This window comes from Lissotriton vulgaris, chromosome 4_1 (genome assembly GCF_964263255.1).
Source record: "Lissotriton vulgaris chromosome 4_1, aLisVul1.2, whole genome shotgun sequence".
Taxonomy (NCBI): domain Eukaryota; kingdom Metazoa; phylum Chordata; class Amphibia; order Caudata; family Salamandridae; genus Lissotriton; species Lissotriton vulgaris.
Window position 1 is genome coordinate 399,398,403 of NC_141691.1, and position 144,179 is coordinate 399,542,581.

General features: G+C 44.7%; 1 protein-coding gene across 1 annotated transcript; it reads left to right on the top strand.

The window, feature by feature from the left end:
- The first annotated feature begins 127,180 nt into the window (after positions 1-127,180).
- On the top strand, positions 127,181-128,932 carry LOC147718800 (uncharacterized). Its single transcript, XM_086967241.1, has one exon. The coding sequence runs from the start codon at positions 127,181-127,183 to the stop codon at positions 128,930-128,932; it is 1,752 nt and encodes a 583-aa protein (XP_086823367.1).
- The last annotated feature ends 15,247 nt before the right edge of the window (positions 128,933-144,179 follow it).

The following is a 144,179-nucleotide window of genomic DNA, read 5'->3' on the forward strand; positions in this document are numbered from 1 at the left end:
CCAACCGGCATCGAGGGCCCTCTCGCTAAGGATCGTGGGACATGTAGTCCTAGAGACATGAAAAACGTTAATTATATTCTGGTGACTTCACTTAGGACATTAAGTCCATTATTGACAGTATTAAATTTCATGATGAGGTAGGCCTCCTTGCGTAATAGTGCCGCCTCTATGTCCTGTACATATTGTTTAGGATCCGCCCATGCAAGGACCGTCCATTTGAAATCAAGTTCCCCATGGTTATGGCTCATGAAGTGTTCTACCATGGGTGCTGTACACACCTTTTTCTTTATGCGGGATCGGTGTTGTGTGATACGTAAATTGACAGGTTGACAGGTTTTGCCTATGTACACTTTGTCACAGGGACAAACCACGGCGTAGATGACATTTTTTGTACGGCAATTAGTGAACATATCATGTTTCCAGGTGACCCCGTCATGGTCAAATGTATTACCTTCCAAGGTAGAGGAACACGAAATGCAGTTGCCACACTTGTGATGCCCGCTTATCGGTTTTAGATTCCATTGTGAAAGCAAATCACTTTTGGGTTTCGGAATGTAGCTGTCTGCTCAAATCAGTTGTTGACCAATGCTTTTATTCTTGCGCATGGCAAAAATGGGCTTTTGTAGCGGACTTGGTAAATCTTTGGATATCCAAAGAAACTTCTTAACCATTCAAAAAAACGAGCAAGATGCACTGCCAGGGAAAACCTCCTGGTGAAAAAAGACAAAAATGAACAGACTGAGTTGGTGTGTGTCACAACTTATGGATCACACAAGAATCAGTTCAAACGTATCATTTTAAACAATTGGCATCTATTGGAAGATCTACCAAGTCCGCTACAAAAGCCCATTTTTGCCATGCGCAAGAATAAAAGCATTGGTCAACAACTGATTCCAGCAGACAGCTACATTCCGAAACCCAAAAGTGATTCACACAACACCGATCCCGCATAAAGAAAAAGGTGTGTACAGCACCCATGGTAGAACACTTCATGAGCCATAACCATGGGGAACTTGATTTCAAATGGACGGTCCTTGCATGGGCGGATCCTAAACAATATGTACCGGACATAGAGGCGGCACTATTACGCAAGGAGGCCTACCTCATCATGAAATTTAATACTGTCAATAATGGACTTAATGTCCTAAGTGAAGTCACCAGAATATAATTAACGTTTTTCATGTCTCTAGGACTACATGTCCCACAATCCTTAGCGAGAGGGCCCTCGATGCCGGTTGGTTCCCGGCACCATGTGACCAAACTATCCAACTTAGTCCACTCCACTCCCGGCGGCGAGCTGTTGTGTCCTTTCAGAACCCAAATACACTAAGCGGTTACTCAACAACCCAGGTAAGACCCGTTTTGGCTATTAGCGCACACACACGCGCTTCCTTTCGAGCATGACCGGGCATTAATCCGCTCGGTTTTTCTGCTTCTGTAGAAAAAGGTAGGGCTTGGACCTTTCTCAAGATTTGCCCGGCGCTAACCGCCCTTGTACCATTCAAATTTACCAAGCAATGAGGCAGGCGCCGGAGACCAGAAGGCAGGAAACAGAAGCTTTATTCCGACGGAGCAGAACACATCAGATCAGACAACAAGGTATCATCTCGAGGTGCTCTAACAAGTGAGCTGAGACTCTGGCTTTTATATCTTACAAAACACTTGAGAGTACAATCAGGACAGTATGACGCAAAGGAAAAGACATCCCTATAATCCTCGTGTCAATCCTACCCCACATGCGTTCACAATAGGGACCCTTGACCTGCTGATAAGAGGGGAGGGGTCATCACGCAGTTGAGTGTTCTGCCGAGTCTTAGGATGTGTGCGCCTGATCATATCACAGGGGGTGGGGAGGCCTTGGATCAATAGAGGGTCCTTTGAAGGAGAGCGACCTCATACAATAAGGGGCAGTAAATGATATCTCCCGGCTTAGGCGATGGCCTCGGACCTGTGTGGACAGCTGGACACGGGGTGAGGGGTCATCAAAGGAGTGGTATTCATGCCTCGTGGACAATCCAGTGCGGAGGGAAGGTTGATCAACAGAGGGGCATTCATCGGAGGAGAGGAGGTGTTGGTCAGGCGCTGGCGTGACTCCCAAGGACAGGGTCATGCAGAAGGGTTATGTTCATGAGGGGAGGGAGGGGGAGCCAGGGTGCGCGGAGGATGCTTGCTGGGTCAGAGGGGCGCGCTGGCGATCGATCGTGGACAGGGAGACCATGATGCCTAAAATGGTGATCGTGCACATTGTACATGGGTGACAAGCTGGCGCAGATAATGTTTAGCTCACAAACTAGAATTCCACAGTCCTCCCTTTTAACATATCTCGCCAACTTGTCAGTTTGGATTTATCCCCATAAGGCCAAATATTTCTACTTCATAGAGGGGACTCATGTGCTCATTTCGGAAGTCCAAAGTCTTTGGGCACATACAGTTGGAAACAAGGCCGCACAAAGATGGTAGACATTGGATACCTAAGCAACACCCACATAAGATCACAACAGGTATCAGCACGAAGGAAAACAACCTCCAACCCCAGTTCCTCAAAGTGTCCCAAAACCAGCTCCCAAGCGACCATCCTTCCTGCTCCTGGTGAACCTCCGAGGAGAGTCTGTGGAGGTGTTCAATGGCTTTGTAGACTGAAGGCGAGTTGTCTGGCACATAGGTGCAGCAGCTAGATCCGATGATGCGGCATGCTCCTCCTCGGTCGGCTAGGACCACATCCAGGACAAGGCGATTTTGAAGGGTCACAAGGCGGACCGCCTGAAGCTCCGCAGTGTTGTTGGCGAGGATGCCAGCCGTGATGTTGATCGTTGTTTCTACTGCCTGGGTCAGGTGTCGGATAGCGCGGCTGTTTGCCATTGGGCCCCACAGAGGAACAAGTCCCTTTGCTGCATCTAGGAACTGTGCTCCGGTGGAGTCGGCTTGTCCAATGTCATCTGCACGCCTCTGTCGGTGATGGTTGGCAGGGGCTACATATGTGGGTGGAAGAACGAAGGCAATGTAACATGCGCCCTTCCAACCTCTCGGGAGCCAGGTGTAAGCTTTGGTGCCACACACAAAGTACATATTCGGAGAAGCAACAAAGGAAGGGGGGTCAACTGAGTCCAATGTTCTGGTGATTCGGCAGGCGCTGTGACCCACCAGCTGCGTTCCATGGCCTTCGAGACACACGAGACCTGTGACATTGATAACAGACAGGGCCACAGTCAGAGTAGCGGTAGTTTGTTTTTGCAGATGAGAGAAGGTGGTCCTGGCTGGATTGTGGAGCACCTGTACTTCGACTCGTTCTTTGGCAGGAATGTCTTTAAGGAAGGTGGCGCCCGTGAGCGCAGGACACAGAGCAACAGAGGTCTTTTCGGTTTTGTTTAGCCAGAACCCAGAGTAGAAGTGCGACACTGTCCGGCTGGAGGTGGCGTTGTCCTTGTGGCTCTCTTGCATGAGGATCAGCCAGGCGAGGCAGGAGCCGTGAACTGAGAAAGGAGAAGGGATGAAGGGGATGGAGTGTCCTGTAGCATGCGGGAGCAACCCGCAGATCCAGCAGTTCGTAGCATTTGCAGCAAGGTTGTGTTGGTGCAACAGTTGCACGAAGGAATTGTTCCAAAATTCCCTGCGCCTTTCTCGGAGCTGAGGCGACAGAGAGATTAGGTGATGTTCTTTCAGGGGTGTTGGCTGTGCAGTAGGGAGCAATGCCTCATGAGCCGGTGTACTTTCCTCCAGAATCCAGAAGGAGGTCATGAGGAGGAGGCAGAAGAGGAAGACAATGAAGAGTGCAATTGTCTTTGATTTGTGCAGGTTGTCAGTCTTTGGATTTCTATACTGGGTATTTCCTGTTACTTCCATCATCTTCTTATCTGGCGCTTCCATCATCTTCTTATCTGGCGCTTCCATCACATTCAAGGGGCTCGGTAGTGGGCAGAACCACAGACTTCGTTTAGCTTCTCTCCCGGTAACCCTTGATTGTGTTTAGGTCACCGTTCTGAGATTTTAACTTAGTCCGTGGCCTACTTAGCCGAAACTCCCTCCTTTCGACGCAGGAAATACCTTTCTCTGGATGGCACAGTGGGATCAGAGAATTTTGCAAGTTCGAGTGCCTCAGTATCGGGATAACAATCCAATATCGGTCTGTCTTTGCTCAGGAGCTCTTCTTGGGTGCTGACCTTTTCTGTCGTGGCCAAGTTCGCAGAGACCTTCCGACAATGATGCGCGTGCAGCCAGTGCTTCTTCCCCTCCACTCGGAGCGCCGTTCGGGTGGTGATCAGCACTTGCCAGGGGCCCGTCCACCGAGGTTCCAGACTCTTGGTTCACTGGAAGTTTCGTATCAACACGAAATCTCCCGGTTGGATGTCATGGCCGGGGCCCCTGGAAGCATCGGGGATGGCTTGCTGCACCTGTTGATGAATGACAGACAACGTTTTGGTTAACTTGCACAAATAATCAGATAGCAGGACGTCTGGGACGTCATGAATGGAGGTCGGTTTGGGAGCAGTCCAGAGATTCATCGGTCGCCCAAACACGACCTCGTAGGGGGTCAAATGGTGCTTGGTGGGAGTGGAGCGCATCGATAACAAAGCCAGTGGGAGGGCATCCGGCCAGTTAAGTCCAGTGGTGGCCACTATTTTTGCCAGTTTCAGCTTCAGTGTGGCATTATGGCGTTCCACTAGACCGGCGGATTGGGGGTGGAAGACCGCATGAAACCGTTGCTTCACCCCCAACCCCTTTAGGATTAGTTGGATAACCTCAGCTATGAAGTGGGGGCCATTGTCGCTCCATAAAATTCGACAAAGGCCATAGCGAGGGAAGAATTCCTTCAGTAGTACTTTGGCAGTAGTCATGGCGGTGTTGTCACGGGTTGGATAGGCCTCCACCCATTTGCTGAAGGCACATACGATGACTAGTACATACTTCAGGTTTTGGCATCTCTCTAGTTGGATGTAGTCCATCTGAAGGCCCTCAAAGGGGTGATTGGGGGTCCCAAACCCTCCCCGGGGTACTACAGTTCCTTTCCCGGGGTTGTGTTGCAGACAGATAAGGCACTGCTGAACTAGGCGTCTGGCTGAGTCGGGGATTTTGTCATTGTGCCAGACTTTGGAAATGAGTTCGATCATGGGTGCAGATCCTATGTGTGCGGGGGAATGTGCCATTGTCAGTATGGGGATCAGATATGAGTCGGGCAGCAACCACTTGTTTGCATCCTTCGTTCGCCAGCAACCCTCTTCGTCCTTCAAACCCACCCTTGCCCACTTAGTCAGTTCGTGAGGGGTGCTGGCCGACTGTATGTCTCTGATCATTTCCCTTGTGTCACTCCATTTTTCTGCTTGTGACCTGGTCACATATATGCGTGTCACCGTCCTATTCTCAGCTGTGGTTCGTGCAGTGATGTCGGCTAATGCATTCCCTTGTCCGACTAAGTCTGTCACCCTTTTGTGTGCCTGACATTTGATCACCGCTAATCGTTTGGGGAGGAGAACTGCCTCAATCAGAGCGGTCACTAAATCTCCGTGGAGGATTGGGGTGCCGTGGGACGTCAGGAATCCCCTCTCCCTCCACAGGAGCCCAAAATGGTGGACCACTCCGAAGGCATACTGGCTGTCCGTATATACGTTCGCGGTGGTCCCTGTGGCTATGATGCATGCTCGGGTGAGGGCTATCAGCTCTGCTGCCTGGGCAGATCGTTGTGTGATGCAGGCTGTCTCAACTACTGTTCGGGCTGTCGTTACTGCATAGGCAGCTGAAGTGGTGCCATCTGGGAGTTTGATGCATGAGCCGTCTACCCATAGCTCTCCATCGGGGTCAGGAAAAGCAGTGTCTCGGAGGTCAACCCTACTCCTAGTCTGTTCGTCTGTGAGGGTCACACAGTCATGTATGGGAGGAACGTCGGGGTCGTTTTCAGGCAGGGGTAACAATGTGGCAGGATTCAAAGTCGTGCATCTCTTTAGTGTGATGTGGGGTGCAAGCAGAGTCAACTCGTACCCTGTCAGTCGTGCGCTAGTCAGGTGTTGGGTCTTTGTCTGGTTCAAAAGGGTGTCAACTGCATGGGGCACTAATACAGTGAGGGAGTTGGAAAGTACGATTCCCTCGCTCTGACGGATAGAGACAGCAGCGGCAGCTACTGCTCGAAGGCAGGCAGGTAAAGCTCTGGCTACAGGATCAAGAGTGGCGGAGAAGTAGGCACAAGGGCGCTGCTTAGGACCAATCGATTGAGTCAGGACAGACAATGCGCATCCCTCCCTTTCGTGGGTGAAGAGGGAGAAGGGTTTGGAGTAATCCGGCGTTCCGAGGACGGGTGCTGAGCAGAGTGCATCCCGTAATTCCTTAAAGGAGGCTTGACACTCAATGGTCCAAGGAAGCGGGGAGGGGACATCTTTGGTCAGCAGGGCAAGTAATGGTTTCACAATGAGGCTGTAATTAGGTAACCACTGTCTGCAAAAAGAGGTTAGGCCAACCAAAGAGCGGACCTGTTTTTGTGTTTTTGGGATGGGGGTGTCTAGGATGGTTTGGATTCGGTCAGGGGTAAGTTTCCTCCCTTCTTTGGACAGAAGATGGCCTAGGTAAGTCACTTGTGGCTGGCAGAACTGTAACTTCTTTTTGGAGACTTTATGGCCATTTTCTGCAAGAAAGTGTAGGAGTTGAACGGTGGCTGTCGTTGCAAGCGGGGTGGTGTCGGCCGCCAAAAGGATATCATCGACATATTGGATCAACACCACTCCCTCTGGTAGCTGGAAGGCATCCAGATGTCTTTTGAGGGCCTGGCTGTAAATGCTGGGACTTTCAGTGTACCCCTGGGGAGCTCTACAAAATCGGTACGAGCGGGATTTTAAAGTGAAGCCGAAGAGATAACGGCTGTCTGGATGGATGGGGATAGAGAAAAACGCGTTCTTAAGGTCGATAACAGTGAAGGTGGTGGCGGTGGACGGGATGAGGGTCAAAATGGTGGTGATATCAGAGACTACGGGATATTGGGGTACAACCACTTTGTTAATCTCTCGTAAGTCGATGATGAAGCGGTACGCTTTCTCATCTCCTTCACCTTGCTTCTTAACAATAGGTAGGATTGGGCTGTTGCAGACGTTGCTAACCACCTCTTCAACCACTCCTGCATCTACCAGAGACTGAATGATCGCTACCAGTGCCTTCTCACCCTCTGGGGATATCCGATATTGCGGGAGTTTCGGGAGCATAGCGTCCTGTCGTACAGTTATGTGGATAGGATCAATCATCATTCGCCCCACATCAGAGTCGTTTTTGGCCCACAGGTACGGGGGCAGGGTGTCAAGCAAGGACATGTCAGCGTCAGTTATGGGGCACATGTGTCGTGGGGGACGGGATCTGGGCATGTCTGGGTTGTCGTATAGGATGACTCGTATTCCATCTGGGGAACACCTAATGGTAGCTCGAAAATGTTTCAGTAAGTCAATGCCCATAATGGCGTCAGGGGAGTTGGAGGAAAGCAGGAATGTTGCGTCAGTGGTGTTGTTTTCTAGATCAAAGGAAATAGGTACGGACAGGGGGTTAGTGGAGGGCGTTCCATCGAAACCTATCAACGTTATGTGTGAGCCAGACAAGGGTGCCCTTGGAATCAGTCGTTTTGATAACACACTACGTGTCGCCCCAGTGTCTACCAAGAATGGAGACTCTGTACCCAGGACCTTAGCGGTGACATAAGGACCTTGCTGGTCAACACAGAGCTCGACTGGATCCCTCCCTTGCCCCTGGCAGTCCTATGCAAAGTCGGGGGCATGTTCACCTTCGGACAGCTGATATTGGTTCTGCCGGGGACGGTCAAATGTGTTCAGTTTCCCTGATCTGTCATTGTTGGTGCAGTTGGCGTGCCCTCGTCCTTGTACCCCATTTCTTGGACCACTTGCCATATCCCTGGAATCCTTATTTCTATTCATCTCTAGCATAACCGGACACTGGTATTTCCAATGGCCGAACCCTTTGCAGAAGGCACATTGGTCGTTGCTAATGTCTCTACGTCCAGGGTGGGGTGTGGGAGTGTGATCTTTAGGAGGTGGATCTCTAGGGGCGGCTGGTTGGTAGTTCCCTCTTTGATGTTCCCGTCCTATCGTTATACCTTGTATCTGGGCTATCATTACCCTTTCCTTTAAATCTTTCTTCTTTTTCTCGGACGCCCTATCATTCTCATTCTTTTGGTGCTCGTAATACTGAGCCATCTGAAGGATAGCTGCAGGTTTGGAGGCCCCCCAACTACTCTCACTTGTCTGCAGCTTTTGGGAGACCTCTTGCGTTAGACCCTTTACGTAATTTTGTACAAACAGGTGCTGTCCGGTTGCGGTGGTCATGTCTTGGCCACTGTAGTCGGAGAACACTGTCTCGAATCGGGAGAAGTATTCTGACACATCTTCCTGCGGTTTCTGTCGACAGGCCGTGACTATCGACCAGTCTACCTTTCTTTCTGGGATCAGTGTCTTTAATTTTTGAACTATTTTGTCTGGGAGTTCTAGTATGTCTTTCACTGGTTTCCTTCCAGGTTCTCGTTGTCTATCTAATTTACCGAGTTGGTCCCAGGTATGCCCAAACAGATCCGTGTGGTCAGCCTTCCGGATTTGCTTCCACACGTCAGCTGGCAGGCATAACCCGAAGAACAAGTCGATGTCTGCTAAAGTCATTATCGTCGAACCCAAGGCTGTGCCTAATTCAGTATAAAATGCTGTCGGGTTCTTTCTTAAATCGGGCAGGGTTTGCTTAAAGGTTAGGATATCTTGTCGGTCCCATGGTTGGTAAACCCAATTGTACACAACCCTTCCCTTTGCATTTTCATTATTAATATCATCGCTCGTTCCCTGGCCCCGTGGCGGGATCCAGTAAGGGGCCGCTTCTCTGATAGGCATCATAGTATTGGCTACTTCTACCGAGGTCGTTTCAGGGACTGTAGCCTTGGCTTCTGGTTTCTGTTCCGCGAGGTGGCGGAAGACCTCAAGCATCTGCATGAAGAGCTCCGTCGCCTCACGTTCAGTCCCATCTCCAACATCAATTTTCCTATACAGTGTTGTTAGTTTAGCGGGACCCTTACTTTGATACCTATCTTCATACGCGTTCAGGGTGTAGTAGCTGAATCGCAAGATGAAATGCCGTCTGTGGCTGTCGGCATGTGAATTATATACGCTCATTGTATAATCTTCGCTCTCCCTTCGTTCTACTAATGTCTTTGCTATTTTGTCGATCCCATCCTGCTCATCTTTGCTCAACCTATTTAGTCTGGCTGGTGATTGTTTGCTAGACTCGGGGTCGTCTGATGAGGTTGTTAATGTGGCTGGTGCAAAGGCCGTGAGGGCTGGTGCACTAGCACTGAGATCGCTTTCGCTCACACTCGGAGCGTGAAAGCTTTGTCGGCAGGGGGCATATGGAGGGGGCATGTAGATGATTGGGGGACCTAGCAGTAACTCATCGTTTGCCCGTTGTTTGGAGGGCAATTCAGGGTAGAGCGCAGAGGGGGTCCTAACAGGACATTGGCCTGTCGACCCTGATTCTTGGTTTCGCATAGTATCTTTTCTTTCTTTTATTTCTTCTTCTAGTTGCTTCGCGGCTAGGTGGGCTGCCTTTCGTAATTCTTTCCCTATTTTTGCTTCTTCTCTTTTCTTTCGTTGTTCCGTTTCTTTGCGCCACATGCCGATACTGTCGAGCATAGTGGGCGTGGTCTTATTCTTCTGGAGCGCTATTTCTAATGTTTTTATTTTATTTTCGTCAAAGGAACCTATCAGTGGCCACTGACTTTCAGGGTTCTTTTTCGTATATTTATGCCATAGTTTAGTGTAAGCTATAGCGACTAGTCCATACTTAGTGAACATGTCCTTATTAGGGGTGCCCTCCAGTGGAGCTGGATGGTTCATCTCTAATAAGCGGTCCGGGCTAATCAGGCTACCAACCAGTGGGGAGAAGACAGGCATGACGGATTACAACGGGGACAAAAGTCTGCACTACCTATCTTATCACGGCGGACAAAGACTAGACAGAATATTTCTATTCTACGTTGTTTGGAGGCCGTGAATACCTCAAAAGAACCAATACCGAATAATCGGTCAATCAAACAATCCAGTGGGGAGAATAAGTGGGCACGAAAAGTTATCGTTACCCACTCTTTCTCTACCTGCAAAGAGAGACCTTGTTCTTCCCTGTTTGCAGACAAAGAATCTCCAGACAATAATCCACGAACGATAGTTCGGGAAACAGTGGGGGAGGAAGATAGGCACGACGGATTACAACGGGGACAAAAGTCTGCGTTACCTATCCTTCACTGCTTGCAAAGAGAGAGCCTGTTTGTTTTTCCCCGTTTGCAGACAGTGAATCTCCAGAGGGTTTCAACAAAGCGTAATACTAGTATTATCCAAACAAAACAATATTTTTTCCAATTTGTCGTGTTTACACGACCTTACCCGGACCGCATGGACGGTTTCCTGTCCTCTGGATCCAGCGCCCGATCGTCCTCTCTCCTTCGTGATGCCCGTGGCACTCCTGATGGTTCCCAGTCAGGACCGTAGATCACTCGAGAGAGGTCTGTTCAGAACTAGTGAAGGTCGGATGATCGGCTGTCAGACGAGGGTCTATCGGACACGAGCTCTTCCCGATCGTTGCAGTCGTTCACTCTGTCATCGGGACCTCTCCCACTGGATCCACGTGTCGCTGATGGGCCCCACGCTTTGGGATGCCAATTGTAGAAAAAGGTAGGGCTTGGACCTTTCTCAAGATTTGCCCGGCGCTAACCGCCCTTGTACCATTCAAATTTACCAAGCAATGAGGCAGGCGCCGGAGACCAGAAGGCAGGAAACAGAAGCTTTATTCCGACGGAGCAGAACACATCAGATCAGACAACAAGGTATCATCTCGAGGTGCTCTAACAAGTGAGCTGAGACTCTGGCTTTTATATCTTACAAAACACTTGAGAGTACAATCAGGACAGTATGACGCAAAGGAAAAGACATCCCTATAATCCTCGTGTCAATCCTACCCCACATGCGTTCACAATAGGGACCCTTGACCTGCTGATAAGAGGGGAGGGGTCATCACGCAGTTGAGTGTTCTGCCGAGTCTTAGGATGTGTGCGCCTGATCATATCACAGGGGGTGGGGAGGCCTTGGATCAATAGAGGGTCCTTTGAAGGAGAGCGACCTCATACAATAAGGGGCAGTAAATGATATCTCCCGGCTTAGGCAATGGCCTCGGACCTGTGTGGACAGCTGGACACGGGGTGAGGGGTCATCAAAGGAGTGGTATTCATGCCTCGTGGACAATCCAGTGCGGAGGGAAGGTTGATCAACAGAGGGGCATTCATCGGAGGAGAGGAGGTGTTGGTCAGGCGCTGGCGTGACTCCCAAGGACAGGGTCATGCAGAAGGGTTATGTTCATGAGGGGAGGGAGGGGGAGCCAGGGTGCGCGGAGGATGCTTGCTGGGTCACAGGGGCGCGCTGGCGATCGATCGTGGACAGGGAGACCATGATGCCTAAAATGGTGATCGTGCACATTGTACATGGGTGACAAGCTGGCGCAGATAATGTTTAGCTCACAAACTAGAATTCCACACTTCTCCCTCAGGAATTAATTTTTAACAAGAGACGATTCCGTCCTAGCAAACGGATGACCCGACGCCTTGAGGGTCCGAGTCCACGGTAAGACGCCACTCGGCGCACAGTCATTTTCCGCTTTACCTGAGATATTTAAACATAGGACATTTACCAGTTCCCCGCTCTTTTCCGTTTTTCCACAGAATACGGCGAAGAGCCTTTCTGCCTTTGGACACAGTAAGAGATTCATTTTTAATATACTCATTTGGGCACAAGATGTAATGATCTTCTCGCTAACACACAATCCCTTGTGTTTGCAGATTCTAATTAAAGGGACATTATTAAATTGAAAACTGTGCCTTCCCAGCCTCGACCTCGGAGCGGCTGCTCCTAACACAGAGGTAATTTTTTCATAATGCATGCACGCATCAGTGCCTGCGTGTACTCCATTGTACAATTACTTACCACGCCAATGTCACTACATTGCAGGTTGACTTCCACGGCTTATGATGAATGTTTTTACATAACAAAAGACCCAATCGACCATAGCACTTTGGTCGCATAAGGTATGTTGCATCAGATGGTGCATTCATATGGGAAAGCTTTCTTAAGTCAACATTTCAGTTTGTTTAAATTATATCCCTTTTTCCTCTTCCCCCAACAGTTTCAATGGATACATTCCACGCCCTGACGAGAATCCAATGATTCACAAATTGGTATTCGAAACGCGTTGGCATTCAACATTATTGTTTTGCCCAAATTTCTTGGCATGTCCCAATTCATGTTGGGTTCTACCTTTTGTCCTGTACACAAATAGTATTCATAATTAATAGTGTTACAGGTAGCGGGGCAAGCATTGAATAAGACGTACCCCCAAAGCTTTATTTGATCCCTTCATAACTTCTGAAAAACTGTTGTTTACTGTTTTGACACAATTTATTCACTGTGTACAATGTATATGCACTTGTTGATGATTTGTTCACTATAATTCATACAATCTTGGTTCATATGTTGTTTGTTTTGCTTTTTCCCTTGCAAAAATCTCTTTTTGTGTGTTCAACGTAAAGTTGACTATGTATTTTTCTCTTGCCACAAAGTATGAATAATTCATGATTTTCGATAAATAACTGACATAAATCAATTGTCTGAGTTGACTAACAGTGTGGTTTACTCTTTAATTACATTAAATGTTGCAATTATGTGTATAGAGGCATAGGTAAATTTTTCTCCTTTTATAAATTTAAATAACATAACAACCTTCCCCCATTTAATAATCTACTGGGAGTGTAGTAAAGCTGAAAACAGGTTTTATGGTACTGTACTTGTCGCTTCGAGGATAATAAAGCTGTTTCAGCCAAAGAGAAGGATTCCTGAAAACCACATTCGGAATTGACTAGTTGCTCTTGCCCTCTCAATGAGTGTTGCCATCTCATTCGTTTGTTAAGTAAGGAGTAAATAAATCCTTTGGAGGGTTTGCGATCGGCTACCAAAGCTTCAATCAACTCACATCTTTGGAAACAAATCAGACCTACTCCTTTATGGTTTCAAAAGTCCCTGACCTGGAGATACTTAAAAAGGTCTTTCTAGCTGATTTCATGTTCATTTCTAATCTCTTGAAATGGTCTTATGCAAGTGGGGGAGAAGAAGCACACCAACCTGTTTAGACCAGTTTTCAACCAGCGTAAGTCAAGCTGGCCCCTGAAGGTTTCTGGCAAGTACTTATTGTCACTTAATAGGGTGTAGAAATTTACTCTACTCAAACCCAATAATTTTCGAACCATTGACCAAACTTTGAAAGTATTTAATAAAATCTTAAAGTGGACTCTTTTGAAATAATCAAGCTCAATTTGCCTTAATAAATTTCCCCACACCCCTTCGCCAACCAATAACTCGAGTGGTAAGGGGAAATACTCAACTCCTATTTGTAAAGGGGGTTTATCTTGCAGCAGGGTACCTAAATTCTGAAGCAGAGAAGCCCAATAATACCATTTTAAATTCGGTGATCCCCACCCACCTCTACTTTTAGGAAGTGTCATGCCCACACAAATCTATAAATTAATTCATCAAGTTTTTTAAGCCAGAGATTTCCTATCTCTAAGGGGATAGTGCGAGGACACATGTAGATTATTCAGCCTGTATAAATCTTTCTTGGCTTTTCCAATAAAGGGTTCAAGATTGTATTTAATAATACCGTCCGAATTGATAGAAATAGAGATTCCTAGATAAACTGCACTAGCGACCACTCGAGGGTCTATCAAGAAGACCTTATTATTAACCACAAAAACAGTTTTTCCCTTATTTAACAAGTAGCACAAGATATCCCCGAACTCACAGGCCTCTTTCTCAATCTCGACTACTGCTTTGGATCGTACAGATGTGACTAGAGCTATATCATCAGCATATGCAAAAGTTTTTGTCCTCTAGACATTAAAAACCAGAGGAGGGATGCAAATATTAAGCTCCAATCTGCGTATGAATTGGTCTATGTAGTGGGTGAACAAGAGCGGGAAGCATGGACACCCCTGTGTAGCCCCCCTTGAGATCTTGAATGACTCCGAAAGTTCTTCCGCCACAAAGACCCTAGCCTCTGGTTTGAAATATAGGGCCTTAATAGATAACTGGAACTCAGGTCCGATGTTAACCTTCTCTAGCACCTTCCAGAGGTAGTGCCAGGAGACCCTATCAGAGGCATTTGCCGCATCCAGCAGAATCGAGGCCATAGGGTCTCCCTCAACCTGGGCTGCATCAAATAGGGTAATGACATGTCTGATGTGACCCGTGGTGCTTCTCCAGGGTATAAACTCCTGTTGCAACCCGGTTACGACTTTGCTGATCACAAGTCCTAAACGAGAAGCAAGAATCTTTGTATATATTTTAGAATCCCGTTGATCAGGGTTTTAGGTCTGTAAGACCCAAGCTCCATAGCCACTTAATTTTATTTTTTTAAAACACCACAATCTTTGCTTGTGTCCATGAGAGTGGGGGGTTGTTTCCCTCAAAAATATAGATAAACAAGCTGGATAGGCAATGCTGCAGTTCAGGTGCGAATACCCTATAGAATTCAGTTGGGATTCCATCAACCCCAGAACCCTTTCCATTAGCCAGAGAGAAAATGACCATGGAGATCGCTTCCCACAGGAGACTTCCATCTAGCCCTTGCTGTTCTTCTGCGCTAAATCTTGGAGAATGTATCGGATCAAGATAGTCGATTATGTGGGTGTCATGCCCCTCACTAGTTTCCAAATACAGTGCCTAGTAAAATATTTTGAATGCCATCCGTATTTCAGCCGGATCGTATATATTACCCTGTACCGGATCCCAAATTTCCCAAACTTTGTTTTGGCCACCCTTCTGTTTCACCCTTATAGCGAGGGTATTACCTACTTGCTCACTACATTTATAAGCTTGCTCCCTCCAGACTGTGAATTTGTCTGCTACTTTTACAGTTATAATCTCATTGATAGCCGATTTGGCAATTGTGACCCCCATCTGAGCCTCTTGGATATTTGTTACCTTCTGTGTGGCAGTTATTACTTTCCTTTCTTCCCAAACTACCATGGCATATAATTCTTGCATTCTACTTTTTTCCTTCTTTCCCCGTTTTGAGGTAAACTGGAGAGTTTCTCCCTGGATCCCGGCTTTCAGTGTGTCCCAGACAATTCCCAGGGGAGCTCTGCCTAAGTTCTCTCTAAGAAATAGCGGAATCCATTTCCTCATATAGGAATGTAGTCGCTATTAACCAATAATGCGCATTCAAAACTCCAATTATTACCCTTTTTTTTAATGCCCCCCCTTTTTGATCACCAATACGAGAGGGCTATGGTCAGACATGATCCTGGGATAGATCTCAATTTCGCACTCTTGAATAATAGAATGATATACAAGAAAAACGTCTAATCTCACCTGCGATTGATGAGAAAAGGAAAAAAGTATAACCCAATTCTGCAGGTCTCCGGATTTGCCAAACGTCCATCAGGCTGTGATCCTTGCAGAGACTTTTTTACAGAATGAAATACCTTGGGTTTCCTGCCGCAATATTTATAATGTTCCTCACACGACCAACTAATGGTAGATTAATATTAAGATCTCCAAAGAGAACTATGGATGTTGGCCAAGACACCAGTTTGTTAGTTAGCCAGTCAAATATCCCTGGATCGTCTAAGATAGGACCATATATCAGACTTCGGTTTCCTGCCACAATATTTATAATGTTCCTCACACGACCAACTAATGGTAGATTAATGTTAAAATCTATTAATATTAAAATCTCCACAGAGAACTATGGAAGTTGGCCAAGACCCTAGTTTGTTAGTTATCCAGTCAAATATTCCCAGATCCTCTAAGATTGGACCACATATCAAACACAGGCTAAATCTGCAAGTGGGGGAGGGAAATGTAGTGATGACCCATCTTCCGAGACTGTCAAAACGCGTTTGCCCAAAAAACCTAATCAAATTCCTTTTAGCTAAAATTGATAACCACAGGTCTGTGTACTTTGCCTGGTGCCTCCAACCAATTTGAAACCCAATGTATCCAGTAAAGGGAGTTGAGCACCCTCAATATGGATTTCTTGGAGACATATTACATCCGCCACTTAGACTTGTAGTTCCAAAGCAACCTTAGCTCTATTTTATTTGTCATTAAGCTAACAGATTTTCGCCAAGGCGATTCTTAAATTACTTATCATGTCTCTTTATGAAATTCCTGTTAACCACTACAGACCCCTCACATTACTGCTGACCACTGTTGTGAATAAAAGAGGATAAAATGTAGAGGTAGCCAGGTAATTAATCAAAGTCAGGAGTTTATTAGTTGGTTTCAATATGATAAGTATTAGGTCCCACCAGGAGCTTGATGGATGTTGCTCAGCCCTCACTCACCAACTGACATTCTCCACACACACACCAGGCACACACACATTCTATTCACTCTGACATCACGCACACCAACATTCCATGCAGACATCTCACTCATACTGGCTGAGCAACCTAAAAGGAGATGAATCTAGTTACAACATATCTCCTTTTCTTAACAGGAAAAAACAGAAATGCTCCCAACATAAAGCAATTAAATAAATCAATTAAAATCTTGAAAGATACACATGCAATAAAGCAGACAGTTCATATAAGAAAAGAAAAGGAAAGAAGAATAAGTAAAGCAAAGAAGCAACGTAAAATGTAAAAGGATAAACCATAGAACATGGCACATATCCCCTTCCCTTGGAGAGAACAGAAAAGAAAAGAAAAGAAAAGAAAAAGAACACAGTACGTTGCACTAAGGCGCAAATGTATTGGGTAGAAACCCACCACAAAGAAGCATAAAAATAGCATGAATAAAAGTAACGTAAAAATTTAGGGTAAAAACATGACCCAAGAATAAATGTATAAGGTAAACACTTGACCCTAGAATAAGTGCACAACCTTTCGTATAGCAATAAATGTATAGGGTAAACACTAGACCCTAGAATAAGAGCACAACCTTTCGTATAGCAATAAATGTATAGGGTAAACACTAGACCCTAGAATAAGTGCACAACCTTTCGTATAGCAATAAATGTATAGGGTAAACACTAGACCCTAGAATAAGGGCACAACCTTTCATATAGCAACAACAAAAGGTACACCATGAATATTAATAAATACTTGCGCGCTTCTCTGTCTTACTACTTGCGCGCTTAATAATTATGGCATAATAGCATCAAAATGCCCCATAAATGTATAATACTCCAGCTTATAAAATCATAAATGTATAGGGTAGAAACACACAACCCCATGAAAGCATAAACATATTGGTACATGACCCATTACACTTTAAGAGTAGAAGCCTGAGCACAACAATACTGCTTGTGTAGAATAGCAACAGTGAAAAGGTGTGCGCACCACCCACACTAAAGAATTGAAGAAATGTAAAGAGACCAGCTCCTACGCAAACTACACCACAGAAAAGAATAATGCTAGTGCTACACAAGTGTCTAGCTCAGAAAATGTAGCACAAATCATATAAGCCGAAACACCCACTTACAGGATGAGAAAAGATTATAGCAAACACTGTTCAACATGACAACCATTGAAACACAACAAACTAAAACAAATAAAGTTGTCACCGTAGATTTTCATCGATACTTCTTCGCAATTTTCATAAATTAGTCCCAAAGGCTTTCCTTTTTCTTCAGTGCAAGATGAATGTTCGTTAAAATGTGCCACTTTACTGCTCCCAACACGAAGAACAATTTTAAACAGTACCTGAAGTTACTTGCTCTGATCCGAGATCTAAAAACACTGATGCAAGTAAAGGCCATGCTGGAGGAAACTTATAAATTGGTGAACATCGCGTCACAGCAAAGAAGATTGCAAATATTGCCACAAGATTTAGGCTCCTCGTAATGTAGAATACCACCAAAATGACAACTGAATCTTCATTTTGCGGATTTACTTCACCATCCTCACTGCAGGCAGTTCAGATATCCAAGATGAAGGCACGTATTTTACGCTGCACAGGATGGCTTCTTGCACGCCTGTGCATCAAAACGTCCATCAGCAGCGCCAGAGAATCGAATGACAAAGGAACGTCATGAAGAGCTGGGCAGCATCACAAGGTGAGCGCGAGCAAAGTCTTTTGAATTTGTAAATAAACAGTTGAATAGGACGGCAATCTCTGAGACCGAACAGGCATTAATAAAAAAACAAAGTCAAAATATGCTCTTCGTGACTTGTGACTCATGTCCATCACGTATGTAAATTTCCTTTCCACTCGGCAGTTCATTACTTTCACGCTGCTCGAGTGCTATTTAAACTTCCAAATACAGTTCATCTTTAGGTTTAAAGTATTTTATTAAGGCACAAAAAAACAAGGGGAAGGGAGCAGGAGGTCAAGTGAACATACAGTACAAAAAGCGTAACGTTGCGGCGAGTCAGAAGAGAAGTAGGGAGGCTGGAAGCCCCAGAGGGTAACAAGGCATAAGACATAAGGCAATAAGGCACTGTGGATGACCCCCCTGTAGGCCGCCACTCCCCTAAGCAAGGCTGAGCAGAATAGCATCCCGCAACACAGTAAGAGAGAAGCACACCATTCCTCCAACCCCCGACCCCAGAAAGGAAGAAGAAAGAAAAGCAAAGGAGGAAAAGAAGAAAACAATACCCCAACATCCCCGTCCGAAAGTCAGCGTTAGAAGCGTATAACCCCTCTTCTCACCCCCAACCCCCGGTCCCTGGACCCGCACTTTCACTCCGCTGGAGCCGCCGGTGGCGTCAGCCTAAGGAGGCGCAAGTACCGTGGACACGTGAGCTCGCGAAATTCCGTGGACAGCAGTGCCAAGAAGGGGTGCCAAAGCTCTTCAAACTGGTCAACATTCCCAGCCACCGTTAGCGACATCTTCTCCATGCCCAGTACCTGCCAGAGCCTGTGCAGCCAACCAGTGATAGAGGGGGCAGTGGGGGTACGCCAGAGCACAAGAATGTTCTGAACCGCGGAGCCTAGCGCAATCGCAATCTGCCTTCCCCTGCGGGATTTCAGCGGGTACATCAAGTCATTGGGGAGGCCTAGCAAGACATACGCAGGGAAGCGCGGAAGCTCGATCTCAAAATGCCTATCCACCTCATCTAAGACTTCCTTCCAATAGGCCGACAGCACCGGGCACTCCCAGAGAATGTGCGTGAGGGTGCCCTCCTGTCCGCAGCCGCGCCAGCAGCCTTTATCGCCGATTTTGCGCATCTCATAGAGCCGCCCTGGGGTATAATACCAATAGGTGGACACCTTAGTGAAGGTCTCCGTCAGCCCAGTGTGGTACGCAGAGTGCCTCGCCCGGTACGCAATCCTGTCCCACTCCTTGTGGCTCAGGGTCCTGCCCAATTCCCTGTGCCAGCGCTCCCTCCCTGGGTTATAGTAATGAAACGGCAGGGGTTGGAGAAACTTATACAAGTCAGTAATTAGCTTGGCATCCGAGGTCCGGGTTACCAACCATCGCTCATAGGGCGTAATCGAACGGGCAGCGACGTCGCGCACTGGGGGTTGAAGAGCCCAGTGGCGGACTTGCATGTAACGCAGTCTATCCCCTTCCGTTAGGCCAAACTCCTGTCGGAGCTGCTGGAAGGGGAGCACGCCCTCCGGCCCGTAGATCTGGAAAAGCGCCCTGCAACCCGCGCTCACCCAGTGGGAAAAAGCTCCCGGTTCCAGACCAGGAGTGAAGTCTGGATTGCCAACAATGGGGGTAAACGGTGATGGAAAGGTAGTGAGCTCACGAAGCTCACACACCGCGTCCCACACTCTTAGCGGAACCCGGGTGACAAAGGAGGCGTAGAGATTAGGCGGGCGGTGAGTGCGCCGCAGGAACGGGATCTCTTGGAGGGTACGACCCGCCACTGCCTGGTCTTGAAAGAGCCAGTGTTTGTCCGATTCCCACCTGCTCCACTCCACCAAATACCGGAGCTGCGCCGCCTGAAAGTACTTCCGAAGGTCTGGGACCCCGAGACCCCCGGCTTCCAGGGCAAGCATGGAGAGGACCCGCTTCATCCGAGGCTTGCGGCCCTGCCACACAAAGCAAGAGATGTCCGCCTGCGTCTGCCGTATCCAACCCACAGGGGGCTGGAGAGGTAGAGCGCGAAAGAGATACAGGATTTGAGGCAGTATCGTCATCTTTACCGCCGCGATCCGGCCCAGCCACGAGAGCAGGCCTTTGTTCCATCGGCCGAGTTCCTCTTTGATCTTTTTGCCCAGAGAGGAATAGTTAGCTGCGACCATTGCAGGCAGGGAGGGGGAAAGTAAAATCCCCAGGTAAGGCACCGTGGAGGAGGACCATTGCAGAGGAAAGAGACGCTGGAGGTCTCGCCTGGTGTCGACAGAGAGCGACACGTCCAGTGCAGCCGACTTAGTCATATTCATTTTAAAGCCCGCCACACGGGCAAAAGCGTTCAGTTCCTGGACGCAGGCAGGGAGCGACCGCCTGGGGTCATCCAGGGTCAGCAAGACATCGTCCGCGTATAAGCTGACAGTATGCGTGTATTGCCCCATCTTCACCCCAATAGCGTCTGGGTTATCGCGAATCCTCTGTGCAAACGGCTCCATATAGAGAGCAAACAGGAGCGGCGATAGGGGGCAACCCTGTCTCGTGCCGCGCTCAATGGCAAAACTGCTGGAGCTGTGTCCATTGACACGCACTGACGCTGACGGTCTCCTATAACAATTAAAGATCATAGTGCGGAACCTCTCGCCGATCCCCAGTTTCCCAAGGACCAGCTCGAGGTATGGCCAATGAACCCTATCAAAGGCCTTCTCCGCGTCGACCGATAGTAGCATCCGCTCCCCCGGGACGCGTGAGGCCTTTTCCAGCACGTGCGTCACCCTCTTGGTATTGTCGACGTCTGCCTACCGGGTACAAAACCGGCCTGGTCCGCCTCCACCAAACCTGGTAGGTGTAGACCCAGTCTAGCCGCCAAGATCCCCGTGTAAAGCTTGAGGTCCACATTTAGGAGCGAGATGGGCCGGTACGAGCCGCACAGGGTCCGATCCTTCCCCGGTTTCGGGATAACCGACACAGTCGCCGAGAGAAGGTCCGGTGGGATGGCTCCCGGCTCGGAGAAAGAATTGAACAAGCGGGCCAGGAGAGGCGCGACTGTGGGACAGAAGGTCTTGTAAAACAAGGCCGTATAGCCATCCGGGCCCGGGGCTTTACCGTGCTTTAGTCGTGCAATCGCGGAGATGACCTCCTCCACGTGAATGTCCCTCTCCAGGTGGGCCGCCTGGGCGGGATCCAGGGCCGGGAGGGTCACGGATTCCAAATAGGCCTCAGCCTCTCCCAGTGGGGAAGGCTCCGCAGCGTACAGCGCCTCGTAAAAGGAACGAAAGGAATCCGCCACCTCCGCGTCACCGGAAACCGGGATCCCATCCATTCCCACTAGTTCTTTTACTACATTGCGTTGCTGCGCAGCCCTGAGCTTATGGGCCAGGAGCTTACCGCACCTGTCTCCGCCGGTGTAAAAGGCATGCTTCAGGCGCAGCGCTGCATACTCCGCCCGGTCTAGATCCAACGCAGAGAGCAGTTTCCGTGCCGCCTTCAGCTGCTTCCAGACACGAGGGGCCCCCGTTCGGCGGTGAACCTGTTCAAGTTCCCTAACCTGCGCCGTTAGTTCCTCCCTCTTGCGCTGGCGTTCCCTGTTTTCCGCCGAGGAAATGGAGATAAACTCCCCTCTGATGACCGCTTTCAAAGCCGCCCACTGCGTTGCCAGGGACGTGTCAGAGTTGTCATTGTGGGTCTGGTATTCCTGGATGACCTCCTCCACTCGCTTCACCACCGATTTCTTATGGAGAAGCGTGTCCCGAAGCCGCCACATCCCTCTAGAGGGGGGGGGGCCGCCGGCCAAGCAAAGACTCCGGAAACCGGGGCGTGGTCGGACAGGGACAAGACCCCGATGTCTGCCGCCGTGGCGGCCGAACAAAGCGGTCCACTCACCAAGAGGTAATCCAACCGCGAATAAGTGCGGTGCGTGTGGGAAAAGTATGAGAAGTCCCTATCGGCGGGGTGCATGGTGCGCCAGAGGTCATGCAGGTCCATCTCCGCGATCTGGTCCTGTACCGCCCTAGACAGCTCCCCCGTCTGCGGAGAGCGCTGGGCAGACCTATCCAGGGCGGAGTCGAAGACCATATTCAGGTCTCCCCCCAGGATGATATGGCGATTGGGCGAGGCAGTGACGTCCACCAACACAGATTCCAGGAAGCGATCCTGGTGGTCATTTGGGCTGTATACGGAACCAACCGTAAAGGCAACACCTCCCAGACGCATGCGATACACTAGAAGCCTCCCCTTCTGCTCAGCATGTTTATACAACACCTCCCCCCTGAAGGAGCTGGCTAGAAGAATGGCTACCCCTGCAGTCTTGGTCACAGCAGAGGAAAAGAATTGCGTGGGGAACTTGGCAGAGCGCAACCTATGGCAATCTTTAGAAAGTAAATGGGTTTCCTGCAGGAGGCAGATATCCGACCGCGACCCCTCTAGCAGGGAAAGGATCGCCCTACGCTTCACGGGGTTATTCAGACCCTTAACGTTAAGGCTCACTACTTTCAGGGGTGGCATCGCTCCCAGGGAAACAACGCGCTATGCAGCAAGCGAGGGATCAGTGGAAGGGGCTCGCAGGGCAGGGGCGCAGGGAAGGCCAGAGGCGGCTTCGCACCTGTTCGGACAGTATCGGACGGGACCCCCCAGCACCAAACCAACATTTAAATCCCCCCAGAACCAACCCATGGCAACCAGCCAAAACAAAAAACCAGAAAAAACACCCCATTGTCTCTCAGTCCAGCCCAAGTGGGCGAGTCTGCAGAAAAATAGTCAAGTGGACGTTCAGCCACACACCTCCCCCCTCACCCCCCCAACTCCCAGCCCCAGCCCAGCATCGTTAAAGTTAAGAGTCTCTCCCCCCGGAGTAAAGTTAGGCCGTTAGGGCCACGCCAGTAGATTCAGGCAAATCCCTGGCCGCTGTCCTCAAGGCCTCCGCCATATCTGCCCTGATGGTGGGGGAGTCAGGGCGACTCGCTGTCGCTGACGATTGGCGCCTCCTCGATCTCCTTCGGCCCCGCCGCTCGGGGCGCCGCCATGCGGGTGTAGCTCCTTCCTCCTCCGTAGCAGTGAGGCCCAATACTCCACAGACATCTTGTAAAGAGCGCAGCTGATGCAGCACCCCATTCCATCGAAAGATAAGACGGAAGGGGTGACCCCAGGAATAGGCTGTCTCATGCTCTCGCAGAAAGTCCGTAGCGATGCGGAAAGACCTGCGCTTCTGCAGTGTGATGGCGGACAGGTCTTGGTAGAGCGCCACAGGTCTTTCTCGGAAGGTCAGCGGCTGCTTCCTGCGGGCCTCCGTCATGATGCGCTCTTTTAGGGGCAAATCCGGCAGGAATGCCAGGATATCAGGCGGGGGTGCCGATGACTGGCGCTGGCGGCCCACCCTGTGTGCTCTGTCAATGCGGATCGGAAAATCCGCTCCTTCCTCCAAGATGTCGCGGAACAGGTCCTGTAGATAGGCCACCAGGTCCGCACCCTCATCTGCGGATGGTACGCCTCGCACCCGGATGTTATTCCGCCTGGACCTGTTCTCGAGGTCCTCCGAGTGGGCCTGGAGCTCGACACACTGCTCCCGTAGGCGGAGGACGTCTTGCTGGAGATGAACTATCTCTTCATCGCGACGTTGGGCCGCCGTTTCCACAGTGTCAACCCGCTCGCCCAGGCCTTCGACTTCCCTACGCACTTCACGGACCTCCCCGGCCACTTCGGTCTTAAGAGTTTGAAATTCCTCCTTGAGGGAGCTGAATAAGTCCTCCATGAAGGACCTCGTGACTGGTCGTTCGCCCACGGTGGCGTCCGTCGATGCCCGGGAGGCCCCCGGGGACGGCAGCGCCCTGTCGCGTAGTTGCTGGGTCCTGTTGAGCATTTCCGGCAAAGTGCGATCTCCTCGTGCTGCGCCACGTCTCCCAGTCATCTTGACCCCCGGTGAAGCTCAGGGCCAGGCGCTGTAGGCGAGCCCCGCCGCCCGTGGGCACCAGATGTGAGGTCCTCGCCGAGGACAAGGGTAGTGCGTCACAGGCGACAAAATGGCGGCCCGGGTCTGGACGAGACGACCCTCGAGCCAGCAGGGCGGCCAGCAATGTCCAAATTGGAGGCCTTCAGCCTTGTGCTCCCAGGGAGGAAAACAGATGTGTAGGCACCGGGATGAACCGAGGCACCCGTATGATAAGGGCGCGGACGAGGGTCCCCAGTATCAGCTCCACAAAGACAAGATGGCGGGAGGGCGGAACCCAAGAAGGCATCCTAGGCCAGCAAGTCTGTGGGCGACCCTCAAACAGCAATGGGTCTGGAATGTGCGAAACCAATGTCTCCCATCACCACCAGTTGATTTGCCCGGCTCAGGCACTGCTCGAACTCCGTCGTCCGGCGCCTCCAGGTGCGAGTTCGCAAGTCGTCACCCCCCGACACTCAGGGCAGGGGGGAATCGCCGACGGAGGGTCGGGGTTTGTCACCCAGCAATGGTGCTCGCCACCAGGGCACCGGCCAGGAAGCCTCCACACTTCGCGGAGTCCGTCTAGTCCGCTCCCTCGGGATCTCCCGCTTTCAGCTTTTCAGCACTCGGCCCAGCCGAGGCGCGCGGACAGCGCCGCAATATGCTCCGCCTCCAGGCTCTTCTCCTCGGGGCGACCCGGGCTCCACTCCTCGGAGCGATCGCTGAGTAGACCTTTCGGGGACTTCCCTCGGGGCTACAGAAGTCAAAGTGGTATCAAAATGTGCCCCAAGAACTCCGGCACAGTTCTCTCGCCCGCAGTGCAGCCGCGGGGGGAGAGAAGCGCAGGAATCGGGGCTCGAGCTGAGCTGGGCCAGGGGAGCTACGGGAGGAAGCGTCCGCTCACCCCGCCATCTTGGCCACGCCCCGCTACAGTTCATCTTTAAAACTCTTGAGAGATGCCACCTTTAATTACAGATAATGTCTTTCAGCACGGTGCCTTGTTCTCCTAAAACCTTGTCTCGGCAGCTTAATCACAACTAGCAATTACAACCATTGAACAGCCGTGAAAAGCGCTTGCTGAAATAACGTCACAACAGCTTTTCAAACACTGTTGCACGTAGCATCGAAATGTCATTCCATGCAGGTGGCAAGTACTTGGATAAACAACAGTCAATTATATTGCTGGTAATGAATTTTAGAGACTCTGTAGTACAGGGTGAAGCTGGAGAACATCGTAGCGCTAACAAAGTACATAGGCAGCAACTACAAGAAATGTGAAGCGCCCTGGGTGGGCTGTCCAGGTGGTGGAGGACACTGGTGGGACTCTTAAGGGCGTTCATTTCCTTGTTTTCTTTTAACTTTAAAATAGCTTAGTTTCTAGTTACTTTTGTCAATAAAGTTCAATAAGGTTCACAGAATTATGTAGGTTCTCTCACCTTCGGTTTTCTTGAGGTCAAAACACGCAAGGTTTCCTTTAAAGCGTCGCCAAAATGTTGTGAATAAAAGAGGATAAAATGTAGAGGTAGCCAGGTAATTAATCCAAGTCAGGAGTTTATTAGTTGGTTTCCATATGATAAGTATTAGGTCCCACCAGGAGCTTGATGGATGTTGCTCAGCCCTCACTCACCAACTGACATTCTCCACACACACACCAGGCACACACACATTCTATTCACTCTGACATCACGCACACCAACATTCCATGCAGACATCTCACTCATACTGGCTGAGCAACCTAAAAGGATATGAATCTAGTTACAACAACCACCCAATAGGATCAATAGGATCAAGCTTACCTTAATTCTCCCTTCTATGATTCTGTATCATTTGTCTCCTTGTGTAGCCCTAAATAAACCCACCACCCGTGCCCCTCTCCCCTAGACTCCTTCCCTCTCACCCCCACCAAATGAGCAATCAGGCTACGGACCTGAATGATTCCGCCTGTGGAAGAATGCACCCTCCGGCCGCCCCCTGCCGTAACCCCCAACACAAAATCATGAATCAAAACTTATTGCCTCAAGTAAACCTAGTAGCTGAACTACAGCCGAAGTAAACCAGGTTTGTGGCAAAGAGAGAGAAAAAAATAGGAAGCCTCCCTGCTGGCTAAAAGCACATTACATAGTACCTATTTCCATAGTCTGTAGTCTAGCCAGGGGAATCATTTACCTCCTATGACTAAGTTACCTACAATCTAGCTGTCGACCCCAGCTAATTTCTTTACGATAATCCTTGCCGCTATCACTATTGTAAGCTGCGGGTATGCCCTTTGTATATTACTTTCAGGCGGGTTGGATTTTGGAGTTAAACATCAGCCTTTAATCTGCTGGAATGGGTTAAACAGTTGCCGCATCTACCATCACCTCTCTGCTATGACATGTGCGAAGTCTGGTCTAAGAAAGAAAGAGACATCCCCATATTCCGTCCTTGCATTGGGTCGAGCATGTTCAAATATTTCATGTCGCAGCAGGAAGGTCCCAGAGTAGACCAGAATGGCCCTAGGTCTTTCCACTTTATTGAGCCGAGTTTTCCTTAACATCAAGGGGAATCTGTGGGCTCACTGGATTTCAGCCTCCCAGCCCCACTTTGATTTTGCTGGGAAGGCTCCCCTTAATAGATTAATGGTATAAGCTCTGGTATGCGAGCCTTCAGTTCCTCCGGGCACTCCTAAAACTCTTAAGTTGTTACGCCTCTGTCTATTCTCATGATCCTCAAGTTTCTAGAGGAAATCAGTCAATATTGCTCTGTGTGAGGATTCCTGTTGTTTCAAAGCATTGACTTCTGTTTCCAGGGATTCAGCCCATTCTTCCACCATCACAATCCTGCCAGCGATGTCTGAACATGTTTTATTAATCTTCTTGATAGTCCCGTGTAGATTTTTTGTGGTTAACCTGGCACGTCGGCTCGAATTCCTGGCTTCTTCCTGCACCTGCTTAATTGTCTGGAGAATCACTGCCAATGATCCTACGACAGAGTTGGGCTGTGAGGGTGTGCCCGCTGTTGCACCATTGAGTTCTATTGGAGTTCCTCCAGGTTCCTCACTGGAAAGGGCCATTTTAGTAACTGAATAATCTCAGAGTAAATTTTCCATTGAGGTCTCTTTCCTGCTGGTGTTAGAATCTTCGCCGCCTACTCCCCTTTTCCTCCTCCTCTTCTTCTTTTTCCCCCGCCCACTCTTAGCAGATGCTTTGCGTTGGGTTAAGCAGGTGGTATTTCCTAGAGCTTCACTAGAGGAGGAGTATGAGACTGGCTTATCACTGAAGGAACCAGCACGAACGCATAACGAGCCATCAGATGAGGAGAGTAACATCGCTAAACTAGACAACAAGATAATCACTCTCGTCTGCAAGTTTTAACCCAGACCCGTCCATTATCAGCGGACACGTCAATACGACAAAGTTTCAGGTGGAATAGAACGTTTACAGTTTTTATTAGATGCAGGTTCCATTTTCTGCCTACAATCTTTCATTCTAATTTTTACGCATATTAAGAGTCCTCCTTGGCCTATGCAGATAACAACTTGAGAATAGACACCTTTCAGAAAGTTACCTACGGCGGTTCTGCAGGATCAACCTAGCATCAAAATAATTTCTGACGTCCAGGTCATATAGAGACAGACGAAGAGAAAAACTTTAACATTTTAATAAAAGATGTATCACGAAAGACATTTAGGGCCCGATGTAGGTAAATCTACATTTACCACTTCATAAATACCGAATCATACCGAATCGGTATTTATGAAGTGGTAAATTAGAGGGGGGGAGATGTAGGTATTTCAGATTCGGTAAATACTGAATCTGTAAGATTCGGTATTTACCGATTCTGTAAATACCGATTCGGTATCCCCCATTGCTTCCTATGGGCCTTGAAGCCCATAGGAATCAATGGGCATTACCGAATCGGTAATTACCGATTCGGTAATTACCGATTTGTGCAAGGGTGCAGGGGGTGTCACTTTGACACCCTCCAGCACCCCAAAAAAAGGCATGTGAGCCATGTGGCACACAGACATGCCCTAAGGGCATGTCTGTCTGTCACATGGCATAGGTGTGCATGCACACATGTGCATGCACACCTGGATTCGGTATTTTAACACCCAATTGGATTGGGTGTTAAAATACCGAATCTGAAGGGCCTGTGGGACTGAAAGCAGTCCCACCTACATCCCAAATGTAAAAAATCGGTAAAATTACCGATTCGGTATTTTTGCGATTCGGTAATTTTACCGAATCGGTAAAATACCGAATCGGACAAAAAAATGTCCCCTACATCTTAGTAGGCCAAATACCGGTCGGAAACGGCCGAAATCGGCCGTTTCCGACCGGTATTTGGTACCTACATCTGGCCCTTAGTATTCTCCTATCAAGATTGATGCCAAATGAATATCAGAAATAGAGCGTATCCTCTATAAAGTTACACACCACTACTCATAATAAAGAGATTTTAAATACGTGGCTTCCTGAAGAAGGCGTCTCCACTACGCCGAAACGCGCGTTGTGAAGAACATTGTTTTCTGCCACAATTTGATATTATGTTTTACAGTATTATATTGTTTAATATCACAATGTCCCTTTGTGATTTATATATTCAGTAAAATGTATGTTTTGTCCCTAATCCTTTAGTGAGGATTTTTTAATCAATTTTTTATATAAATAAAACAATCTATTCTGATTTCCTATTTTCTCTTTTTTCATTAGTGATATCTGTTCTAGATAATATATATTAATGTTGTCTGACCTATAGTATAGTTGTTTATACACCTTTATAAACTGGAGATTACCTAGGAGTGTTTATACATTGTTATCACTGAAGGAAGACATGGATTCTTCCAGATTAGAAAGATCTGAATCGTCAGTGAGTGAGAAAAACTTCTCACCAATATCGGGAGATTTAGCCATGCACATAGAGAGCTTCTCTTTAATAAACCTGCTCCGACCTGGAGTAGTTTCAGGTTAACCCCCAGTAGCGCTGATATTTTGCATTTCCTTCTGGGCGATTATCGTAGGTTGACCTGCATGGAGGAGAGTCACTCGGCTGTGGAGTTACCAGATCAAGGTCCTGACTCTTATTGCTCTGGTATCTTCTTCTGGATGGATAACAAGTTTAAGGTGGCATCTTTTAACAAATCGTCTCCTGGCTCTGATGTTTAATGTGGCTCCAGGCTCAGAGGTGATGATTCACCCTGACGTCTAATAGGGTGTAGCGATCACCCATCAGATAATAACCCGACAAGCTCATCCACGCCGCTTTTGCATTCAAACACTCGAGTGGCGGCTGAGAAAGAGCCGTAGACACTACATTTCCCAGCAGGCAGTTGGCGAATCAGAAATAGGTCAGGGACAGCCCGTACTTAAGCACCTCCTCCTCATGAGGAAGTTGCTTGACAATCCGTTATCAGAGGAATCAAGATGGCGATGGTGCTCCCCGCCGGAATTCAGCTTGAAGAATTGCCTCGTTTTCCAGACCCTTTTTATCCTTGGTGAAGTGCCTTCGGACTCCGACCCCGATCCTGGACTCAGACGGAGTTGTGGTGTGAAGGGGCAGGTATTTACGGAAGGAGCGCCGGAGTGCTTCCTCCCATTTCATAACTTTAAAACCTTCTCAGTGCCAGCGGAGCACTCTAGAGATATGCAGGAGCGTTTCTTTCATTTGGCGCTCTGCTAGGTCCTATTCTCGACTTGGTGGTGCACGGAAGATGCGCTGGAGCACTTTCTTCCCTTCCACAATATTGGCATCATTTTCATATTGCTGCGAGCTATCAGTCCCTCCCCGTGTATTTCCCGGTTTGTAGCAAAACGGTCAAGATACCGTTATTAGATACCGGAGGGCTCTTTACTTTACAATTTAAGACTAGCCATTCACGCTGTATTTATCCAGCACAAGCTAAAAGCTTGCACAGTTCTGTGAGTTGGATGTTTGTTTTGTTTTATTTTGCATTATATTTGCTCCACAAAACCAAAGACTTGAAATACAGGGGTAAATGCTTCTAAGGCTACAGAAATGCATGATGTTCATTGTACTGTGCAATAAAGTTGGAATTTTTATATTGATGCAGTGACATTCAACAGTTGAAGATATTTATCACTGCTTTGGGTATTATGAGACTCGCTAGCTGGTCCCTAATAATATTCACGTTGTGACATCACCCTGTACAAATTACTCAGTGCTCTCTGGTCTATTCAAAAGAGATTAGCTGCAGGAACTTTGATGAGTGAGCACAGAGAATATATGCAACTGAGTGTGGGCTCCTTATACCTGTTGTGTTTTCTCCTGTCCTACAGAGGCACAATCCAGAAGGGCGCCTTCCAGACTCCTTGACCAGACAAGGGAAGGACAGTAGCACCTGCAGACCAATTTGTTATTTTCTCCCTTTCTCTTTTCCCCCGTCCATGACCTCACGCAGCAGGGTTCTCTTCCTCTGTTGCAGTACTTAATTTGTAAAAAAAGAAGTGCAGGTGCCGAAAATTTTGCCAAGGAGGCCACCGCTCACATCTTCCTCTGGTGAGCCCCACTTTCAACACTCTCACTGCCTCAGTCTCTATCTTCTAACCTTGATCAGTTGTCTGTCCCCAAAGCCTTTGCTCTAAGAGTCTATTTTCTCACCTCTCTAATTGTTTTCTATCTATCATCTTTGTCACACCCGGTATTTCTGATTTGCCCTCTATTCATTTTAGCCCTGCCGTATTTTCTCTTCACGTTTATCCATGCTCTGCTCTCTCTCCCCTTGATCTTGTCTCTTTACTATCACTCTTTAGCAGTGATTAGCTGTGTCTCCATTTGGTCATTTGTCTGCTTTTTTCCTCTGTCCTGTCCTCCACATCCTTTCAGTCTATCTTCTCTCTTCTTAATGCTCTCTTCTTCACATCGTGGCTGCTTTCTCTTTGTATCTGATTTGCTCGCCTCCTTTTCTTCTACTTTGCTCCGTTTTATCTCTCTCCTCTCTTGTTGTTTCTTCTCCTCTTTACTCTTGCTGTCTCTCATCTTTAACACTGCTGCTGCTGCCTGTGACCTCTGTTGTCAGCCTGTACATGTCCCTGCTATTTTGAACTCTGCGTTTTCCTGTTGTCATTCCTAAAGAAGCAGAAGATTACGTGTTTTACTTTCTTACCTACACCGAGTGCCATAACAAAATGTACACCAAATGAATTTTTTTTGCATATTTAATCAGTGTGGTATGACTGGGTTTATTGCGGAACAGGCGACTGCTTGAGCACAGAAGGTCATGTCACTGCTAGCGCTGCCTGTAATTAGTAGATCCAGGGATGGCGACGGCATCGACATCCACTGCTCAGCTTGCTATGACCCTGCCTGCTACAGCACAGTCATTGTCCCCAGCAGTAATGCTGCCAATGCCGGTAAGTATGGCTGAGGTGCCTGCTGGACTAACTCACGCTCAGCAGTTATCATGCTGGGGTGCAGCGCACAGATTCTACAGGTGACGCCATGGCGCACAAAAGTTGTGTTGGGCCACAGCTGCATCGAGCACATTGAGGATAGCAGCAATGCAGGGCCGCTGCTACTCTGGCTACGCAACAAGTGGAAAACTCACACTTACTTTCATTTATTCTTCCTCAAGAGCACTCACTCCCAAGTTCCAAATGCGCTCTAGCAGCTTCATTGCCTCAACTCTGTCATGATCCAGCTACCAGCTACAATGATCAAATGGGAGGTTTAGGCTCAGGTAGTGGCAGGGTGCAGCAGACTAGGGGAATAGAATGCAAGCCATAGTTTGTCAATGACTTCTTGGATTTGTGATCAGCGTGATGATATCATCACTAACGTGGTGATACACAATAATGCCTGCCTAGACAGGCGTATGCCGGCCTGCCTATGAACATTTACCAGCCAGTCACCATGCAATGTATGTTATTCTTTTTATTTTGAATTGAACAATTAATATTGAGACCACCACCTGCAGGTTCAGAAATTGTAGCCCCGGCCCTGTGAAAGAATTGCAGGTGCTGAGCACCTGAAAGCACCTGCTCAAATTAAGCACTGCTCTGTTGGGGGTTGCGTTCAGGGGAATTGGGGGAAATATCAGCTACCATCATCCCCACTAGCCACAAGGAAAAGGTTAGTGGCGTTGCTTATATTTTGTGCTACTGTCGACCTGACATAGGGTCAGTTGAAACATCTGTTTTCCTCTGTTTTAAAGCAGGATAGACATCCGACTTCTTCTTCCCGCAGTGCATCAATATTTATAACAGACTTAATGTCAGTATTCCCGCCTTTGGGGCCATGCTGTGGGCTTTACCTTCACCCGGAAATAGTGTTGATATTAATGGTTGGGACCCGATTGAAACAGCCAGTGGACCAGAATTCATAACTCGTTTTGTATTCCTAGCTCCGATAGTACCATTCTCCCAGCTATTAATTGTGATTTTGCCGCTTTCCGGCAACCCTTTGTGGTTTCTTTCCCCCTTGTCACCTTACCAGAGCCCTGCAAGGAAGAGGGGGTACTCATTGATACTGTGGATGCAGCTGTTTCCTTGGTTACGCGGCACAACATTCTCCGTCTCTTTGCCTCGTTCAACAACAACTGCAACAGGTCTCCAAAAAGCCACAATAACAGCCACAGAGTACTTCTGACGGGGCCAGTTGCTTTTTGAGGCAACCATCGGGTCTGATATTTGTTTCCAGGAATGCCCCCCAAGCCGTCTTTGTAGAAATGAAAAACGGACAGCATACTCAGGCGTCCGATGCAGTGCTTCCTTTCACCACAGGGGGATCAGAGGGTAGCGAAGTGAGCTTGTGTCCTACACCGGCGCCATCTTGCTCCAAATTAGTCAAATTCAATTATTAATGTCATTGTTGTGTAACAGGTTGCCTATTGTTCCACCTTCCTCTGCTCGAGTTTGGCTCAGCAGCAGGCTCTCGAAGTAAGTTTTAATATAACATCTTGTGTAGAGTTTTTTTGAGATTTCTGCACTCCCAGTTTTATATTGCGAACTCATTGACAAATTTTGATAATGAAGCAGTTTTCCATAGTATACTTTCTGGCAAGTACATTTGGAATGGATTTTACATTGTGAACACTGGTATAAACAGTAGGAAGGGCTTTCATTTTGTGAACTCTGTGACAAACACCATATTAAGAGGCTTTATATTGATTAACACTGAGAGGCGTTCTTGTACATATTTCTAGGTCAGGATGTACTACTGGAGGAGGTTGTGAAGATCAAAGTGCTTTTGAAGTGGTTAGCTACTGACTTTTGAACAAAGTTACCTTGGAACCATATGATGGGGCGGGCGAGAATAAAGATGTGGCCAGAAGATACACCATCTTCAGAGAGAGACTATCAAAAGAACTGCACACTTATTTCCCAAATGTCTGAGGTAGTTACTCTATAGCTGAATGTATAAACATGGGATTTCCTAATACATGTTCTTTTTTCCATAACTCTTGTCCATCACATCACAACAGGACTCTTCTGACAATACCTCAGGTAAAACAAGGGAATTTTTCTGCAACCTACCAGCTGACCTGAAATAATATCTCAGGGTCTCACTCTCATCCTCAGCTTTCCTACTAAAAGAGGGAGGTTGGTTCACTGAAATATTCCTAGGGTTTCAGAGTCCTGGGACCTATTTCAGGATAGCCCAGTAGATGTCCAGGATAACTATCAAAATATAAGGTACCCCAGAGGCTAGCTTTACAAAGGTTTCTGTCTGAGTTACTTGTAAGGATATGTTGCTTATGGCCTCTGCTCTCTCTCCTATCTCTCCAGCCTTCTCATCATATTTTCATTCTGTGAGAAGCTGGCCTGGTATATGATATACACTTACGTAAGTGGGCACCTTGCACCAGTCCAGCCAACCCTTATGGTATTTAAGAGGTCTTAGACAACCTTAGAAAGCTCTCTAATTGGTAGCTGTGGAGAGCAGATTTCAGACTTAGTCCAGAAGGAGTGTAAAGCAGCTTGTTTTATCAGAATGCAATCTTATAGTATAGATTAAGTTGAAAAAAAACCACACCAGTATTTATAAAAATATGTATGGTGGAAGAAGAGAAAGCATCTGTGGGAATCCAAACATGGATTCTTGAAGAGAAGTACCTGAAAGCAGAAGGGACAGAGTCTATGTCACACAGGGGTGACCAGGAGACTTGGTAAACGAATGCCCTCCGATGTCGGGTGCTTCAGAATAGATGATGAGGACCTTGACTCTGCAGCTGTGAGGCCCAGGCGATGCTGAGGAGGACCAGGAGCCATGCATGAGCTGTCCAACAAAGGATGTCGAGTGCTGAGGGGTTGGTGTCCGATGGGATCACCAACAAGCCTTGGCAAAGGCAAGTCATGCAGGAATCAAAGAAGAAGCAAGATCGGGAACAGCAAGGTCTAGGGGACTCACCAAAGGCATGGGAGTCAGGGTAGGCCCTGAGCAATCAGGGGAACCAAAGAGAAACAAGTGTGACCCTCAAGTGGTCCCACAGGCGGAGGCACTGGAGTTGCGAAGGGACCTCAAACAGCTCACCAAAAGCTGCAGGCCACAATGCACACGATGTGGTGCGGCTGAAAATTCTGGTAACAGGAGATGCTCGAGGATGGGGCTACTTGGAGCCGAAGATCTTCTTGCAGAGAAGCCAACAAGCCTTTGCAATTGCAAGTTGGACACCGTAACCGGGGGTTCGGTTATTGCAACTCCCATTAGGGATGCTGGCCACAAACTTGGTGAGACGGTAGAGCAGGCCTTGGGAGCTGTGGAAAACCACCACCTGTCTTGCAGAGCCCATGGAGTCCGGAGGAGCTCAGAATCTGCAGTCTGGTCGACTCAGTTGCGGTGCCTGTGAATGCAGGGGAGAGACTTCTTCACTCCAAGAGAGATTTCTTTGGTTGTCTTTAATGCTTCACAGGCCTTGGAAGGTTCCTGTATGATGCACAGGCTCAGACGATGCAGCAGACTGGAAGGAAGACGAAGTCAGGCCCAAACGAAGTCCAGAGTGCCCAGACGGTACAAGTGCAGGGATATCTGATCTGAATCTTATAACACAACGATTCTAGGGGCCTACACCCAGGTAAGCCCTTAAGTACCCTAGGCAAGGGTGGGGATGATTCTGGGGACCCTCTCATGGAAGAGTCTGGAAAGGGAGGAGGTTACTTCCATGTCCTTTGTCCAGTTTTGCACCTGAGCAGGAGCCAACGGCTCCCAGAACTGGTTTGAACTGGACTATGCATAGGGACACCAAGTGTGCCTCTCATGCAGACTTTCTGGTGCTGGCTAGCACACGCACCTGGTCCCAATACACTAAATCCTGTCTGGGAGGTGGTCACACCTCCCTGTGATAGGATACCTCCTATTCCACCTTCCTCTGCTCGAGCTTGACTCAGCAGCAGGAGGGCAAAAATATCCCATAGAACGTCTTTCCAGGCCAGAGTAACTGAATGCAGTGATTTGCCGTGCGTTGCATGACTCTTGATTTATCAATCCACACAGGGTCACGCAAAGTAACCTTGCCTGGCTTGATAAATCGCATTTTAGGGTTTGCTTCGCACATGCACCACGTTGCTTGGTGAAACCGCGAGGCAAACACTTGATAAATATGCTGCTTAGTCTATTACATTTTTTTTAAAAGGTTGTTTTGTTCAGAAGAAATGCTGAACTTACATATTTGAATGTGCTCTAATGATAATGTAGAAAAAGGCAGCTCAAAAAAATAAATTAATTGCCTAGGATCACACAATTTGAAACTCGTTTGGAGGTCAAGTACATTACAGTTAGGTCAAGAAGATTATTCAAGTTAATAGACCTTCAGGACTGGTACCATTTTTATGATTTTTCGAGGCCTGCAGGGTTGCAACTAGAGGTGCTGCAGCTGGCTCCACCAGTAATCCTTTGGCCTTGCTGCCTGTCTCGCAATACGTCACGTCACCAGGTCACAGGAGCACCCTGCCCGGGACAGCTATATGACGGCTAGTTGCAAGCTCTGACAATAAAGTGTGTGAAATGCATAACAGAAAAAACACGGTCGATAAAATGAGAGAGTACCTTGAGTTTGGTAATCACACCTGTTGTTAGCGCTTAGCGATGAGGGAGTTTATAAAGTACACTCTATGAATGTACAACAGTGTTATCACTTTATGGGGGGCTGGTAGACTGACAATAGGAAGAGTAAATGCATGTGTTGCATGAGCACTGACAATAATTGATCTACCACCCTACATAGGAGTCAGCACACGTCTAGCAGCAGCCGGCTTCGGAAAGATCTTAAACTGTGCTGGAGTGAAAATGCAGAATAGATCTTTTGCTGCTGGTCAGACACGTACAGCAGTTTTAGTCAGGCCGTAGGCAATATAGTACCTCGAAGCGACATGGTCTTCTCGGTTGTCAGAAGTGCTTGTTTGCGGAGGAGCGGTCACAGTACACGTTCTCGGGAGTAAATTTCCGTGGACACAGTAAATCACCACGAGATTCATGCATTTCTAAATAGCCTTTGACTGGAGGTGTCTAAGGCTGTCACGAGGCGCTTGAACAAGGCAGCCGCCAGCCCCACTCCCAGCCTAATACGTTCATTAAACATGCTGCGTTGAGGGGGGGGGGAGTAGGCTGGTGTAGGACCTATTCCCACACCCTTGAAGCTTTCTAGGCCGACCTGTTGGCAAAGGGACATCGGCAAATCAGTGGTGGACACAAGCCAATTGAAAGTTAGCCCGTTTTGAAGGGACTGCAAACGTATCTGTTCCTTTTAAAACAACGAGAGCATCAACACGAAGAAAAGTCTGCCATCTAGTGGCCTAAATTATACATAAAGACAACTGGGGTTCGAAATTGGAAAAACGCTCACCGACTGCCTAATATCTCAAAACAAGGTACATCATTTTTTTCCGTACAACAACCAAGAATATGGCTGCTAATATATTATTAATTGTTGGAAGTATATGGAGGATACAAAGCAAAAAGATGACATTTTAGACGTTTTAAACACCATTTATGTTAAAGTATGAATGACGTTCACTCAGGTTTTCATAATTGATGTAAGTGTGTATGACATGAAGAAAAATAAATAAAAGCGTTTTAACTTATTAACAAACGTATCACCGTTGCCTCAGCATTACCAAATTGATAGGTAAATGCATGTATCGTATTGATTAAAACAAATATCTATCTATCTATCTATCACCCTCACTCTATATATCTATCTATCGCCCTCACTCTATCTATCTATCTATCACGCTCACTCTATCTATCTATCTATCTATCTATCTATCTATCTATCTATCTATCTATCTATCTATCTATCTATCTATCTATCTATCTATCTATCTATCTATCTATCCATCTATCGCCCTCACTCTATCTATCTATCTATCTATCTATCTATCTATCTATCTATCTATCTATCTATCTATCTATCTATCTATCTATCTATCTATCTATCTATCTATCTATCTATCTAAGCATTTTGGGAAAAGTACTTGTATGCAGCTAAATTTATACCCTTCAGAGGTTTGCAGTGTCCAACATTATTACCGATGTTCTTTGCTCTTTAATGGCTGCTTTCTGCTATCCTGCTGTTCTGCAATTTTGGCTGTAATCCGAGCCAAACTGGAGTTGCCCCAAAATGAAAATATTACATCAGTCATGACATTACCTAAGATGCGGTGTCCCGGTGCTCCCTCTTCCTCCTCCATCGGCGACTACTTTATCACAACTGCGCATGCACGGGCATGCACAATTTTGATGCTGAAGTTGCGATGAAGGTGGAAGAGGGTGCCTCGGGACAACGCATCTCAGGTAAGATGTTTCACTTGCTTTTAAATTGTTTTTACACCTCTAATTTAATTGTTAATATGGCGGGAGGAGGCGGGGGCTGGTGCCAACTCCACTCCGCGCGGAGTGTGTGGGGGGTTGCTTACTTCGCATATTTTGCGAAACGCAGAGTAGGCAACATTCCGCCAATTCCATGGGCGGGGTGAAGCTCTCCGCCCACCCCTAACATATATATTACCTACTGGCGGTTGCCAGTAGGTAGTTATAGTTAGGACCTAGTTTCCATCCCAATTACTTTGGCGCCGGTTAACGAATCTTTGTGAAATTTTCAAAACTTGTGGGGCGCTCCGGTCCATTCCTATCTTGAAAGTTTCGGGGTGATGCGGCAAGCGGGGTCCGAGAAAAAATGGGGTCCCAAAACATGTTTTCTCCATGGTATTTTCCACAGGAAACTTCAGACACGGCTACAGCCTCAACTGCTGAACGGAATTACACCAAATTTGGCAAAAAGGTAGCCCTTGGTTCAGAAATAACTCTTTTTGTTAAATGGTGTAAATCCGTTCAGTAGTTGCTGAGAAAATCAAAATTAAAAGAATATCGATATATAGAGGCACGCAGGATCCGCGCACCCTGCTGATCAGGATCCCCACACCCTGCTGATCACGAGCTTCATTCTAATTGGCTGTCAAAACTCCAAGGCAGGAACTGTTGGCAGCCAAAACAAACAGTAAAATAAAGGCGCAAAACAAAAAAAAAGAGGACAGGGTTGAAACACCCTGACCTCTATAGGCCTGCTTAGGGGGTCCCACAAGAACCCCAGGTCCAAAAAAAGCATTTTTTTTTAAAACGCCGAGATGCGTGCTGGGTGTGCGGATCCAGCCACAAAAATAAAAAAAATGAAGTGCGGGCTCACGCGCTTCGTTTAAATTAAGCCCCCCGGGTGGGCCAGGTGCCTGGGGCAGAAATAAATCTGCGGGGGGCCCAATCCCCCCCACACTGCCCCGTGGACCGCCACCCCCGAGGCTTTGCACAAAGATATGCGGGGGGCACATGGCCCTCCGGAGCTCCGAGGCTTTGATTTTTTACGTGGGGGTGCATCCAAGTCCCCAGCAAGCCCTGGGGACCACCACCCTGAGCTTTTATGAATACATTTGCAGTGGGGCACAAGGCCTCTCCGCTGCCCAGGGGACCGCCACCCCAGGGCTCTTATTTTTTTAATTATTCCTGTATGGGGGAGCTGGAGCCCTCCCACATGCCCCGGGGACCGCCACCTTCCAGGGGCACTAACAGTAAAAACTTTGGGCGTCCGTTCTGGAACCCTAGCCCCCAGGGACCACCACCTCCCTGGGGCTTTTCAAATGTTGTGAGGGGGCTGCGGGCTCCCCTCCTGGAGTCGTTGATGACCCGGGGGACCGCCACCCACATAGCTGACTCCTGCAATGTCCTGGGGTGTCCACCCCATGGACACTGCTGTTTGCTATGGTAGGGAGGGAGCACGTCTCCCGCCCTACCATAGCAAACTCTACTTTTTAACAACATTTTTTTGTTGGTATTTTTTCAAAAAATTTACAAAAAAAAGAATGAATAAAGCAGGAAATAAATTAACAGCGATGGTTGCGTTGCGCAGCACAAACTGCATCCACCGACTGCTCACCGAAGCATATTAGTTAATTGCACTTCACGCAAGAAAGGCGAATTCTGGCCTAATGTCCGATGCAGGTGTTGCCGAGGACACTCCAGAGGTACGTGCCACAGCAGGTGAGGGGTTCAAAGCAGCTTGCCTAATTTCCTTCCAAGCAAAATTGAGAGGATGTATGATCCGAAGATGCTTTACATAGAAGCAGTGCCACAAGAATATTTTTTTTTACTGCCTCTTGACAGGACTCGGTCACAAATTTTCAACGTCACCTTTCTTGCGTTTACTTTCTTCTCTCCAGATGGAAAAGTGAAGAATTTCCACACAACAGATTCCGGCCTCTGTGGACGTGGTGCCTCCTGCAAAGATACTTCCTCCTGCTGTTGCTGATGTCCAGAAGCCATTTTTTTTATATTTATTGATAAACACCAACCAAAACAAGCAAAAAGGGATCTTGTAGGAAAAGAGATGTCTCTCTAAAGATGCTCCAACAAGAATGATCGAAATGGGTGGGATCCTTCAATAGTTACAGTGGGAAAAGGTATGAATAAATCAAATCTTTTTTTTTGAAGTCACATGGGATCTGCGCACCCTGCACTCACAAAGCACGCACCCGACGCGACTTCGCAAAAATATATTTAAAAATAATATTAGTTTATTACAAGTAGAAATATATTATTTTTATGAATACTATAGATAATCTCTTGCCCTAATATGTATATTTTTAATTATTTTTATGAATAATTTTAAGGAATTTTTGTATTAGGGTAATTGTTTTTAATGACAAATAAACTTTGTGATATACTTTAATGTAACTGTTATTTTCTTTGTAAGTGCTTTATGATTTGATGATGGTTTAAGAAGTGTGCTCGAAGTGAGTAGATAGGTGAAGCGTGATTGGCTTCCATACAAAACACTACTAAAGGGAAACCTTTTCTTTTACTATATATTAAAGACACCTACGTATCATTTTAGAACATAAAAAAGTTTTGCGGGAGTTGTGCACCAAGCGCCTCCCAGTACTTATATGACATCACGCGGGGCCCGCTACCGCGCAAGCATTGCGTACCATAATTCGCATCTGTTTTGAATGCGCGGGAGCAGGAGTCGCGGACTGGTCGCGTACCAGTCGCGCACACCACCTAACATTGGTCGCTCACCATACACGGATCCTTCACGACTTTTCCAAAATGGCGTGTAGGATATGCAGACCTGCTGCTGTAGGTACGCTTTGGGTACACAACTCCCCCAAAAAATCTGAAAAAAATTAAAATGATATAAAAACATTAAAATACAAAAATATAACAAAAATAAAAAATACTTCAATTTAAAATTGATGTAAAAATGTTTTTTGCAATTTTCTGAAAAATAGATAATGTTGTTTAATACATAAAATATTTGTAAATAAAAAGTTAAAAACTAATGAAGTTCAGTACAAAAAATGGGTATAACTGCTATTACACTTAAAAATTAGCAGTTAAAAAACCTTTGAAATTCACTTAAAAAACCATAAGTTTCAGTGGCGTTATAGTTAGAAATTAACATTTAAAAAACCTTTGAAATTCACTAAAAAAACATAGGTTTCAGAGACGTTATAGTTAGGAATTAGCATTTAAAAAACCTTAGAAATTCACTGAGAAAACCATAGGTTTCAGGGGTGTTATAGTTAGCTGGACATTTCACTCATACAAAACCATAGAAATTCCTCTGTTATAGTTAGTTCTGCTAACTATAACTCGCGACCGCAAAGCACTGCTGATGATGTCACATATTACATCATTCATGACATGGTCAGTGATGTCACTGATGACATCACAGATGCCATAATCCTCGTGACAATCTGATACACCTCATCACACATTAGTATAACCTTTCATCACTCACGGTAAAATACAGAGTACCATATTTGAAACCATTGACACACCAATACCAGTTACTACATACCCACTCACTGATTCCTAAGTCTACACACACAACTACCCATTTACCCACAGAATCACTTATACATGCAGTCACTGATCAATACAACACTATCAAATGCAATTATACAACTATATGAACATTGACACGTCAGTAGTCATCTTAGTCGGTTATGCAGTCATCCGACTCACTTTTGAAAAAAAACAATCACACTTACATTTACTTACCTATACAGTTATATACACAACACCTCATTTATTCCTACACATAGTAACTCATAGTTACTATGTTAAAAAATCACCATTACAATTATACACTCATTCATACAGTTACTATAACAATCACTGACTTAAATATACTGATTTATATACACCAAGTCTCACATACCATGCCTTTTCTTTTTGTACTTTGTTGGAGATGTACAAATAAAACATATATTCTCTCACCAACACACAAAAAAAGACACTCAGTCACCCAAATAACTGATTCCACATGCACTCATAAACCCATACACCTAGTCAATCAACCAACCACACATCTATCCATAGAGTTACACACCCTCATCCCAACCATACACACACCCAGTCTCCCATACAAATACTCAGCCAACTAATGAATAACTAATATAGACACTCATGTAGTTAGTGAACAACTGATGCAGGAGGGTATAGAACAAGGAAGACAATGATGCACACATTCACATAGTTTAGTTGCTAACCCATGTATTTAGCAAGATACTTTTAATTACTCACTTAAACAGACAGTTAGACAGCTAGTAAATCCTCCTTCTAGACAGTGATATATCTGCTCAAACGTTGATATAGACTGGTATATGTATAATACATATTTAAATTTCAAACTAAACCACATTTACTGGATGATGTCATCAGTGATGTCATTAGAAGAACTAACTATAACGGAGGAATTTCTATGGTTTTGTATGAGTGAAATGTCCAGCTAACTATAACACCCCTGAAACCTATGGTTTTTTCAGTGAATTTCTAAGGTTTTTTAAAAGATAATTCCAAAGTATAACCTGCCTGAAACCCAAGGTTTTTTTCAGTGATTTTGAAAGATTTATTCAATACCAATTTTAAATCTATTTATTGTTATATTTATTTCTTTGATACTGATTTACAAATTTATATTAAATATATTTATTTTTAGATATCTTATTGTTTAGATTATATTACACATTTTTATTATATATATATATTTTTTTAAATGTAATATATATATATATATTATATATTTTTTGTTTTCTTTTTTTTTCCGATTGTTTGAGCAGTCCCGCACCCAAAGCGCACCTCTCTTGAGTGCTGCACAAAACATAGCCACCGTTTTACAATTGTTCTGTAGGATGGCCATAGGGTGCGCGATAGGTGCGTATTTTCATGCGCGATTGTATGCGACCCGTGCGTAACTTCAAGCGCATACGCAACATATACGTATCACCATACATTGCGCACGTTTCCGTATGACGTCATGTACGTGTTCAACACGGTGGGTGCACGACTTCCACTACATTTTTCGATATAAAAAAAAATATATATATATATATACATATAGATATATATATATATATATAAGTATTCAATATAAATATTAGGGGGAAAAGTAATATTCTTTTAGTTTTCATAAACTTATATTACTTTTAAATGCAATTTGGAGAAATCGTGCTAGATGCGTGGTGCGTGTACGCACCCAACGCGGATCCCATGTGACCAAAAAAAAAAGAGATTTCATTGGTTTATAATACTTATTGTTCTAACTATTGAAGAACCCCACCCATTCCAATTACTCTTCGTAGACCTTCCTTAGGAGAAGACGTATCCTAAATAGAACGTCACTTTTTGTTCATTGGAAACCTGAACTTCTTTTTTGGATTAAAAAATGGCTACACCACTCCTGTGTGTTTTTCCTGTGCCAAAAATTATATCTGCTACCCCTATGCACATTGTGGTGCATTTAGAATAATTGATAAAATGAGAGAAATCAAACTGCTATGAAAAAGGTTTTTTAGAAATAAAATGCAGACTCTAATATAGCAATAAAACAGAAAATTCAATAGGCCAATATCTCTATCGATAGTTAGGAATTGCCAAAAAAAGGTCTCTATTTTTAATATTAAACAACAGAACATAAGGATCGAGATCCAATTATTTAAAAACACCTTTATTCTTGTTCAAAAATACCTTTGTTCTTGAATAATAATTGCCAAGCTGTTTTAATTCTAGGTCAGCATGTGGATACATACCTGAGAAGAATATGTACTGAATTCTCCATGACCTTCACTCCCTTTAACCAATTATGTGCACATCTGCAGACAACAGGGGGTACTAAAAGAAAGAATATCAGGTATTTCCACATAGGTGAATACTAATTTGTGTTAATAAGGTTTAAAAAAGTCTTCTGGTTTTTAAACAAGATCCTATTTGTCTTTTCAGTTTTTTATATATTTCGACAATACCCTACAGATACTAAAGATAATCAAATTGTCTTTGGGACAATCAGACCAAACGCTTCATCAAAATAAGTTGAAGTGAGTAAATAAGAAGTCCTATACCAGAAACCTACTAATACATAGAACATTACCCTCTGCTCCATCTTTTTCTGTATATCTCTTTAACCCTATCTATCTACCGCGTCCTATCTTCTATTTTTAAGATGAGGAATTTAAGGAACTGTAAAAGAAATGTATTCAAAAATAAATGAGGCCAAGAAAGGGATCACACAACATAGAGTGTTTCTAAAGAAATGTTACAAACGACTGTTTTCGATAATGTAATGAATGAGCTCAAAAAGATACTATGAAGTAAAACTGACTTGATTACTAGCATATTCAATATAAGACATGTAGTTGCATTTTGAAATGAGAAACAATCGACCCTAGATTTATACAAACAAAATTGTTATGAAGATGTATCTTCCGACCTTGCAGTAAATGCTTAGACAGTATAAAAAAATATATCATTGGTTTACAAATATTTATATCTGTATGCTATGTGTTTTTTCACCTCTTTTTGTGTAGGTTTATGTTGTACACCAGTCTTTATGTAATATACGAATGACGGTCACCTGATGAAGGCCCTTTGGCCGAAACGCGTTGTGTTCCATTCTACCGCATTGCCTTCTTCAAAATTCTCCACCGACTGAACATATCGTATAGCACGTTTTTTTGCACTTTTGTTGATATTGCTTCGTTTTTGTCAGTATATGTATTATATGTTATTGAATGTTAACTTATGCGAATTACATATGTTTTTTATAAATCAAGTGAGATAAAAATGATAAAGAATTCCCCCCAAAAAGACAAAAAAAAAAACAAATAGAAATAAAATAATCAAATAATTTTGATACATTACTGTCTCAGCGAATTATTATTATTCACTACACAGCATTTGAAATAAGGTCGATATAAGGGCGGTATAATTATCATTAGTTTGCTATATATTGTCTTTTTCCTAAATGTGTTTATGTATTCCCTACGAATAGCAAACTGAATAGAATGTAGGGGTCCCCATTTTTCCATTCAATATTTGCTCATGGCCTGTCCATGAGGGGTGTTATAGTTCGTGATATATCAGTCACATATCTATTAAGTCAGCAATGTTGTATACATGATTCTGCATTAGTAGTTAGTTGATTTGTATGATACTGACTCATTCATAATTGTTATTTGCAGTCTGTATTCATCTCTGAATCGGTCCCTTTCGGATCTACATTTTCTAACTTTTCCTTTTTTCCTACCTCAATTTTACCATTAAAAAGACTAATATAAATCATACACCTCCGTTGATAATTAAAATCATATCCATTAGATTATATAATGGCCACATTAAAAGCATATGGATATAGTGGTGATGATTTTGCCACCATGGTAGGATCGTCTACTAGCTGTGAAAACAGAAACACCATCAATGATGATCAATGCGGAGACCTAATAAAATTATTAGCTCTAAAAAAGAAAAGCAAAAGGATCGAACTTCACAGCAGGTTTATATTAGACTATCTCAAAGCTGGAGTAATCCCTCAGGGTCTCCAGATCAAAAACATCCCTGGTCTCTTTGTTCACCTAAAACATTTTCTAGAACGTTGGTCCCTCATCTCCAACAGATGTTCAAGGGACCACATGATGCTTATAGTAGAAACAGTAAAAGAAGTCCTAGAACAACTAGCAAAAGAAATGACAGAACTTGAGGACAAAATTAAAAGTTCTACAGTAATATTAGACATCAAAAAAAAGCTAGAAGATATAGAGATGGATCTTAACTCATATAGTGAGTACCTAACAAAACGAAAAATGGATAAATTACAAAAAGACTTACGGTTCTTTAGCAGAGAAAGAGTATATCCCTACCTGGCTGACAATTTTTATGGTCAATCAGATGGAACAGTTCAGGATTACATGACAAATATAGTACCTAATTCTAACAAATTTGTCACTTTTTCCAATTCCTCAGATTCAGGCAGTAATTCAAGTATGTCGCCTTATCAACCTAGAGGAGGTCGATTTAGATCCAATCAAGGCTACAGACCTTTTTTAGGGAGGCGCCAACAGAGAGGCAATTGGAGACCCAATTACCGTTCTCAATACCGCCCCCAAAATCAATATCAACAAAACCAAAAATATCAGCCCCCAGGACAATATCGACAGAATCAATCTTACCAACCTCAGGGTCAATACCAACCTCACTTCCAGGACCATCAACAGAGTGCAGACAGGTTTCTGGAAACAAGAAATGCGAGGTACTGGAGGCAATAAAAACAATCCCTATTTTCAATTTAAGTAGCCATGAAGCTAATCCCGCTACCTTTTCTGTGTTATCAAAAGGATTGTCGTTTGTTCCCCATTCTGGGTTGAACAAGTTCGAGCTATTCAATGATATGATGGAATTCTTTTGTAAAATACGATTAAAAAGTTTCTTTGCAAATAGAGAAAGTGATACTAGTGAATACAACAAATCAGGTCTGGCACCAAAATCGGTGTTCACACCGACTCTTGACCAGATAGATCCAGAAGTGGAAATTTTTGAAAAAATTGTATTCTCTAAATTAAAAAATATCACTAAATATATACCACACACCCCTTATAACATCTCTATTGAAGAACATAATGCTCTACTCGAACTCAAGGATTCTGCCCAAATAACTGTCAAAAGTTGTGACAAGGGAGGGGGGATCGCAATTCTAGACACAAATAAATACATTGAAAAAATGGAATCTATGCTTAGTGACACTAGCTTTTATACTAAAATCCTAAGGGACCCTACAACCAAGACAAAAAACAAAATCGCAAAATTAACATCTAAAGCGTTAAGTAATGGTATCATTTGCCAAAAAGAATATGACTTTATGAACATAGATAATCCAAAAATGGCCAGTATATACGGTATCCCAAAAATACATAAGAATGAACAAGACCCTCCATTCCGTCCAATTGTTACCACGATTGGAAGTGTGACTGAGCCAATATAAAAATATCTGGACGCAATTTTGCGCCCACATATTGGTAAAATATTAGGATACATCCAGGATACCAGACATGTTATCACCCAACTTGAAGGCACAGCATTCAATGCCCATAGACAGTGGATGGTAACACTGGACGTTGAAAGTTTATATTCGAACATTCCATGTAGAGGTGCCATTGAAGCAACTAAATGGTTCATTGAGTCTTTCCAGATTGATTGTAATATGCCTTTCATTTTCGATTGCCTTAAAATTATTTTGGAAAATAACGTCTTTGAATTTGGAGGAAGCCTTTATCAACAAATAAAAGGCGTTAGTATGGGCGCTTCTTGTGCCCCGACAATTGCCAATATCTATTTAGCACAGTTCGAGGAGAAACATATTTTTAATGAAATGGCCCCTTTTTTTGAATCGATATTTTACTGGTCGAGATATATCGACGACATCATCTTTATCTGGGACGATAATGAGGATGTCTTACAAGAATTTCTATTATGGCTTAATACCTGTGATTCTAATCTAAAATTCTCAGAAAAAATAAGCAACTCACAAATAGAATTTTTAGATCTAATGATCAAACAACATGAGGGACAACTGATTATGGATCTCTTCGTCAAACCTACTGCCCGAAATACACTCCTTCAATACAGTAGCTTCCATCCTACCTCACAAAAAGACAGCATTCCCTTCAGTCAGTTCCTCAGATTGAGGAGGAATTGTACAAGACTAATTGACTATGATGAGAAAGCTACTGTAATAAAGGAGAAATTCAAAGAACGTGGTTACCCTCACAGATTGATACGGGAATCGTACAAAAGAGCAAGGTACTACGATCGACAGCATCTCCTCATAAACACCAAATATAAACGAGATGCCAGTTTGGTTTTTGTAACCAGACATTCACTACTCAACAATCAAATCCGCCAAATTATATACTCTAATTGGCACATCTTGAATGTTATCAAAACAGGTACTGAAATGATTCCAAAACCCCTTTTCGCATACAAAAAAAACAAAAACATAAAAGACTTAGTAGTCAGATCAAGGATGCCAACAACTAAAAAAGACAAAAGTCAAAGAAATATAATTACCGGGGCTACGGTAATAGGAAACCATAAATGTGGAATATGCAAAATTTGCCCACAAGCAATAGAGACAAAAGAACTGAAATTCAACGGTATATCTATTGTGTTATCCTCCATGACTAATTGCAAAACTACGAACATCATTTATTTGTTAATCTGCCCCTGTAATAAGGGATATGTTGGGGAATCTTCACGTTCAGTATATACTAGAGTCACTGAACACAAATCAGCAATCCGCACCAAAAAGCTAAATGCTCCGTTGGTGGTTCATTATATTGAGAATGACCACAAACCGGAAGAAATAAAATGGGTAGTGCTGGAAAAAATTGTGGCGAAACCTGGAGTTAATACAGACAAAATCCGTCTTAAACGCGAGGTATTTTGGATATTTACATTAGATACGGTAAGACTAGGATTAAATTCTGAAATTCCTTGGCATTCCTATGAAGGCCCTTACCAGTACAAGCTGCAGAATAAAGACTACGCAATCTATCCAGATAGTTGCTATTTCAATATATGCCAGCTACCACTAAATAAACTGGATTATGTCTGCTTTTCGCTGCTACACAAAATATGGAGACAGCAAACCTAATATCACATCATATCAGTTGTCATCTGACTCTATTGATGCAAACGAAATATAATAAGGTCCTGGAAGTATTCTGTTTTCTACATTTCTGCCGTACTTCAGACAAATATAAAGCTGATGTCTTATCTTCGACACACGTTATGGTCATTTGTGTACAAGAGGTAAATACCGTACAAATTAGCACAAAACCTGTATTATTACGGAATATTTTATGTATGGTTCATTGATAACTATATATTATGTGTTCAAGAAATGTACATAAAATATATTCTAAATATAGAAATTGTGCTTTACTCGTAGTAAAAATAAGCAAGTGTATAATTATAACACTACACTAACTTGTGTCATACAATACCAATTGGTTCAGATCAACATTGAAGAGTCTAGTAAATTACGGAAGTCTTTCTTCCCTTCCTCTTAGAGTAACAAAGATGACATCAGAACAACAAACTAGTCCGTCCTTTATTACTAGTATGAACTTTACGCGCATGAAGCCGAATAGTATCGAGATAGGTATTCTGTCGACTGAATTACACGTCATCAAACCAGGCCAATCGAAAATAGGATCAGCTGAAAGTTCTTAGCGTCAATCTGTGATATGAGGTTGACCTATAAATAGTGGGCGTTTTAGAACACATTTTTGCGCCGGCACCCATTGAGGTGTAAACCAGCAGACCCCATAATACGAAGAGTCGACATCGGATTGAAGGTATGTCTCCTCGCTCGACAATAGGCAGTATACCAGAAACCTTATAAAAAATCTAAAAAATAAGAAAGAGGTTTACTAGCATTACCTTCTTCTCTCTTGTTTGCAATCTAGATTCTATATTTATGCCAGATTGACAAGAAAGGACACAACTTTTTCTACTAGACGAAAGGTGAAACGAGGACGAAAAGATAATCAAGTGAAGCAATACATCATGTCTAATTTAAGATCGGCATGTGATTTTGTTATCTGATAATATTTCAGGAAATAAAAGAAGTACACGGATCCCCCCAAATGACGATGTAAAATAGAAATCTTAAACAACAAGCATTTACAATGCAATGGTCTCGGCATCATTAAAGGTGGAGCTATTGGCATTGCTCATGACATTTCTTTTTTTTCTTTAAATCATAAATAGATGGCATTGTCATTTACATTGCCAATACACACCACTCTGCACTCAACAGCACACACCACTCTGCACTCAACAGCACACACCACTCTGCACTCAACAGCACACACCACTCTGCACCTGCACTCACTGCTCTGCACACTCACTCTGCACTCACTACTCTGCATTCCGCACTCACTACTCACTACTCACTGCTCTGCACTCACTGCTCTGCACTCACTGATCTGCACTCACTGCCCTGCACTCACTGCCCTGCACTCACTGCCCTGCACTCACTACTCTGCACTCACTACTCTGCACTCACTACTCACTACTCTGCACTCACTACTCTGCACTCACTACTCTGCACTCACTACTCTGCACTCACTACTCTGCACTCACTACTCACTACTCTGCACTCACTACTCACTACTCTGTACTCACTACTCTGCACTCACTACTCACTACTCTGCACTCACTACTCTGCACTCACTACTCACTACTCTGCACTCACTACTCTGCACTCACTACTCACTACTCTGCACTCACTACTCTGCACTCACTACTCACTACTCTGCACTCACTACTCACTACTCTGCACTCACTACTCTGCACTCACTACTCACTACTCTGCACTCACTACTCTGCACTCACTACTCACTACTCTGCACTCACTACTCTGCACTCACTACTCTGCACTCACTACTCTGCACTCACTACTCACTACTCTGCACTCACTACTCACTACTCTGCACTCACTACTCACTACTCTGCACTCACTACTCTGCACTCACTACTCTGCACTCACTACTCTGCAATCTGCACTCACTACTCTGCACTCACTACTCACTACTCTGCACTCACTACTCACTACTCTGCACTCACTACTCTGCACTCACTACTCTGCACTCACTACTCTGCACTCACTACTCACTACTCTGCACTCACTACTCTGCACTCACTACTCACTACTCTGCACTCACTACTCTGCACTCACTACTCTGCACTCACTACTCTGCACTCACCACTCGGCACTCACCACTCGGCACTCACCACTCTGCACTCACCACTCTGCACTCACTACTCTGCACTCACTACTCACTACTCTGCACTCACTACTCACTACTCTGCACTCACTACTCACTACTCACTACTCTGCACTCACTACTCACTACTCTGCACTCACTACTCACTACTCTGCACTCACTACTCACTACTCTGCACTCACTACTCACTACTCTGCACTCACTACTCACTACTCTGCACTCACTACTCTGCAATGTGCACTCACTACTCTGCACTCACTACTCTGCACTCACTACTCTGCACTCACTACTCTGCACTCACTACTCTGCACTCACTACTCACTACTCTGCACTCACTACTCACTACTTTGCACTCACTACTCACTACTCTGCACTCACTACTCACTACTCACTACTCTGCACTCACTACTCTGGATTCACTACTCTGCACTCACTACTCACTACTCTGCACTCACTACTCACTACTCTGCACTCACTACTCTGCAATCTGCACTCACTACTCACTACTCTGCACTCACTACTCACTACTCTGCACTCACTACTCACTACTCTGCACTCACTACTCACTACTCTGCACTCACTACTCTGCACTCACTACTCACTACTCTGCACTCACTACTCACTACTCTGCACTCACTACTCACTACTCGGCACTCACTACTCACTACTCTGCACTCACTACTCTGCACTCACTACTCTGCACTCACTACTCTGCACTCACTACTCTGCACTCACTACTCACTACTCTGCACTCACTACTCACTACTCTGCACTCACTACTCACTACTCTGCACTCACTACTCACTACTCACTACTCTGCACTCACTACTCACTACTCTGCACTCACTACTCTGCACTCACTACTCACTACTCTGCACTCACTACTCACTACTCTGCACTCACTACTCACTACTCTGCACTCACTACTCACTACTCAATACTCTGCACTCACTACTCACTACTCTGTACTCACTACTCTGCACTCACTACTCACTACTCTGCACTCACTACTCTGCACTCACTACTCTGCACTCACTACTCTGCACTCACTACTCTGCACTCACTACTCACTACTCTGCACTCACTACTCTGCACTCACTACTCACTACTCTGCACTCACTACTCACTACTCTGCACTCACTACTCTGCACTCACTACTCTGCACTCACTACTCACTACTCTGCACTCACTACTCACTACTCTGCACTCACTACTCACTACTCTGCACTCACTACTCTGCACTCACTACTCTGCAATGTGCACTCACTACTCTGCACTCACTACTCTGCACTCACTACTCTGCACTCACTACTCTGCACTCACTACTCACTACTCTGCACTCACTACTCTGCACTCACTACTCACTACTCTGCACTCACTACTCACTACTCTGCACTCACTACTCTGCACTCACTACTCACTACTCTGCACTCACTACTCTGCACTCACTACTCTGCACTCACTACTCTGCACTCACTACTCTGCACTCACTACTCACTACTCTGCACTCACTACTCACTACTCTGCACTCACTACTCACTACTCTGCACTCACTACTCTGGATTCACTACTCTGCACTCACTACTCTGCACTCACTACTCACTACTCTGCACTCACTACTCACTACTCTGCACTCACTACTCTGCAATCTGCACTCACTACTCTGCACTCACTACTCACTACTCTGCACTCACTACTCACTACTCTGCACTCACTACTCACTACTCTGCACTCACTACTCTGCACTCACTACTCACTACTCTGCACTCACTACTCACTACTCTGCACTCACTACTCACTACTCTGCACTCACTACTCTGCACTCACTACTCTGCACTCACTACTCTGCACTCACTACTCACTACTCTGCACTCACTACTCTGCACTCACTACTCTGCACTCACTACTCTGCACTCACTACTCTGCACTCACTACTCACTACTCTGCACTCACTACTCTGCACTCACTACTCACTTCTCTGCACTCACTACTCTGCACTCACTACTCTGCACTCACTACTCACACTCTGCACTCACTACTCTGCACTCACTACTCTGCACTCACTACTCTGCACTTACTACTCTGCACTCACTACTCTGCACTTACTACTCTGCACTCACTACTCTGCACTCACTACTCTGCACTCACACTTACACTCTGCACTCACACTCTGCACTCACACTCTGCACTCAACTCTGCACGCTGCATTCACACTCTGCACACTCACTCTGCACTCACTACTTCACACTCTGCACTCACACTCTGCTCACTCACTCTGCACTCACTACTTCACACTCTGCACTCTGCACTCACACTCTGCTCACTCACTCTGCACTCTGCGCACTCTGAACTGTGCGCACTCTGCACTCACACTATAATAATCCTTATGCAGAATTCCTCTAAAGTATAAGCAGCTTGGGTTTTTCCTATAGGCGCCAAAGAGTCAATGATAGGAAAAGAGGGCAGAGAGTGCTAACCCCATCTCCCCACCCACAGACAACCAAAAATGATCTTCTGCGTTGCTTTGTTCTAATAATATGAATAAGGAATTTAAAGTATATGTATGGGCGAGTGGAAGGTGATCTATCGTATTCAATATATTTTAACACAATTGGTGTTCATGGTTACCTTTACAAACGTGAGATGAAGATGATGCTCACTTTTTAGTTATATAAGGATATTTTGTCGAGTACATTCAAGTTCAACCCACTGGCTGTAAGCAACAAGCTGAGGATCAACGGGCGCGAAACAGCGGGGCGGGCGCGCACGAGACGCAGCGTGGGCGTGCACATCAGATGAAGATCCCCGGAGAAGACACGAGTCTGCCTGCTGCCATGACTGACCCGCTGCGAGGGAAAGAGCCCGGTGAGTGGGGTTCGAGGGGGGGCGGCAGAGAGGGAGTGGGCAGAGAGGAAGGGTGTGTGTGTGTGTGTGTGTGTGTGTGTGTGTGTGTGTGTGTGTGCGCGCGTGCGTGCGTGAGTGTGTGCTTCTGTGAGTGTGAATGTGGAGCAAGAGATGTGCACGGCTCCAGGAGGCTCAGGGTGCGCGTCCACGAGATGCAATCGGCGCTCGTTCACCGCTCTGGCTCCGTTGAGAGTGAACTTAGTGACAATAGGTCTCGAAGCCGAGACCTAAAAAGGGCAAACAAAGGACGATAGATTCACTGCCCAAAAGATTTGTTTTTCCGGCACTTGAACTAAGGTAGGAAACGAGAATCCTGTGTGTTTTTCCTGTGCCAAAAATTATATCTGCTACCCCTATGCACATTGTGGTGCATTTAGAATAATTGATAAAATGAGAGAAATCAAACGGCTATGAAAAAGGTTTTTAGAAATAAAATGCAGACTCTAATATAGCAATAAAACAGAAAATTCAATAGGTAATATCTCTATCGATAGTTAGGAATTGCCAAAAAAAGGTCTCTATTTTTAATATAAAACAACAGAACATAAGGATCGAGGTCCAATTATTTAAAAACACCTTTGTTCTTGTTCAAAAATACCTTTGTTCTTGAATAATAATTGCCAAGCTGTTTTAATTCTAGGTCAGCATGTGGTTGCATACCTGAGAAGAATATGTACTGAATTCTGTATGACCTTCACTCCCTTTAACCAATTATGTGCACATCTACAGACAACAGGGGGTACTAAAAGAAAGAATATCAGGTATTTCCACATAGGTGAATACTAATTTGTGTTAATAAGGTTTAAAAAAGTCTTCTGGTTTTTAAACAAGATCCTATTTGTCTTTTCAGTTTTTTATATATTTCGACAATACCCTACAGATACTAAAGATAATCAAATTGTCTTTGGGAAAATCAGACCAAACGCTTCATCAAAATAAGTTGAAGTGAGTAAATAAGAAGTTCTATACCAGAAACCTACTAATACATAGAACATTACCCTCTGCTCCATCTTTTTCTGTATATCTCTTTAACCCTATCTATCTACCGCGTCCTATCTTCTATTTTTAAGATGAGGAATTTAAGGAACTGTAAAAGAAATGTATTCAAAAATAAATGAGGCCAAGAAAGGGATCACACAACATAGAGTGTTTCTAAAGAAATGTTACAAACAACTGTTTTCGATAATGTAATGAATGAGTTCAAAAAGATACCATGAAGTAAAACTGACTTGATTACTAGCATATTCAATATAAGACATGTAGTTGCATTTTGAAATGAGAAACAACCGACCCTAGATTTATACAAACAAAATTGTTATGAAGATGTATCTTCCGACCTTGCAGTAAATGCTTAGACAGTATAAAAAAATATATCATTGGTTTACAAATATTTATATCTGTATTCTATGTGTTTTTTCACCTCTTTTTGTGTAGGTTTATGTTGTACACCAGTCTATATGTAATATACGAATGACGGTCACCTGATGAAGGCCCTTTGGCCGAAACGCGTTGTGTTCCATTCTACCGCATTGCCTTCTTCAAAATTTTCCACCGACTGAACATATCGTATAGCACGTTTTTTTGCACTTTTGTTGATATTGCTTTGTTTTTGTCAGTATATGTATTATATGTTATTGAATGTTAACTTATACGAATTACATATGTTTTTTATAAATCAAGTGAGATAAAAATGATAAAGAATTCCCCCAAAAAAAACAAAAAATAAACAAATAGAAATAAAATAATCAAATAATTTTGATACATTACTGTCTCAGCGAATTATTATTATTCACTACACAGCATTTGAAATAAGGTCGATACAAGGGCGGTATAATTATCATTAGTTTGCTATATATTGTCTTTTTCCTAAATGTGTTTATGTATTCCCTACGAATAGCAAACTGAATAGAATGTAGGGGTCCCAATTTTTCCATTCAATACACCACTGCAAAAATCATCTGATTCTGATGATTTTGTTACTGAACAATTTCTACCAAAACCTCACCCTCCCAAAAGATACACTCCTTCGTATGGAAATGTTTTACTTTTGACTTAGGAGTGTGGTGAAGATGGCGGCCGGCACTCTGGCCGAGTGAGCCGGTACTGGTGTTTTCTCCCCCATCCAGGAGCTGCTAACACTTATGCCTCATAGCGCGAAGTTCTGATCAAGCGTGACCAACTTGTTTCTGTCGTCGAGGATGTTCTGGCGGCTCTGTGCTTTCCGCCGCAACTTTCCGCATTGGATTTTGGTAGCGCGGTGCTTCTCTGGTGGAAGCCTGATCGCGCTTCACTGTGCTCAGCACATACAGCCGGGCCGGCCCACCCAGACCTCCATCAGCGGCAGGATGCCTCCAAAAAATCAATTGAAGAGCTTACCCCGAGCACCCCATGACCCTGGTGTAAATATAGGCTCTTTTTTGGCTCAGCCCGTGTCACAAGAGTTAGCACTGTATGCTTTGGAATCTAATCTAATATAGGCCGGTGGAAATGTCACTGGCTATAATTTATCAAACTATAATGGCCCACCGAGAGGAGACGCGTCGGGAAAGTGCCCGAGCTCGGGGGGCCTGTCGCAGGGTCCAAAACTCCCTGCGCAGACTTCTTAAGACCTCTACTGATATAGCTACTAGGGTCACGGAGGCAGAAACCCAGATTTCTTCATTGGAAGATGACTTGTTGACTCATAAAACCAAGTTGGATGAAATTCAGTCACAGAGGGTAGACATTCATGGAAAACTTGTTGATATTGAGAACCGGGCAGGGAGAAACAACGTAAGAATTTTGAGGGTTCTTGAGGGCACGGAAGGATCAGATACCCGCCAGTTTGTTGTTGACTTATTCTCAGAAGCATTCCCAGAGGTGAAGAAATGGGACTGGCGATTGGCGATTTAACGTGCCCATCGCTTCCCCTTTAAACCAAAGCAGCGCTCGGGACAAGCACTGAACAGACCTTGCGCTATTCTAATTTGCATGCATAATTTTGTAGCTAGAGAAAAGATCTATGATCTAGCCAGGCCCGACAGGCAAAGGTCTGGAAAAGGCTGTCAATTTTTTGTGAGGCCTGATTCTTGTCCAGCCACGGTAGAAGGGAGGTGGCAGCTCCGTCAACTGATTGCCTCTTTTCAGTCCAAGGGGGCACAGATTTTTCTTCTTTTTCCATCCAAACTTAAAATCATTTTGCAGGGCCAGACTAGATTTTTTGAGTCTGAAAGTCAGGCAAAAATATTTTTGGATTCATTGTAATAGATGTAATTGTTGTTGTTCACAAAGGCATTTCTTTTTTCTTTTCTCTTTAAGCTATTAGCAGGGCTATAGCTGTCATAAGGGATGAATCTTGTTCCATTCTTTTCTAATATTTTCTGAGAAATACATTTGGTCCCACGAGGGCATATCTCCGTTTCTGACTTAAATTTCATACAGTTAGCACCAACTCTTTGGTGGGGTCCCCGCTTATACCAGCTTCTCCATCACTGGAACTATGGTTCCTGCCTTGTGTGGGGGTGGTGGAGGCATGAGGTGGGGTGGGGGTGGGGTTCACACAGGGGTGGGGGGGTTTGGGGAGGGTGGCGTTGGGGCACATCAAAAAATTCACACTTGAAAAATACTTTTTTCTATATCAAGGCAATCATGGATTAAATCAGAGAATTATTATAATTGTGATGTTTTTCTTTGCAATTATTAATGGCGTTGGATAAATTTCTATTGCTTCTTGCAATGTTTGTGGTTTGAATAACAAGAAGAAACGAGTCTTATTTGCACGGATCATCCAAGCTCTGCATTTAAAGGTACTGTGTCTACAGGAAACTCACGTCCCATGGAATAATAGGGAATGTCTCAAAATCCCTGGGTTTGAGTTAGTTATCTGTTCTCATCAGTCCTCAATGATAAGAGGGGTAGCTATTCTGTTTAAGTGTGGTGTGGGCTCCTGCCTAAGAACCAGCCAAGACTCAGGGGGAAGATGGGCTATTCCGGAGCTCTTGATTAACGGCTCAGCCTTGACGGTCTGCACCGTGTACAACTCAAATCTGGATGACCCTGCAGTTAAAGATTATTTAAATCTAGAACTGGCCCTTTGGCCCCAGCCTATTTGTTTCTGTGTGGACTATAATATTAATTTATCAGCCAATTTTAACATTGTTGGAGGGCAGAACTACGTGGGTCAAAAACCTAGAGTTTATAGCGCTATGAAAGCCCTTGTGCAAGAACACCTTATGATTGACTTACGGTTCCATCACTGCAGGAATATAGACGGCTCTACATATTTTTCTGCCCCTCACAGGAAAATGGTCCGTTTGCACTACTTTTTTTGTGTCAGATCAATTGGCAGGCACCACATCAATCACTATTTCTCCTAGAATTATCTCGGATCACAACCTTCTGATTATTAATTGTATGATAATGGGTGCTGTTAAAGCTCCCAGACCGTGGACGTTTGAGAGAAAACTATTGTTAGAATCAACCTATGTAGATCATATGAAACCCTGGCTAATTGAATTTTTGAACATTAATAGAGGTTCCGCCCCTAGTAACATAGAGTGGGACTCACTCAAGGCCACAGTTCGCGGCGAGACTAAAAGCTTTTAATTTTTTCGCCAGAAGAAAATTCAAGAACAAATCAGGTGTTGGATGGACGAACTACGATGTGCAGAGGTTCAGCTGATAAACATGATTAGAGACGATGGCGATATACTTCTTAGTCAGTCGCAGGTTGCACGCATTAAGGCCTCTCTGCTTGAGTTCTTTGGTCAGGATCTTGCGGCCAAATATCTGCAGTATCGCTCAGTGACCAGTGGCCCGGTGGCAGTGGGCTGATTGGTCAATACTCGGAGAGTTTGCTAGCATCCTACACATTTCGCCCCGCTGACTGCGAGCGGAGGCGTCATTTCGCCGATTGCTTTTAAATATTGCCACTAACTTGTTTTAAAATTATGCAGGTGCTGCTGTATTCTTGCTTCCAGGGGTGAGCTGCCGGCTGGGGCTGATCGTGTTCTCGTGGGCTCCCAAGGCAGCGGGCGCCATCTTAGCTTGGGCTGAACTTTCCATCACAGCCCTGCCACTCCCCCGCCGCTCCGCCCCTATTTAGGAGCGCGCTTTCCCTCTCCCTTCGTGTCTGACTAGTGGCCCGGTGGCAGTGGGCTGATTGGTCAATACTCGGAGAGTTTGCTAGCATCCTACGCATTTCGCCCCGCTGACTGTGAGCGGAGGCGTCATTTCGCTGATTGCTTTTAAATATTGCCACTAACTTGTTTTAAAATTATGCAGGTGCTGCTGTATTCTTGCTTCCAGGGGTGAGCTGCCGGCTGGGGCTGATCGTGTTCTCGCGGGCTCCCAGCGGCAGCGGGCGCCATCTTAGCTTGGGCTGAACTTTCCATCACAGCCCTGCCACTCCCCCGCCGCTCCGCCCCTATTTAGGAGCGCGCTTTCCCTCTGCCTTCGTGTCTGACCAGTGGCCAGGTGGCAGTGGGCTGATTGGTCAATACTCGGAGAGTTTGCTAGCATCCTACGCATTTCGCCCCGCTGACTGCGAGCGGAGGCGTCATTTCGCTGATTGCTTTTAAATATTGCCACTAACTTGTTTTAAAATTATGCAGGTGCTGCTGTATTCTTGCTTCCAGGGGTGAGCTGCCGGCTGGGGCTGATCGTGTTCTCGCGGGCTCCCAGCGGCAGCGGGCGCCATCTTAGCTTGGGCTGAACTTTCCATCACAGCCCTGCCACTCCCCCGCCGCTCCGCTCCTATTTAGGAGCGCGCTTTCCCTCTCCCTTCGTGTCTGACCAGTGGCCCGGTGGCAGTGGGCTGATTGGTCAATACTCGGAGAGTTTGCTAGCATCCTACGCATTTCACCCCGCTGACTGCGAGAGGAGGCGTCATTTCGCTGATTGCTTTTAAATATTGTCAGTAACTTGTTTTAAAATGATGCAGGTGCTGCTGTATTCCTGCTTCCAGGGGTGAGCTGCCGGCTGGGGCTGATCGTGTTCTCGCGGGCTCCCAGCGGCAGCGGGCGCCATCTTAGCTTGGGCTGAACTTTCCATCACAGCCCTGCCACTCCCTGCCGCTCCGCCCCTATTTAAACAGGCAATATGAGGCAGCGCAGCGGATGAGCGCAGCGGGCGCGACGGAGGCGCGCCGGAGTTGCGCCTGAGTTAAGCCCATCTGCGCCCGTCCGCGGCCGATCGGGGCCAGGGGCACGAGATACTACTGGTTCTGTCACGTATTCACCATCTCAGTTATGCCTGCTTTGAGCCCCAGGCTCCATCGACCCCTCCACTATGACCTATCTGATACATCTCGGTCTATACACCCCCCCTCCCCACTCCCTTCCCGGGATTGCATCACATCTAGCCTCACCACCCCCCACACCTCCTTTTTCTTCCCCCTCACTTACGGTTCCTCCCGTTCCTTTATTCAGCACTTCGGCCACACTTCTAAACACCAGGTCTGCAGTCAATCACCAATACGAACTATTCGATTACATCGACTCCCAAGAACCAGATCTCTTATTTTTAACCGAGACCTGGTTCAAGACCGACTCCCTGCCCAACGTGCTTGCCGCTTTACCATCTTCATATTCCGCCATTCGAGCGGACCGCCCAGAAGGCAAGCGGGGTGGAGGAGTGGCCCTAATAGCTCGTACTGATCTTAACTTCCAAGTCCTCCCTTTCCCCCCTATCCCCGATGTTGATCACCTCGTAGCCCGTTCCACCTCCCACCAGGCTCCCCTCACTATCGTCTTAATCTATCGCCCCCCCCAACCCACTCCCTTATTTCTTCCCAATATCCAGACCCTCCTGGCTACCCTGGTTATTAACAATTCATCTGTGCTAGTTTTAGGGGACCTCAACTTTTGGCCTAACGATCCTGCCGAAAGCCTTCAATCAAAGGAGTTTACCAGCCTCATGAATAGTCTGAACTTCTCGCCGCTCATCCATAGTCCAACCCATATACATGGTCATACGCTAGACCAAATCTGGTCACTGAACATCCCATCCACATCTCCCATAATATCTCCATGCTCTTGGTCAGACCATTCCACCATCACGTTCTCCCTTGCTCTAGCGCCCCTGGTCAAACGCCCGCTTCCCAAAAACACCTGGGTTCGGAAATGGGGCAAAAGAGACATGCCTTCTCTTTGCTCAGCTCCGGCCAAAACCAGCCCTGACTTATCCGACCTCGCAGCTACCTCCCAGTTGGCCGCCATCAACAACTGGCTTACTGTGGCGGGTGATGAATTTGCTCCCTTAAGGCGGCTAACAGTCAAACGGGCTCACGCAGCCAATCGCTGGTTTACTCCCGACCTCAAAGCAAAGAAACTAGCTGCAAGGAGGGCCGAGCGAGTTTGGAGAAGAACTTACTGCCCTGCACAAAAGTCTATCTATCTGTCTGTCTTACAAATTTACAAAAATGGCATTCTTGAAGCAAAAACTGAATACTATACCAACAGGATAATGACAGCTGAATCCCAATCGAAGGAAATCTTCTCCACCGTCCATGAACTAGCATCATCCAGTAGAGCCACGGTCACTATCCCCCCTTCCCAGCCCCTCTGCGACTCGCTCAACGAGTTTTTCATTGACAAGGTTGTCAAAATTAAATGCAACATTCCCCTGCCCTCCCCCACATTTGTCAACCCCTCCCCACCCCCCACAACCCTCAAATTGACCAACATTCCACTATTAACCTATGACTCACTCCTTCCTTTGTTTCATCGGGTCAAATGAGGCTCTCCTCTGGATTTTGCCCCGGCTCGTATCCTCAAGGAAATCTACTCAACCTGCCCCACACCACCTCTGACCCTTTTAAATGACTCACTTATACATGGTACTGTCCCCAGCCCACACAAATCGGCGGTTGTTATTCCAATTCTAAAAAAATCTGACGCCGACTCATCCTCCCCTTCCAACTACCGCCCCATTTCCCTCCTGCCTTACCTTGCAAAAGTCCTGGAAACCCATGTTACCACCATTTTGAGCACCCATGTTGAGGCAAATCATTGCCTCTCCCCCTGTCAAGCCGGTTTCCGTCCCCTGCACTCTACGGAGAAAGTGGCCATCTCAGTAATGGACAAACTGCGTGAAGGTATCGACACCAACCTTCCGCAAGCCTTGATACTTCTAGACCTGTCCGCCGCTTTTGACACGGTGGACCACTCCATCCTCCTCAACCGTGTCAGGGCGGCGGGCATAGAAGGCTTGGCCTTCTCATGGCTTGAGTCTTTTCTCTCTGGGAGAGCTCAAGCGGTCCATTTGGCTGGCTTCGCCGCGGCCTCCCGCAAGGTAGAGTGTGGGGTCCCCCAGGGTTCATCACTTTCCCCCCTTTTGTTTAACCGATACATTTTCCCCCTCATTTTTATGTTACAGCAACTGGAGGTCACCGTGTTCAACTACGCGGATGACCTCCAGCTAATTTTCAACATTTCCCACTCATCTTCATCCGCCCTGAACGTCCAGACAGTAATGACGTTCATTCAAGATTGGATGAACTGCAACCACCTCAAACTTAATCCGGACAAGACCAAGCTGGTCCTGACCGGAGGTGGTTGCAGTCCATGGTCCCCCTCCTTCTGGCCCCCTTCCCTTGGTGCCCCCCCACTCCCTGTACCCAAAGTAAAAACCCCTGGGATCCTTCTTAACTCTCAACTCACTGTCCACTCACAAGTTGGATCCGTGGTTTCCTCCTGTTTTTTTTCCCTTAGAATAATCAGGAAAGTCTCCCGTTTTTTTTCTCCCTCTGCTCTAAAAATAATCGTGCTGGCCATGGTTCTGTCTCGTATAGACTATGGCAACGTAGTCTATAACGGGTCCCCTGCCTACGCGATCCACGGCTTGCAACTGGTGCAGAATCAGGCTGCCCGCCTGATCCATGGCCTGCCCAAATACCACCGGACCACCCCACTACTCAAATCACTACATTGGCTCCCTGTGAAAGAACGTGCCCTTTTCAAACTCGGTTGCCTCACCTACCAGGCGAAAATCGGGCACTGCTCCCGAATTCATCTGCTCTGCCATTAAGCCTTACCTCCCAGGCAGAGAACTTTGCTCCAGTCATTTGGCCCTCCTAACCATCCCCCGTTTTAAAAAACAGAAGGCGGGTGGAGCGAGATTTGCTGTCTTGGCTCCTGCCTTTTGGAACTCCTTCCCGGCTACTCTGCGCACCTCTCCTTCTTATCTCCAGTTTCGGAAGGATCTTAAAACCTTCCTTTTTATGCAAGCCTACTCGACTTAAACCCCTTCAGCTGCTGCCGTCCGCTGTTCACCACTAGCGCCATGAAACCGCTGGGTAAACGAGCGCTGTATAAATGTTTTTAAATTCAAATTCAAATTCAATGATATTCGAGTATGGTGAAAAATCCGGCCGTGTCCTTGCCAAACGACTGCAGCAGCAAGGCTTAGTTGACCGCATTAGTAGAATCGAGGATCCTCAGGGGGTTATCCATGATACCCCGGATGGAGTTGTGACAGTTATCTCTGAATTTTATCAGTCTCTATACACTGAGTAAGTTAGGGGCCAAACTGTTGATCTTGAGTTTAATGCCTACATAGACATGCTTAGCAAGTCGAAAATTTCAGATCATAACAATGTGGCTCTAGCCGCACCCATTATGTGGGATGACGTGGAGCTAGCCTTAAAATCTTTGGCTAGCGGTAAGGAAGCTAGTCCTGATTCCATCCCTTTGGAATTTTATAGTACATTCCGGTCTGAGATCCAGGAGGACCTTTTAAAGACTCTTAGGGAAGATCAGCTTGGTAGGATTCCAGATTCTTGGCGGTCTACAACGATTAACCTGTTAAAAAAAAAGATAAACCTGAGCTAGATCCTACCTCATTTTGTCCGATTTCACTAATTAATACGGACAGCAAAAACTTTTTAAAAATGTTGGCAGTTAGACTAGCATCGGTGATATCTCTATTAGTTTCCATCCGCCAACATGGATTTATTCCTGGAAGGGACACGGCGGATCATGTCCGCCGTGGTATAGCTCTCTTTGACTGGCTCTACTTTCACCATCATGCAGTCCTTCTATTTTCGAGATTGGCCTAGGGGCAGAGGCCAATGGGTCTCTCCTCTCAGTCTTAGAACCCAGTTACTATAAAAAAAACGAAGTTCAAGGTTATTTCAGCTATGTATTCAGCCGTGGTATAGCTCTCTTTGACTGGGCCGAAGGCACACGATCCCCGCTTGCAGCAATCCTGTTAGATGCTGAAAAGACATTGGACAGGGTTGCTTGGGGTTTCTTGTAGAAGGTTGTGCATTGGAAGGGGTTTTCCCCAAATTTTATTCATGCCCTACAATCACTGTACATAGCCCCCCAAGCAACCTTGTCAATCTCAGGGGTGGTCTCAAAGCCTTTTGATATTAGCAAGGGCACAAGGCAGGGCTGCCCCTGCTCGCCCCTCTTATTTGCCCCCTATATCGACCCTTTCATAAATAAAATAGAGCTCTCCTGTAATATTCCACCGGTTAAGATCAATGCGTTTGATTTTAAAGCTTTGGCATACGCCGACGATATCTTTGTCCTAACCAGCAATGTGTCACTCTCTTTTTCGGCCATTAAGACCTTGGCGGTAGCCTTTGGTCAACTCTCAGGTTACAAACTTAATGTTCATAAAACCCAGGTTATTCAATATTCGGCCATGGGTCCGTCTGAAGCCCCATTTTGTGCAAAGCGCTTTGTACTTGGGGATTAAAATTAACGCTGCAGTTGAGCAATTACCGGAAATTAATATTTTACCTATTATAGATACTGTGAACTCTACTCTGCGTAGGTTGGATAACCTACATCTTTCTCTATTTGGTAGGAGGAATGTATTAAAGATGCTGATCTTGCCAACATTTTCATATATCTTCAGGACCATACTTCTGGAATTTGCTCATTCTAGTCTCTCTAGGGCAGAAAGATGCTGCAATAGGTTTTTGTGGAGTTACCGTTCTCAATGCAGGGCTGCTAAATGGATGTATCTCCCACTAGGCAGGGGCGGGTGGTCAGTCCCTAATCTATTGTTGTATAGTTGGGCTGCTCTTTTGCAACACCTGGCCTTGCCACTCTTTAGCTTACGAGCTCTACTTTCACCATCATGCAGTCCTTCTATTTTCGAGATTGGCCTAGGGGCAGAGGCCAATGGGTCTCTCCTCTCAGTCTTAGAACCCAGTTACTATAAAAAAAAACGAAGTTCAAGGTTATTTCAGCTATGTATTCAGTTTGGAGGAAGGTGCGTCGGAAATGGTCAATTCCTAATATCAATTTCTATGCACCCCTGGCTGCTGCTAGGCTTTTACCATCTATTTTTCAAGATGCGGTTACAATCAGGTGGAGCTTTCATGGAATTTGTACATTGGGGGACCTAGTTTATGATGGCAACATAGCCTCTTTTTCATATATGAAAGATAAGTATGGATTGGACACTCACAAATTTTTCAAGTATTTGCAGATACGCAGGTATTTAACTCAGGCATTAGAACTTTCCAACTCTGTGTTAATCTCAGGGAGCTTACGCTCTCAAAGCTATACGGCTTTGTTTGACTTGTATTTTAATCCCGCCAAAATATCAAAATGGGGAGGTAGTGGTTTCCATGGGTGTCCAAGATGCGGTCTTACGGCAGCTAATGATATACACATGTTTTTCTCCTGTGTTAAATTAGACTTATTTTTTCAAGATGTTCAATTATTTATCAATAGTTCTCTTAAGATTCCGGTGGTACTTTCTTCGGAATTGGTAATAACGGGGTACAAATCTGACGTGTGTCTGGTTAGATCATCCTATGAGGCAGCGTTTCTGTGTATTTCAATGTCGTTAATTCGTTTGTGTATAACTTCGGAATGGATCAACCCGGTCCCATCCACATTTGTGAATTGGAAAAGCAAGGATCCTAGCCCTCCATACTCTGGAATCAGCAGTGTTCTTACCCCCTGTAAGAGGAGGCGAAAAAGGGGCTTGAAAATATGGGGACCCTTTAGGCTTCGGATGAATAATTAATTGCTTATGGTGCTCTTATTACTTGGGTTTTTCTGTACCCTCTCCTCGTTAATTTATCTAAAAAAAATCCAGAATGTATTGCTCTTATCCCCGCTTTAGGTCCCTTAATGTTAATAATAATATGTAATTATATTCTGAAATGTTTGCCTGGATCAAATTACTGGTTACTTTGTTTTCTTTCTGTATTTTCAAGCTGACCAATTATTTTATTTTATTTTTAAAAAGGAAATGTTTTACTTTTCCAGAGGGGCAAAAGAAATGTAATGCCACCAAAGTAACATGCACGATTTGCCAGGCAATACTGGCCAGAGGAGATCCTAACAAGAAATACTCCTGTGGCACTGCTAGTATGAGCAAGCACCTCCGATCCATGCATCCTGTCAACTGTGCTCAGGAAGAATGTAGAAGACTGCGCCAAAATGTACCTCCACCAATGGCAATACCAAGTACTACTGACGCATCACCTTCAACATCACCACCTGACATACGTCCCCAATTCGTGAAAGTTAGAATGCAGTGCGTGAAGAGTAATCGTTTACTTTGTTATGGGGAGCAATCAGTAGACCTAGTTTGCAGAGCAATTGATAACCATCAATGCTTGTTTTTTTTATTCCCTAAAAGTTCATGGTTTTGTTCGTCCTGTTGACTTTTTTTTCTTTTAAAAAAACCAAAAAAAAATAAAAAAGTTCTAAAAATAACAAAAATATATAAAAGTACAAAAAACAAAAAAAAGCACTTTTCAGAACTAACTACTCAGGTTAAAGAAAGAGCTAAATGTATAGGCTAATGTGTGAAAGTTTACATAAATATATACATACTGCATAATTGACTAAAGAATGCATTTGTCATATATGGTGATTCCATAACTGCAGAACTATTAGGAAGTGCTGTACCATGACACTGTAAGCTCTTTAGCTACAGCGTGCTGAGCTACTTCCGAAGAACAGAGATGCAACATATGTACATAAATATGTTGGAAGTGTGTCCTTCCCTCTGCACTGCTGCTTAAATGGCAGGCATGTGGTGAAACATGCACCCTTGCACCATGGTGCAAGAATATCTGTGTTGTGTGGAGTTTGTTTTTGTGTAGGAAGACACACCTTCCTGCACAAAAACAGTCAGTGAAGGCATTTTTCTCCTGCAATGTATGCTGTGCATTGTAGCGTATATTGTAAGAAAAAAATTAGGAGAAATGAAAACAATTCTGCGGCAGATTTACAAGCTCTCTGCTCAACCAGTACGTCACTTTTTGTGATGTACCAGCTGCGCTGGTGGCTCCTCCATATTTACAAGTAGAGAAAAAGTTACCCTGCGTGACTTTTTCTTTCCTTCTAAATATGGCCCCTTTATACACAGCTCTTTACATATATATATATATATATATTACATCATTCATGACATGGTTAGTGACATCACTGATGACATCTCATACGACATCAATTATGACATCACTGATGACAGCATCCAGTGAATGTGGTTTGGTTTGTTATTTAAATATGTATTATATATATGTATATATATATATATCCAACACTCGTGTTGCCTGCAGAATGCGGAGCCCACACGAGTACTTCAATTCCAGCAAACATCTTTATTTGAAGGACAGCAGAGGAAACAGCAAGGTGTCTCGCATTATAAACAAAGTCCAACCCGACGCGTTTCGTGACAACCACACTTCATCATGGGCTTCTGGGCTTTCAGGTAAATGCAACAACAGTTTCATCAACACCTTTTCAAATATCCTGACACCCCGCCCCACGGGGGCGTGGCCATCCGCATGGCCTCCTGGTAGTCGTAGTGTTGATGTTATTACTTCAGTGAGTCGTCGAGTCTTCCTGATTATCAAGAAAATGAGCCCCAAGTGGAGTTGCTGAGAACACTTATGTCGCTTCAGCCGCCTTCTCACTCCTTCAAACAGCTGTGTACTCGTTCCTTTAGCTACCGCGTCTTGTGGCGCTCCAGCGGGTCTTCACAGCAATGCCGCCAAACAATCCAACACTCGTGTTGCCTGCAGAATAGGGAGCCCACACAAGTACTTCAATTCCAGCAAACATCTTTTTTTGAAGGACAGCAGAGGAAACAGAAAGGTGCCTCGCATTATAAAGAAAGTCCAGCCCGACGCGTTTCGTGACAACCGCACTTCATCATGGGCTTCTGGGCTTTCAGGGAAGTGCAACAACAGTTTCATCAACACCTTTTCAAATATCCTGACACCCCGCCCCACGGGGCATGGCCATCCGCATGGCCTCCTGGTAGTCGTAGTGTTGATGTTCTTACTTCAGTGAGTTGTCGAGTCTTCCTGATTATCAAGAAAATGATCTCCAAGTGGAGTTGCTGAGGACACTTATGTCGCTTCAACCTATTCTCCACTTGGAGCTCATTTTCTTGATGATCAGGGAGACTCAACGACTTTATCTGAAAGTAAAAAAAGCCCAAACATTTAAATAAAAATAATGGGGCAACACTTATATAATGTAAACATAAGGAATGAGTGCTTATGATAAAGTAAAATAAATGTGGTCCAATGCGTGATACCAATGAATACATTTTTTTTTTGCATTTCACCCATATGATGAAAATAAATGACTCAATAAAAATATTTTGAAAACATGAACATTTTTCTTTCGAGGCTGGTTTGAAGAATTATACATTTAATAAAAGAACATAGTACTCTACGCTAAAGGAGAAAAGTCAGCACATTTATGATTCAATAGAAAATAGAATAATATTTTAAAATATCTTTACAGTCAACAAACTCGTAAGCAGAGCACATAGTTTAAGTTAAAAACACCCACTTGGGAGGAGGAGCTACGCGCGGATCCAAGATGGACGCGTGAGCACAGGGCTCCCGAGACCCTTTCCACCTCCCGCATTTATCCTGCCACATATCCTGATTTTGACGACGGGTTCTATTAGCTGATGCCCTGCTGACATGATATCTTTTTTCAGAAATTGATTTGGCCGCTGGGAACCGGACTCTCTGCATCTTGGAACTTTGTGGCCTACACAGACGAATCTCCGCGGCATCGAGTCTTCGAAGTACCCAGGTGGCAATTGAACAACAACGGTCATTGAGATCTTTCCGTCACCCCTGAGGTACTTTCGGTTTCGTTTTTGGTCATCATCCCCTGCGACTCGCTGTCTGTTGTGACTGCTGGCCTGTGCCCTGCTGCTGGCCCCGTACCTCTTCTTCTTTCGCCCTCATCCCTGACTTTACTGGTCGGTTCTGCGGAGAGCCATTCTCACCAGATCTCAAACGGCCCGACTGGGCTCGCTACCCAATATGGCGGGCAGGTCGGACAGTGAGAAGAGGGCCACCAGGGGTGCATTCTGAGAGGGTGTCGCCCAATCCAATACTATTGATCGCTTCACCCACCCGAAGGGATCCCCTGGTGGAGCGGGTAAAGTCTTGGATGAGAATGGGGATGGCTCTCCTGTAACGGAAGACTTGACATTGCGGGATGTCATGGGCGTCATTGTCAGTGTGAAGACCATGATGGGTCAGCAATATGAGACCCTGGCTTCAAAAATAGACACTGTGGCGATTGAAGTCAACCTTATCAGAACGGACCTCGCAAAGACCAACGAGCGGGTCAAGTCGCTGGACATTAAGACTGCAAGTCTCACGACAGATGTCTCTGATCTACAGGCGGAGGTTCGTAGTCTCTGATCATCAAATGACTTGTTTGCCCGTCGGCTGGATGACTTCGAAAGCCGGGCCAGGTGCAACAACGTTCGCATTATAGGTGTCCCGGAAAATTCCTCGGAGCTCTCCACGGATCTTTTGGTGGAGGACCTTGTGCTGCATCATCTCGTGCCTAAGGGACTCAGCAATTTATTTACCGTGGAACGTGCCCACAGAGTCCCGGGTGGTAGGCCTAAACTGGGCGCCGCACCAAGACCTATTATAGGCAGGATCTTTACTTTTCGGGACAGAGACGCTATCCTGCAAGCATCACGCACCAATGGACCCACTAAATTTGACAATGCGTTGATCAGTTTTTATCCAGACTTTATGCAAGCAGTGCAAAAACAACGCATGAGCTTCACTGGTGTGAAAAGGCACCTCAGAGACATGGGACTAAAGTACGCCATGCTGTTCCCGGCTCGCTTGAGGATCGAATACGAGGAGCGTGCGCTCTTCTTTGATCGCCCGGAGGTTGCCAGTGACTGGCTTAATACTTTTCCTGCACACCGTGATCGACAGGAACAAACAAAGGGAGCTGAAGGTGGCCTGGAGGAACGGGTGGAGTGAGTCACTACCGGTGTGCCACCTATATGGACTTACAGCGGGGGTTTGACTATTCCTAAGTGCATGAACTGTTGATAACCCGGGGGTGGGAGGGCTCGGGATTCTTCCTCCTCTAAGGGGTCTTTCTCTCTCTTTTTGTAGATTAGTTTAATGGGGCGACAGGCACACTGCAAGTTGGGGTGGCTTTCAGGTCTAACGCAGGGGTGCAGGGTGGGGGGGGGTGTTCTAGAGGTTTTCCTGGGGGTGGGGGGGGCTTTTTGTTTCTGTGTTTATTCCGAGGTTCTATTTCGCTGCACACTTTGACCACTGTGCCTGTTTCTTTATGGGGGGAGCACAGCTCTCGTTTCTGGAATGGGGGTAGGGGGCTGCGGGTGCTGAGTTGGAATGTTAATGGTCTGGGTGATAGGATCAAGCGGGGAATTGTTTTACAGTATCTGAAACGTCTTTCACCTGATATAGTGTTACTGCAGGAGACACATCTGATAGGGAATGCTTGCCAGGTGCTGAATAGAAGGGGATACCGTTTGGTGGCACATTCAGGATTCACTACTGGGTCTAGGGGGGCGGCCCTTACGGGTCGCTGGAAGGGGAAGACGATCTCTGTTCTTTCTGTGTACGTCCCACCAGGTTTACAGTCCGTCACGCTTTCCGATCTGGGTAGAGTGGTATTGAATTTCCCTCTGGGCATGTTGGTGGTTGGTGGGGACTTTAACTCAGTTGTGTGTGGTAGCGAGGATCGTAACCCCCCGGACTCTTTTGAGATCACAGTTATGGATGAGCAACTTCCTGGATGCGCTGGGTTTAGTGGATTGCTGGAGGCACCTGCACCCTGGGCAGGCACAATTTACCTTCTATTGGGGAGCGCATGGGAGTCTCTTGAGGCTCGATTATTTCCTGGTGCCTGCGGTGCAGATGGTCTCTGTGAGGGAAATTCAACATCTTGCCAGGGGGGGATCTCGGATCACTCTCCTCTCTGGCTTACGATTGATGTACAACTGAGGGCAGGGTTGCCCCAATTAACCCCTGGCACCTACGCAACCCGAAAACCAGGGCTGGGGTGGTCAAATGTATGGACCATTATTTTGCGGAGAATGTTGGGTCTGTGTCCTCTTCGATCTCCCTGTGGGAGGCCTATAAGACAGTTGCCCGGGCTCAAGCCCTTTCCCTGATTGCTAGCGCGAGGAAAAGTAAGAATGGTGAGATTGGAGACTGAAATCACGGCTCTGGAAGAAGAGTTGGAATCTGGGGTTACACCTGAGGGTTTGCATGTTTTGGCCCTTAAACAGGCCGATTACAGAGCGCTGGTAGCGGATGCGGCGAGGATGATGAGTCATGAGCAGCAGGAGCGCTTGTATGATGTTGGTGATAAGGCCGGGAAGTTGATTGCGTGGCTGGATAAGAGAGAAAGGTTGAATCGTGTGGTTCCTGTTGTGGAAAGAGAGGACGGTGAACGGGTTGTGGACCCAGATGAGATAGTCGCGGTGTTTGCTCAGCACTTTCGCGCCGGTCTCGGACAGGCCGGAGGAGGATTCACATTTGCTACTTAGAGATATCGCACTGCCTAGCCTTTCGGAGTCAGACAGGGAGCTTATGGAGGTGGATTTTTCTACTGATGAAATAGCACTTGCAATCCGCTCCCTTCGCTCAGGGAAGGCCTCTGGCCCGAATGGTATCCCGATAGAGCTGTACAAATTGTGTCCAGACAAGATGGCGCCTCATCTTTGCCAAATGTTTTTGGAATCACGAGATCTCGGAGTTCTTCCCCGGGATCAGAGATTGGCGTCCATTGTCGTCATTCACAAAGATCGGAAGCCTTGTGATCAATGTTCATCATATAGGCCGATCTCGCTTCTGAACGTGGAGCCAAAAATTTTGGGGAAACTTTTGGCGAATCGTTTGATTACGGTGATCAGTGATTTGATTCACCCTGATCAGTCCGGGTTCATTCCTCATCGGAATACGGCTCTCAATCTTTGCCGCCTTCATGGTGTACAGGCAAGGGCGGGGTCACTTCGTGAGCCGGCCATCTTGGTCTCTTTGGATGCCTCAATGGCCTTCGACACGATAGAATGGCCGTATTTGTGGTCAGCCCTCGCAAAATTCGGTTTCGGTCCTAATTTTATTGGCTGGGTCAAACTTCTTTATGAACAACCACTGGCCCAAGTGGTGGTCAATGGTAGGGCCTCGGAGCCTTTCATCCTAGGAAGAGGCACACGACAGGGCTGCCCGTTATCACCGCTCCTCTTTGCGCTTGCTCTTGAGCCGCTTGTCGCGTGGCTTCGGTGGGAGCCGTCGCTTAAAGGCATTAGTTGGTCCTCTGACTTTGAGGACTGTATATCATTGTACGCCGATGATATTCTGTTATACCTTACTTCCCCTCGTAAGTCACTAGGAGTGTTGTTTGACGTGTTACGCTCTTTTGGGAGGAACTCGGGTTTAGCCATCAATTGGGCTAAGTCCTGCATTTACCCGCTCACTGAAGAACTGCCCCTGTTGCCCCGTGTCTGTCCAATACCGGTATCGCGCGACGGCTTTAAATACTTGGGGATTTATAATTCCTTGGACTTAGCCATACGGTATGAGAGGAATCTGCTTCCGCCACTCCGCCGGCTTCGATCGGACGTCGCAGCGTGGTGCGGTTTGCCGCTGTCCCCGGTTGGGAGAGCGGCCCTGTTTAAGATGATGTCCCTCCCTCGATTTCTGTACACTCTCCAAAATACGCTTGACTTGGTGCCTGCTTGTTATTTCCGGGAGATCGAGGGCCTCCAGAGGAAGCTGGTGTGGGGCGGGCGAACTCGCATTACAAAGGCGAAATGGACTTTGCCCTGGTACGGCGGTGGTATAGCGTTGCCCGATATAAAACGGTACTACTGGGCATCGCAACTGAGTGCGGTCAACCACGCAATGTATGGTCCGGTTCCGAATCCGACATTTGAGATGGATAAATGGCAGCTGCCCGGGAGGAGACTATAATAGGGCGCTCTACTCTAGATCAGCGGGGAAAAATCTTACCGGTCCCACTGGGGTTGCGGTACAAGTGTGGGGCGCTGCGACTGCTGCCAAGGGATGGACAGACAGGCTGACCAGAGCCACTCCGCTTTATGCGGCGGAGCGACTGGGCTGTCTTTGGACGACGAAGGGGTTTGACAAATGGGATCTTATTGGCATTAGTAGGGTAGGAGACCTCTGGGTCAAGGATAGGATCAAAACCTTCGTGGAACTTCAACAAGAGTATAAACTGGGCGATAAAGAGCACTTCCGGTATATACAGGTTCATCATGCACTTGAATCCGTCTTCCCAGCCGGTACCGCTATCCCAGAGTCCTCTCCCCTGGAAGACAGAGTGCTTGACGGGTATGTCCCTGAGAGTGCCATCTCCCTCATTTATAAAAAGCTCATCAATGACCGCTCGGATCTTCTTGTACAGCTTCGTGGGGTCTGGACTGGTGCCGGGCTGGAGCTTGATGACGAAGATTGGTAGGCCGCGATATCATCCCCTAAGGAAGTCGCGATACCGGCGCATCTCCGGCTGGTGCAATTGAAGATTTTGCACCGCGTGTATGTCACGGGTCCATGCCTGATGCGTATGGGTTACTCTATGGATGGGTTGTGTAGGCGCGGCTGCGGTATGCTTGCTACTTTTCTTCATATTTTGTGGGAATGTCCGGACATAGTGGTGTATTGGAGATGTGTGCATGAGGTTTTGAAAGAGGTTACGGGTGTTTCGTTATTGCCTGAGGCCAGAAGGTGCCTGTTGAATGTGTGGGAGTCAAACGATTATAGCATAGCGCAGACTCAATGGGCCACCCTCGGCAACATGATAGCGAAAAGAGACATAGCCCAGCTGTGGGGGTCTCAAAGGGCACCTCTGGTTTCAACCTGGGAGGAAAACATGGATTGGTGCATGTTCAGAGAAAAAACTGTGTACATCGCCCGTGGAAGACCTAAGAAATGGGGGAGGATATGGGGTCAATGGAATTCATATCATGGAGAGATTTGCACCCCCCCTTTTGTAGAAACCAATGATATTCCTCTGTCCCCATGACCGGGCATTCCATACATCTATAGCATATTGTATTTTACTTGCTTGTTCACTCCCGACCCCTTCCTTCCCTCCTCGTGTTTCCATATCCTTTTCACATCTGCCTTTACCTGGGTCGCTCCCCCTGCTATCTGAGACAGCCAGATACAAATGTCACCTCGGAATTTTGTTGTTATGTTTGTTTTTCAAAAAATATAAAATGTGAAACCTTTCATTTATCCTCCTATCATCACAAGAACATCGTGTGGGCATATTATATCGCTGCCGAACCCCCGGGTTGTCGGCTGATGAGCTGTGTACTATTTTTGATTTCGATATTTACTGCTACTGGCCGGCCCCTGTGGTTGTAGGTCTGTATTTGTATTGCTTTTTCGAAATAAAGGTTTTAAAAAAAAAACAAAAAACACCCACTTGACAGCCAATTAGCATTCAGCGCGTGATCGGAAGGGTGCTCTTATGGTACAATGACAATCCTCGCACACTCTACAGATCCACTGCGCCCATAGATATATAAATGACTTTAAGTGTAATTTTCTCAGGAACTACTGAACAGATTTACACCATTTAAGCAAAAGGCACAAGTCTGAACTGAGGACTACCTCTTTGGCAAATTTATTGCAATTCCGTTCAGCCGTTCGGGCTGTAGCTGTGGCTAAAGGTCCTATAGGAAATTGCATGGCAAAAACGCGTTTTGGGACCCCCCATTTTTTTCGGCCCCCACTTGACTAATCACCCTGAAACTTTCAGGAGAGGAGCGGACGAGAGCTGGCCAAATGTTTTGACAATTACGCAAAGATTCATCAATCAGCGCCAAAGTTATTGGGAATAGTATGTTGCAGATTTCCTATGCATAATAGGTCCATTACCTACTGGCAACCGCCAGTAGGTATATATATATTCACTGAAAAAAACATAGGTTTCCACATGTTATAGTTAGCTTGACATTCCACTAATACAAAACCATTGAAATTCCCCTGTTATAGTTAGTTCAGCTAACTATAACTCGCGCGCCCGCAATGCACTGCTGATGACTTCACATATTACATCATTCATTACATGGTCAACGACATCACTCATGACATCACTGATGACATCTCAATTGACATCACTGATGACATCATCCAGTGAATGTGTGTTTTTCTGAAAAATTATTTTTTTATATATGTGTATCTAAAGGTCGATGGAAGAATAAATGGCTAAATAAGTGTCTAAATGGATGTTTTGTTTGTAAAATTGATTGTATAACTGACTTATTAAGTGTATCTTAGTGAATACATTTATTAGTGAGTAATGTTTAAATATGTAAATATCTGTATCAGCGTCTCACTTTGTGTATAAGTGGCTGCATATGTTGGTGAGTAGCTACATGAGTGTCTATATGGGTTATTAGTTGGTTTTTTGAGTGTCTGTATGGTTAGGTGGGGGATATTACTTAGTGCACAGACGCATAAATGACTGACTCACTGTTTTTATGTGTTTTGAAGACAGCATGTGTGCAGGAATGTATGGGTGGATGAGTGTGTGTATGGGTGTGTTAGTGAGCGAATGACTGTCTCAATAGTATCTTTGTGAGTAACTACATATGTTTTAAACTAGTATATGTGAGTATTGATGTATATAAGTGAGTATATGTGAGAGTGAGAGATTGGAAGAGTTCCTGTATAAATAAGTATGTGTTTCTATAAGTGATTGTTTAAGAGAGTAAGTATGTTTACGTTTCTGTAGAAGTAAGTGTAGTGGTGTGTGTATAGCTCTATATGCAAGTAAACAGATGTTTGATTTGCATGTGTGAGTATGTGTGTGAGTAACTCTATGGATGAGTGTCGGCGTGTAACAGCATGTATGAGTACATATGATGAGGGAGTACATGTATGAGTGACTATATAGAACTGTTGGTGAATGAGTGGATGTGTATGTAGATGTTGGAATTACTGAATAGGTTGTTGTAACTGCTATTGCTATCTCCATTTTTGTGAAAATGTTAGCTTCTATTTTTGAATGTGTGTATAAAAGGTTATTAGGGTGAGAGGAGGTCTGCCACTCTTTCACAAGGATGATGTCATCAGTGATGTCATTTGAGATATCATCAGTGATGTCATGAGTAATGTCACTGACCATGTCATGAGTGATATTATATGTGACGTCATCAGCAGTGCATTGCGGGCGCACGAGTTATAGTTAGCTAAACTAACTATAACGGGGGAATTTCAATGGTTTTGTATGAATGAAATGTCTAGCTAACTATAACATGTGTGAAACCTATGTTTTTTTCAGTGAATTTCTAAGGTTTTTGAATGCTAATTCCTAACTATAACGTGGCTGAAAGCAATGGTTTTTTCAGTGAATTTTAAAGGTTTTTTAAATGCTAATTCCTAACTATAACAGTGCTGAAACCTATGGTTTTTTCAGTGAATTTCAAAGGTTTTGTAAATGATAATTTTTAAATGTATTAATTGTTATATTTTTTTATACTGATTTACTACATTGTTTTAAAGAATTTATTTTTAGATATTTTATTTTTTAAATTACATTACATATTTTTAATATAAATTGAAAACAATATGTTTGTAAAAATAATGAAATTGTAATTTTTATTTTTTTATTTTATATATTTTTTAATTTATATATATTTTATATAGCAGGCAATGATATCCTATGGAAGGAAATTCAAGTTACTGATAAGTAAGGTTAAAATGACTTTTCAGGATCAGTACTGGGCTGAAAGATGCAGCACTGAGGTCTCTCCTGATAACAGGTGAGTAAATTGGAATTCGTAGTTCGGCTGATTTTAGAGGAATTTTTTTAAGTTCCAAAACTCCACACTTAGAAGAATTTCCAAGTGAAACCAGTCAATGTTAGCCTACGGAAGGAAATTCAAGTTACTGTAAGTATGGTTAGAATTACTTTTCAGGATCAGTAGTGGGCTGAAAGATGCAGCACTGAGGTCTCTCCTGATAAAAGGTGAGTAAATCGGAATTCGTAGTTTGGCTGATTTTAGAGGAATTTTTTACAGTTCCAAAACTCCACACTTAGAAGAACTTCCAAGTGAAACCAGTCAATGTTAGCCCATGGAAGGAAATTCAAGTTACTGGTAAGTACGGTTGGAATTACTTTTCAGGATCAGTACTGGGCTCAAAGATGCAGCACTGAGGTCTCTCCTGATAACAGGTGAGTACATCGGAATTCGTAGTTTGGCTGATTTTACTTCGGTCCAGTATATATAGAGCCACTTTCCGACACCATCCCCACCCTTCACCAATGTGCAAACATGCCCTGTGACACATTATAAGTTGGGGAAATAATCCCCTTCAATCCTGAGGGTCCCTAGGGTCCAACTAGCCCCCTAGGTACATCCAGTAAGCACACACATTCATCAACTGGAGCCAAAGTTATTCCAAATAGAATGTTGCGGATTTCCTATGGATAATAGGTCCTAACTATAACTACCTATATATATATATATACATATATATTACCTGCTGGCGGTCGCCAGTAGGTAGTTATAGTTAGGATTGTTTTCCATAGGAAATATGCAACTTTCTATTGGGAATAACTTTGGTGCCGGTTGAGGAATCTGCCTGTAATTTTCCTTAAATTTGCCTCGCTGCGCTCCGCTCCTTCCCTGAAAGTTTGGGGGGGATTCGTCAAGCGGGGGCCGAGATAAAAGGGGAGTACCAAAACGTGTTTTCCCCATGTTAATTTCCATAGGGCAGTTGGACTCACTTTTAGCCCGACCGGCTGAATGGATTTTCACAAAACTTGGCAAAATTGTAGGGACTGGTAGCCGGATGTGCCTTTGCTATGTCTCAAGATATGTGCTCCAGTGGATTTTGAGTAATTTAGGTTAAAAAAAATATATATATCTATAAGCGCGCCCCGGTACGCGCACCGGGGCGCGCTCCAACGCGCTACGCGAGTTCGCGAGCGGAAAGCAGATTGACTCTCGGGTGTCTGTCAACATTCCAAACAGTCCGGAGCGGCCGCCATCTTGTGTCTCGGTAGGATCGAGACACAAGAGATGGCAAAAACAAAGGGGGAAATGACCAAAAGGGGGCAGGGTAGACCTCCCCTGACCCCTTAGGTTTGATGTGGGGGCCATAAAAGGGGCACGCGGGGCAAAAAAAAAATTTTAGTTTTTCGATTTGCACGGGGGGAGCGCCCGGTACGCGCACCCCGGAGCGTCCCGGGGAGCGTACCATAGGGAAAAAAGAATGACAGAGTTTTTAAAAAATGTAGCATTTTTTTATAAATTGGAGGTAGTTCTAAAAAGAACAGTTTTTTCTATTCTTTTGTTGTTTTATAATTTTTTTATTTCTTTGGGGAACATTTTTTACTTTTTTTGTATTTTATGAACAATTTTATATTTTTTTGTACTTTTTATGGGGACAAACAAAAAACAGGGAATTGTAAACGGCTCAACTGGAGCAAAAAAACAAGGAAAAAATTAAGGTTTGTTTTTGCACTTGTGGTTGTCTCCAGCACGGTTAATCAGTTTAATACTTTGCTCTCCATAGCAAATTGTAGTACCGCAAAATTTACAAACTATTTTAAAATCTCCAAACTGGGGTTGGATATTTGTGACCATCTCCCTTGTTTCTGGACCCGAAGGAGTGGGTTGTTTACTTTAGGAGGTGCTGGGAGAAGATTGGGGAGGGTTTCTGGTCAGTTCTCTGACCTCTGCCGCAGCATAGTTGTTTGGGTGCCGGCGTTGCATGTGGCGAATCATAGTAGTGTTGCCAAAAGAATACTTTTTGGCAGGGTTCCCCATGGAAAGTACAGTGCCACAGATCAGACATGTAACTTTTGGAGCATTAACTTTCTTTAGGCCCCTTGGGATTTTAAAAAACTCCCAGACAATGTGCTCCTTTGGCTTATATGGGGTATTATCTTCTTCAGGCAGGAACCGCCTCTCCTCCTCCTCCTCTTCCTCCTCCACCTCTTCTTCTTCTCCACCACTGTGGTGTTCTGGTGGTCCTTGTGGTGGTGGTGGTGGTGGTTGAGATGCTCCTGCTGCTGCTGCTACGTAGCCATTTCTCAGTACAAATAGGTCTGCAAACAGGTCTTCCTCAGTCAAAGTACAAAGTGAGAATGAGGAAAAAAGGTGGGGGCTTTCATCATTCGGAAAAAAAACTGTTCTGAACCAATGAAAAGTGCTATTTTCAGGTCACATGACCAGACGGGCTTACGCTACGCGCCCCGGGGCGCTTATGTAGCGCGATCGTATGCGCTCGGGTGCACTTACGCCGTGCGTATCACGCGGACGCGGCTACGCGATACATCACAATGATGTTTTCGTTCGTGGCAATAGAGCAAACGGGACGCTCACCAGTACGCGCACCGGGGCGCGACGCAAGACTGCTCTTTCCGGTGCGCACACCGGTCCGCGCACCGGGAGCGCTCCAGGGCAACAAAAAAAAATGAAGAATATACATTAAAAAAATAGTATTACATAAATATACAATATAGGATTCATTATAAAAAATATTATATTTGATAGCAATAGAAATTTGCTAATAAAAAACCTTTGAAATTCACTGAAAAAAACATAGGTTTGAGGCACTATATATAGTTAGGAATTAGCATTTACAAAACCTATGAAATTCACAGAAAAAACCATAGGTTTCACACCAGTTATAGTTAGGAATTAGCATTTAAAAAACCTATTAAATTCTCTGAAAAAACCATAGGTTTGACACCAGTTACAGTTAGCTGGAAATTTTACTGACCATTGAAATTCCCACGTTATAGGTTAGTTGGACTCACTATAACTTGCGCACCTGCACTGCACTGCTGATGACGTCACATATTACATCACTCATGACATGAGTGAGTCCAACTAACTATAACGTGGGAATTTCAATGGTTTTATGCCAGTAAAATTTCCAGCTAACTATAACTGGTGTCAAACCTATGGTTTTTTCAGTGAATATGTATATATATATATATATATCCAACGTAGTTCTCGGCAAGAAAACAAGCCACTTGTTAACGGCGGGCAACACGGCAGGGAATGCCACTCCCACATATACCAACTTAATCCAGCTATGGACGAATAAATAAATCCACTGGAGCCATGGCCACAATTCATAAACGGACTGTTTATTCTCGACTTTCGGGCAGACCCGACGCGTTTCGCAGTTACCTCACTGCTTTGTCAAGGGGACAATATATATATATATTTACACACACATAATCATTCACTTCGATCCCCACTAACACTATCTCTCCTAATTTCATACATCATTCACTCTATCATTCATTCTACTGTTCCTTGCAATTATAGCACATAGATGGTCAAATCGGGATGTTCATCCGGGTAGTTGGTTTTAGCTACGGGTCCTGGTGTAATGAGGACAGTAACCGTATTCCAGGAGACATACGCCGACGCGCGTTTCGGTGACCGGCCAATAAGGCCGCACCTTCGTCAGGGCAAGGGGCAGTATACTTGGGCGGGCACAAAGATAAAAAACTCTGCAATATAGAAGCAAACCAAGAATCATTTTACTATTCTGTTTAACCATGTATGTATTCAAGATACCGTTCTTTTTCAAAGCAACAACAAGTTTTTGTTGTGGGGATCGAAGTGAATGATTATGTGTGTGTAAATATAGGCTGTTACTGGGTAGGACGAATTGTTGTGACATTTTTGTTCCCATATCTGTCTGTCTTATTTATGACCTACATGTATCTATGATATATCAAAAAAAATATATATTTTTCCAAAAAAAACCTTTTTAATTCTTATTATCAGAAAATAAAAATAAAAAATATATTTTCTAAATACTTGAACTGCTCAGTCTTCTTGATTTGACCATGTGATTGTTTTATGTTTTGTCAACCCCTAGGTTAATCACCCCTCCAAATATATCAGTTAGGACCCCCCAGTTAGGGCCTATATATCTTGAGGCAGGGTACTATTTTCTTCTATTTGAGGCTTTAAAAGGGCCCGCCGTGCAAAAAAAACAACAAAAAAAATTCGTGGGGTGCGCCCAGTACGCGTACCCGAAAGCGGTCTGGGGAGCGTACTATAAGGAAACAAGAATGATTGACTTTTAACTCATTGTATGTTTATCAATTGTTCGTTTTGTTGGGGTTTTTTTTGTTTTTTTTTATTTACGTAGCTACATGTAGGTACAAATGCAGAGTCTATAAATTAATAAACGCCGTCTCCTTTGTAGATATCTTGCTTGTTGTTAAAGAAGTTATTGTGGTATATGGAATTCATACCATAGTCTGTCTGGTAAGCCGAAACAACATGGAGGCAGGAGATGATAAAGAGATGTTAAATACACATTGGGGATTATATAGTGGGAGAAAGGAAGTAACTATGAACAAAGTTAGTATGTAACACCAAAAAGTTGGACAGTATATTTAAAGTCTGACTTCACGTGATAATCAATTTGCTACTAGTTTTCAATATACATATAAAAATAAATAATGTGTCAAACAATTTTTGAATTAAGAAATATAAATTTATTTTTCAGATTGTTTTTCAAAATGTAAAAGAAAATCTAAAAAATCATGATCATTTTTTTCTTCATTTTTCAGTAGAAAATCTACTGCATCTACACATTGCACAAGTTCATTGTTTATTGTATCGTCGTAGAAATCCTGGTCAACTTCTGTCTCCTTTTGTTTTTCTGTTTCTGTTTACAAGTTGTTTTCTTGTCCTTCCATTTTGAATTCTGAAAAATGAATTTTTAAAAAATATATCAGTACAGATAGGGCACTGTTGGGTTTCAGTACGGACAGGCAGTTTGGTTATTTAAACAGTGTTTTTTTCTTTGGGCAGTGTATGGTATCAAATTGGAAGTAGAAATATGAAGAAAATTATCAAATAAACTCTTAGTCAATTCTGAATTATACTAGAGAAGTCTAACTCTATCCTTAATTCAGGGCCGGCGCTAGGCATGGGCAGCGTGGGCTGCCGTTCAGGACCTCGCACTTAGCCCACCAGCATGGTGCCACGCACTGGTGATGTGTCCTTTTGTTTTCCTGGAGATCTATCACAAAGAAACGCCTGCAATTAAGGTCTATTGCAGGGGGCCCCCTCCTTGGGCCTCTCATGGATGGTGTCAGGAGGTATAGGGGAGGGAGAAGGAGACGCTCCCTCAATTGCAAGGAGACCATTCACAGACACTGTGGGGGGCCCATTGTCCAGCATTTTGGCGCACCCTCAGTTTTAACTTTTAGACCACAATCAATTCTCACACCTATGAAGGTGTGAGAAATGCGTGTGGATTAAAAGGTAAAACTGTGGGGGCGTCAAAATGCTGGACAATGGGGCCTCCACAGTGTCTGCGAATGTTCTCCTTGCAAGTGGCCACTTATGTAATTTGGAGGGGGCCTCGCGCACGTTCCCTTTTAGCCCAGGGCCTCGCAAATCCTTGGACTGGCCCTGCCATAACTAAAACAGAGAAGTCTATTTTATTCTATAAGTATTACAGAGTGATAGAATATAACTGTCTGAAAATGTTTTTCTAATTAGCTTTCAGTACAGAACATACTTCAGTTTTATAAATAATATCTTACCTTTTAAATATAACTTGAAGTTATCAGTTGATTTTTAGTTGTTCTGCACTTCACGAAGTAGTAGTCAAAATGGCTGTGTTTCTCTCTCTTTGTTTATATATATTCAGGTACATAACCAATCAAATGTCATGATATCATAGTAGAAATTGAAAGTAATATTTTAATTGGTTGTCATTTCCAACACTTCCGATATGTTTTGTGAAGTAATTTACCTCAGGGATTTTAGAGAGTTCTACATGCTAAATGGCTAAATGTTATTCCAACGAAATTTGTGAAAATGGTAGGGATTGGTATGTAGGATGAGCTACTGTGTAATTGGTGAACGTGTCTCCAGTGGTTTTTCTGTAAATTACTTTCCCACCTTTTTTGAGCGAGTGCTTGTCAGTGCGTTTCCCGGTACGCGAACTTGCAGCGTTACGGGTGTCCTCCATTTTGTGTTTCGGTAGAATTGAGATATAAGATGGAGGGTAAATAATGTTCAGAATGGGTAGATTGGGGTACTTTAGACGTATCCTGTCTCCCTAAGTTTTCTGAGGGTGGCTGAGGAGGCTCATATATGTCGAAAAAAAAAATTGATTTCTTCGCGTGGTTAGCTGCCGGTACGCGAACTGGGTAGCGTACCGGGAAGCGAATTTAAGTGAAAATAAGAGAAAAAGGGTATATTCGAAATTTTAAAAGAGTTAACTAAGTTAAGGTAGCTCTGAAAAGAGCTTTTGGGTTCTGTGTAAGTTCTAGAAACTTATAAGTAGGAACCAATACACATTCTTAAATTTAGTATGAAAACTCTGTTCCCCTCATCTGAGAAATGCACGCCATCTCCTCTGTACATATCTTGCATGTAGTAACGCAAGTTATTGTTGTAGATGCAGCCCATTCCATGGTCCCTCATGTAAGCTGAAACAGACTTATTTACATGCTTCCTCGATTTCTCAATTTGTGGACAAAATTGATTGGACCACCTCCATTTTTGTCTTTGGCATATATTGGAATATATCAAGGCAGTTTGAGGAAAAAGTGTCATCAATTGCTCAAAGGTGTCCTTTAAAAGCATTTCCAGACCTACCCCAGTCAAAGTGCACAAATCGTTTCCTCCACAGTGCACTATTATGAGGTCAGGGGTTGGCAAATGTAAAAAGGTTTTCACCAATGGTATCAATTGGTGACATTTCAATCCTCTTCGACCAATCCATTTGATTTCCACATTTTGTAAATTGAGGTGGTGTACATTTCTGTTATCAGCATACCTGTGAGCCCAGTGGATGTAGCTATGTCCAAGAATCCAGACTGAAAACATAGCTAGAGGAGTTTTTGCTGCAGTCAGATGAAGTGTGGGAATGAAATGGCAGTTGAAATAGTGATGTTTGTAATGTAAAAAACTGTGGAGTTTAAGTGCAAATGATTCATTAGCAGTGATTGGTGTATTTCCATTGCTGAAAACAGAACGTTAGGGTGCATGGATGTGTTCTTTGAAAGATGTATTTTGAATGGTTATTTAAAAATGTTGTTATGAAAGATTGCAGTGGATTAGCAGGTGTACTGAGAGTTCAGAGTTCATTTGAAACATTGTTGTGTGAACTTGTGACCATGACAGGTCTGGCAGGCGGTAGTTGCTATGGAAAAGAGGTAGAAAGGGCAGAGGGGGGAAGGGTGTTGATTTGAAAAAAGTGAGGGAAGAGTTTTTATTGGCTGACATGAGAGATATGTGTGATGAATATCAGCGTTTCGGTGCCTTTGTTGGTTCCAGCCTCTGGAGTGCATACCTTTAATTCTGCTAAAGAATAATTGGTGTGTTTCTGAGTCTGTTTTGAATTTCAAAAAGAATTTGTAAAGGTGAGTTATCGTTTATATATTTTAGATAAAGAGTAGTATGCTTTTTTGTGTAAATAAGAAATTCAGCTGTGTATTTAAAATGATGTTTTGCGTCAAGTGTTTGCATTCTGCTTTCAAAGGGGATTTTGGATTCTTTTGGAAAGGGGCGACCACTCGGTCCCCCCGAACGTATGGTGGAGTGCCTCGATCCCCCCGGGAAGCCATTTTTGGGCGGGAGGCGCGTCTCGGCTGGTATGCCCGAAGCGGCGTAGCCGGGGCGTGCTGTTTCCCGCCCTAGAGTGGGCTGGCCTAGACACCGACGTAGCCACCCCCGCCCCCGGGACGGGCAGGGGCGGGTCCACGCCCGCCCTGAAGACGGTTAAAAAGAGACGCAAGACCAGAAGACGTCCTCTTGTTCTTGTGCTCCGAAGCTGCACCTCCTCGCTACACGTGAGCTCGGGACAGAACGAAGAGCCAATTTTGAGCGTTTTGATCTTTTTCTTTGTCTTCCAGATACTTCCTCGGAGAGATGCCAAAGAAAGTCCTAAAGAAAATGTCGACCGACCAGATGGTGCGGAACCTTTGCAAGGAAGTGTCCGAGATAAAGAAACGGTTGGCGGAGCGAGACGGGGAGGAGGGTTCGGGCCCTGCGCCGGCTGGGGGTAGACCTAAGAGACCGAAAAGGGTTCCAGCCGGTGGAGACGTCCCGGTTCCCTCCGCACCGCTCGAGGCGCCGACCCCAGTCCCAATGGAGGGAAATCCAATTCCCGTTGTCGTCACCCCGTCACCCAAGGATGACATGCCCCCCGAGCTGGCGGCACAGCTAGCAGCTTGGTTGGGGGATAGTAATGATGGCGCCACGGCTGCCGAAGCACAGGCGCTGATAAAAGGGCTTCGTGAGAAGAGAGAGGCAGCTAGAGTGGCTGCGCCATTGGCGGGGATAGACAAGCCGCAAGCGGCGGAAGCTGCGTCCAGTTCAGGTAAGCGGCCATTGCCGATTGCAAGGGACGAGTCAGCACCCTCTCGTAGAGAGAGATTGGGACAACATGTGCCTTTAGCCATAAAGGAAAAGATCTGGGCAGGGGAATACGTGAATATATTTTCCTTGCTTGTTGATCATTATGATGTGGAGCATGTGAAGAGTCAGAAGGACTTAATGCATCCGAGTGTTTGGCGCGCAAAAATGGCCGCCTTTAAGGTAAATGAGAACATTGGCAATTGGGGCAATGCATGGGGTATTTTTACATCGATTTTGGGGGAACGTAGGCCCGAGTTGCTCCCTGAGTTCCCCGTTTATCAATCACGAATTATGGGTTACTCGACAACGTATCAGGGTAACCATTGGTTTTGTTACGACAATCTGTTCAGGAAAGAAAAGGAACATAACAAGAGTTTGACTTGGGATTGTTACGATTCTCTAACATGGGATAAAATGAAGGAATCGGGAATGTTAAGAATGCCATTGGCCGGGAGCAATGTTGTTGATTACTCCCGCCAAAATGTAGGGACGCCCTTTCGACCAGGGACGAGCACCGACGACCAGTCGAGGCCCGCGGGCAATACAGGGAGAAAGGGTTTCTGTTTTAATTTCAACAAGGGGAAATGTACCAGGCCTCCGGGGTCGTGTAAATTCAAACACGAATGTAGTACGTGTGGATCATCCCATCCTGAGTCATCGTGCAGAGCCAGAACGAGTGAGAATGGGGGTAAGGGAGGCGCCAAACAGGTCTAAGCTAGGCCGAGGGGCGCCTTTACCAACCCCGATTGATACCCTGGCAATGATTCCCTGGCTCAGCGACTACCCGGATCGGACTTCTGCCGGGGTGCTGCGGAACGGTTTTACACATGGTTTCCGCATCCCGGTAGGGGACTTTCTGGGTGTAGGGATGTGCAAAAATCAACTTTCCGTTTTACAACATACATCTGTAGTGCAAGAAAAAATCCAGAAAGAGGTTAGCCGGGGTCGGGTCGCCGGCCCGTTTAGTGTGCCCCCGGTACCAGATTTCGTTTGTTCTCCGTTAGGGGTAGTCCCCAAGAAGGACCCAGGTGAGTTTCGTTTGATCCATAATCTGTCTGCTCCCCATGGTCTTTCGGTGAACGACGCAATTGATCCAGAAGTTTGTTCGGTGCGATACGCATCGTTTGATGAGGCGGTAGCCATCTTGAATCGCCTGGGGCCCGGGACGCTGATGGCGAAATCAGACATCGAGTCAGCGTTCCGGTTGCTCCCGGTACACCCAGACGATCAGCGTCTGCTGGGATTCGGGTTCCAGGGGTCATTCTACATGGATAGGTGTATGCCAATGGGATGCTCTATATCATGTGCTTACTTTGAACAATTCAGTACTTTCCTACAATGGGTGTTCACTAAGAAAACGGGTTTCCGAAATGTAATGCATTACCTTGACGACTTTTTGTTCCTTGGCCCCGCCGGAAATCCCGCATGTGCACAGGCCTTAGCTGAATTCCGTGTGTTGATGGGTCATTTTGGCGTACCATTGGCACCGGGTAAAACTATGGGTCCCACGACTTGCCTCGAGTTTTTGGGGATCGAGTTGGACTCAAGGGAGGGGTGTTTCCGTTTACCAGCTAGCAAAATCTTGAAATTCAGGGCAGCCCTCCAAGTATGTTTACATGTATCCAAGGTTACACTACATCAGTTGCAACAATTAGTGGGAAAGTTGAACTTTGCCTTGAGGGTGGTCCCAATGGCTCGCCCCTTTTCCCGCTCAATTGCCCAAGCGATGGTTGGCCTGAAAGAGGGTCATCATCGCACGAGGTTATCGGCCGAGGTCCGCCAGGACATGCGGATTTGGTTAGCATTTCTGGCGGACTTCAATGGCCGAGTCGTCTGGAACAAGCCAGCCGTGTCCTCCGAAGAGCTTGGGTTATGGACAGATTCAGCAGGAAGCATAGGCTTTGGCGCCATCTTCGGTTCAAAATGGTCGGCACAAAGGTGGCCCCTATGGTGGCACGAAAAAGGGCTGACGAGTAATATTGCCTTCCTGGAACTGTTTCCCATTCTGGTGGCCCTGAAAACCTGGCCAGAAGGGTTCAGAGATCATTCTGTTGTGTTCTGGTCCGACAACATGACCGTGGTAGAATGCATCAATAGTCAGGCAGCCCGTTGTAAATTGATTTTGAGGCTGCTTAAAGAAATTGTCCTACTGTGTATGCAACTGAACGTGATATTCAGAGCAAAACATGTCCCAGGGGTGTTGAATCAGGCTGCTGATGCACTGTCTCGTTTTCACATGCAGGCTTTCTCGGGTTTCCTTCCTTCAGCGGACCCAGAGCCGGCACCCTTCCCCGAAGCTCTCTGGTCTCTCGGTGCCCCGAACTTCGTCACCTCGTGGGAGAGAGTCTAGCACCCAGGACAAGGAAGGCATATGAAGGGGCGTTTCAGGCCTATTTAGCCTTTTTAGGGGCAGAGAGAGGGGGACTTTGGGGTCAGGAAGAGTGGGTAGTACTTTTTCTGATGTCCTTACGTAGGGCTGGGAAATCGGTGGCTACGGCCCAAAGGCATCGTGCCGCCATCTCCTTTGTTGCCAGGGCCCATGGCATCCTGGACCCAACAGCGTCTTTTACAGTACAGAAAGCGCTGCGTGGGTGGCAACGTCTTGAGGGTCGCAGAGTGGACATAAGACGACCGATAGGTTTGGATAGATTGTCCCAGTTACTGGCCACACTCCCTAGCACATGCTCGTCCCCTTTCGAGACCTGTTTGTTCCGGACTGCATTTACGCTGGCGTTTCACGGGGCTATGAGAGTTAGTGAGCTAGTTGCAAGGAACAAACAGGATGTGTCGGGGGGCTTGTGCAGGGAACATGTTCGGATCAGGGGTGATGCGATGGTTGTCTCCTTTCTCAGGTCCAAGACTGACCAAGATGGGAGGGGGGACTGCACGATCATTCGCAGGATCCCCGAGTCATCCATGTGTCCGGTACAGTGCTTAGAAGATTACCTAGCACGAAGGGTGGCATCATGGGGGGGGACATTGTTGAGGCATATAGACGCCACCCCGCTGACGAGGTTTCAGTTTCAGCGGGTTCTTGCAATGGCCATTGCCGCAGCGGGCTTGGACCCGGGTGAATTTGGGACCCATTCCTTTCGTATAGGGGCTGCCACTGAAGCTACGGCCAGGGGTCTTAATGTAGAACAAGTGAAACGTGTGGGGCGTTGGTCCTCCAATTGTTATAAGAGGTACGTGCGATTGCACATGTTGTGAAGCTGTAATCATGTACTCACGCTTCTTGTCTTTTGTTTGTTTTCAGTTGCGCAAGCCTACGCGGCAGGGCGGACTGTGCAGTTGACCCAACACCAGGCCAGCGGTCACACATCACCGGCTGAGAGAAAGGAGGTGTGGGTCGTAGGCCACTCATACGTGAGACGGGCCGCAGACGTATTCAAAGCAGGTGATATGATTCACGTACCTGGGGCGGTCTCTGTATTGACCAGTTTCAGGCATTCTTTGAGGGTTTGTTAGAGCGGATGAGGTCACCGCCGTCCGTAGTCATAGTACATTTGGGGGGCAATGATTTAGTCACCACCGGTAGACGACTTCTCCTGGAGGCTATGCTTTCCACGGTAAGTTGGTTAGCAAGGAGAGTTCCGGGGTGTACAATTGCGTGGTCTCATATGATCCCACGAAAAGTGTGGCGGGGGGCTATCTCGATCCCTGCTTTGAATCATTCCGTTAAAAAATTGAATAACAAAGTGAGTAGGTTGTTCCGTTCCAAGACATTGCATTCGATCCCGCATAGTTGTATTAATGATGACAGTTTGTATTTGGGGGATGGTGTGCATTTGTCGAGGGTGGGCAATGAGTTACTCATAGGAGACTTCCTAGCTTGGTTAAAATCGTTAAAACATGACCTTTAGGTAGGAGTTTTGTGGGGGGTCCGGATAGCCGGTCAACTATCCGGACCTGTGGCGGTAAGGTCATGATCGGTGAGCACTAATTGGTAGATCCCTATGAGTGGGTGTCACCCAACACGGATGGGAGCGCTCGGGAGAGGTGGCCATTGGCCCCTCAATGGGGAGGCGGTCCCGTCTAAGGGCGGGTCGCCGGAAGTTAAGGAAAGGCGGTCAAGGCCCCTTCCTGTGTAGGAGGGGTTACAGCCCCCTCCTGGGGAATTTCCCGGGGCCAGTGTCATCTGCGACGGCAGATGCGGTAAGTTGTGTGGGGTGGGGGGAGGTCCACGATACCTTCTAGATACCACACACAAGTATTCGAACGACCTTTAAATGGCGTCGAGTCTTAAGTGCCCCCGTCAAGTCAAGGGAAATTGTTAGTAGTTGCACTTGAGGTAAGCCTCTGTGCTGTCGCCCCTCCCAAGTGGGACGGGTAAGTCTGGTTAGGGATCTTGACACCGGTTATGACCTTGCCGTTGGCCCTTAAACGTTAGGATGTACAATTTCAGTGTTTATAGAGAATGTTTTTGTAGGATGCTAGTTCGGCTAGGAGAACCTCTGTATTAGAGAATATGTTAAGGTTAGCCAAACATCGCAGTGTGATAATGAAATTGTACATAACATGAAACGTTTAATGTTTAATTTTTTGTTTTAATAAATACGGCCGCGGGAGGGTCACTCCCTCCCACATCCAAAAACTTTAAAGAACTGTTTCCGGTTTCCCTCCTTTTGGGATCGTGTTGAGAGGGGGTGGCGGGTATCTCAGCCATATGGAAAGGGGCGACCACTCGGTCCCCCCGAACGTATGGTGGAGTGCCTCGATCCCCCCGGGAAGCCATTTTTGGGCGGGAGGCGCGTCTCGGCTGGTATGCCCGAAGCGGCGTAGCCGGGGCGTGCTGTTTCCCGCCCTAGAGTGGGCTGGCCTAGACACCGACGTAGCCACCCCCGCCCCCGGGACGGGCAGGGGCGGGTCCACGCCCGCCCTGAAGACGGTTAAAAAGAGACGCAAGACCAGAAGACGTCCTCTTGTTCTTGTGCTCCGAAGCTGCACCTCCTCGCTACACGTGAGCTCGGGACAGAACGAAGAGCCAATTTTGACCCACCCACCAGCCCCTGAGGACAGCAAGTTGTTGTGCAATAAAGTGAATTTTATAAGTATGTTTTTCTGTTTTCGTTTACAGGTTGTGAAAAGTATCAGTTTGTTGTTGATCATAATAAAGTATGGTGAAGATCGTTTAGGTTGTTACGATTAAAATAACTTGATGTAGTGTTGCAATTTAAGCATGCTCTTTCGGTCGTAGCGACCAATGTTTTCATAGGTTCGAGTAAGAATTGTCGTATTTATTTTTTGGTAGGCGGTAAGGTCATGATCGGTGAGCACTAATTGGTAGATCCCTATGAGTGGGCGTCACCCAACACGGATGGGAGCGCTCGGGAGAGGTGGCCATTGGCCCCTCAATGGGGAGGCGGTCCCGTCTAAGGGCGGGTCGCCGGAAGTTAAGGAAAGGCGGTCAAGGCCCCTTCCTGTGTAGGAGGGGTTACAGCCCCCTCCTGGGGAATTTCCCGGGGCCAGTGTCATCTGCGACGGCAGATGCGGTAAGTTGTGTGGGGTGGGGGGAGGTCCACGATACCTTCTAGATACCACACACAAGTATTCGAACGACCTTTAAATGGCGTCGAGTCTTAAGTGCCCCCGTCAAGTCAAGGGAAATTGTTAGTAGTTGCACTTGAGGTAAGCCTCTGTGCTGTCGCCCCTCCCAAGTGGGACGGGTAAGTCTGGTTAGGGATCTTGACACCGGTTATGACCTTGCCGTTGGCCCTTAAACGTTAGGATGTACAATTTCAGTGTTTATAGAGAATGTTTTTGTAGGATGCTAGTTCGGCTAGGAGAACCTCTGTATTAGAGAATATGTTAAGGTTAGCCAAACATCGCAGTGTGATAATGAAATTGTACATAACATGAAACGTTTAATGTTTAATTTTTTGTTTTAATAAATACGGCCGCGGGAGGGTCACTCCCTCCCACATCCAAAAACTTTAAAGAACTGTTTCCGGTTTCCCTCCTTTTGGGATCGTGTTGAGAGGGGGTGGCGGGTATCTCAGCCATATACCAATTGTAATTGTAGATAATGTAAAGTATTAGTACTGACAAGGTGTGTATGTATATAGGAGCTGTGCATGTTAAAGGTTATTGTAAAAAAGGTGCAAGTTCCTTTAAAAAACGTTTTCATTTGTATTAGGGCATTTTAAGTCTGTTCCCCATGAATGTAGGTGTATTATTGTTTTACATAAAAGGTTTAAAAACTTTTTTTGAAATCAAATGCATGCATTCTTAGGGCCCAATGTAGGTGGTCGTTTCAGGCCATTTACCGACCGGTTATGGCCGATTTTGGCCGTTTCCGACCGGTAAATGGCCAATCGGTATGTAGGGGCCTAAATCCAAGGCCACATGTAGGTAAATGTACATTTAGAGAATCGGAAAAATTATTGGTTCGGTAAAATACTGAATCGGTAATTTTACCGATTCTGTAAATTTGCTATGTAGGGGGGACTCTTCTGAGTCTCAAAGGCCTTAACGAATCGGTATTTTAGCATGAAATCAAACTTCATGGTAAAATACCGATTCCGGTGTGCATGCACATGTGTGCATGCACACCTATGTCATGTGAAAGGCAGACCTGCCCTTAGAGCAGGTATGCCTGCCACATGGCACCTGTGCCTGTTTTGAGGGTGCCAGAGGGTGTCAAAGTGATACCCCCTGCACCCTTGTGAATTCTTTAATTACCGATTCGGTAAATACCGAATCGGTAATGCCTAATCATTCCTATGGGCTTCAAAGCCCATAGGAATGATTAATTGTTTGAGTTACATAGCCATGTTAAAAGAAAATGATGCATAAGTGTTGCACGGGCATTGTAAATACCCTTCTATGTGTGCTTAGCAATTTCAAGTCACTTCCCCCGGGTTCAAGGGCCTTGTAAATACGTCCCCATGTGTGTCTGATCATTTGAAGTCACTTTCCTAGTAGTGCAAGGCCCTTGTAAATACGCCACCATGCGTGCCTGTCAAATTTTCATTTTGATTGTTTGAGTTACATAGCCATGTTAAAAGTTATTGAAAAAAGGTGCAAGTTCCTTAAAAAAAAGTTTTCATGTGTGTTAGGGCATTTTAAGTCTGTTCCCCATGAATGTAGGTGTATTATTGTTTTACATAAAAGGTTTAAAAACTTTTTTTGAAATCAAATGCATGCACACTTAGGGCCCGATGTAGGTGGTCGTTTCAGTCCATTTACCGACCGGTTTCGGCCGATTTCGGCCGTTTCCGACCGGTAAATGGCCAATCGGTATGTAGGGGCCTAAATCCAAGGCCACATGTAGGTAAATCTACATTTACAGAATCGGTGAAATTGTTTTTGATGGTAAAATGATGTGACTCCTGCAATGCGTCGCTTTTGCGGAACAGATATATGATGCATTTGTGTTGTTAATGTTACGGTGTATATGTAAAAAATGATACATAAGTGTTGCACGGGCATTGTAGATACTCTCCTATGTGTGGTTAGCAATTTCAAGTCAATTCCCCCGGGATCAAGGGCCTTGTAAATACGTCCCCATGTGTGTCTGGTCATTTGAAGTCACTTTCCTCGTAGTGCAAGTCCCTTGTAAATACGCCCCCATGTGTGCCTGGCAAATTTTCATTTTGATTGTTTGAGTTACATAGCCATGTTAAAAGTTATTGAAAAAAGGGTGCAAGTTCCTTTAAAAAACGTTTTCATTTGTATTAGGGCATTTTAAGTCTGTTCCCCATGAATGTAGGTGTATTATTGTTTTACATTAAAGGTTTAAAAACTTTTTTTGAAATCAAATGCATGCACTCTTAGGGCCCAATGTAGGTGGTCGTTTCAGGCCATTTACCGACCGGTTACGGCCGATTTCGGCCGTTTCCGACCGGTAAATGGCCAATCGGTATGTAGGGGCCTAAATCCAAGGCCACATGTAGGTAAATGTACATTTACAGAATCGGAAAAATTATTGGTTCGGTAAAATACCGAATCGGTAATTTTACCGATTCTGTAAATTTGCTATGTAGGGGGTTCTCTTCTGAGTTCCAAAGCCTTAACGAATCGGTATTTTAGCATGAAATCAAACTTCATGGTAAAATACCGATTCCGGTGTGCATGCACATGTGTGCTTGCACACCTATGTCATGTGAAAGGCAGACCTGCCCTTAGGGCTGGTATGCCTGCCACATGGCACCTGTGTCTGTTTTGAGGGTACCAGAGGGTGTCAAAGTGAAACCCCCTCTACCCTTGTGAATTCTTTTATTTTATTCATTTTTATAGCATTGTTGAATCAAATTCTTACTGTTATTGATTTACTGTTTGGTAATAGTGGTTAATAAATTTTTTTATTATATTTCACCACAGATTATACTGCAGATTATTTGGAAATTAGACAATGCCGTCTAAGGATAGAATTCGAAAGGCTACTAAACGTCAAAGACAGCAGGTGACTAACATTTTGCAGCAGTCCTCTACATTAGCATTACCTCAACGGACGAAGAGAACACCGGGTAAGAGAACGAAATCATTCCTTAGAAACATTTGTAGAAACAAAAGTATAACTACAGAACAAGTTTTAGTCCAGAAAAAGAGAGCCAATTTAAATGGAAAGGAAAGGCCCGTCAAAAAAGTTTGTGCTAGAGCAGGAGATAACTCTGTGCATGGCAGTAGAAGGGCAAATATTTTCAGGGACATTCGTAAGCGAATGTTCCGCAACAGGGTAATTGTCAATTTGCTAAAACAATTTAAAAAAGGTCAACAGAAAGTGTCATTTTATAAGAAAAAGAAAAATGTAGAGAAAATTATTGATCAGGCTTTCGAAATTAAGCGAAAGTTATTTATTTTAGTAATTAATAGAATTAGGAAACTAAACAAGGTAATCTATGTTTTCAAATCTAATAGTAGATGGAAGAGAGAAGTTAATCGAAGTAATTTTTGTGAAGTTTTCTTAGGAAAATGGATGCATAGTTCAAATAGTGACGCATTTTTTAATGAGGAGAGTTATTTTCAGGACAATGTTTTGGTGCATGCAGTTGACAGCAGTGGTCGAGCATATGAGGTAAAAGATGGTCATCCGGTTGAAAAAGAAATACTTGTGTCTGCAGATGCAGAAGAGGCGCTAAGTGATGAGGTTTTAGGGAGACGTCCTAAGGGACCAGTGTACACCTGGAAGTGTAGTTCTATTTGCAGTGTGCGACAGGATTCCATCAATTTGCTTTGTGATTTTATACGGACATTTCATAAGAAAAGTGTAAAGCAAAAAATAAAGTTGTTGCAAGAATTAGATCCTTGCAGAGTGAGACAAGTGACAGGTTTGCGTGGTCATTCACTGGCTTGTCTTTCTAGGAGAGTATGCCAGAGTGTATCTCATCATTTCAGGATGCTAGCAGTGCATCATAATAAAGTGAGGAAATTAGTTAGAATGTTGTATTATGCTAAGAGTCCAGCAATTATGCTTAAAAAATTAAGCAGAGCTCTTTTGCATGGTTCTGAAGTAGATGTGAAGAATATTTGTCAAGAAATTGAGTTCTGTTACTTTGCTGGTAAAGAGAACAATGTTGATATTGAACCACTAGAAGAAGGTAATGTGGAAGACAGTGTACAGATTTTCAGTACAGATAAGTTTCACAAGGAAATTTCCACGTTTATGGTGAAATCAAGTGAGAGGCCTAATTTCACTTGTGTGTGCTGTCGACGGACTTATTATAAGAATCAGACTAAGTTAGTGGATATATATGCAAAAAGTGATATGGAAAACAATATTGAATGGAAGGATTTTGCCACATACTTGATGGTAGAAAATTGTTTTGATTTGGGAGCAGACCAACGTATGTGTACTTATTGCTATAACAAATTAAACCAAAACCAGATGCCTGCTAGAGCGGTTTATAATAATCTAGAATTAGATGACATTCCTTCTGAATTGAGGATTTAAATACTTATGAATCTATTTTGATTCAAAGTGTCCATCCCTTCCAGGCTATTGTACGAATGGAGCCAAAGACAGGGAAGTTGCCTCCATCAGATTTACAGAGAGGATTAAAGGGAAGGGTTGTTTATTTGCCTTTGGATTTGAAGAAAAACATTAATACAATTGGAGTAGAGAAAGTGGAAGAGGAACCTCTGGTTATCATAGTTAATGGTGTTCCGACAAAGAGTAAGAAAATCTGGCAAGATTTAGTGGATGTTAGGAAAGTCAAAAAGGCAACATTGTATTTGATGACTACAAGAATGTATGTGTTGCAGAAGAGGAAGTAAGTGAAGAAGAGGACAGCGATTTGTGTCCTGGACAAATTGAGAAAGTAGAAGCCTCTAAAAAGGAAGAAATATATGAACATTATAGTGTTCATCCTTTGCATTTCAAGGAAGTCATGGGGAATGCTATTGAGTTGTTTCAAATGAAACAAGCCAAAGGGAGTCCCATTAGTGTTTGGGAGGAAAGTTTGGAAGCTCAATGTTTTCCACAGTTATTTCCCACAGGTCGAGGAGGACGATATGATGAGCGACCTGTTCAAATTCCTGCTTCAGAATACCGGACTTTACGATTGTATACAAAAGATCCTAGGTTTCGACAATGCATTCCTTATTTATTTCATCTACTGTTTGAAAGTGATCTCTCTGGATTGTCTTATGCAGTGAACCACATCTTGAAAAGTGGTGTACAACTGCGAAATATCTCGGCAAGGGACTTTATGGATAAAGTCAATGTGCAAGACAGTATTTTGGATTCTCACCTGATTAATCTCATGGCTTGTCAGCGTGGTACTAATGAGTATTGGTACCGCCGTCATGGTGACTTAAAATGTATGCTGAGGAACTTAGGAACTCCCACATGGTTCCTCACTCTCAGCTGTGCTGAGTATGGCTGGGAAGACTTACTTGAATTTCTACGAGAGGTAAATGGAAACATTGAAAATATTGAATTCAAGACACCCGGAGAACTGTGCCCTTTGGATCCAGTGAATGTATGCAGGTACTTTAATCATAGATTTGAAGCTATGATGTCTTTCATCACGAACAAGAAAAATCCACCTCTTGGAGAGGTGTTGGATTTCTTCTGGAGAAAGGAGTATCAAGCAAGAGGTGCTCCTCATATACATATGCTGCTATGGATCAAAGATGCACCCAAATTTGGAACAGATCCGGATGACTTAGTGATGAGTTTCATAGAACAGTATGCTACATGTGCTGTTCCAAAGACAAACGAAGACAAAAGTCTAAGAGAACAAGTTTTACGGTTTCAAAGCCATCGTTGTGGAAAGTACTGTCGCAGTAAATTCAGAAACAAGGACAAGTACTACACCAAATGTCGTTTTGCATTTCCACGGTCGGTGATATCAAAAGGAAGAGTTAACAATTTGATGTCATCGCTGCGACATAATGTGACGAGGAAATCACCCAAAAACACATACAATTTGAAAAGAAACGAAGAGTCCAAGTACATCAACGACTACAACCCAGTGATTTTGTCCATGTGGAATGCTAACATGGATATACAGTTTGTGGCTGACAACTGTATGGCTGTGGCTTGGTATGTGACGTCCTACATCACCAAAAAAGAAAAGACAGAACTGAAGGATATGTGGGAGGATATTTCCCATGAAAAGAGCCTCAGTAAGAAGTTGTACAGTTTCAGTCTGAAGATGTTGTCGCATCGAGAAATCGGAGCTTACGAATGTTCTGACCGGTTATCTTCAGCAAGTCTCTATGCCAAATCTAGGAGTATCATTTGGGCGAGTCTTGGTCTTGCTGCAACGCGTAATCAAGTTCTGAAACCTGTACGGGAAATTGAGTATTTCGCGGAGAAGGAGCCAAACAGTACAGATATTTTGAAGAGCAACATGTTGGATACATATTATCCAAATAGAAGCAGTCACCTGGAGAATGCTTGTCTGTATGATGTTCTTCAAAATTACGTTTTCAAGAGGAACATCAAAGAAGATATTGATAAAGGAGTGTATGCTGTAATTGGAAGTGAGGGATGTCTGGTCAAGCAAAAAAAAGTCAATTGATAAATCATCGAAAATTGGATTGCGAATCTCCCGAAAGAAAATAGTTTTTCTATTTAGCTCTTTTGCAACTTTTCAAGCCTTGGCGTGCAGAAGAGGAACTGCTTGGGGATTTCCTCTGTTACGAAGACTCTTTCAATGCAGCCAAGGAGTCCATAGAATGTCCTGTTTTTCCAAAATATCTACAAATGTTGAATGCAGAAATTGAGCAGGAAGCAACAATTGCAGCTGAGATTGCTAGAGACAGTTCTCAGGACAGTCAGAGTTCTGTTTCATTGAGTCAGGATCCACTAGGAGAACCAGTTATTGAAAATGAAGCTGCCACTGCCATGATTGAAGTGGAAAGAGCCATGGCACATGCTCAGAAGGATGCGGTTAACTTAGAAGAATTGGAAAGACAACTTAACGTTGAGCAGAGGAAAATATATGACGAAGTTACCAACCAAATTGAGCATGGATTAAGTCATGAGAAGGAAGAGTGCTCATGTACGTCGTTGAAGCCTGTCCGACTGTACGTGAGTGGAGAAGCAGGAACTGGAAAAAGTTTCCTTATTAAAGCAATTTCATGTTATCTGCAGAAAAAGACTGAGTCATCGCTGTCTTGTGTTGTGACCGCTCCAACTGGACTGGCAGCTCATAACATTAAAGGGATTACTTTGCATCGGTTACTGATGCTGCCAGTGGAGCATGACAACAAATTACAATACAACAAGTTATCTGGAGATGCTTGTTGTGAAGTATCTAGAGTCCTGAAGAAGATGAAACTTCTTATCATTGACGAAGTAAGCATGGTTTCCAATGTCATGCTTGCTTTTGTGCATTTGAGAATGCAGGAAGTTCTTAAAACAGAGTATGATGTGTTATTCGGTGGCAAACACATCATTGTTTTTGGTGATCTTCTGCAGCTGACACCAGTGAAAGGACAACCAGTGTTTAAACTGCTTACACATGAAGATACCAAGAAGTGCCTAGGGAGCATTGGCAACGTTAACATATGGTTAAACTTCAGTTATGCTGAGCTGCGTGAAAATATGCGTCAGGCGAAGGACGAAGATTACAAGAATATTCTACAAGATATTAGAATCGGGAAAGTGACTGAGCGTGGTAAAGAAGCTTTACATGCACGCTTACTGTCAAATTTATATCCAGAAGAAGACGTTTTGCCAGAGGATATTTTTCAGAAAATTACTGTGAAGAAATCTGGAATATGTTTGATGCCAACTCTTGCAGAATGTTCCATCTTCAACAACAAAATGTTGAATTTAGAAAAACAAGACATTGTGAAACTGGAAGCTATTGACAAAATAGAGCATATGGGAGCAACAATTATTTTTTCTGAGAATTTGAAATCTAAATTGGATTCATTAGAGAAGACTATATCTAAAACTGCGGGTTTTGAAAAGACTTTGAATGTGTGCTTAAATTGCCGAATCATTTTGAGAAGGAATTTACATGTTGAAAGAGGTCTGGTAAATGGATCAATGGGTAATGTTGTTGATTTTGAGAAATACAGAAGTAGGGATGGAATTGAATTTTTAAAAATTAAATTTGATGGCATTGAGGAAGTACAGCTAATTGGTCGTTGCTCTGCTAGGTTTTTGCTTGTTAAAGACTTATATGTTCGCCGTAAGCAGTTTCCTGTTTGCTTGGCATATGCGGTGACAATTCATAAATCACAAGGTTTAAGTGTAGATACTGCTTTAGTGAATATTGGCAGTTCTGTATTCAAAGAGGGTATGGCTTATGTAGCATTGTCACAAGTCAGAACTTTATCGGGTTTGTACTTGATTGACTGTGATGTCACAAACATTTGTGCGGATCTAGATTGTGTTAAGGAATACAATAGGTTAAGAAGAGAGTATGCGCCACATTTGCCTCAATATCCTTTGATTGAGAAACGTGTGGTAGGCCGGAAACGAAGAAATATCAGTAATAGTAGGGAGGTTGTAGCAAAAAGACCAAAAGTCGATGAACCCAAAATTGTAAGCAGGAATAAAATGAATTCTGTTGAAAATGTTGTTGGTTTTAAATTTGAAAATAGTTCTGGTGTCAACTGCTATGCTAATGTAGTTGTTAATGTTCTCTTTTCACTAGAGACTTTCAAAGAACAGATTGTGATCAATTCGGAACAAAGTTTATGCTGTTTGTTGAATTCTGTGTTAGAGAAATGTAGTGCTGATAGAACCAGAGTAGAAAGTGTGTCTGAAATTCGTTTTCTGTTAGACGAATGTTCAGGTCAAACAGAATTCTCTGAAAATATTCAGCAGGATTGTCAGAAGTTTTTAATGTATATGCTTGATGTATTGCAAGATGAGGGTGTAGATGTAGATTATCTATTTGGCCTTTCTTATCAATGGCAGCATGACTGCGAGAACTGTAGGCTATCAAGTACTACTAGTGTAGACTCAGAAAGATTTATATATTTAACTTTGCCTGACAGTAAATCAGTATCCTTCAATAAGCTAGTAAAGGCAGCCGATCAAAACATGGAGTGCAGCCAATGTAAGTCTGGAATGCTGTCCACGTTAATTTTACGAAGTTATGGCCAGTATGCCATTTTAATGTTCCAACGATGTAGGCCTGATGGAACTAAATTGACAACTTTAATTAATAATTTTGTGGCTTCGCAGTTGTCAATATCAGGAAGGACTTTTATAACTACTGCAATTATATATCATAACGGTCCTTCAACTAATTCAGGACATTATACAGCTTATTTGAAATCTGGAAACGGTTGGTCATTCTGCACTGATTCTGTTTTAACTTTCAAAAAAAGATTGCCTTTCCACCTTCAAAATTCTTACCTGGTGTTCTTACAACCAAAATTTTAGGAAAGGAAGCTTGGGATTTGTTTAGAGGAATTTACAGAGGTTCTAATGGCTCCTACTCTATATGGCCTTGTGGATAATTGTAGTACAGAGCGAAAACTGTTTGTTTTTATAAGCTAAGTGAAGCAGCAGATCAAAATAAAGAGTAGAGGAAATGTAAGTCTGCAATGCTGTCCATATTTTTTATGGAAACTTATGGGTGAAATGTCATTTTACAATTTGAACTACATAAACTGGATGAAAAAAAAGTTGTTAAGTCTAATTAAAAAATTTTGGGCAACACAGTCATCGATTTCAGGAAGAACATTTGCAACTGCAGCTATTATATAATATGCTGGTCCTTTGACAACATCTGGATATTACACAGCTTATTTGAAATTTAAAAAATGGCTAGTCTTTCAGCAAACATTACTAATTGAGTACGAAGCAATGTTGCCTTTTGACTTGATTTTTGAAGTCAGAATTTAGGGTAGGTAATTGGACTATAATGATTCTAGGTGTTGCTGTAACTTAGTGTGCTGTTTTAAATTGCTTTGTATGTCTCAGTTTTCTTAAAACAATTGAGTTTATCTTTCAGAAAGTGGCGGGCAGAAAATAGTAACAGCACAACAGAGTATAAGCTGTTCATAGGATATCCTTTGATGTCATAGAAAGTAAGTTACTTTGGAGAAGTTCCTATTTCTGCTTATTTATATTATTTGGGTTTTTTAAACACAATCATTTTGATTGTGTTTTTTTTTCCCCGCTGTTATATGATGAACACCTTCAACTCACTGTTTTCAGTGAAATTTGATATTTTCTGATAACAGCAAAAATAAACCATTAAATATGTTTAATTAATTTTCTACTTTGAATTGTGATTTCTAATATGTATATGGATTGGTGTGGCTCACTGGTTAGAGGCGGCAGACCCGGAAGCAGAGGTCGGCCCGGGACCAGGGTTCGATTCCTGACGTGGCAGGGTCTTGGGCCATGGTCAGCGGACTCGATAATTCTCGCCTCGGTGCCTACTCCAACCATGGGTCCCACTCAGCAACTCCGGGCAATAGCTTGCTTAATCTCTACTAACGGCCCCATCAGCGCCAGGGATGCCTGGCTTCACCTTGGGGATGCCCAGGAGGGACCATCTCACAGGGAAAGCCAGTATGGGTTCCCCAGCGGTATACAGCGCTGGGACGCCTCTTTGCTGGGGTAGCTGTGCGCTTTACAAGTATACCACATTTAACATTCATTTTGTCTCATGCTCACACTTTTTTTACCACCTTGTATTCATTTAAATTTTTTTGTTCTTTCTTACACAGATTAAAAGTATAAAAAAGATAATTTAGTACGGTAATGACAATTATAAGGTAAGTGTTTAGTACTCTTTACGTTACATGTCTATCAGATTTAACTTTTATTAGTTCCCCTGCTTCTTTTCTTTAACCCTTAGTTTCCTGTCTTTGCTACTTCCTTCATTTCTTTTTCTTTTACTTACTTATACTACTCTTTTCACTTCTTTTATCAGTCCCTCTTTCAACAGTAACTGTGTGTTACTCCCTCTATTTGTCTTTCTTTTCACATTACTCTCTGTTTATTTACTCGTCTTTTTTAAAAAAATATTTTTTTTAGTTCGCTCCCGGTTCGCGCACCCGAACGCTAACCGGGAAGCGAATCAAAAGAAATAGAGGATGCTAGAGTGCTAAACATTCTAGCAATTTTTTTAAAAGGGAAGGTAGTTCTGAAAAGAACTTTTTTTTATTATTTTTGATGTTTTATATTTTTTTGTGTTTTTTTTGAGGAAGGGGAAACAAAAATGATTCACTTCAAAGGGCTCAACAGGAGCAACAAAAAAAAAAATTACTTTCTTGGACGTTTTGGACATTGATGATGTTCAAATGATCTATTTATTAAAGTAATACTCATCTCTCCGCATGAAATTAATTTTCCACATGCTACACATGTCAATCTCATCTGCCCAAAGTTCTTTTGGAGATTTGGGACCGTTTCCCTTGCCTCTGACTCACTTATTGCTAAGTCATTGGTGGATATTTTAGCCGGTCGGGGGTTATCCACCAAATCTCGAAGTTGTGCTTTAGAATAATTAAGAGGGTGCCAACTCTCCATGTGCCGATGCATGGTATGATTACCATAGCTATATTTTTTTTCGGTCCCTCTCGAGAGTTTTTTTTTGCAGATGAGGCAGGTAACATACCTGGCATTAACTTTCTTTTCATAAGAAGGAAAAGAAAAAAATTGCCAGATAAAATTCACTTTCACATGGGACGTTCTTGGCATTTCTTTCAGAAAGCAACTTGTCCCTTGCTCCTGTTCCTCGTCTTCCTCTTCTTCTTCTTCCTGGTCGAAGATGACCTGGCTAGTCGGTCCTCTCTTCTTTGGTGGTGGTGGAGGTGGTGGTGGAGGTTGTGGAGATCCACCAGCTGCAGCTAATACAAATGCCATGTCTTAGCAAACAAAAACATGTCTTTCTCTCATAAAAATGAAAGTCGGAGTGAGGAAAAAAGGTGGGACTTTCATCATTTGAGAAAAGAAAATGTTCTAAACCAATGAAAAGTGTTTATTTTACGTCATATGATCAAGCGTTCCATCATTAGGGGCCAGATGTAGGTAGGCATTTACCGGTCGGTAACGGCCGAATTCGGCCATTACCGACCGGTAAATGCAATTTGAGATGTAGGGCCCTGTATTTTACAGAATCGGTAAATTTACCGATCGGTAAATTTACCGATTCTGTAAAATACCGAATCGGTAGTTTTACCGATTCGGTAAAATTGATATGTAGGTGGGACTCTTCTGAGTCCCACAACCCTTACCGAATCGGTATTTTACCATCAAATATATTTGATGGTAAAATACCGATTCCGGTGTGCATGCACATGTGTGCATGCACACCTGTGCCATATGACAGGCAGACCTGCCCTTAGGGCAGGTATGCCAACCACATGGCCCCGAACCTTTTTTGGGGGTGCTAGAGGGTGTCAAAGTGACACCCCCTGCACCCTTGTCAAAATCGGTATTTACCGATTCGGTAAATACCAACCGGTAATGCCCCATTCATTCCTATGGGCTTCAAAGCCCAAAGGAATGAATGGAGCATTACCGGTCGGTATTTACCGAATCGGTAAATACAGATAATTACTGATTCGGTAATTGGAACATCTGGATGTTCCTACATACCCCCCCCTTCTTATTTACCGATTCTTAATTACCGAATCGGTAAAATTCGGTAATTAAGGATCGGTAAATAAGTTCTACCTACATCTGGCCCTAGGAAACTAAAAGTAAAATGAACCAATGAAAAGTTTTATGAACTAGTCACATGACCTGTTATGCTTACGTTCCGCGTTCCGCGCTGCGCCTCGGATCGATTCCGGGGCCACTGATGTCACTGACCATGTCCTGAATGATGTAATATGTGACATCGTCAGCAGTGGATTGCGGGTGCGCGATATATAGTTATTGCAACTAACTATATATGCGAATTTCTATGGTTTTGTGTGAGTAAATTAAGGTTTTGTAAATGCTAATCCCAAACTATATATGGTCTATAACCAATGGTTTTTTCAGTGAATATATATATATATATATTCCAAGAACTCCGTTATCTTTCCCTGCAATCCTCCAGGAACAACGAACAGGGACCCAACAGGTACTTTGCAAAATGTTATTCCGTGTACAACACAATTGCCGCCATGGCGCGTTTCGGGCACTGTGAGCCCTTGATCACATATATATATATATATCATGTGATCAAGGCTGTCTCTAGCTGAAACGCGTCATGGCGGACTGGTGCTGGGCTAAAATCTAAATAAAAGAAACATTTGCACCTTCCTGGGTCTCGCTGGTTCCTGTTTGTTCGTGTGGCCACATTTGCTGCGCTTGCCGACTTTGGGAATTCAACCTACTATATATATATATATAATATGCATATATATATATATATATATAACAACTTTAAGCACAATACCGCTATATATATATGTATAGGAAGCGATACCACAAGGAGTTAATTTGGGCGGTTTTTTCTATGTATAGAACTCCGCCTTTTATTGGTTTACAAATGCCTTAAATACCCTCTTTTTAGCTCTACTAGCGTATCATGTGATCAAGCCTCTGGCTAGAGGCGAAACGCGTCATGCAGGACTGCTTGGGTTTTACTTTTTGAAAATAAAGAACACTTAACTTTTGCACGAAGCTTTGGGTCCGACTTGTTCGTTTTCCTGAGGAATGGAGGAGTGATGCCGTGGGCATTAAACGATATCGGATTTCATACCATGCACCGTTTTCTGACTTCTACGGTGTAAGTTGGACCCCTCCCCCTTTGTTTGGCTTGGCGGCAGGAAGCAGAAACGGTTCCCTAACCCGGAACCACAACTCCACGGCTCCGGCGAGGAGCAAACCGCGTACAGCCCCTGGCGTCCATGAGAAGTGTCTACACGAAAATGGGAGTCGGAAATCGTTGATAACGGTGAGAAACCGATCACACCTGACGACAGCCCAATTCAAGGTAGGACGAACGGGAACGGCCAGTGGGGAGGAGTGCAGACTTTGTTTAGCGCGTCAGCTAACTTGGGAAACCGAGGAGAAATCGCTATTTAAAGTCGAAGTGTTCTTTAACCACAACAGCAACCCTAAACACAGCGACTTGTTTAGTCGTAAGCAGTAATGTCTGCAGATACGCTACGCAGAAGGGAGGAGGCAGCGGACAGTATGTTTGATAAGGCTCCGGCTGGAGGCACAAACATACAGGGACCATCAACGTCCGGCAGCGCCACCACCGCAACTAATCCCACACTTAAAGACACGTTCAGGAAACTAGAGAAACTAATGAAGAAAGAACAGTCTAAGTGGTGGGAAAATAAATCCTTATCCCGTTACTTGGAAGTCGGAAGGGTGCCCAGGGGGCTTAGAATTACATTGGCTCCTAGCTATGAGGCACCGGACCCGACAATGCTTACCACATGGGCTGAAACAAATTTGGAATGCTCCGCCAAATTGATGAACCTATTGGTGGAATATGCGGAAAGTGATAGATTAAAGATTCAAGCGGAAATCGACCAAATCGAAAATGAGTTAACCGACTTAGAACCCAAAGAGCTAATGAACAAACTACGCACGGAAATGTTGCAGAGGGTGAAAAAAGATGAAGAGGTAATCAAAAAAAGAAAAGCTTATAAATTTGAGCGCGACCGCCTAGATTACCAAAATGGGCAAATATTCACATACGCAAAAAAGTATGAAAATGTAAAGGCACACGCAAGGAAAACCAGACAAACTAACTCTGCACACAAAACGGTATCAGTCTCCTCTACTGATAGAAGTATTACATCAGGAAGTGAGACGGAAAACGAGGCTGCGGGATCCTCCACGGTAGGATCAGAAAAGCTCACATTAGCCCAGGAAGTCAGCTGTTTATGCCAGGATCGCCGCGATACCCTTCGACCAAGGATAGAAGGGAAAACAGTGACAAGCGGCTCCGGAACAACCAAAAAAGACGGGCCAGAAGAAAATGCCGGTACCGCAAACAACAAAAAGCAAACAGTGAAAAGTCGCTGGAACAGGTCAAAGAAAAAAGTAGTGGGGAATTAAAACAAGATAATTCCATCATTAACCTCTCAAAAATTCCATTAACGGCAAAAGATGAGATGATCCTAAGTTCGGGACTAACCTATTGTCCCCCATCTAACTTCAATTATGCCGATGTAAGAATGGACTCATATCGATTTATTCGCAAGCTTAAGTTGAGCAAGCACTTTCTATTGCAACCTAAAAAGAGAAAACAAACGGAATCACAAATGAGCCCATCTTTACTGGAAGCGGCTGATCGTTCAACGTTTGATCAAATTTGGTACCTGCAACAAGAAGGAGACACTGTTGATGATTTACCCTTGATAACATCAAGAGAGGATAGAGCAACAAGTTGTACCCCCTTCAAACCAAAGTCTATCTTTCAACCCATTTTAATTAATGACAATATTGATGTGTATCACGATCTGATAATTAAGGAGCTTAAACAGTTATATATCAAAACTAACCAACAAGGAAAAATGGCGAACAAAAAGAACCAATGTTACTACAGTCTAATTAAGAAATTAGAAACAGACAAAAATGTAATCGTCCGCCAGGCCGATAAAGGCGGAAATATTGTACTGTGGCCTAGAGACTTGTATGTAGCAGAAGCCGAGAAACAACTATGGATACCGTATGCTACAGAAAAAGCAATATGGCAATATTGAAATTATCTTGGCAGGAACAGAGCGCCAAATTGGTAGCATGGAGAAGTGCAAAACTGTTGACAGACGATGAATATAAATTCCTTAGGAAAGACCATCCAGTGATCCCATCATTTTACTTAATCCCAAAAATACATAAGGATGCCACCACACCACCGGGTCGCCCAATAATATCGGCGATAAATAGCTCAACGGAGAATATTTCCCGGTACATAGACTTCTTTCTCCAGGACTGGGTGAAAGGCCTAAATTCCTATGTACAGGACACATCTGATTTCATTAGAAAGGTGAACAATACAGTGTGGGATGAAGAATGTTTGCTCATAACACTTGATGTCACATCACTGTATACATCGATTAGACATGCAGATGGAGTGCGAGCGGTGGAATTCTATTTGAACAAACGGCCTATGAATTTCACTGCGCACAACAAAATGCTGTTATCCATGATAAGAATCTGCCTCGAACAAAACTTCTTCTTATTTAACAATCAAATATATCAGCAGGTGCGAGGAGTCGCCATGGGGTCGTGCTTCTCTCCGAGTCTGGCATGTCTCCACATGGGACTCTGGGAGGAGTGCGTGCTGGGCGGCCCCTTGCTAGACACCATGCGACAACATGTACCTCTGTACTTACGGTACATAGATGATTTGTTCTTAATTTGGCGGGGTTCGAAAACAGCAGCACAAATGTTTATTTCAGATTTAAATAAGAACGATCTAAATTTGGAATTCACTTCATGCATAAATGACAGAGCAGTTGTTTTCCTAGACACTGAAGTATATGTATCTGGTGACAGATTAGCTACTAGAATGCACAGAAAGCCAACGGCAGGTAATACAATCCTGCATGCGTCTAGTCAGCACCCCCGGCACCTGATAGACCTCATTCCCTTCGGGGAAATGCTGCGAATCAGGCGGATTTGTAGCTCAGAAACAGAATGCCACGAATTACAACTTGAAAGCAAAAAACGCTTCATGGCCCGTGGTTATTCTGGCAAAACAATTCAGCGAGCCATAAATAGATCACTTACAATATCTAGAGATGAGGCTCTCCGCAAGAAAGTTGGATCTAAGAAAGGGGTCACGGATAATACCAATCTAATTGCACCTAGAGTAATTGTCACCTTTTGTAAGCAACATAAAGAGATCAGAAGTATTTTTTACAAGAATTGGAATCTAATCACGGGGGATCCCGTCATTGGCAGGCACATAGTTAAAAAACCTGACATCACCTTCAGAAAGTCAGTTTCTATGTCGGACAGACTTGTCAAGAACTTCCTGGAAAAACCTATTTCTGATACTTGGGGAGCTTTGGGAGGCGGTTTCAAAAAATGTGCTTCATCCAAGGCATGTAAAAATGGGTGTAGTAAAACCCAGTACATATCACCGTTCTCTAGTAAGCCGTTCCAAATAAAAAAACGCATGTCCTGTAAGACTGATTTTGCCGTATATGTGTTGCAGTGCCCGTGTGAGCTCGGTTATATAGGCAGCACACGCTTGCCTGTGCACAGACGGGTATTGCAACACATCAGGGCTATAGTAGGGAAAGACCAGACCTACCCGGTGGCATGCCATTTTGAGAAGTTCACAACAGTGATCCGAAGGGCCTTCTGTATTATGCTATAGATTGCGTGCCGCCACTAAAAAGAGGAGGAGACAGGGATGCCAAGCTACGCCTTTTGGAGACAAGATACATTATCGAACTGGACAGTAAGGCCCCTAGGGGCCTGAATGCAGGGGAAGATCTGCACACTTGTCTATAATTAATAAACAACGTAGCCAACAGCCCTTTGTAAAATGGAATAATACCCCAGGACAAATACATAAACCCATAGGGTGTTCTTGAATTAAAGAATTCAACTGAATGAGTCATAACTTGTGGAATTAGCGGTAAAGTTACATCTTAAAGGTGGTGTGCGTGGTCCACCACATACAAGAAAGGAATAACATCTAATACAAGGTTCAAATGTATTCTTTCACCTCCCACTCCATGATTGTGACAATATAGCAAATGTCAGATTTTTTTTTTCAAAACATAGAAAAATACAAAATATAGAAAAAAACGAAAAAGGAAAAGAAATAATCACTTTATTATTATTTTGTTCACAGTTGTATATTATTTGCACTGGGGTCTTCTTTTTCGTGGAGTCTTTAAGAGGTTACAGTAAGGAGGCACAGAATAACCAATAATTTTGTTGACACCATTATATAAATGTGGTCTTGTGGAGTTGCTTTTCAAAAGTTAATAGGGGTTTCATTCTCTTGGATGCATATATAAATTGTATATTTATGCTCTTAGAAAATACACGATAAATTTGATATCACAGGCAAAAATGTATACAGCACGTTGCACTTTACCTGCTAGAATTTGCACACTTTGATATTTCTACAAATATGAATTACATATAGGATTTGCACTGTGGACACTATGTCTTTCATTGGAAATAGTATGTATATATCATGAATTTTAATTATTTATGAAACTGTATATATATATTTTTCTTAAATAGATGTAGTTCCTTAAGTGTGTAAATATGAGATGTATCCTTTTATGATAGTTCCAATAGAAACTTGGAGACCACTAAGAGCGTAATTTACATGAATAATTGAGGCACTACGCCTTTTATAACAACTTTAAGCACAATACCGCTATATATATATGTATAGGAAGCGATACCACAAGGAGTTAATTTGGGCGGTTTTTGCTATGTATAGAAGTCCGCCTTTTATTGGTTTACAAAAGCCTTAAATACCCTCTTTTTAGCTCTACTAGCGTATCATGTGATCAAGCCTCTGGCTAGAGGTGAAACGCGTCATGCAGGACTGCTTGGGTTTTACTTTTTGAAAATAAAGAACACTTAACTTTTGCACGAAGCTTTGGGTCCGACTTGTTCGTTTTCCTGAGGAATGGAGGAGTGATGCCGTGGGCATTAAACGATATCGGATTTCATATATATATATATATATATATATATATATATATATATATATATATGCAAAAAAGAAGGAGAGAACTCTGGGTAGTTCTCAAGTTTAGGTGGAAAGCAGCCCCTGTTAGAGCACTCTCAACTCCAGCGACACTCTAGATCTGCTCGCCTCAAATGTCTGTTTTTCTATCAAAGTTTTTAAGCATAGGATTAGCACAGTGCTATCCTCACCGAGATAGAAAATGACAAAGTATTTTGCAATTTATACAGCAAAGTCTTTAAGCATAGGACTAGTACAGTGCTGTCCTTGCCGAGCTGTAAAATTACAAAAGCCATTTATCACTCCAGGCACAATATTACAGCTTTGAATTAGTGAAATACCAACTCAAGCCAACCTGAAATGAGTAAAAGCAACCCCTGACACAGTGTTTCGCTCTAATTAGAGCTCTTCAGAGAGGTATAGCTTTGTCCAGACACAAGGGAGCACCCAGTATTAAGTCAAAACAAAACCCTTTCAGGCATAGAGTGACGCATAAATTATGCAAAAAAGAAGGAGAGATTAGGTGGAAAGCAGCCCCTGTTAGAGCACTCTCAACACCAGCGACACTCTAGATCTGCTCGCCTCAAATGTCTCTTTTTCTATCAAAGTTTTTAAGCATAGAATTAGCACAGTGCTATCCTCACCGAGATAGAAAATGACACCAGGAGTCATCCCAGGCCGAGGGGGTGGACCCAAAGATGAGGACCCCCGTCTTGTCTGAGTTCAGCTTCAGTCGGCTGTTCCTCATCCAGTCGGCTATGGCCTTCATTCCTTCATGGAGGTTGGTTTTGGCAGTGTGAGGGTCTTTGGTGAGAGAGAGGATCAGCTGGGTGTCATCAGCGTAGAAGATGATGTTCAGGTCATGCCGTCGGGCGACGTGGGCAAGTGGTGCCATGTAGACGTTGAACAGCATTGGGCTGAGGGCTGAACCTTGGGGTACACCGCAGATGATCTCTGTGGCTTTGGAGCGGGAGGGGGGAAGCGGACGCTCTGGGTTCTCCGGAGAGGAAGGAGGCGGTCCAGTCCAGGGCCTTCTCTTTGATTCCGACGTTATGGAGGCGTGTTCTCAGTGTGTGGTGGAGACTGTGTCAAAAGCGGCTGACAGGTCCAGGAGGATGAGGGCAGCGGTTCCTCTGTTGCCGAGCAGAATCCTGATGTTGTTGGTGGCGGCGATGAGGGCAGTTTTGGTGCTGTGGTTTCTGCGGAACCCGGACTGGGACGGGTCCAGGATGTTGTTCTCTTCGAGGAAGCTGGTCAGTTGTGTGTTGACAGCCGTTTCAATGACCTTTGCCAGGAACGGGAGCTGGGAGATGGGTCGGAAGTTCTTGAGGTCCTTGGGATCTGCCTTGGGTTTCTTTAGTAGGGCGTTGATCTCTGCATGCTTCCAGCTCTCCGGGAAGGTCGCCGTCTCGAAGGAGATGTTGATGGTTTTCCGTAGGTGGGGTGCAATGGTGCTGCTGGTTTTGTTGAAGATGTGGTGTGGGCAGGGGTCTTACGGGGAACCGAAGTGGACAGTGTTAATGATCTTGATGGTGTTGTCATTGTTGATGTTGGTCCAGGCGAGCAGGCGGTTTGTGCGGGTAGTGGTCGTGGGAGCGGGGGTGTCGGCGGTTGCCGAGGTGATGGTGACTGCGTCAAAGCTGTCGTGGATGTCCGTGATCTTGTGATGGAAAAACGTGGCCAGCGAGTCGCACAGGTTTTGTTACGGTGGGATGTCGTTGCTGTTGGAGCTGGGGTTGGAGAGTTCCTTCACGATGCTGAAGAGCTCTTTGCTGTTGTGTGCATTGTTGTTTATGCGGTCTCTGAAGGTGCTCCTTTTGGCGGATCTGATGAGTTTGTGGTGTCGGCAGGTGGCGTTCCTGTGGGCTGTGTAACTTTCCGGTGTTCTTTCGCGGGTCCAGTTTTTTTTCTAGTTTTCAGCAGGTTTGCTTGGAGGCCTGGAGGTCTTTGGTGAACCAGCTGGCTCTCTTGCTGGTGTGGATGTTGAGGGGTTTCTTGAGCAGGGCGAGGGTGTTGGCGCATTCGTTGATCCATTGTCTGAGGCTGCGGGCTGCGGCTTCGGGGTTGGTCAGGTCTGCGGGTGGGCTCTGGGCAAGGGTGGGGGTTAACTGGTCCTCGGTGATCTTGTCCCAGCTGTGGGTAGGCATCTGCTAGGTGCAGTGGTGTGTGGTGGGTTTCCGGAAGGTGAAGTGGATGCAGCAGTGGTCGGTCCAGTGGAGTTCAATGGTGCGGTCGAAGAAGACGTGGGTGCTTGCTGAGAAGATGGGATCAAGCGTGTGGCCGGCGGATTGGGTAGGTGTAGTGATGAGTTGTCTGAGTCAGAGGTTGCCGAGGTTGTCGATCAGGGTGGAGGAGTTGGCGTTGTTGTTGTTCTTGAGGTGGAAGTTCTGGTCCTAAGTTATCATGGTTAGCTTGTTGTCCAAAATATGCCTAGGTTCCTAGCGTGATCAATGGGTTTAGTAGTTAGTCCGAGTTTTGAGGGCCATCAGGATGCATCCCATGGGGAGCTTTTGTTTAAAAAGATCAGTACATTTGTCTTGTCCATGTTGAGCTTCAGGCAGTTGTTCTTCATCCAGTTGGCTACATCTGTTATGCAGTTGGAGAAGTTGGTCTTGGTAGTGTCTTCGGATAGGGAGAGGATGATTTGTGTGTCGTCTGCGTAGGGTATGATGTTTTGTCGGTGCTGAGCCAGAGGTGTCATATATGTGTTGAAGAGGGTGGGGTTGAGCAAGGTTCCTTGAGGTACTCTACAGATGAGATCCTTGGGCCAAGAGGTGAAGGGGAACTTTTTGCGTTCTTCCGGTGAGAAAAGAGGTGATCCATCTGAGAGCTTGCAACCATTGTCACAAAACATGGACTCAGCATAGTATCCTACATCGATGACGCACAGCTCATCCTCTCCCTCACCAAGGAACCCAACATCACAAGACATAGTTTCCGGCAAGGAATGAAGGATGTCGCATCCTGGATGAGCAGCAGCTCCCTGAATCTCAACTCGGAGAAAACGGAATCCTCGATCCACCCCCTCCTCTTCGGACAACACCTGGAGGCTCCCCGGCCTCTGCAACCCTCACCCTCCCATGGACAACGCCTGCAAGATTCTTTTCATGGGTTAAATTTCCACAAGCAGATGCACAATTAAATAAATGTCATTCTTACACTGAAGATGAAACACCAAATGAATACTATCTGTATGAGGACATTGAAATTCTGCTCACCTACCAGGAGCACATAAACTGGTTTAAAGGTGCCCTCCCCCATACAAAAGACTAAGTAACACTAGGTCCACTCTGAAAAGATAGAGCCACTTGGCCAGTCCTTGTGGCTATACGCTGCATCCAGGCATTGACACAATGCCACTTGCAGACCGATGTTCACTTCATAAAGCAATTATAAAACTTTACAGAAACCTGACACAGTTTGTGATGAGAGCACTCACATTTCAGCCAACAAGAGCTACACAAACAAGTCAAATTTAGGGTTCTACAACTAAAATGACACCAAAACACTATACGCAGTTATGGCTAAAATGCCCACTAAACGTGCGCAAATGCCATTCTGGATAGCTCAAAAAATAACACAGCTAGAGGCAGTATTTCTACACACAAACCCTCAAGAAAAACACAGAATGCTAACAATCTGCTTGCCAATGGGGATAGCTCCCCAGATAGAGGATTGCCCCACTTGGGTTACAGTTTTCACTGTCAAATATACCAGAACACATGGTATCCTTTCATTAGCAGTAATACCAGATGCATTAGGACAAATACAAACTGAACATGGAGCAGAACCTGCTCTGAACTTAGGGGTGATAATATTAGGTAATTTTGCCAAAGTATTAGCTATACTATTAACAAATATAAAAGGGGAGGCAGCAGGAGTGGCAATATGCCAAAGCCTGAGGGATTTTTCTCCTTTACAACAGGAACGTGAATTACTTGAAATTATCATAGACACCTATGCTGAATTAGGTAGAGTTCGTTTGGGAGCTAGAGCAAAAAAAACTCAACTCAGGGGTGTTCCTGAAAAAGATAACACCAAGCTAGCACCTGATTCTTCCAAGAAGAAATGGGATAATAATAACAAAAACCAAAAGTTTTGAGAAAATAGATCTCTATCTAGGAGTGGGTCTGCTCAACAGGAGCCCTCCGAAAGGAGGTACAACCTTAGGAATAGAGATAACATTAACAAAACTGACAGTTATCAGGATTCTAATAAACTTTCCTCTCGTTCCTTTCAGGGTTCACCAAGAAACTCTGAGAGGGAAGGACGGTCAGAACACAGACAAGAAGAGCGTACAAAGTCCAGAGACATGCAACGCCCTTCACACAACACTTTTAAAAAATAAGACAAGCCAACGTCAAAACCTCGATTTTAATAGAAGAATTTAGCACGTCTTAAAGTTAGACATGCCCAGAATTCTGTGGATTCCACTTCTGAACGGCAAATGGGCTCTGACGATGCTAGACAGCGAGGTAGAAGTGACAATAGCTCGCCAGAACTTGATGGAATTTCTGGTGCCAGCGGAGTTGAATGAGCATTTCATGGTGGAAACATTTGATTCCTAGTTGAAGTGTCCCACCTAGGTTACATGAGATAACACTCCAAATGGAGGAGGACAAACCCAGAAAAGTTGAAGGTCTCTTTTGGGAGAACTTGACTTTTCGCTATGGCATAATTTTAGCTGAAAAAGATTGACCGCCTGAAATTGTTATGGGTTGCCCAAGGGGAGAAAAGGTTACTTTACCGCCTTTTTCCTATCTCGCTCCAATTTACTTAAAATGCACATTCGCCCGGGAGTGGGAAGTAGACCTTTATCGTAATCATGTTGGGTGGGATTCTGAGTCAGCTCTCCATATAATCTCAGCAAAAACTACTCCAACTCCACAGAGGCAGTACCCAATAAAACAAGGAGCGCAAAAACAAGTGAGACATATCTTCCATTAACTGGAACATCAGGGTGTAATAGAACCTTGCACCTCAGCAATGAATAACCCTTTGTTTGCCGTAATGAAACCAGATGATTCATATTGTCTAGTTTTAGAGTACTGACATCTGAACACATGCACTAAAAACATTTTCAGCACCGAATGCACATAGTGCTGCATTAATGAATAACATTGTGTGGAAATAATGCAAAACAAAACCTAGATATCTCAAATGGATTCTTCTGCCAAAATATAGAGCCTGAAAGTAGGTATCTAACAGCATTCTCAGTGCTAGGTCCATCGTCAATGTTTTAGACTTCCCCAACGGTATAAGAATAGCACCGGGTTATTCAGCACTAGGATAACAGAATTACTTCAGAATTTGGACAAAGATGCATTGTCCTATGTAGATGATATTTATCGGATGATGATTTACAGGATCACTTGTGATATGATAAATTCCCTCATGGCCTCAACATCGTTTCTCAAATGACATTGTTCATGTACTTTAGAAAGAATCCCTTCAGATCACCACAGATACACTTGTTTCTTCAAAATATATTTGCTATTTTATTGATTTTTTTGGATGTATCTCAAAATTCTTTTATGTATTTTTAATTTTTAATCCATCATTCTTTTTAGTCATATAAACATTAAAATTCAACTCATATACATATTTTACGGATCAAGTATACAAAAAGATTTTTTTTATATAAAAAAGAAGAAAAACACCCTGATACCCACACACCTATCACCATACATACATTACTCCGCTGTTACAGGATCACTTGACCAGGGTGAGCACCATCATTTGGGGGTTTGCCTCTGAGGGCTACTAATTCAACATTAAAATATCAAAAATAGCCCACCTCAATCTCCTATTTTTAGGTTTAGCGCTTTCAAGTGAAGGGAAAAGCCTGGCAGCTAACTTTTTAGAAAGGTCTGTGCTACTCCAGCCTCCTCAATCTTTGAAACATTTACAATCCATTATTCGGATTTTTAAATTTTGGCAGAACAAACATTTTAGATTACGCAGAAAGAGTATAACCTTTCTACAACTTAATCAGACCTGATTTTTCAGTTAGACATTGGACACAGGAACACATAGATATCCTTTGTTCCCTACAAGCTGACATGATAGCTTCAAAACACTTGCAGACAAGCATAAACGTCTGCAACCTGGTGATCCGCTTTATAGCGGGTCAATCTGGGCACACTTACCTAACCTTCAATGAAGACAAAACTGTACCAATAGCTTACAAATCACATTTGTACACAAACACTGAATTGTGCTTTGCTTCTACAGAGAAAATTCTGACAGCATTACAGACTTCTGTAGTGAGAGAAAGAGCACTGGCTCAGGGGAAATGAATAATTGTCGTAACTCTGGTACCAGCCTCAGAGGCCGCTACTAAGGCAAGCGTTCCGAATGCTAAAGCCTTACATCCAAGATGGATGCAATGGGCTAATTCTCTCACTGCAACAGATGTTGAATACAGATGTTGAATACAGATATGACCCAGGGCTAAAATCATAAGCATTCCTGCAATGTGAACAAGAATATCCTTTACCAAATGAAATAATGCCTCTAGATCAGTATGAATATATCATTTAGACTGACGGATCTGCTCAGCCAGCCATTGGAAGCAAACTGCAATACAGCGCCACTTGTGCGATTGTAAAAGGTCATATGCGGGAAGGCAAGTTTCATCCCTCCGAAACGAAGACACAGTCTCTAGGAGACAGCAAGGCTCAGCAGGTAGAACTAAAAGCCCTATTACTGCCACTAATAAATACAGATTGAAAATTTCCTGACACTGATTGTGTGTGATTCTTTTTATTGTGTCCAGTCATACAACAAATATCTCCATTACCTGGGTCAGGATGGGTTTAAAGACTCAAAAGGTGGCACAATTAAGCATAAAATGCCATGGCAACAGGTAGCCGAGTCCAAAAATGAACTACCAAGAGCTCACGTGATACACACGCTGATTCATCAATGTGATGGCATTCACGTTGAAGGGAATTCATTGGCCGATGAAGCTGCCAAGGGTGCAGTTTGAACTGCTTCCGCAGCTGCAATCACTCATTCAAAAACAAGAAGAGACGGATAGATAATGGTAGCTGTCATTGCTTTACGCAAGAACAGCACTTCCCTACCAAAAGTATTTCCACTCAAGTACTCTTCAAATTAGCTGCAAATAACATTCTGTATGTTCAAATTCAGGAGTGGGGGATAGAGTAATACCAAACATGGATTGCAGATTAGGCTTAATTCTAGCTGCACACGAGGGTCGAGGTTCTGCACACACATGGATTACCGCAACAGTTTCTTTACTGAAAAAAGGCTATTGGTGGCCTGGTTTAACTAAACAGATGAAGAATTTTGTCTTAAATTGCGACATCTGCCAGCAGATGAAAAGTTCCATTGTAGCGCGTCCAGAGCAGACACCATTATTAATATCAGACAGACTACTCACTGTGTGTCTATATGGACAACTGCGGCCCCCTACAATCAAATGGAGCTTACAAGTATATTGTGGTGGCAGTAGATTTATGCTCCAGACTCCTATGGGTGTGGCCTCATCGCTCAGCTGATGCTCAAACTGTTATATTAGATTTACGAGTCTGTATAGGGACATATGCAGTTGGCACATTACGTTCTGACCATGGCCCTGCGTTTAGCTCAAGCGCTTACAAGGAAGCCATGGAAAGTTTGGGTGTAGCATTGCGGTACTCCTCTCCGTACCATCCAGAGGGAAATTTGGTTGTGGAGAGGAAAAAGCGGGACTTACAGCAATCTTTAACAGTAAGAGTATTAGGTTTGGGTGGTAGTTGGGTCAATCACTTATATCGGGTACAGCGAGCACTTACTAATTTGACAAGAAGTCCTCTAGGGGGAGTCACTCCTTACGAGGTTCTATTTGGGACAAGAATGTGGGTACCTGATCTCGATTATGAAAGCACAAGGGCGAATGAAAAACCATTTGACATCAATAAATGTTTGGCTGTTTTAGGATCTGAATGAATCCCGCGCACTACTAAGCAACGTGCAAGTAAAACGCATCGCCACTGGGGAAGTCAAATCAGTCACGGCAAGACTTGTCTGGAACCCAAAAGTGGTGGATATGGTCAGAGAAAATATCGAGGACAAAAATGAATTTGGGCCATCATACAGGAAGCCCGTACCAGTCCTAGCAGTCGAAGGAACAAGAACAGTACTTCCCCCGCCTCTTGCCGGAAAAAAAGAAAAGAGATTTTCTCCATTGATCTGATCAAACCACATTATATGGCCGATACTGAATAGTAGGCCCTGTGGGCTCCTAGGTAGCCGACGATATTCTCTCGCTACCATACAGGAAGTTCAGACAGAAAGACTCATATCATTTGAAGAGTCACCAATAAAAGCAACGGCCTTACATCAATGAAATGGAACTTGTTGCTCTCGAAACAGAACTTCAAACTACAAATGAAAGATAAATATCAATTCGGCCTACCACGGATGTCTACATCAATATGCCTCGACAAGAGACACCTGCCAGTTCAACACAACCTGCTGAGCTACCACAGATTGATCGAACTGCATCTGGCTACTTCGTTGATTTTAATACCTTCTCTCTTGAGCCCAGTGAACCTGAGACCAGGCCATTCCCAGTTTCCTGTAAGCAACAAATTTGAGAATTCTACACTTTTCTCATAAAGACTTACACAGTATCACCTTGGCTCCAGCTCTGGATCATAACTGGAATATTATTTTTTCTGTTCTGGATTGGTCTTGTAACTGTTTTTTGCTTACTCATAAATGGAAAATATTTGCCAGAACGCCCTGTAGTACCCAATGTGAACTAGGTCTTGATACCTCATACACATCTCATTGTGAACAAAGAGGCTTGTTTTCCGTGAACATTACAGCTGTTCCAATTCCTGATGGTATAGTTTGGGACAAGGTTGATTATGATGTATTTGACCCCACTGAACTTTTGAAAATATCTCTAAATGATATCATTACCTCCATTACATTTTCTGACGATTGGGACTTTGAAACTGTTAATAATATGTTGTCTGATTTGGAAAAATCTGCTGCATTTTCAAACAATGAAATGTTAGAGGACGCATCTGACTTTGATAGCAGTTACTGTTACCATCATTATGGTCATCATTTTTTACAGAAATCGAGTGCCCCATGTCCTATTTTCTATTTTGTTATTAAGCCGGAAGCTGCAATCATTGTGCTCTGGGTTTGTGCCTTGGCGATTCATCAACAGTATGTCCTTATTTTCTGCATAGAATCTAACGGAAAAACAGATTACGATGGCACAAAAGGAGCAAAATATACAATGCTGCATATTGAAAAACTAGAAAAGTTGCCTTTTACTGTGGCAGAGTCACCGTCCACAGATTGGTTAATTCATTTCCATATGACACTACAGGTCTGTACTTTCCAGTTTCAATATTGCCTAAAAGAACAGCAGGCGGGCAGATATGAAGTGATGGGTAGGGAATTCATCAAGGAATCTTGGGAATTGCTGTACAGATTTCAATGCAGGAACGGGGACAAGGAAGTGTTTCTTCGGGGTACCAACTGTGAGAATTCCTTAAGTGGATCTCTCATATGCCAGGATATCATGCTTTATGGGGCCTGTAATGGTTCGGTTGCTAACTTATCCTGAAAATTTGAAAGGTTCCCCAGCTGCTGTGGTTAATGTAGTGTTTAAGCTGCTTTCAAATGGGAGTTACTTGATGCTGAATGTTCAAGGTTGTTGTGGGATGCTCCCGGCATCGCATATCTTGTCACTGTAAGCTCTAGGGCTGCTTGCTGTATGCAAGTATTATTTCCACTGACCTATACAGTCAGGGAGGTGCTGTAATGGCCTTCATTGAATGTTTCCTTTATACGGTTTGATACACTGAGCCGGATGAAAGTCATGCTTTTACAGCAAACCGTGCCCTTAACCTCCGCCCGAGAAACTTATGATTGCCATGTTGCCAGGTCCTCGGCTGAGATACAGGCACTAGTACAAACAAACTTCCCTTTCCACTTCACAGAAATGGTACAGCATACATTTAGCATTTCTGATACGGCGGGTATTTTCCACCTATTTAAGACCATAGGTTCTGGACTGTTAAGCACCTTTCAGACAATCCTCGGGGTTGTTCCCAATTGTATACACCCATATTCTGAAGCATTTTGGGAGGCTTTCCGCTGATCCTGTTTCTGATAGCAGATATCCTGATTGTCACCAGGAACCGACAGATCAATGCCGTATCTTCCACGTGATTCAACACCCTACGCATACTCCGCAGGACCTTAAAATGGATCCTGCGGAATACTGAAAGACCATCACCCACCCACTCATGACCAGCAGAGTGGACTACAGCAATGCCATCTATGCCGAAATCAACATATCTCGACTCCACAAACTCCAGACCGTCCAGAACGCCGCAGCCAGACTCGTCCTCAACATCCCACGAAAAGACCACATCACACAGCACCTACAAAACCTCCACTGCCTCCCAGTCAAAAAAGAGTGACTTTCAAGCTGCTCACACATGCCTACAAAGCCCTTCACAACACCAGACCCCAATACCTCAATGAAAGAATCTCCTTCTATGCCCCAAAGGGGAACCTTCGCTCTGCTGACCTTGCCCTGGTCAAAATCCCATGCATCCGCAAAACCTGACCAGGAGGAAGATCCTTCTCCTCCATCGCGGCCAAGACTTGGAACAAACTCCTCCTCAGTATCAGGTGAACCCCCTCACTGAAAGCATTCAGGACTAGCCTTAAGACCTGGCTCTTCGGATGAGCCGGAGCTACCCGAAACCCCCTGCCCCCCAGCGCCTTGAGACCCTCACTGGTGAGTAGTGCACTTTAGAAACCCCTGATTGAGAGCAGCTCCTTGGATGCCCATGTTGTGCAGCCATGTAATGAGTGTGTGGTGTGAAAAAGTATTGAGGCTGCTAAGAGGTCTAAGAGGATCAGAGCCACAGTCTTTCCTCAGTCAAGTAGTGCTCAGATGTTGTCGGTGGCCGTGCTGAGGGCTATCTCGCTGCTGGGGTTGCTGTGGAATCTGGATTGGGACGAGTTGAGTAGTAGGTTAATTCCAGATGTGAGTAGAGTTGTTTTTTAATGGGTTTTTCTAATACCTTGGCTGGGAACAGGATCAGGAAGATCGGTTGGTAGTTGTTCAGTTCTTTGGGGTCTGCCGATGATTTCTTTAGTAGGGCATTGACTTCTGCATGTCTCCAGTCCTTCTCGGGAAGTGGCCATGGCAATTGAGGTGTTGAACAAGGTGGTGAGTATGTGGCTGATTCTGTCTTTGCCTAGGGTGATGATGTGGTAAGGGCATGGGTCAGTTGGGGCCCCTGAGTGGACCATGTTCATGATGGAGGCGGTGTCCTATGGGGCGAGCTGGCTCCATTTGGTTAGTCCGATGTTTGCGGTGGTAATAGGGTCGTTGTTTGTCTTGAAGAAGTTGATGGCCTTGGGCTGGGGTTTGAAGTTTCTGTATTTTAAAAAAAATATAAATAATGCAGGAAAGAGCCAGGTTCCTGGATGGTTCCCAAGTTTTAGCTGGAGAGCAGCTCCTTTATATGGTACACTCTACAAACTACAGACACTCTGCCTGTTTGTCTAGCAGGGATTTAGTGCATAGTAATGAAGTTGCAGAATTCTTTAAAGGAAAGGTCACAGATATTTTCGATAATTTCCCTAAAAGAACTTTTACTGCTTCAGCTTGTCCGGATAACCCCCATATATCAGTAAAGCCAACTTTGGAGGCTTTTTCCTCACTCTCTCAGGCGTCCATGGTAGAGATTATGAACACTGTTAAATCAGGATCACCTATGGACCCATGCCCCCCGCCTATTCTTAAATCAGTGTCTAACCTGATAGCCCCGGTGCTTACTAATATTTGTAACGCCATGTTCCGGACAGGTGACTACCCTACAATTTGGAAGAAAGTCATTTTGAAACCCCTCCTAAAAAAAACGACACTAAATCCAGCAGAGCTAAAAAGCTATCGACCTATTGCCTCGCTCCCCTATCCATCAAAAATGTTCGAAATGCAATGAATCTGCAACTGTCGAGCTTCATCGATAAGAATGAGCTGTTAGATGATACCCAATTTGGGTTCAGAAAGGGCCATGGGACCGAGACCGCCTTGATAAAAGCAGCAGAGGAGGTCAGGATAATCATGGACCGGGGCGGTGCAGCGGTCCTAATACTTCTAGACCTGTCTGCAGCTTTCGACACAGTCGATCATAACATCTTGATCGACTGTGTCGCTGCTATTGGCATTTAGGGCAAAGCTAAGGCTCTCTTGGCATCCTTTTTATCGGACAGAGAGCAGTCTGTGAAAATGGGGAGTTACTACTCGCCTGATTTCACCTTGCCTTGTGGAGTTCCCCAGGGCTCCTCGCTAAGTCCGACGCTTTTTAACATCTATGTGTGGGACTTGGCGAGGGTGATTAAGTCATTTGGCATTGGATTAACATCATACGCCGATGACACTCAGTTAGTCCTGGCAATCCACAAAAATGGAGCAGTAGTGGCCGCTAACTTCCAGGAGGGTATGAGAGCAATTAGTACATGGATGGACCAGAACTGTTTAAAACTAAATTCTGACAAGACGGAGGTCATGCTATTTGGTGAGCTGAGCCCGTCTTGGTCCCCAGCTCCTCCCCTACCGGTATCAAAAGTCGGAAATCTGGGAGTCCTATTTGACAATAGACTAACTTTTGTCAGCCACGCTAACGCAGTGGTCTCAGCGTCCTTTTACACCTTAAGAATGGTAAAGAAATTACTTCCTTTTCTACCCCCAAACACAGGCAAAACCTTAATGTCCACTCTGGTTTTATCAAAGGTGGATTATTGCAATGGCCTATTGTTGAATGCACAGGAGCAAGTTTTGAACAAATTACAGCTTGTGCACAACGCTGCTGCAAGGATCGTAACCGGCACACCTAAATTTTCATCCATCTCTCCCATCATTCGTCAACTACATTGGTTGCCGATCAGATGTCGCACAAAGTTTAAGGCCTTGTGCATCATATACAAAGCACTGAACAATACTGGACCAGATTTCTTTAAAAAATCTATCAGTGTCTACAAACCCAACCGATCCGTACGTTCATCGGCATTTCAACTGCTTAGCATCCCACGCACAATGAAAGCAACATGGGGAGACAAAAGCTTCGTGGTTGCTGCCTCGAAATTATGGAACGCGCTTCCTCCTCATATTAAATTCAGTTCATCTTTACTAATATTTGAAAACACCTTAAAACTTGGCTTTTTGACCAGTAAAATTAAGTAGGAACCCCTTGCAATCTCTGTGAACTCCAGCGCCGAGACACCGGAAGGTAATTGTGCGCTATAGAAATTTTATAAATAAAAATAAATAGGATTAGCACAAGCTAGAAAGGGACATAGCCTTTCACCATTTTTACAGCAAAGTCTTAGCAAGTGCTATCCAAGGAAAATTTGCACCATACAAATGTTACCATACTGAATCAAACTTTTCTCCTGGATTGTGCTATTTATATTTCATACATGCACAAATGTCTATATACTCATAACATCACTTTAACTTTTGTTTTTTCCAGTGAATTTCTAGGTTTCTTTTCTTCACATATTCAGCCAATACCTGCTCTGCCAAATGCCTGTGGCCATTTGCAGTCAGGTGTTGGCACAAGCCCACCACCTGCTGGTGGCCAACCCACCACAGCATGCCTTCTGTGGTCAACTTGCTGCTCCTGCCCCTTCTTTTACTTACCCCATGTTCTTCATCTGGATGCCCCAGCCCCCAGCTCCTGGCCTTCGACCTCAGCTTGCTGCCTCTGCTCCCCTCCTGCCTGACCTCTGTTCCCCATCTGCCTGTCCTCTGTTCCCCATCTACATGCCCTGCCCTCCTGCCTGCTCTTCGTGGTCAGCTTCCTGTCCCATAAAAGACCTCCCTCTGTTATCCGAGTGTTTGCTCCTTCCACTCTCATTTTCTATCCATGGTCCATTGTGCTGCCCCAGGCCATGTCGACCTGTTCTCCGTGGTCAATTTGCCACACCAACTCCTTGTTTTTCATGTGCATGCCCATCCCTCCTGCTTTCCTTGGTCCATTGTGCTGACCCTGCCCATAGCTGCCAAACATGTTCTCAATGTTGTGACCACCAATAAGTGATCACCCCAAATGTTTGAACTAAATATCTAGGCTATCTATCATTTAGAGTCTATTCTCCCCATCAGAAAACTACAATTTAGCAAAGTTGAACAAAATTTAATATTGCACACATAAAATACTGGGATCTTGATCAAAATGAAGGAAAAAAATGTATTTATTGCAGAATAATAAAAATGTGATACAGAGCAATAAAATGCATTAATCACCATGAATGCCCAAATCACAGAAATATAGAATAAATGCAAAATCATGAAACCCTATGTAGGCATAATCCAAGCAGAAATTCTAAGAGTCAGACTCATAAAGAGGACTGAAGGCATAAGAAGTCACCTACAAGGAATATGGCAAACAAATCCCCAAGTAACACAGAATCCCAGAGGTAATAAATTCAGTAAATTCAACATGGAATGATCATGGTTAGGGTCACATTTGACAAATCATGAATAGCAACTTAATAATGAAAAACTATATGTAGTAAGGACTCCACGCAGCAGATTAAGGGTTCACAGGTCGGTTTATTCTACACAGCCCTCAGTTCTAGACATTTCGTACTCGTACAGCATCTCTTGTCAACTGAAAAAATGAATACAGTTTAACTGTCATCTGTGGAACCTATGCAGAACAGGTGCTTAACTGGACTATTGGTGTTCATGGAACCTTATATACCTCACAACCCCCACTACGTGACTAACTGAAGCTATATCATCACAAGACATCTTCCTCTCATAATTAAAAAAAAAAACAATGACTAATACATTGTTGGCTTGAAGCACACAACACACCATAAAATAACTTGTACATAGAAAGGTTCAAAAAAACTACATACACAAATATATAAAAGTTAAAATACAATAAAACTAAGCATTGGTGATAAAATCGTCATACTTTTTTTGGTATGGTAAGGACACACCAAGATCATTCCCCAGCCTATTCCTATCGCCATTTGTTGGGCCAGCATTGTCAGGCACATCACACAACCCATCCTCGACCTCACCATTCCCTTCTCTTTGATCATTTCCAACAACATCCATGTTCATCCGCTCACGTATCTATCAATATTGGAATCATCATTTCACTCACCATTCCTCCTACACCTTGCCACTCTGCTCATGTGCACACTTTCCCATCACTTTGTTTAAACCAATTGAGAAATATTTCAAGAATTAACATGGGTTGTGAAAATCTGTGACTCCTTATGCTCTTACTCGACTCAGGCGAAGGAGAAGGGCATACCTCTCTGTAGGCTTCTTTACTAAAATTTAGAGTTTTAGCCCCACGTTTTTTACTCTTTTTTGAAACACCAAAGCCAGATGCTGCAAGTCTCCCCAGTGATGGTAATGCCTGGGCCACAGTATTCGTAAGCGTTTCTCCATTCACCTGGGTTCGTAATGTCTCTCCTATGTCCTCGCTGCCCTCTCGAGTATTGGTGCGATATTCCCCCTTCTTGCTTGGAGCTCCACCAACCTCAGGGGACCCGGAAGCGCCGGTACTACCACTGCCCCGAGCGTCCCGGAGGAGGCTCCGAATCTTATGTCCCCTTCGGAGTGCCAGTGTGGCCGTACACCACCGCAACAGACCCGGTAGTGGAAGTCCCTCTGCGTCCTGCAAGCACATAGGCGATGAAGCAACGAGGAAGCCCTGTGCAAGAGAGGAAGTCCTAAACACACCAAAAGTAAGTCTTAAGCGCAGCGCGGCGCTTTCTCATCACTCACCACTCGCCTCCGCCTCCGCAAGCCTCCTCAAGCCGGCACAAACACAGCCAAGCACCGATGAATGCCGGCTGGTATCGATTGACGCTGAAAGGAAACCCACACTCACCGCCCGAGGGAGACAGAAAAACGGCACCTCCACACCTCCGGTGAGTCAGCAATCAGCAATCAAAACACTCTGAAAAACAATGAACCGCGGCATCAAACCGAGGAGCGAGAGGACATTACGGGAAGCCCCGAACTGGAGTGCAGCGGCTGCTCAGCTAGCTGCCGCCATGTTTCCCTGCACCCCAGAGCCAGCCAAAAAGGGGACAAATAAAAGCAATACTTCTACCTTTTTGTGTGGCGAAGTCAAGGCAAAATGGGCAAATGCACGTAGATCTGCGAAGCCTGCTTTGGTTCTCAGCACAAAAGTAACACCATCATTAAGATCCTATGTTAAGGTCTTGCCACAAGTCCTAGATTTTGTAAAAGAGGGGGCTACCTGCCGAGCAGTCCCTGGGCGAGTCTCCTCCACTCCTGGTACCCCGGAAATGTCAGGGGCCTCATTAGGGGGCAATAATTTAGACATCAATAGTGGGGTCTCAAGGGTTTTAGACGCTATCTCCAACGTTATTTCTGACAAAATGTATGATATAGTGGTATCTGCTGTGGCTGTGGCTGAGGCTGAGGTTAAGGCTACCCCGGTGAAACAACAATTAACAGAAATAACGGAATCAACAGTGGCGTTGCTGGAAGATACAGCGACAGCGATAAGTAACTCTCAGATTGGGGGAGTTCCTGTAGCAGCCTCCCTGGAATCCATGTTTTCATCGTTGACATTAGATATAAAAAAAGGGATTTGAAGTATCTACAGCGAACCAGACAGAAATTAGAAGCTTTTGTGAGTCACCGGAAAGTAAAATTATTGTACTCAACGCTAAAACAGTGGCCCTGGAAGACACTGTGGCGGTTCTTTCGGTCCATCTCGGTAAGGCCGAAGCAGATATCAGTAATCTCAAAAAAGAAGATTGTGCCCTCTCTGAGAGAATGGAAGTTTTGGAAAATAACGCATGACGTAGTAATCTCCGAATTCTCAATATTCCTGAGGGGAGCGAGGGGAGCGATATTAAGCAATACGTGATCGCGCTCTTAAAGGAATCTTTGGGTCTTGTACAGTCAGTAGAAGATCTGGACGCAGATATCCAAAGAATACATAGGGACCCTTTTAGAAAGGAATCCGCAGAGATCTAAACCTAGGAAGATCCTAGTCAACTTCCATACCTATTCTCCTAAAGAAATGATTCTTAATTAAGCTCTGAAACAGAAAACCTTGAGTGCTAAAGGTTTCTGTGATAGAGAGCATCCTATCACCCGATCCGCCGAGAACTTCAAAATGGTGTCCAGTAGTCCACTCCAACTAGAAGAGGTGATCGGTCTAGACTGCGGCGCAAAGGAGGAGCAGGTGTCCGGACAGAAGCTAAAAGAGAGCCGTTGGCTCAGGTGTGGGCCACCGGGTGATTGGAGAGCCGGAGGAGGCGAGTCTGCGACGGACGGCTGCAGGAGAGAAGGCGAAGCTACACAGGACAGAGCATCGGATGACGGCAGGTGTGGACCAGGAAAGGAGAGTTCAGAGGCTGGAGACACGGAGGAGGCAAAGCGGAGCGGCGGAGCTGACCTACGGGAGGTTTCCCCAACACACACCGCGCTCGTATCCGGCTGTCCCTCCAAGCAACAGGGCACCGCGATACCCATTGCTACGGTCACCGGGGACCGTAGCCCCAGGCAAGTAACGTGGGGAGAACGCTGGAGGAGGAGGTTGGAGGGCACAGGACTGTTGGGCTTGTGGCATAAGTAAAGTGTTGCACGCTGCATGCGATACGCGCTTTCTTTTTCCTTCCCCATTCCTCCCTACCTGACCCTTCCTCCTAAAATAAAGATATCATGAGTCTCGGTGATCCCACGTTCCTGGTGACGGGTGCACGTATAGAGCTTTAAGAATATATACAGTTTGTGACTGTAGTGTTCCTCTGTTTGCCTTTTGGGAGACGTCGGTACGAGTGTTCTACGAGGAAGAGTGAACAAAGAGGGAGAGAAAGACCGAAGACTGTTCTTCCGAAACTCCAAAGACCACGCCCTTCATCCTTTGTTATCTTTTGCCAAATATTTTTTAAACTGTTTATCCAATTGACACGTGAATAAAACGCTTATTGTGCTCCTATCAATGACTGTTCTGATGCTTGCGATACAGTTACTTAAGGACAAAGTGTGAAAACGCTTACAGTGGTGTCAGAAGTGGGATCCTGTCATTTGATACAAGATGACGCAACCAGTAACTGTGCAAGATATGATAACGCAGCTGGCAGAAGGTCAGAGACATTTACAGTTAGTGTTTGAGGAACAGAATAGGAATGCCCAAAAAGAAAGAGAGTCGTTTCAAGAGGCTTTGAAAGAGCAAGCAGTGTTGTTAACAAGTAACCAAAAAGTCCAAGATACAGCCATTCTTCGACTTACAGATGCAATTTCTAGTGCCCGTGTTCACCCTACTATTCCCGGTAGTGTATTACAAAAGTTTCAAGAGGGAGAATATCCGGACTTCTTCTTTACCAATTTTGAAAGAGTTGCTACCACAGCCACTTGGCCTGCAGACAGGTGGGGGCAATATGTAGCGCCGTTATTATCTGGAGAATTGCAGGCTGCATACCAAGCGGCTAACCCAGCTGGAGTGACTCCTTATCCCGAGATAAAGAAGGCAATTCTCGAAAGATTAGGGTGTGACCAAGAGTATTATAGGGCACGCTTTCGCAAGGAAAAATGGGTTACAGGTGATAATCCCCGAGCATTGTTTTATAGGGTCAGAGACTTGAGGAACAGGTGGCTACAGCCTCATACGGCCAACATGGAAGAGGTTACGGAGCAAATTTTTCTAGAGCAATATTTGGATGCTTTACCTACTAATACTAGAGCATGGTTAAAACAACATCCTGGTCTAACATCCCAATCTGCTATCGAACTAGCCTGTGCTTACCATAGGTCTCCCGACTTCAAAGCTCCTACGGGGAGAACCCCTATTGTATTTACTAAGCCTACAACCCGAGTTTCCAATGACAGTGTAGAAAAACGCCCTTTTCCTACCCCGAAACCCAACCTAAAGCCCTTTCCAAAAATCAACTCCCCTGTGCAGGTGGGACCTCAATGTTTTAGATGTGCAGAGTGGGGACACATCTCACGAAACTGTCCATTGAACAATGACGGCTCGGAACCAATGGAAGTGGGGTGGTCACGAGGGCGAGTTTTAGTTACATGTCTATGCAGGAAGACATACAAGAAAGCTATCCGACTAAATGGGAAACCTATTGAAGCATTATTAGATACAGGATGTGACCATACAGTAGTAGTACAAGACCTGGTACCCCTGAACTCTCTATGTGAAGGAGAAACCGTGCTAGTTTTCTGTGTTCATGGAGACGTTAAGGAATATCCTTTAGCAGAAGTCTTACTGGAAATAGACGGGTATCCCCAAGTCCGGAGAGTAGGGGTAGTTCCCCGACTTCCTGAAAATATTTTGCTGGGAACAGATTTGCCTAAATTTCATGATTATTTAATGGAGGCCTCGGAGCAAGAAGCCAGAGCAGAGTGGTTACAGGAGGCTCCCTTTTCTAACGAAAACCTAGTTCAACCCAGAGCCCGAGAACATAAGTCGAAAAATGAGCAAAGAAGGGACAAAGAGAAGTATACCAGTGCCTGTCAGTCTTTTGCTTCATGTTTACTTTCTTCCCCAGAACATGGAGATACTCCTGCACGAAGCTTCCGTGCAGCTCAGAAAGATGACAGCACCCTCACGAATGCCTGGAATCAAGTGCAAGAGAATGATTCAGAGAAGGTAAGACCCTATTTCTGTATAAAACAAGGATTACTGTATCGAGTAAGTGAAGGGGCAAATGGAAGGGTAGAACAGTTGCTGGTCCCAGTAGCTTTTCGAGAACCAGCTTTACAATTAGCACACAACCAGACGGGTGGAGGTCACTATAGGCAGGAGTTAACCCTGAAATATTTGTTGGATCGGTTTTAGTGGCCGGGAGTGTATAGAGAAACTGCGAGATTTTGTACCACCTGTCCAAAGTGTCAGTTGATAAATCCCTCCAAAGACAAGAAAGTACCCTTCTGTCCTTTACCCATTATTGATGTTCCATTTCAACGTGTAGGAATGGATCTGGTAGGTCTGTTAATTCCCTCAGCCAGGGGGCATCAGTATATATTAGTACTAGTGGACTATGCAACAAGATATCCGGAGGCTATACCTCTAACAAGCATGACTACGCTAACAGTGGCTCAAGCGATGATATCCTTCTTCTCCCGAGTAGGATTTCCGTCAGAGCTTTTGACAGACCAAGGAACTCCTTTTATGGCGAAACTCATGAAGGAAGTATGTTCGCTTTTGGGGGTCCAACAGATTAGAACGGCAGTTTATCACCCACAAATTGACGGTTTAGTGGAAAGGTATAACCGAACGATTAAAACCATCCTGAAGAAACTGATAAGTGAGACAGGAAAGGATTGGGATAGGAAGTTACCCCTTGTACTCTTTGCTATGAGGACAAATGATCAAAAATCCACTGGATTTTCCCCATTCGAGTTTTTATATGGGAGAAAACCCTGTACCTTGCACGATATGGCTGCTGAGCAATGGACGGAGGAAGAGGATGAAGGGAAACCGCTGTTAGGATACATGCAGACCCTTAAAGAAACCTTAGCCACCCTATGGGATACTGTCCACCAAAACATGGACAAAGCACAAAGTAGACAAAAAGAGCAATATGACAAGAAAAGTCAGTTGAGGGAGTTGAGGGTAGGAGACAAGGTATTGATTTTACTTCCCTCCTCTGATAAGAAATTGTTGTCTACATGGCAAGGACCCTATACCATTACTCAAAAAGTTACACCCGTTTCATACAGGGTAGCAGTACCACACACTAACAAGGTGGGACAAACGTACCACATTAACTTATTAAAGAAGTGGGAGGAACCGAACACAGGATCCCAAGGGGCCGAGGTAGTCCAATCCATAAATCATGTAACCATCACACCACTAGAGTTACACGAACAGCTGGGGAGGGGCGAACAGGAGGAACGACCAACTATGGGGCCCGACTATCGGTGGAGGAAAAAAAGCAGTTAGAGCGACTGCTTGACAAATACTCTGCCCTTAGTTCAGGAAAACCGGGGAAAACGTCCCTAGTAGGCCACGATATTGTTACCCCACCGGGAAGAGTGGTGAATGTGAGACCCTATTGCATACCTGAGGCTAGGAGAGGGATGGTAGAACAGGAAATAGAAAAGATGCTACAGGCAGATATTATTGAACCTTCCAAAAGTAACTGGCGTTCCCCCATTGTTTTAGTGCCGAAACCGGATGGCAGTATCCGTTTCTGCATTGACTTTCGCCAAGTAAATGCCAATTCTAAATGTGACAATTATACAATGCCTAGAGTAGACGAGCTAATTGAAAAACTAGGAGAGGCGAGGGTGATGTCCACCATTGACTTGACCCAGGTATATTGGCAAATACCCCTGACCGAGACAGCTCAAGAGAAGACAGCCTTCTCCACACCCTCAGGGTTGTACCAATTCAAGGTAATGCCATTTGGGTTACATGGAGCACTGGCCACCTTTCAGAGACTAATGGACATTTTACTGAAAACTCATCAAAAGTATGCCGTTGCTTACCTAGATGATATTGTTGTGTATAGCCCTGATTGGAAAACCCATCTAGAACACCTACAGAATGTATTTGAGACCTTGACGCAGACAGGATTAACTATGAATCCAAAGAAGACCACTCTGGGCACCCATCAAATAAACTATTTAGGTTACACCATCAGTGAAGGAACCCTAGAACCCCAAATTGATAAACTGGAAGCTATTAAAAATATTCCCAGACCAAACACCAGGAAAGAGGTACGAGCCTTCCTAGGGTTAGTCGGGTATTATCGGAGATTCATTCCCCAACTATCTGACGTGGCCAGCCCCCTCACGGACTTGTTGAGAGGAAAACCTTCAAGAGCAAAAATCGGGTGGGGCCCAACACAAGAGAAAAGCTTTGAAACTCTAAAGACTATACTCTGCAAGGCCCCGATTTTGACTTGCCCCGACTACAAAAAGACATTTGTGTTACAAACAGACACCTCAGATAAAGGACTGGGAGCTGTATTATCACAACCAGATAATCAAGGACTACTTAAACCAGTACTGTTTCTGAGTCGCAAACTGTTTCCGAAGGAGACATGCTATGCCACCATGGGAAAAGAATGTTTGGCCATCAAGTGGGCCATGGAATCAATACAGTATTATTTGTTGGGGAGGACTTTCTTTTTAGTTACAGATCATGCTCCCCTAACGTGGTTAGCAACCAATAAGGAAACCAATGCTAAAGTACTAAGATTGTTTTTAGCCTTACAGCCTTTTTCATTTCAGACTCTACACATGGCAGGAAAGTTCCAAGGGAATGTAGATTATCTCTCCAGATTTCCGACAGCTGAATGGCCCGATCGTCCATCTCCAGAAGAGAGGCAATGTGATAGAGAGCATCCTATCACCCGATCCTCCGAGAACTTCAAGATGGTGTCCAGTGGTCCATTCTAACTAGAAGAGGTGAGCGGTCTAGACTGAGGCGCAAAGGAGGAGCAAGTGTCCGGACAGAAGCTAAAAGAGAGCCTTTGGCTCCGGTGTGGGACGCCGGGTGATTGGAGAGCCAGAGGAGGCGAGGCTGCGACAGACAGCTGCAGGAGAGAAGTCGGAGCTACGCAGGACAGAGCATCGGACGACGGCAGGTGTGGACCAGGAAAGGAGAGTTCAGAGGCTGGAGACACGGAGGAGGCAAAGCGGAGCGGCGGAGCTGACCTACGGGAGGTTTCCCCAACACACACCGCGCTCGTATCCGGCTGTCCCTCCAAGCAACAGGACACCGCGATACCCATTGCTACGGTCACCGGGGACCGTAGCCCCAGGCAAGTAACGTGGGGAGAACGGTGGAGGAGGAGGTTGGAGGGCACAGGACTGTTGGGCTTGTGGCATAAGTAAAGTGTTGCACGCTGCATGCGAAACGCGCTTTCTTTTTCCTTCCCCATTCCTCCCTACCTGACCCTTCCTCCTAAAATAAAGATATCACGAGTCTCGGTGATCCCACGTTCCTGGTGACGGGTGCACGTATAGAGCTTTAAGAATATATACAGTTTGTGACGGTAGTGTTCCTCTGTTTGCCTTTTGGGAGACGTCGGTACGAGTGTTCTACGAGGAAGATGAACAAAGAGGGAGAGAAAGACCGAAGACTGTTCTTCCGAAACTCCAAAGACCACACCCTGCATCCTTTGTTATCTGTTGCCAAGTATTTTTGAAACTGTTTATCCAATTGACGCGTGAATAAAATGCTTATTGTGCTCCTATCAATGACTGTTCTGATGCTTGCGATACAGTTACTTAAGGACAAAGTGTGAAAACGCTTACAGTTTCCCTTTTCAAATAAGATCGGACCCGTCCAGGGCAACCTTGGACAGGCAGTGGGAATTGGGGAGGAGGTTGGAGGCCTTTAGGAAGCTTGGGGCGGTTGCACAACTTAAGTTTCCAGCTGCTTTGAGAATAATGCACAATAACAAAATGTATAAGGTTAGATCTGTACAGGCAGCTGATAAACTGTTGTTAGACTTGGGTAAAGAGGAAGGTCTGTTGGGATAGACTTAGGATTTGGTTCTAGCTCTTAGATGTGCCATTTCCTCTTCTGTAAGGCACACTCTATTCCAGCAGGGTTTAAGTTTAGTTTAGTCTTTATGCTTAATTTACGCTTAGCACAGGGGTGTAATCTTAAAGATCTTCAGATAATTTCTTAGTTGATTTCCCCTGGCTCTTGTGTACTAACTATATTCACTATAGTTAGTGCTTAAGCGTAGACGTGAAATTGGCATTTATTAATTCTTAACCTTGCATGGTTTGAAAGCAAAATATGGCATCTTCTTCTTCTGCTCTTTGTTTTTTACGGAGCGAGGGATCAGCGGGAGGCCTACGGGGTGAAACTCTCTGGACTTGGTCCGGATAGTTAGGGCAAGGGTTTCCCATGGGGGGGAGGGTGGGTTAGGGCACTGGGCATGGGGGTGGGTGTTGCAAGGTAAAACATTTAAAAAAAATCCTCATTCTCTCCTTTGTAACTCTTTTTTTTATAGAGTAATCTATGGTGTAAATATGACGGTATCAGATAAGTTTAGGGGTTTCCTGAGTCAAAAGTGGGCGCGGCGTAGGGGAGGCTATTTCATTTATGAATAGTAGACAGATTCTCTCCTGGAACATCAATGGCCTGCGCACCAGAACTAGAAGGGATAAGATCCTACAATATCTTTGTGATTCTGGGGCGCAGGTCATTGTGCTCCAGGAGACGCACTTAATGGAATCAGAAATGCTTTTATTAGTTCAGAAAAATAAATGGATAGATTTTTGTGTCTCTACAACTCAGACTATGAATATCAGGGGTGTTTCGATACTTTTTAAGAAATCAACAAAGGCTCGCCTTATATCAAAGTTAGTAGACCCAGGTGGCAGATGGGTCATCGTAACGGTTAACATTTCAGGTGAGCAAATATCTATTGTTGGATATTATGGTCCGAACCATGATGACCCTTCAGTTCTTAAATCCATTTTTTCTCATTTAATATTGTTTCCAGAACCAACTGTTTTGGCTGGCGATTTTAATATAGTTTTAGACCCTATCTTGATAAGTCACCAAATAGTCGTGCCTTAATTTCTTCTAATACCAGGACCTTCTTACTAGACGCCATGAAACAATATGCTTACTCAGATATTTGGAGGCTAAGGTCAGGGCAACAGTTGGGTGTTTCATTCCGTAATTATGAATACCAGCATCAATCAAGGATTGATTTCATCTTGGTTAGTCAGGCTTTGAAGGGTGTAGTTAAGAACATCCTATACCTTCCCTCACATTTGTCTGATCATTCTGCCGTGTGGCTGGAATTGGAAGGCATTGCCCATGCTTCCCCTAGATCGTGGTCATTCGATCGCTCGCAACTCCTGGAAGATGAGGAGATCTCTTCCTTGACTAGTGAAACAGAGTGGTTCATGAAAACGAATATTGGTTCGACCTCAATAGGATGTGTATGGGACACCTATACAGCCTTTTTAAGGGCCAAATAGCCAGCAGGGCTCCCTATAGGAGGAAATAATATAGAGGGGAGGTTTCCCCTATTGAGGCCGAAATCGGAAAGTTGCAAGTAGAAATAGATCAATATACTCGCACCTCTGTCGAAATTTCGCAGGAGCTGCAAAATAAGTTGACACGACTAAAGGGACATCTGGACACTGTGTTGAATGCGCGCCTACTTTGTAGGTGGAAGCAAGCAAAATTGCTCATTTTGAGTATGGGGAAGGTGCAGGCAGGCTTCTCGCCTGGAAAGCTAAGATTGACCAAGTACGAAAAAACATCGGGTCAATCTCTCAGGGCAGTGAAATATTTACATAAGATGGGGATTTTCGGAGGGCTTTTAAACTTTTCTTCCAAGATATTTATAAAGAAGACATATGCATTGACCCTGCTGAAATTGAGGTTTGGCTAAATAAGGCCTTCTCTGACCACAGAACAACGGTGTCACCTCGACCGAGCAATCAAGCAGGAAGAGGTTAATGCAGCTATTATGAGCTGCAAAAAGGGGAAGGTGGCAGGGCCTGATGGCCTTCCCTCTGAAATTTATGGGGTTTTGGGAAAAGTAACTGTCTCTATCTTGACTGATCTTTTTATTCAGATTCTCCAGGAAGGGGTATCCCACCCAGCCTCCTGGGATAATGCATCCATAACCTTGATTCTAAAACCCGGTAAAGCTGCATCCAATTGTGGGTCCTATAGGCCGATATCTATCCTTAACGCCGATTACCAAATCTTCAACTCTGTTATGGTCAAAAGATTGGGGCTGGTTTTAGGTGACATCTTGCATCTGGATCAGAGGGGCTTTGTTAAGGGTTGACAGCTTTCTGAATTGACGTATGATTTGATCGGGGCTATTGACATCACGTCTATCGAATCTCTTCCTCTGGCTGTCTTGACACTCAACGCTACTAAGGCCTTCGACAGGGTCCATTGGGCATACCTGTCGGGGGTCTTAGGTAAGTTTATTATTGGGGAAAAGTTCTGTCAAGCTGTGAGGCTGTTATACCAGAATCCCTCTGCTTGTCTTCTGGTCAACTGAGATCTTTCTGACCCTTTTAAGATCACAAGGGGTACGCGTCAGGGCTGCCCACTCTCCCCTCTCCTGTTCGATTTGTATATTGAACCCTTTGCCCAATGGCTGAGGGATGATTTTAACATCAAGCCCTTCAGGTATCGGGATTTGGAGAGGAAGGTGGCCCTTTACGCGGATGACATCTTGATCTACCCTTCTGAGTTGCATACAGCTCTTCCCTTGGTGATTAAATTAGCCCTGGATTTTGGAGGAATCTCTGGTTATGAAATTAATGCCTTTAAAACAGAGATTATGGCCTGGAATATGGGGGAGTCCGTGACAGGGGTACAGCTTAGCTAAAAAATGAGGTACCTTGGAATTAACATCCTTCAGTATGTCGGCAAAATAGCCAAAATCCACCTTGCCGCAGTGGGGAAGGATTGTCGTAAACTTATGAGAGGAAGGTCTTCATTACCCTTGTCCATCCTTGGAAGAGTAAATTTAATAAAAAGTTCAATTTTACCCAGAATTACTTTTCTTTTCAACACTGTTCCCCTTTATTTGGGGCTGCCTCTTTACTTAAGTTACAGAGTGATATTAACTCATTTATTTGGGCTCATCATACACCTAGGATTGTCTGGAAAAACTCAGGCGGCGAAAGGAAAAGGGAGGCCTAGCGGCTCCGGATCTTCAGTTGTATGCATGGGCATTCCAACTTTCCCATTCTCGCATGCTACTGAAAATGCCCACCAACACAGGGGTGGGTTGTATGTATCGGGTTATGCTTAGTGGGGCCATGCTATCACATGAGGGTTTTTTGTTTAAATTTGGGGACTTTTCTAGTATGGCTCCTTTGTGGGATACACCCGGGGGTCAGGGGTGGCTCAAAGACAGACTGGTCTTACCCTTGAGAGAAGTGGGGGTGGAGGTCTGGGGAGATCTGTTTGTGGAAGGAGTCCTTATTTCATGGGAATCTCTCAGGGAAAGGGTTGGTTCTATCCTCTCTAGGTTTAACTACTTACAGATGGCTAGTTGGGCTCAGTCACAGATAGCCACCCATAGTAAATACCCAGTTGAAGGAGGTAGCCATCTAGAGTTCCAGCTTGTTAATAAAATCCCAGCAAAAAAGGACGTGTCTTTCTGGTACCATGCAATATTAGATGAGATAGATGGTGAATTCAAACTGGTCGATAAGCTTTGGAGTAGTTCCCTATTAGACCAGGATATTGAACATCTATGGCTAGCTAAACTCCTGTAAGACATTGTGGGATGTAGTTAAACCAGCCTGGGTCCGGAGGAATCACCTCTTCACTTTACATAGGGCCTATTATTCACCTCAGAGACTTTCAAAATGTTCAAAGGACTCGCCAGTATTATGTATGAGGTGCGGGACAATAGCATCTTCTGATCTTCACATGTTTTTTGATTACCCTGCCCTGTCTTCCTTCTGGGACTCCATAGGTAGATTATTGACAACATCGCTTGGGTGCCCCATTATAATTAATCCATCATTGGTAATATTTGGCTTATTGGAGGGTGTTATAGGCCCTGGAAAACAAATTCTTCTATGCTATCCTGTTAGCCAGGAGAGAAATCTGCAAAAAATGGAAAAAATCTGCATCACCTTCTTTTTTGAACTGCCAGTCATCAATATTGCAGGGTTCTAGATTAGATTTAATGAGATCGGGCAACCAAAATAAACAAGCCTTTTGGAATCTCCTGAAATGGGGGTAACACTGATGACGGATGTTTTTTTTTTTTCCCTGTCCGATGATTATGCTGTCCTACTATTTTTCAGCTATACCTAGAGACATTAGGTTGCGCCCTGATGTGGATGGGTTGGTTAATGCCCTGTAACGTGGCTCCCCACAGGTCTCCCTAAAAAACCTTTGAGTATCTGACAACACTGATAGGCGAAGGTTAAATCCCCTAGACGCGTATATATCCAGTCTCCTGAGGCAGTGTGTCGATATCTCTAGGGTCGAATGGAGCTAGTTGGGTGGAGAATGAGGACAAAAAAAAACCAACAACAAAAAATGGGTTGTGAAAATCTGCCCTCACCTTTCCTGACCTTTCTGTCCTTCTTCTCTCTAACTCAATCTCCACATTTGAGTTCAACAACTTTTGAACCATACTTTTTATCATAACACTTTTTACTCATAGATGATTGTTGTGCTAAAACTATTTTCTTTGTCACTTAATCTGCAGACCATTCTGCTTGTTTGGAAGAAGTCAGCCAACTTAAATCTGTGTTCATAACCGCCCTACCTTACATTAAAGAAAAGGGTCTATTTTCCATTACCGAACTGGGGGTGATCCTGTAAGCCCAAATTATTTTACCAATTTCACATTCCCAATTAAATTTATTGCACTTCGACATTTGAATACTTCCTTTGAGAACCATTTTAAATGCTCAACTAAAGCATTTCCTTTGGAATGATATTCAAAAGTGGTTTATGAGTAATGTCATTAATTTCCAGATTTTTAAAAAAATAAGCAGCCATGAATTATAGACATTATAAGTAATAACACATTTCAGCAGACCTACCTTTATAAAAATGTTATCCAAAAATGTAATGATCCTTGTACAATCAGCATTGTGAACAATCTCAAATTCTGGCCATTTTGAGAAGTGCAAATTGCTTGCAAGGGATTTTTTCTGGTGTCTATTGATTTAAAAACATTTTAGAAACAGGAAAATGATCAGGCTTGACTGGCTTAGACAATGTGATCAACTTAAATTAATTGAAAGACCTGTTTTTAATTTGATTCCACATTCATTACTTAAACAGAGGAGTAACAACTCACTATAGAAAAAGCTACACTGGGAGTAGTTTTGTGAAAAAAGTTTTATATATCAAAATTCATTTCATGGGGTCCATTTTTGTTAAATAACCAATAATCAATAATCAGCAATGTACAAGTGGATAAGACATTTATCAATTGTTCTATAAAGTCCACTTGCGTTGTAGTCCACTCTTGTTATAAGTAATCACACAACGAAACAATGTCAATGTAACCAAAAAGTAACGTTGTCTGGAACTTAATCAAATATTGAACAAGAAGAAAAGATGTGGACTGATGTGTCGACGTTTCGGCCTTATTGTCGATTAATCCTCAAGGCCATCCTCAGGACATTTCAATCTTTAATAAAGTTAGACCCCCTGAGTCTCAAAAGGGACAGTTTCATTGATCTGTGCGGTACGGAACCTTTATTCCTTCTATGTGGACCGTACCTGATATATGCAAATTGCACTATGTTTCCAGAAAGTGCTATTGTCCACTGTCGCAGTGTGAATCTGCTCTTAGTGTTCAGCTTCGTTGGTCTATTAGTCACGCTGCTTCTATTAGTTCTATGTGAACAGTACCTGTCTGTTTAGTGTGAATTCGTATTTCACTGAGGTTTTGGAAGATGATGTTATCTACTGTTCCAGCGTGAATTTCTGAAAGAGAATCCTTCTACGTGGCTCTGGCTCTATCCTTCGGCGTGGCTCTGTCTCACCGGAGTAACTCACACTGCGACAGTGGACAATAGCACTCTCTGGAAACATAGTGCAATTTGCATGAATCAGGTACGGTCCACATAGAAGGAATAAAGGTACTTAAATACTAAGCAATGTTGTTAAAACCTTCATCCTTATATAAATTGTACTTCCACTCAGTCAAATAAATACCATCTAAATGCCCACCAAACAGCAAAGCCACTCTGTCCTCATCCCGCATTAATTCATCTTCCTTTTCGATGGGCAATAGCATCCTACTAAGAAAATCAGCTACCATGTTCTTGACACCAGGCCAGTATTTAACATCATATTATTATTATTATAACCACCTAGCATTCAGAAAGCAACTTAAAACATGGATATTTGACAAGTAATCCTCCTCCCCTCCCTAAGCGCCTTGAGACCCTCTGGGTATGTAGTGCGCTATATAAATTATTTGACTTGACTTGACTATTATTATTATTATTATTATTAGGGAAATTTGTAGAGCGCCTGGTTATGCGCACCGGCATGTCCCCGCGCTATGGTAAGTAGAGTAAACAGTCCAAGCAGCCATAACAGCCGCCTACCTTCCGTATAGGTGAGTCTTAAGTTTCCTTCTGAAAGTGGGCTCTGAAGGCTCCAAACGTAGCTCCAATGGCAGGGCATTCCACTGCTTATCAGCCAGATATCTAAAAGACCTGCCCCCCATTCGAGCCTTCTTTATTTTTGGAATTTTCAGTAGCCCTGTACAAGAGGAACGCAGGTCCCGTGTAGGCTCATAACGAGTAACCAGACTCTGTAGCGGGACTGGGGCTTTGCCGCTCAGGATGCGGTGACACGTGGAAAGAGCCTTGAACGCCACCCTGCTCCTGACAGGAGGCCAGTGCAGGGCCTGGAGCGCTGCCTTTGAGGGTGATCTTCTGGGGAGCCTCAGAACTAAGCATGCAGCTGCATTTTGCAGCACCTGGAGGCGGTTGATGGCCCTTCCCGTGGCCCCCAGATACAGCAGATTGCCGTAATCTAGGCACAAATTGACGAGGGCATGCACCAGCGTCCGACGAGCTGTAATAGGCAGAAGGTCCAAGACCTTCCTCAGAGTTTTTAGAATTCCGAAGCATACCCCCACCACCCGGCCAATCTGAGGGCCAAAGGCAAGGTCGGCATCAAGCCATACCCCAAGATTCCTTGCTTCCTGGCAAGGAACAGCTGTTTCTCCCAGACAGGGTGGCCACCATGCCGACGACCAGACCGATGGCCCTCCCCCCACCACGAGTACCTCGGTCTTGCTACCGTTAAGTTTCAAACAGTTGGCGGACATCCAGGTTGCCAGCTCTTGCATGCAAACTCTGAAGCTGTCCGCCGCAAGACTTGGCAAGCGTGAGAGGGAGATGACCAACTGCGTGTCGTCGGCATATGACACAAGGCGCAGGCCATGACTTTCAACAATCGCCGCCAGCGGGGAGACATATAGATTAAACAGAGTTGGGCTCAGGGACGAGCCCTGCGGCACGCCCTGGCCCAAGCTGATCTCCCTAGAGTAACATTCTCCCTGACGGACTTGAAAGCATCTGCTTTCTATGTGAAGTCCAACCATTTCACTGACATTCTACTCCATCTGATTGATTTGCGTTGTAACCCACTGATTATTAGTATTTTGGATAGGGGTTTATAATCCGATCTTTGCAAAACATGGAAACCTTAAACGTACTAGCAAAAGTGAATCGAAGCCCAGGCACACGCTAATGTTTCACACTCAATCACTGAATATCTTTCCTCAGCTGACAACCGAGAACATGATTCAAATACAGCACCCATTCAATATATTCATCATCACATTGTGATAGGACTTCAACCAGCCCTTTATTACTTGCATTCATGGTCACAATAATTTGGCATTTAGGATCAAAACCTTTAAGAAATGGTGCCTTACAAATTTTATCCTTCAAACTTACAAACCGATCTTGATGCTTCTTAGACCAAACAAATTTCACTCTGCTTTTAAGTAATTGACGTATGTATGAAGGCTCAGCGGCGTGAGGAAGTCCACGGGTGGAGGTGTACCCCCACTGCCGCACTGTGGGATGGGCTCCAGGTGTTCAAAGTCTCCCTGATGGTCTAGTTGGGAAGCTTCCTACTTCTGATTGCTGACGCTGCGGGCAACTGGTATGGCAGATGTGGCTAGTATGCTAGACATGGGTCTCCTGCGGCTCACTATTCTCGGGGGTGGGAGGTTTTTCCTGTGCCACTCTGGGAATCTGTAGGCGACTGGGGTGGGGGTGGATTTGCACATGGCCTGGTGTTCCAGAATGAAGGAATAACGTGAAGGCATGACTAAGGATCATACTATGATGATAATTGACTCGGCGAATTGTGTTGACAAAGTATGGACCTCCCCAGTGTGCCATAATGTTTGTTAATGTCACTGTTCTAACCATATTATACTGACACCGACTGCTCCTTGCTGAATGATGTCAACACTAGGAAGTATGTTCTACACAAATGTGCCTTCAATACTGCTATCTTATAACATGTGTGCTGCACTGGAAAACTAATAAAAATTGGTTTAAAAAAAGTAATTGACGTATGGTATGTGGTATATCTTTTTAGGATAATTTCTAATGAGTATTGAATAAATTCAGTTATCCCTAAAAAGGTTCTAACTTCATGCTTTCTAGTAGGACTTGATGCTTTCCTTTTAGCTTCAACCAATTATTGCTTTTGTTTGATACCATCCCCAATAATAATATGACCAAGATATCCAACCTCTTTTTGTGCAATTTTACGTTTGCTGAATTCCACTGTCAAACCTTTCACACTTAGAGTCTCAAGGACTTGTTTAAGTCTAGCATTGTGTTAAATTCTGGCATAAACCATGACCAGGGTATCATCCTAAAAAAAACATTACACTGCCACCCCTTGAAGATGTTACTCATTGTTCTTTGGAATAATGCTGCGACGGATGCTAAACCGAAAGGTACCCTGGTAAATTGGAAACAGAAAAAAGATGTAATAAATGTTGTTCATTTCTTACCGTCTGAAAATAATGGCACCTGGTAGTAGGCTTATTTTAGAACTGAGGGTGAAAAACACACACATCCTTTGTACCCGCAAACATCTAATTTATTCAGCGTAATGGAAACTGATCCACTAAAATATTTCTACTAAGCTGAACCACTAAAATATTTCTACTAAGCTCTCTAAGATCCACGCATAACCTAACTTTTCCATCAGGATGCCTCACTACCACCAATGGAGAAACACATTCCGCTGATTCAACTTGTTCAATTATACCAGCTTCAACTAACTTTTTTAATTCCATGTGCACTTCTACCTTTATGGATATGGGTATGTGCCTGAACTTGTGAACACACGAACAGCAGAAGACTTCAAATCAATCCTGCTCTCAAAATCATTCAACTGACCCACCTTACCAGAAAAAACATCTGAGTGTTCTTTTAAAATTTCAGTACTTGGGGCCTGCATCGCTTCCCTTTGGACACGGCACTCCCACGCCCCCTCAGCTTCGGTCCTGGCTGGGTGCATACCATGCTGCTGTTGCAGTCCTAGAAATAGGCCCTCCGAGTGTGTGGGGGCCGAAGCAGAGGCTGAGGGGCCAGAAGAGAGAGGTGAGGGCCCCCCAAACACCCGCTTGTGCCTCTCCAAGGCGGAGGGTTGCTGGACTGGTGGTGTCCTCTACCTGCCTCTCTTTAGCGGTTGCAGCCTCTGGCTGGTGAAGGTTTGGCCGGTCGGGGGACCCTATAGTTGATAGATTAAGCCCTTTTCTCTGCTGCCTGACCTGGTGAACGCTGTGGTGAGCCTTTAGTGCTCCGGACTGTTGGCCTGCTGTGGAGACTTTCCTGCTTAATGATGACACGCTCTAAGGGGAGTAAGGACGCACCAGGTGTGATTCTCAAGGATAACTCTGTGGTAGCCATTTGGGGCAAGACAAGTACACCTGCCCCAATCGAGTTTGGCCCTCTGCCTGGGGGGACTCGTCACCGGTCACGCAAGCGTTTATGACTTCTTTTATGTTGGAATTAAAAATGGAAATTGCTCCATGCCCACTGAAGTGCACTCTTGCGTCAAGGAGCTGAGGAAAGAAGTGACAGATTTAGGTGACCGAGTCGATAGCTTAGAAAGGACTGTTGTCGATGCCCGCACAAAAGACCAGGAGCAGATATGGCAGCGCCTGGCTACCCTAGAAGAGCAGCTTATCGAACTGCAATTAAAGCAAGAAGACCTGGAGAACCGGAGCCGTCAGAAAAACCTCCGCATCAGGGGGGGTTCCTCTCAGAGCGGAGGGGAAGGACGCCCTTACATATGTGTCTCAGCTTCTGCATGATGTCTGGGGGGATGAGGATGCCTCACTGCCAACCCTGGATTGGGCCTATCAGGTGTTGGGCCTGCTGGAAGACCGGGAGTTCTGCCGGACATCCTTACCAGAGTCCCTTTTTTGTGGAGAAGGAAGCCATCCTCAAGGTGGCATGTGCCAAGCAGGACCTCACATATGATGGTCACCGGATCCAGACCTTTCAGGATTTGGCACCCAATACTCTGCGGCGATGGCGAGCCTTTAAACCATTCACCGACAAGTTACGGAGCCTGGACATTCCTTATCAATGGGGACACCCGTTTGTTCTCATCTTTACGTGGGAATCCAGCGCAGGGTGGTACGATCCTACAAAGAGGCAGCCCAGCTGCTTTGCCTCCCGCCCTCACCGCAGACCAGTCCAGCAAGACCTCCTGCCACAACGAGGATTCCTGCGCAGCCGGTTTGGTTCAATGTGCGCCGTCGCCGAAGGTCCCCGCCTATTGATGAGCAGGCAGCATCACAGGCCAAGCAGGACATTATTGAACATATCAGGTCCCTAGAGGGAGACGCAGTTGGACCTACGCATCAACCAAAGACTCCTTGATGGACTCTCGCATAGCCGCATTATGTTCACTTTAGGAGTCGGGGTTGTCTCCTTCCCCTGCCGAGAAGGATATTTGAGTTTCCTATCAAGTCATTGTGTTGGCCACCTGGTTGCACTGTTGGGGGGGCGGAGCTCCTGTCCTGGGTGTGTTGGTTAAGGGGTACTGCCCTCCTTTGGCTGTTCCTGTGGGAGTGACATCTCGGGGACTATCTGAACCTTGGGTGTAGGATGTCCCGATCCTGGAACAGGATTGTATGGCCCTGTTGGCCACTTTTGTTTTTTTTTCTTCTCTCTCATATTTTCGTATCTTGCTGGCTTCCTTTTCCTGTTTCATCTTGTCTCCTGGGTGTGTCGGTGGGGGCTCCTGCAGCTGCGGGGCATTGTGCTGGTGGGGATGGATGGGTTCCTCAGTATCTGTGTGTGCTTTTTGAGGAGGAGTGGGGGGCCGCTGGGCGGTCTAGCTTGGGCTCAATCATGACTGCAAATCTACCTAGTCCACTGAAAGTCTTGACGCTTAACGTCAAGGGCCTAAATTCCCCCCAACAAACAGAGGCAAACGTGGCGTTATCTTCTCCAGCATTGCCCTGACATCATATTTCTCCAAGAAATTCACGCCCTGCAAGCTGATGTGCGGTGCATGGTGCACCCTAAGTACCCCCTCCAATTTTGAGCTGTAGCAGATACCAAAACGGCGGGTGTGGCGA

What these genes read in the sequence shown, in the direction of transcription:
- LOC147718800 (XM_086967241.1), top strand. Translation starts at nt 127,181, where the DNA reads ATGACGCAACCAGTAACTGTGCAAGATATGATAACGCAGCTGGCAGAA.